Source organism: Caloenas nicobarica, chromosome 5 (genome assembly GCF_036013445.1).
Source record: "Caloenas nicobarica isolate bCalNic1 chromosome 5, bCalNic1.hap1, whole genome shotgun sequence".
Taxonomy (NCBI): Eukaryota; Metazoa; Chordata; class Aves; order Columbiformes; family Columbidae; genus Caloenas; species Caloenas nicobarica.
In genome coordinates this window covers 48269785-48379553 of record NC_088249.1, presented here as the reverse complement: position 1 = coordinate 48379553, position 109769 = coordinate 48269785, and the positions used below count along the sequence as shown (strand labels likewise).

Here is a 109769-nt window from a genome sequence, read left to right as displayed (position 1 = left end):
CATAATCACTGCTGCCCAGGCTGCCTCCAATCTTGATGTCACCAATTAGCTCCCTTGCATCAGGTCCAATATTGCATCTCCCCTGGTAGGGCTGTCTATTACATGGCTGAGGAAGTTATCCTCAGTGTACTTCAGGAGTCTCCTGGATTGCCTACAACTCACTCTGCTGCTTTTCCAGCAGATGTTGAAGTCCCACAGCAGGACAAGAGCCCGCAAATGTGTTGCCTCCCATAGGCTTCATCAGTAACCTCCCCCTGATTGGGCAGCCTGTAGTAGACACCAACCACAAGGTTTCCTTTGTTGCCCTGGTCTCTGATTGTTACCTATTATTCTCCAGAGAGAGCTCTTCACATTATATCCCTCTCTTGAATTAGAGGGCAACTCCTCCACCCTTCCTTCCTTGCCTGTCCCTTCTGAACAGCCTGTAGACATCGATCACTGCACTCCAATCATGGGATCCTTCCCACTAGGTTTCAGTAACAGCCACTAGGTTGTAGCCTTCTAGCAGCATGGTGGCTTCCAACTCCTGTTTGTTGCCCATGCTGTGTGCGTTGGTGTAGAGGCACTTCAGCTGGGCTGTTGGCTGCATCACCTTCTCAGAGGAACACCTCTTAATTCCTCTGAAATCTTTCACTGGTGTTTTCCTGTTGGCTCCTATGACCTCAGGAGCTCCTGGCTCATCTCCATAAGACTTCAAGTGTGTTCCAGTGAGGCCAACACATCTCAAGGCCACCTGCTGAGGGTCCTTGCTAGCAGCCCACTCCTCTTTCCTTGGTGTCTCATCCCACAGTATGTCATAGGTAAGCCTGATATCACCTCCCTCCCTCATCATGTCTAGTTTAAAGCTGATGAGCCCTGCTAGCTCATGTGCAAAGGCCCTCTTCCCCCTGTAAGAAACGTGAACTCCATCCAATGCCAGCAAACCTGGCGCCGTGTAGGCCACCCCATTATCAAAAAAACCAAAACTGTGGTGGTGACACCAGCCATGGAGCCAGGTGAAAGGCTCTGGTACTCCTTGCAGCCTGAGGTCTAGATGGCTGCATGTTTCCATGGCAGATCTGTCTGGATTGCTCAATCTCATTCCTTCAGGCTGTGCTTCTAAATATAACAACAAAGCAGGTATCTTGAAGATACTATAACTTCCTTGTGCCTTAGTTTTATTTTACTCTGGACAAAATATTTTGCTATAACCCTTAGCTTAATTTGCATATATGTGTGTATAAAAAAAGCAACTTTCTTTTGTGGTTGAAGCACATTTTAACTTTGGAGAGTTCTATTAAGAGTAAGATGTTAAACAACTTTTTGCTTTTTTTCATCCCATCATTATTAAATCTAGAAATCATAACAAAACCAGTGCAGTTACCATTATTGATCCTGTGTGATTAATGGGGGCCACTTTTAACAGAAACAAGCTACTTTCCTGACAAATCCTACCATTATGATAGTCACTTAAATGCATACAGTCCTTGCTACTGCAGTCAAATTAACAAAGGCTTGAAACAAGAATATAAAAAAAGCGAAATAATAATGTATTTTTATATAACAAGCCAGGGAGCAATATAAACATAAATGATGACTGCAATGAATGCATTGAAAAATACTTGAAAGTGTCTTTACAGACACTGCATAACAAAAAACCTGAAAATAAGAACATGACAGAAAAAAGCACACAAAATAAATTGAGTCAGTTAAGAAAGGAGACTTAAAAAAATCTTTTTATACGCAGTTGTTTGTTGTAGTAGAAGACAGGACAGAAGATGAAGATTACATGTATGTAGCACCTACTTGAGAATGCTTGACATTTTGTCGACTTCTGTGGTTTGTGTTTGGTTTTTGTGTTTGGGTTTGGTTTTGGTTTGGGTTTGTTTTGGTTTGTTTTTTTTGCAAGTACAGGTTGTTTCCAAATCTCCTGGGTCCAATTAATATGAACTACCCCAATATAAAAGAGCCTGACATATAATTTTCTAGTTTCAATCATAAAAGTTGACTATATACCCAATTCTCATGAACTAATCTGCATGCAAACATCCTTGTCTATAAGACAGACGGCTGGAAAGGACCATGACCCTGGCTGACATTTGTATATTTTATGATCTTCAGCTACTTTAGCTCTTTACAGGTGAATCTGTTGCAAAGCGAATCTTTGACAGTATTTGGATGATAGAAGAGACTGACAGCAGATGTGATAGAATGGTAAATTTAGAGCATATCATGCAGCTATTTATCATACTCACTACTCCTTTTTGCTAACTGTATCAGGAGACAAAAAATAGAATTATCGTTATTTTCTTTCAGAAAACTAAAACTGCTGTGCTTTGTGCCTCTGGCTTAATGGTTTTTCTTCTAGTTGAAACTGGATGTGCTCCAAAGGTAAACATTGTATTAAAAAATGCCTTTATCATATAAAAAGGTTCATTTCTGGTGAAATAATACCTACTGTCTTTCTGTAAGTTGCAGAGTAAAGCTGTACTGAGAACCTATTTCTATTATGAAATGGTCATAAGAAAGTGCTTGTAAGCATATTTGTATTATGTATAAATTGTTTTTAGCAGATTTTTTAATGTTTATGCCATAATAATTTATTCTGATAGATATTTATTTTACATGTGCCTCTCGTGGAAAAACCATCCAGCAGTATTTGCAGAATTATAAGATTCTTAATTCACATGGTAGTTTGACGGCACATGACTAAAACATAACATTTATCTTATATTTCTGCTTGTATTCAAGCTTTCAAAAAAAAAAAAAGAAACATCATAACCTGTCTTTCTACCTGCAAATTGGACTATGCATTTTATTGCAGGGTTTTAAACTCCAGTTCTGATTTTTAAGGCTAGTTAGATGGTTTACTTTTTGCCAATATCTAGAGGAATCTACATAGCATGCAATCGCCTTATTATATTAAATAACTGGAAAAAGACAAGCGCTTTTGTGTAATGATTGAGTGGAATGTGAAATTTGCCTCTGACAACAGAACATCACTGAGTATGCAGCCCCTTTACAAACATCTTTGAAAACAAGACTTTGAATTAATAAGGTACTTAAAGAAAACAGAATAGTACACCTATTCAGTATCTTCAAATATTATTCAGGTAGCATTTGCTCTAGAGGTTGTGGACTATATCTTATGTACTCTTGACTATAACGATTTACGTACAATATCTCAGGAATCTCAGGGATGTCTCAGTATTTAAGAGAGCGATTGGTGATCCAGGAGTCATTGCTGTAGGAAACAATTACCTTGTAAATATAATAGGCCCAGGCAGGATCTCTCAGCAAAAAATATTTTAATAAAGATTTTGCAAGATCAGGTGCTCTACCTAAAGGTAGATACACATAATAGGGCAAAAAGACCCTCCTTATTATCCCCCCAAATTTCCTCCCCTGTTCCCCATTGGTTAGGTACTTCAAGTTTTACAAACTATCCCACACCTGCCTCAGTTTACCTATTTCATTCATCTAATTCTAACAGCCTCCTTCCTTTATTGATTTATCTAAAATATGGATTCCTGGCTCTTTGGTGACCCTTCCCCCTAGCTTAACTTTTTAAATACAGTAGTCAGTTTACATTCTGGGATTAGTTTGAAGAAACTTTTGTTTTACATTAAAGATTCATAGTCTGATGTCTCTCATTCCTTCCCCCTGCTGGGATCAGGTGCCAGATCAGTTGTAAAAACAACATTCCTTCGTTAAATGTTCCATACATTGCTATAACACTATATGCCCCCAGTATCTAATTTCTGAAGTCAGCCTTGCCTAAGAAGTTTTATTCTAGGTTGAGACATTACTAGAATGACCTTGGAAGGTTTCAACTTGAAACCAAAATACTTTGGAGGTGCATACACAGTAGGCCCAAGATGAATTTAACTTGTCACAGGATTATTCTTCGAAGTCGGATAATCTTTTGCTAGCACCGAGATGTCATTAATGCCATATTACAGTTGCCTCTCTCTCACTGGAACAGTGAAAGGCAAGATGAGTAGTAAATGATTCTCCCACAGTTATTCCAAGTGTCAGAACAGCTATATGGAATTGCAGCAAGTTATATCTTCTCCACACTTTTGAATCTGTGCTGGCAGAAAACTAGTGCAGGGCAACAGCAGGACTAAAAAATACTTTTGCTTTCCTACTCCATCTAGTTTCCATTAGATTTGCAGCTGTGAGCCCACTGGAAGAAAACAGTGAACACTACTACAAACCCCTTTTCTGTTAGAGTCATAAATTTACCAAGTACACCACAGTGACCTTCTTATAGAGTTTCCTATTCAGTAACTTTTTTCATGTTCCTCTGAAAAGTGTCCGTATAGACTTGAAGTTGGTAAATACGGATCAGTGGTTAAAAAAAAAAAAAACAGAAAAAACCCAAGGAGAATGTTGTTGTGATAGATAGGTAGATAGGTAGATAGGTAGATAGGTAGATAGGTAGATAGATAGGTAGATAGATAGATAGATAGATGGATGTGTAAGCTAGATGTTTGTTAGTGCTTCAAAAATTGCAAACAATTAAAGATTTCATATGCAAGGCAACACTCTCACCTGCATGTTTTCCTGTCACCTAGGATCATGGGATATTTCTGAAGAACCCTACCTTTTTTCTACAGTCAAATAGGCTATTTACATATCAATGTACAACAGTGATTATGCAAGAGAACCCATTCAGCCATAAGTTTTGCTTCTCTTTACAAGCCTGATGATGATGAATTACTTCTCTATTGTAATAAAATAGCTCTATGACAAAAGAAATAATATCCTCACTACCTTCCTCCAAAGAACCTGCAGCTTAAGATTTATATAAAGCTTATATAAATCTTACCTTGCATGAGATTATATAAATGGCAGACTTTCCTCTCATATATGTTTTCTAGCCAAAGAACCATATCTTTTCACACCTCTAGCTGTATAAACAGCTCACGGTGACTCCTACTTCCCTACCAGGAACTACATTACATATTCACAAAATTAAATCAACTCAGAGTAACAACAACACAGCTACAGCATCTGACCACGCATAGCTAGGTACCATAATCTCATGATTCCTTTCCCAGCCTACATTAGTCACAAGACAACTTCATACAAATAGTTACCTTGACCTCATATCCATTCTAAATACTGTCCGGAAACCAAGACCCTTCTGAAACACACCAGACAAAGAAGTGATCTGAACTATCATAAATTGAAGATGAAAAGGAGCTGGCAATAAGTAATTGTAGTGGATGTTGTAATTGTTGCTAATTTTCTGATTTTGGAAGTTATATTCCGGGTTATTCAATGTACCTCTACTGTACATACACAACTAAGGGTGGCACCTCAAGGACAAGAAACTCTAAAGCATAAGATAGACAACTTCTAGTTCTAATCACACTTGCAGCTCCCAGAACTGATTTTTCAGAGTTCTCATGTTCTTCCCTATCTGTATCTATACTCTTATAGCCACTATAGAGAACGTGAAAGTGTTTGAAAAGTGCAGGATATCATAACTTGGCTGAATACATCATACAGAGAAACAGAGATGTGAGGTTTTATATGAAATATACTCCTCTGACCTATGCTATGCACTTTTCACCTTCCAAAAGGTCCACACACACGGCTTAAGTAATTCCATCACAAAGCCTAGTAAGGGTGTTATTTAACTGTATTTCTGAGATGGCAGAGTTGAGGCAGGGCTGGAATTAATCTTGTCTAAGTTTAGCTAAATAGAAGTCAGTTATCTATTCTAAGACACTTGACAATTTTCCTCTTCAGACAGAGGAAAAGAAGTATCTCCAGAAGATGACGTATCCCCTCCCATCTAGCAGGTGAGGCAAAAAAGCCAGCTTGGTTAAGCAGGGATCTTCTTGAAATATAAGCGAAAAAAGAAATTACATGGTCAGTAGAAGCAAGGTCAGGCAACATGAGAGGACTACAGCAATGCTGCTCACCACTGTAGGGAGGAAATTAGCACTACCAAAGCTCAATTAGAATTGAAGCTGGCCAGTACTGTGAAGGGCAATATAAAAGACTTTTAAAAATATATTAAAGGCAAAAGACAAAAGAGAAATAACATTGGCTCATTACTTGATGAGCATGGTCACCTAATTAACAGGGACATAGACAAAGCCGAGACGTTTAATGCTTTCTTTGCCTCGGTCTTCAACACCAATGATGGACTTGGGGGCCCCCATAACACTGGGTTAGAAAACCATGGCTGCAAGAACCATAAACTCCCAATCAATCTGGAATTGTACGGGCCTAATGAGATTCATGCAAGGGTGCTCAAAGAGCTGGCTGACATCATAGCAAGACCTCTCACCACGATTTTTCAACTCTCCTGGGAATCTGGAGAGGTCTCGAATGACTGGAAGCTGGTAAACATTGTCCCAACAAGAAGGGCAACAGGCATGACCCTGGCAACTACAGGCCTGTCAGCCTCATTTCTGTTCCTGGCAAAATAATTGACAAGATTGTTCTGGGACTCACTGAAAAACATCTGAATGACAACGCAGTCATTGGTCCCAGCCAGCATGGGTTCATGAGGGGAAAGTCTTGCTTAACAAACTTAATTTCGTTCTGTGATAAGGTTACCCACCTAGTTGATCAAGGGAAGCCTGTCGATGTGATCTTTTTGTATTTCATTAAAGCCTTTGATACTGTCCCCTACAGTATTCTCCTGGACAAGATGGCCAGCATACAGCTGGATAAACACACAATACAGTGGGTAAGCAATTGGCTGATGGGCCAGGCTCAAAGGGTCATACTAAATGGGGTTATGTCAGGCTGGTGATCAGTCACTAGCAGAGAATGGCAAGAAGATGTGCCAGGGGAGGTTTAGGTTGGATGTTAGGAAAAGTTTCTTCACCCAGAAGGTAGTGGAGCACTGGAACAGGCTCCCCAGGGTCGTCATGGCCCCAAGCCTGTCAATATTCAAGAAGAGACTGGACAACACCCTCAGACACATCATGTGAACTGTGGGTTTGTCATATGCAGGGACAGGAGTCGGACTCTATGATCCTTATGGGTCCCTTCCAACTCAGGACATTCTATGATTCTATGATGACAGATAAACTTAAATACTTATGGTTTTATTGCTACTCTTCTAATTTTTCAAATAGTAGTGCCTAACCAAGCTCTATTAACAATACAGATATCATTACCAGACTTTGACAATGTATCTTTTCCATAATTATATCTGCACTAGCACTGACAGCTTCCATATCACAGCAGACCTGCAGCAATCTCTGATGATTATTATTGTTATTATATACTCACTGCAGTCAGAATCTCTTTTGATGTCTGCCTGTTGCTGCTTTTGACACTATGCACATTTTAATAGGCTTCTAAAAAGACACAAGAGAAAAGACATGCAATGAAATGAAAATGTGAAAAAAATGTAAATTTGACAGCTTCCTACTGAAGTTGCTTTCCATTGTCCCCAGTCCTGTTGGCATGTAACATGAAAATACAGTGTTTTCTTCCATAATTTCTCTTCTTGCAAAAAAGGTATTTTTAAACTCCTTACTCTGATTCCATACGTTTTCTCATTTCTAGACATTTTAAAGGAGTTACTTTATTTACCATAAATATTATTAATAAATGGCAACAATATACAACATTTGCTAACACCCTAGCATCAAAGGAACTTAGCTTAATCTGACACTTGACTTTCTCATATTCTACTACGTTAATTAAACAATCCATACTCAGTTGCTGGGCTTTACCTTTGGAATCAAAGCAATGTGTGGCATCATGTTATTCTTATCAGTTTTGTATATCCTATATTGCCAGAAATAGTCCACAAGTGAACATTTCTACTCCAGGGCAATCAGCTTGCACTCAGCAATTCAAACACGGCACATTAATGCAACAGAAAGTAAAACCTTCAAGGAGTACTTATATCATGCAATACACTTTCATTAGCCCACATCCAAACACAAACTGCCACTTTCAAACGACCTAGTGGCACCCTCCATCTATGAATTTTGACACTGTATAAGTAGTGAAGAGATTGGCTTTTCAGTATCCCTTCTAGACCTTTTAGGATTTAATTACTTAGCTAAGTTTACAGGGAATGGCCTGCCTGTCCTTCCTCAGTTAAACATCTAATATTGTATTAAAGAATATATGAAATGTCAGGTTTCCCTCAAAGAGACAAAGAAACATGAAAATCAAAACACGAATTAAATTCTACAGCATGAAGGCTAATTAGAAGCTGACTCTAGTATTCAGGAGGTTTGCCATATGAATGATTTAATACCAATTTACTTCAGTATAAAAATAAATCCATACCAGCTTCTCTGGACAATTGAATTCAAAGAAAAATGCACATTTTGCACAATGAATCTAATTAAAAGACAGACCTCTACTACTTTCAAACTACAGAACATAAACTCACATATTTCCTCCATATTTGTTAAGGAACCTAAATGCAAAAGATCTTTTTTTCCCTTTACAGACTACGAATTTGTGGCTTCAAATTATTATTTCGTTTCCATACTCCTTTCAGATACGAAAACTTCTCCTATGCCACATCAATAATATAATTATACCTTAATATTTCTCTTGTTACAACGAATTGAGGCATTACATTGTCTTTTACCAGCTTCCTTGCTAGGACACAGAATACAGAAGGATGTGTTTCTAGCTACAGTAATTACCTTAATTTTGCAGGAACATAAGACCAATGTGTAATTGGCTATTACTAATGCAATTACTCTGGAGAAATTGCTCACAAAGAGATGTGTCAGGGGTGCTTCTACATCAGCACCGATTGAAGTAATCTAATAATAAGTCACATTTGGTCTCTGAAGTGGGTAATACTGAATGGGAAATATCCACACTGTAACAAAGATTTATGAATGCATTTGGGGTATGCTTTTAGGATAGCTACCAGCCTTGCAAATTCACTATAGACCTCTTTTTTTTCCCAAACATATTGGCAGTATTTCTATAATTTCTGTTATAGTAGAGGCCATAGCTGGGATCAGGGCCCCATTCTGTTAGGTACCTGCTCAGGATCTGATACTCCTTATGCTTTCTAAAGAATGATAGAACAGTTTGGTCTTAAAAGGTCATCTAGTCCAGCAATAAGCAGGGTCATCTTCAACTAGATCAAGTCGTTCCTGACTCAGAGTTTGCTGAAGCAACTGGAGAGATTTTTGATGGGTTATGGACTTAGCCCTAAATAACTGGCAGACTAAAGGAAAATGGGGGCGGGGAGGGGCCTGTCATCCTGCTTCTAAGAGTCCTACTTCAAGAAGGTCCTCAACAACATGCTTGACTTTATTATTCAGTATTCACTCAAATATTTCCCTGAATCAAGGCCGTGGAAATTCAGTGAATCTCACAAGACCAGCCAGGAAGCACACAGCAGACCTACGAAGTGAACTCAGGTCTTTGAAGTCTCTCTTTAGCTCCTTAGCCACAAACTACGTAATTTCTGAAAACAGAGCTCTGTGGTGTGCAATTAATTAGTAAATTTGTTAACTACTAGCACCTCTCAAAAGGCCTGTTTGACATAGCTTAATTAATCATTGGCTATAACTGTACAAAAGAACTATAATGAATAAGTATGCCACAGCAGGTTGCCATACTGCAACAGTTGAAATGAAGGCCATTTGTGTACAGTTGCCCATGCAATCTATTAATTGATTACGAGTAGCTCTACAGAATGAACTGACCATCACTATGACTTACCACTACCTAGAAGCAGAAATACAGACATGCCCAAAGTACCCAATGTATATAGGACTGTCACTACAACAGGTATAGTAATTATTTTTTTCTTTCTTTTTTTTTTAAATTTTATTCCTGCAAGTGAAAAATGTAAATCAAAATCACCTAAGCACAGGGGTTAAATGATGGCATGAGAGTGTTATCATCCAATAAGGAATGACTGCTACTACAATCAGTGCAGTAAAATAGAATGCAATTAATACAATAATCTACTGTCTCTCCTTTCAAAATCCCTTGAATATGTCAATATAAAGACACCCAAAGCCATAAAGACACCACAGACATAGTTTATTGTCTCCAGGAGATCTGTTTTAATGATGCAATTTTTGAAGTTCCATTTTTAAATGGAACTTTAAATGGCTCACACTATCCTATCCAGAAGACCATTTCAGAACCTTACTCTCTGAATGGTTAGGAAAACCTACTTTCCTCTAAATTTAAGTGATACGTATCTTTTAACAGCTTCTATGCCTCTTTGATATTTATGCCGTGTATTTATTTATAAAGAGAGATATTTATATATCTTCTCAGCCTTTATTTGCTTAGACTGCTTCTCTCCACCTAAAGACAGATATTCCATTCTCTCATGTGTCCCAGGAGCCTGTCTGAGAACTGCATCTATTCCAAATAAAGTGTATCTTTCTTGAGCACAGATGACCAGAAGTGTACACAGTATTCCAAATGAAGATTTAGTAGCATTTTATAAAATAATAGAAACATTTTCCTCCCTCTACTAAAAACATATTTTCTAATATTCCCCAAAACAGTATTAAGCTTTTTCATAGTTGTATGAAATGAATGAATACTGGTAGCCTAAATTCACCTTTTGATTCACCATATAATTCACATCTTTCTTTTTTCCTTCCTTTGCCTCAAACTGATGCAAAACAAATATAAAATTAGAAGCTATTTCTTACACCTTGCTACTTTGCTACAGCTGACATTCTTTCTGAGGTGTGCCTCTCATACCTCCATTTGCTTTCATGATCCTCTTCACCCTGGTCTCTGCACTGAAGATCTTCACAACAGTTTACCAAACCTTTAGATTACGGTCTGATATACCCATAGGTAAAAATGAAATAGAAAAAAAGACATTTGAGTAACTTTGCAATTGTACCCATCAAAGTAATCTCTATCTTTACTTATTTTTAAAATATGAATATTTCTTGCTATTTTCAGATGCAACTGACACATTTAAAAAAGGAGTTTGTGTTTTATCTGCAAGGTTAAAATGTAAGTAGTTCATGGAGCTATGAATCCATGAGCTTGCTTGTTTTTTAATTCCTGCTTGTTTCCTCAGAAACACGAATACATTGTATTTCTGATATGTCAAAACTTCATACTCAGAAATTGAACAAATGTTAAAATACTGTAAAAGGAAAAAAGATCCATTACCAAGAACAGCACAATAGCTGCTATTAAGAGAGGTATCTGTGCGTCATCTCTTAGCTATCATTTTCCTTTTTATTTACTTATTTGCTGGGGCCAGGCTTTCTTTTGCTAGACAAAGCAGCAATGACTGAAGGCAATTCTGCTTAGTTGTTGTTCATGTAAAGCCATTTGAAGAAGTTCCATTCATTAGTATCTCATTTCCAAGACCATTCTATGAAATTGAAAGGCAAATTATCAACTTATTTGAAAAGCTATTTTCCCTCTGTGATAGTACCAACATATTCTGATTCTATTCACTTAAAGTTTTTCTTCTCAGTCCTTTCTGTACAGCTGACAACCCCTTGACCTACTCATGACTGAATTTCTGGTGCCCTTTTCCCCAAGACTGTTTTCACCTTTATTATGAAACCAAACCTTTGTTTAGTACAGAACAGCTACACTTAGCTAAGAAAACTTATACATATTTCCTGCCAGACTGTTTCAGGGAGAAATCTGTGGCTGTGTCAAAGTTGTTGTCAAATAATTTCACCACTGACTGCAAAAAAGCATTACTTGTAAGAGCACAAAGCTAGTTTTAGCTTTCTTCATTGAATATATAACCTTCTTTGACAGAGTTTTTCAGTTTGTTAACAATTACAGAAATTGGTCTGATAGGCCTATTACATTATATATTACCAACTACTGCTTTGTATTTATTTTGTGTTATCAGAATCCAGTTACAATCCTAGTCACCACAGAACCTGGGAGTGTTTTTACAGATGGAGTTTATACCTCCTGTAATATTAAAAAAACCCCAAAACAAACAAAACCAAAAAACACAAGCAAAAAAACCAGGTTTACCTCTACTTATGAAAAAGAGAATCAATGTCAGCTTTTTACATCTAGTAGTTTTTTGTTGCTCTTACACATTCTAGTGCCTTGTATTTTTTATAAAATTGAAATGAATTTCATTTATGCCAGTCTTATTCATACAGTGACTTCGAAATTTTATGCAGAAAATGCAGAAACCTTCCCTCAAGCCATCTTAGCTGGCACCCTGGGTGAAAGTCTCAGCTTTATATATATATCATGTTTATCACAGATGAAAGCCTAGGGATGTTGCTCAAAGCTGTAGCTCATGTCTTCATTCATCTCCCTTGCTATGCTATTTATATCCTTCCCCTGCACTCCTACCTTTTACTTTTGGTGGTAGAATTTTGTTATCTTTCCCACTCTATTTCCATTTTAATTCTCTGTATTAATTATTTTAAATTGTTCCTCTGATTTTTTTTTCTTCTTCATTATTTTCCAACTTCTTGACTAGTCAAAATCTTATTATTTTTCTTTCTGATCATTTTTTTCTTCAAGCTCATCTCTCTTTTGGGCTTAATAACTTGCCATTTTATATTATGGCATTGTCTCCTCTTGCATGTATTCAAATAAAGATGCATCTGAAGATGAGACTGTATTACACTAATATTTTCAAGGATTCTAACACTTCTTCTTACAATGTATTTATCTTTTTCTATTTCTCTCAATATTTTTAAATTTTATTTTGCATTTCTATTCCTAATTGTCATTTTCAGTCCATACTTACATCACTAGTCCTAAACCTATTTTCTTATTTACTAATGTTAATCCTACTGAACCTTACGTCCACTGGGAATCTTAGTGAGTTGATTTCTGAGATTTGATTTCAATGCACGGTTTAGCGATACAGGCTATTTTCTTCTTTTCTTCATGCTTTGCTTTCTTATGGAGTATCTATTGACTCTATAACCCTTGTGTGGTCTTCTGTTCATGACCTTACAGTAATTCTATCTGGGGACAAATACTTTTTAAGATAATATATCAAAACCAAGAGAAATCTTAGGAATTGAAGGGCCCAGGAAGGGGTGACGTGTACAGATGGTGTCATATTACTTAAGGAACACTTTAAGAATCCATTTTCTCCTGTGACCTTCAGCAATCTCCAGCAGCAGTTGTTAAAGATATGAAATGCAATCCATTCACGTATTAACTACCACTGCTAAAAATCCCTCCCTCTTATTAAACAAAATTGTAAAATTTTAAAATAGTATGCAGTCTCACCTGCTGCCTTGGCAAGAATTTTTAATGAATCAACATGACATAGTAGAATATCTTTATTCTTTTAAGCATAGATGCCAAAAATATTTAAGCATGTATTATTAACTTAGCATAAAATGTCTAAAAACAAAGAACATAGTTTTTTATACAATCTGTGAATTCATTTAGATGACTTTTTTCTTCTCCAGAAACACAGCAGCAAATAGCTTACTCCTGTTAGAGAAAATAAAATCTACTATTATCCCAACAGTGAGAAGAGGAAGAAATGCCACAGAGAAAATGTCCACATAAGAAAAATGAATAATTGAACAAAAGCTATTCCAAGCTTCAATTGAAACTGGATTGCAAATGTAGGATTCAGCAAATTTCAATCCTAAATGTTATGTCCATAAAATATTTTCCCATCACAAACTCTTGTGCTTTACAATAGCAGTAAAAAACAGGTAATCTTCCTCCTTCATGAAGCTCATCTGTCTAACAAATCTAATGTTGACCAAAGTCTGGTGTGCGTTTTTCTTCCAACAGTAAATTCCAAACCTACTGACAACATTGCTTTGCAGACATCTGCAGACAGCAGAAATAAGTTGCCAACACAAAGACGACCAAAAGCTAAACTTAGTAGATTCGCTTACCTCTGAAAATTTAATTGTTTTACAATTCATAAAATAGCCAAACTAAGATAGCAAATCCTTACTCAGTTTTACTGCATCTCCACTCATATAAACATCCAATAAAGTAATTTTAAATTAAACTTACTTTTAATAAGAGTCTAGGTAGAGACTGAAGAATTGGCTCAGAAAACTGTAACTACAGAGAAAATCTGTTTCATTAGAAAATATAATAAGCTTTCTACAGTATTAAGTTACTTGTAAAAATGTTGGATGTAGTGCTGGTTTCACTTAACCAGCATAATTCAGAAAGAATTCAGCCAAAGTCAATGAAACTATTCCTATGAAAGATCGAAGTAAAATTATTAAGTAGCAAAATTGTGGAGACTATGGCAAGATATCAATATTAATACTTATTGGCTTTATAACACAGTGAACATTATTCAACTTTCAGTCCTTTAGATTTTAATTAGGCACGTAGGAGCTGGGATAAACACCTCCCAAATTCCTCCATGATCATTCGCTCAGCTAGACAGACAGAGTAACCTCTTTTTTCTGCCTCTTCAGCTTGCAGCAGAAGACAGGCACATATTGCTTTCGCTTCTTCCGAAGACATACATACACCTGGTTGCCTGACAGGGGAAAAGAAACTAGTATGAAATATCTCAATTTTAAATACACAAAATACCTTAAAAGACAAACTGCAAAACACAGTTAAGAGTTGGAATATAGAGCTGAATCAGAGTAGCTGCACTGTTACTGTAAGATACACCCTTGTAGGAATTTCTCTGTTCTATACTGAACAGATTCTGATTCTAACAAATTGCTCCTGAGTTTTTCTAATTTATCACATGGATGGCTATGTTCACGCTACTTAATTAATCTATGTAAATGCTGCCCAACAGGTACAGACAGAGAAAGGTTATACAATAAGCCTCTTCCTCTATCTGCATGAATTAGTCAGATCGTGTTTCATGTAGAAGGAAATGTGTTAAAAAGGCTTAATTAGGGTCTAGGAAGTACAAAATGTAAATTCAGTCTACTGCTGTCAAAGGAAACAGCACCAAGGCCCTCAAGGATTCCTTGAACGGCACCTTAGCAGCCAAGAAACTCTTGAAACTACCAGTCATTAACATCATAACTCCTTCTACTATATTAATAACTTTACACAGACTACAGTGCAATCCAAGCAAAGGCATAACTTGGCACCATAAATACAGTACCGACAACAGAAATTATTTTAAAAATAGTTCATCAGAAAATATTTTTTAAATGGAATTAAGAATTTCAAGGTAACAGTTGTTGCAAAGAAGAAAATGAGGTATACAAACTGAAAATTACTGGAGTAAAGCTCCCTAAAACCAATTAAGAGGCGGTTTAACTAATTTTAATTGTTATTAACAGGTGTTTCTATTTATTAGGTAAATTACTATAAACCAAACAAAAAAGAGATTAGGCTACAAGTGTGTTAGAAAGCATAACAACATCGGGAGAGTATAGCCTTCCTACAATATTTTACAATCTAAATTGCCACTACAAATAAAGTTGAAAGGATGTGGACCAAAGGAAGAGGAGATGGGAAAGAAGTAGTGATATAAACATGCTTATTAAATGAACATCACAAACATATTAATAACATAATTTTCTAAGTACTTACTTGGTCAAGGTTTTGTTAGAAATGAGGAGAAAAAATTAAGAACAGAGAAACTGAAGGAAAAACATAAAGTAGCTAAGGGGGCAAAAAAGTTGAGAAAATGAAATATGTCACCAATACATAAGTAACCAGTGTTTTATAAGCAGAATTAATACATATACCCCTGAACTCTATATACTTATCTTAAACTATATCTTAAAGGATAGTTATAGCTTCTCCTTTAAATATTTTTTTTAATTTATAGAAACAAGGTGGCAAATGCTATGCGAAGTGATTACTTGTATCTATCATTTTAACCACTACTTCTTAGATAATTATGATAATGGTTACATGAAAAATTAATGAAGTCAGACCAATGGATTATGTGTTGTTATTTCCAAATATTCACCTGTCTTTCCTCAATTTTGGTAACATATTGAATGCTGATGTTAAAACTGGACTATTTCCTTCCTTATTTCCAATGTCCATGTAGTTTATCACATTCAACTGTTTTTTTCCATCTGGACTTTCTTCATAATTTCTGCAACCAATGCATTTGCAAATAGAGGAACATACAATTTTAGCCTGGCAAATAAAGAATACTTAGAATAAAAATCATATAAATCTTAAATTAAATACACATTTGCAGAACCATTGAAGCTATACCACCAGGGACTTATTCTAGATGTGCTGGTCTTGGATAATCCCAGAGCGAAACCATCAGTACTAATGCAGTAAGGAAGCAAGATGATTTTTTCCATGGATTCTCTGTGGAGATTGATGTTCTGTGCATGGACAAATCACTCCTCCCCTCTGTGGATAACTTTGCAAGATAAAAAAATACTACAGATGAAAAGAAACTACCAGGATTAGCACAAAAACATTCCTAATTTCTTCTGGAACAAGGCATTGGCTGAGAACTCCTGATACCAAAAATTTTAGCTGATCAACTTCAGCCAGATTCAGCTTTTAAAGACAGGACAAGACAGAGACTGTGCCTCCTATGTTCAAAAAGTTTTATGATGAAAAATGCAAATAAGTGGTTGTTTTTAGCAACTACTAGTTACAGAATATAGTCGATGTTAAAGTAGTAACTGATGAGAGGAAAGTTCACCTGACTCACCTCAAAGCACTCACAATAATTCTTGAGGCATCCTGAGCGCTTGCAATTACATCCTTTGTTATGGTGATGTTTAATTTCTCCTAGTTTCCTTTTCCCAATCTTTGGTAAGAAAGCTTCCGGGTTTCTTTCAAGACAGGCCTAAGACAAAAATTGCTAGATTATGAAAAATTCAAAGAAATGTTTTTAAACACCTGAATGACTGTGGTTCAGTGCTCAACAAAGAAGTTCTTGCTTTCCACTCTTATTATTGGTGGTGTGAAGCACATGGATAAAGGAGTCTTCCATGGCAATGAGAGCAGGAATTCAAACATTCCAGAACGCTGACTTGGCTCTGCCATAGAAAGTAACTCACATTGTCTTTATGGAATAACCTAAATGACCTATCCACTTGGGGCTGGTTTTCTTTCACTGCTGATGCGAATTTCACCAGAAATAAAAAGTTCTCAGTAGAAGAAAGAGCCCTTGCATACAAAGTTACGCATATCTCAGAAGTTTTAAACATATTTTATTAATGGCCCAATACAAAGACCATTCACTTAAATCAGCATTGGATTGGAACAACAGGTTTTGATTAGGTGCCAAGGTCTCACAATGCCACAGACTATTAAAAGGCAGGTTAAAGAGATTATATGCCCTTTATGTACAGTATTTACAGATGGCACAAGTATGCTTTCATCAGTGACAAATAAGATCTATTATGCTTTACAAGATGCCATTTACAGTAGTGAAAGGAGTATTTAGACACCAACAATCCCATCAGCTGAACTACAGACAATTTCAAAACTAGTTGTTGCATAATGACAGCAAAAACTTCTGTGGCTTTGACTGGTTGGATATGACAAAGCTCTAACTAGATCAACATCTTGTACAATCCCAAAATGAAGTGAATGATACAAAAAGAGTTCTGGAAAGTTGCATACAAGAAGCACAAAGCCATTAATATATCCTTAAAGCATCAGCAGTAGAAATTACAAAACATAACATACATATTAGATTAAATTATTGCCCAGATTGTGCAGTTTGATACACACACAAAACCTGGCCTATATATTATTCTTTATTCCACTAATAAAATCAGTCTCCAAATGTAGAAGCAACCTGCTTCTCATTAGTGCAGGGTTCAGTGTTGCTGCCGGGAGAGTCAACTTTGTGTTTCTGCCTGAGTCAACCAGAAAAACTAATACAGACAACTGCAGAAGATCTGTCAATGAGAATAATAATTTGGATAGCAATAATTTGTTTTCCTTTAACTACTATCTGACTTTGAGATACAATAAATTTTCCTTCAAGTGACAAAATTTTCTGAATAAAATTGGGTTTGAATAGTTCCTTCCATGAATAAAAATTATCATTCAGTTAACACATCACTAGTATTAATCCAAAGTATCAGAAGTGCTATAAAAATAAGGGAAAAACACACCTAATTTTTTTTGTGTAAGAATAATATAGAGGCAACACTTAGCTTTATTTAGGTTTAAAATACCGTATTTCAAATACTATAACGAGTGGATAAAAACAAAACTACTATATTTTTCATATATGAAGCTGATACCAATGTGTACTATACTTCCTTTTTTTTTCTTTTTACCTTAATGGCTTTAAATCGTTCAGTTTCATGAAGCTGATTGTTGTAACAATTATTGCAGTTGCATTTTTTGCAAAAATCACCATTGGCAAAGCAATCACAGTATCTGTGATTAACATGAAAAATAACATAAGAAATGAAAATATTAACTGGTTTAAGCATAATTTTTAAAATTTAAATTCTACTTCTAGGCAGAATATTCAGTTTCTACTAATGAAAAATGGTCCTTCCTCTGTAATTTAATCACATCCAAACCTAGACAAAGAGCTTCCCTCTGTCTTTAAATTTTATATTTTGTAAAATACACCCAGTTCCTCAAAGAATCCAATGTTAATTACCATGTGTACATCTCTGTGCGTATTATTTATGTACGAGAGCAGCAGCAAGACAGAGAAATTATATTTTAGTATACAGCATTTACATTCTACATAGGATTTTCCAGGCACGCTTTGAACAATTATTCTAGCTTATTAGTTTTCATGCTTTGGATTGTATGCAGTCATCTACACCTCTGCAACAAATTCTGAGCTTGTGTAACAGTAGTTTACATCAATTGTGGATCTTTCTAACTCAGTATCAGATTAGTAACATTTGACACGTATGTACTATTCATTTTAAAGCACAGATTTCTTGTGTTTGTCCTTTCATCTATACACTGTTATTAGCATTTATTAAATATTGATAAACTATTACTTACAATTTAAGACACTGAGATTTTGTGCAGTTACATGGTTTCTTAGACTTCGTAACCCCTGCACCAAAACGTAAGCTACACAGGTTGAAAAAAGCAAAAAATTAGTAAAAAATGTACAACTACAAAGAAAACTCATTATTCTGAAGTTTTGGAACAATATGTATTGACTTTATTTTTTTACACCAATATTGGTGCTATTTAACAAGTGTGGCCTCACAGAGTGTGTGAGAAAAAAGAGAATAAGCAACCTGTGATCTCCCGCCATCCACCAGGAGTCACTACTTGGGACAGCTCTGCCCTCAGTCATACAACCTGGTAATGGTTGTGCAACTGCAAAACTCTCTCACCTTTCACAGCAGGGTTGTTTCTGCCTCATATTTAAAAATGATCTGCAATCAAATATTCTTAGAATTCCATTCGTGTTAGAAACACAGGCTAAACATATGCTAATTTGATTTGGAATCATCCATTAACTTAGAAAATTAAATGTTTTTCAGGCAAATGGACAGCACAACTACACTGATCCTAAGAAAACCTGAAACCATGCTACATAGTCTTGACTGCCAGCCACTGGAATAATGACTACTGAGATATATACACAAAGCATTCTTACAGAACTGCATTTTTGTTGCAAGAGAGAAGCAGCTATGCAACATGAAAATGTCTAGGAGTCATTGCCACTTTAAAATTCAAAAGTCATCATGGATGTGTGATGTTTCATGCATCTTACCCCTCTGATGTCATTTTCGCTTGCCCATGCATATTTGATTCTAGATGGAACGTGGCAGTGCTAGCTACTGGTTGTAATGGTCCATTTTCAAACTGTTCAAGATAAAATGTATATATCCTGTTTACAGTAACTTTTTCAAAAATAGTCTTATAAGTTAACAGAGAAAAAATAACACAAAGGAAATGCTTCAGGGATAATTTAATTGCCAAGGTTACTGATAAAAACTCATGGAAGTAAAGAGCCAAGAAAACAGCATGCATCTCCCATTGGAGACCATTCGATATGTCAGGAATCCCGTTTCTCTCAATGCAAAGAACAGCTTTCAGTGCTGCAGTCTTGGCACACTATTTTCAATTTACTGATAATTCTAGGTTCAGATGCTCTTAATTCCAGTAGTCAATTGAAAATGGCTAGTGACTTGATGATTTACATCATGTTCAGCTGCAGTATGTCATCTAATTTGTTGAAGAATAAGCAAAATTTAAAAAAAAAATAATCAGCTCACAGGCCAAGAAAACACACTGCAGAACTGTTGTCTCTTCAGACTTATGATTACTAAGGGCCTAGTTATGGAGAGAGACAAGGGAAGAACAATTAGGATTACACTGATATTACCAGTAATGGAGGGACAGTAAATACTTGTAAATCACTGTTATTATAATAAGTGATTAATCTAGCTGACCATAAAGGAGATGAAGATTACTATATTTAAAGCAAAAGAAGAAATCTAAGAAACAACTGATTTGGGATAAAGTTAGAGAAGAATTACAAGCCTGTCTACATCATTGCTCTAGAATGTTTAGGCACCAATTTGCAGATATACCACCTTTAGAGATGAAACACTCCCTAGGTCACTGTTTAGTCTGACCCTTGAGCTTTTTCTTCCCTCTTTTATGATAGCGGATGCTATCCACAAAGTATTTGCTGTGTTTGTACTGACATTACATATTCACTTGACAGAAAAATTTCAGTGCTTTTTGCTAACAGCTCTGTTGGAAGTTAACACATGAGAAGCCAAGCATCTGCAAAGATTTTTGGTCTTCTGTTCAACTTTCATTAACAAAAAAAAATTGACAAAAATTATAAAGACTTAATGACTGTTAAATGCTAATCAAGAAAAAAGAGTGTAAAAAAATCCTACTGGAATCCTTCTGGTAAAAGTCAATTTGCATTCGTTCACTCCAAGAGAGTCTTAAAATGGTTCTCAGAAATAACATAGCCTATATAATACCAAATTCAAGCTTTCAAAACTGGAAGAAATATATTTTTCTTATAGAAAACTGTATTTTTAACTCCGGTACTACTTCTAGAAAATGTTGAAATCGGAAAGCTTTATATGCAGAAAGTATACTGAGTGCAGAACTAACCTGTCCAAACTAGCTAAACTGTCTTTAGAAAATGCATACAATCATTACTTTTCAACATAGACTTAACAATCCATTTTAAGAAAAGGAAAAAGACTGTATATTGTACTTAACAAGTTTAAAGGATAAGGCTTCTTTACCTCTTGTTCATTCAGAACCAGTCCACATGGAACAGACAAAAACTGCCCCAGTACAGCTCTTACAGGATTGTCTGCATCTGAAAAGAAGACACTTACCTAAAGATAGCAGAACTACTCAGAGTGTATAAAGTTTCATTTATGCATAAATATTTTCTGAATTAAGCATACAGGCAAATTGGTATCTTCAACTTATTTTGTTAATCAAAAAAATACCTGAGGCTGTCTGTTCTCTGATAGCACTTTCTCCTACAATTTAGTTTTGAATCCAAATTACTCTACAATAAATAGTGTCAATGAAGGACCTAGACGTTTTCTCTCCAGAAATGTTTTTGTCTTTGCAAAAAACAACAATAAAAACCTGGCCATGCAAAAAAGCCGTGAAAGAGGAACCCACAACCAATTTGTCAGCTAGGAATTTGAGCATAGGATGTTCTTATTTTATGACATCACATACATTTAAATTCAAATGCCATAGAGACTTAAAATATTTTGATAAAATAAGAAAAATGTCAGAAACAATTACATATATTTATTCTGAGTTCTTATTTTACAAATTTCCGGAGTTCTGAGAGAGGATTTGGAACAGAGGTTTTTAGCTTATGAAAAAAATTACTGAAGATCCACGGAGATTTAAGAATAATTCATTGTGCGAGTCCTGTTAGAGAACTGCATGTAAGTACATGAACACCCTAGTCTATGCTGAAAAAAGCAAACATCAGTCACAGTAAGATTACAGGATGAATCTTATACCTGTACTTTCTCCCTTCCCATCTAAAGAAAGGAAAAAAAAAATGGAAGCCAAAGGACAGTTCAAGAGATTAGTCCCTAGAAACTTCCAGATATAATTTCTGGACCTAATTCTTTTACTTGCTTTGAAGATGAGTAAAACAGAAGAAAGCTCAAGCAAATAAAAACTAAAAAACATATGCAAGTGAACTCCTCCTCAGCTTTTTCTTCCCTCACATTACAGTAAGAGAATGAGAGTCTGAATTTTATAAAGGAACATGATCTTTAATTTGAGTATGCCTGGTTTACTCTTCTGATGGCCTCTGACAAACATAAGTAAACAGGCTCCATACCTGGAGCATCTGCTGAGATGCTCACACTCGGCACCTACTGATATTGAGAGCAATGTCTGTGTCTGTATGGTGCTTAATATTAAAAGGCTTTGTTTTCACATCGCGATCAAAATGCCCCACTGTAATAAAAGAATAATAATAACAACAATAAATTAAATAAATCATGTCAATAATGTTTTTGAGGAAGTTATATTTAGGTAAAGAAATATTTCTTTACATTAAAACTAAACTACACTCAAATACTTTGTTGCTGCTCAGATGAAAATGTGTAACTCCATCTAATTAGTATTAACTTTAGGACCTCAGAAACCACTTTTTAAACTGGTGGCATTTCAAGTTCTCATAATTATGTAAATATTACTGAGGTATTCTGAATCCCAAGGCTAAAGTATACCCATAGGCCTCAATGCTGCTCTTCATTTACAGAGAAACAGTGACACTTGGTGGCAAGCAAGGGTATGCAGGTGCTTATGCTAAATGTGCTTTATATGGGAAGTAATATATATATTAAAAACTTTCAATAAATTCAGCATATCCATTACATCATTCTTATTACACTGAAGTACCCAGCAATTTTTCAGCTACAAAATAAAATAATAACTGATGATAGCTACATTAGCTTTGGCTCATCTCCCACTGTTGCTGCTTAAGAACATAAACGTGCAGCTGCAAATTAACAATCTATAAAATACTATCTGATAGAGATAATTCTCATTTTTATTGTACCTGCTTGAAGATAATTATTTTGGTCATGATACTTCGGAATTAGATGAATTGGGTTTAGTTCTTGTGTGCCACAACTGTTTACACAGAGTATTTGAGGACCTCCTTCCACCTGGCAGATAACCTGGAATGAATAACTAATGATTAGCTTTCATCTAAGAAACTGTAATTCTAAGCATATAGATATGAAAGTTTCCATAAAAGTACCACCTGTCTTACAAAGCTTCATAATCATAGACTGGAAAAAATGGATCATTATGCATTAAGATGTTTGCTTTTTGACCCTTAATTTATTTTTGGAAGCAGCTATTGAGATCTAACACGGTAGCTCCTCAAACTTGGTGATCTGGATTCCTGGTTCTCTAAATTGCTCCATGTGGCTTTGTAGAGCATATTCTAGCTATTTACTAGCGTGCTGGTTTCAGATTCAGTTCCCTAACCAGAACACACCATTACAATTGTCCATATTTCATTTATTTAGCTGTGATTTTAAATCAAGACATTTCCTTTGGGTGAAGTAATCTTCATATTGTTTTCCTGTTTGTTTCCAGCTGTTAAATAGAAAATAATATGTTATATACATATATATAAAGCCACACTATAACTAGATAAAATCTAGACTCTGAGTCCAAGGAAGGGGCTGCCTTGTTATTCTTGATACAGCACTAATAAATAGGACTTCTTGATACTAGTGTGGTATAAATCAATTAATTTTCCTTAGCATATAATTTTGCTATCAGTTACATGATATAATTACCACAGGGCTGGACTCATTTCTGTGTGAACATCTGGATTCCTCTGATACACTGTGCAATGTTAATAACTTGCAGCCAGACTCATCAACATTTGAACTCCAAAAAATTGCTCTGTCTTGGTGATTCTCAGTAACATCACTAATTGCCTCTCTTACCTCAGCCTAAAATATAAAGTTTTAAATCTTAACAGGTACACATTAAATCTACTTTAAATTCCAAACAAATACAATAAATGTAAAAGTTTATCTGCATAAATCATATATTTTAAAGCAAGGATTGCATTGAAATGTAATGCTGAGAATAGTTACTTTACTTTGTCAATAGCAGAATTATTTTTGTTTATATTTCAAGTCAAAATATTCCTGAAGAATAACAATGAACAGTAACACACTTCACAGTAACAATGGCATCTAGAGTCTTCAACATCATGAAGCATCAACTGATTTCTAAACTGCCTTGGAGAAGCTAGGCAATAGTCATACCAAATTATGCAAAACAAGTGTTAATCTTGAATTATGTAACTTGACTGAAGATCATTGGGATTTAGTCTACGAAAGAAGTAGTCATCTGAGACTCAACTGCAAATCCAATCGTATCTATAAATCATGTTGTTCCAAAATGAACTTTTGTTACAGTGATCAACTACTGTGTGTCATGGCATTCCATCATAGACGTGGTGCCACTTGCACTTGTTGAAAACCGATTTATCACCTATCTTGCTGATCCATTAACTTATTACAGTGTCATCTTCACAAAAGTCACACTTCCAGATGAAGCCTCGTCCATCTCAGTACACACTTCAAAACACCAAATGGCCAACCTTGAAAAACCTGGCTACAAAATTCCAGTAATTTTCAGAAATCTCCCTTTCATAAAATACCTGAATTTCTATAGTTCGTGTTACACATATTTAGGAGATTATGTTTGAAAAATTCAGGCATTTTAAGAGAATAATTAAGTAGCAGAGAACATCTCTCCATAGGCAGGGAACGCTAACGTTAAAGCCAGATTTTCACCCTCAACTCTTTTACTTTATATACACTGCACACATGGTACAGACTCAAATACTAATCAGCTGCCCCAGGGTATTTGGCAGAGTCCCAGTAGACAGTTTCTGTTCAAGTGGCTTTAGGAGAAGCCCCCTCCCTAACTGGCCTGAACTGGAACCAGATTATGCAAGTGGCAGACAGGCGCCAACTAGACTTGAGCCAATAGGAATGGAATCAGGTGAAAAATCTAGATGCTATTCTTCCTTCCTCCACAATGTGGCAGTGTAGGAAATCTATGTAGCAAAATTTTTCTTTCCCTCCCTTTTGTGAACAGATGAGATAGGACAGTGTTTGAAAGAACATTTCACCCTCTGGTACTTAGAGTAAATCCCATTTTTAGACAATTCAACACTTGGACAGACTCTTCCAATAATAATGAAATCTTGCATGCATACTTACTATTTCATCATAGACAGAAGCACCAGTCTGAGGTAAGCCACAGATATCACTGGAAGATTCTACTACATAAAATAAAGCACGTTTTATTTATAAAAAAGATCAGTGTTTTATACCAAGAACTCCTTTACAGCATCAGTAAAAGAGATTTTGATGTCACTACAGCATTACATTCTTGTGAAAGAAATATTTAATATTCTTTTGTAACAGACTGGCTAGGAAAAAGAGACTTCAGTCTGGGTCTTTTGATGTCTTTAAAAGGTTTATTGTGCCCATTTGGCAAAATTAATTTAGCTTCAGGATAAAATATCTTGTAAGATCAAATCTAGCATTCAGTTTAACCCTGAACAGGAATGCGAACAGGTAGAATACATCAAACAACTGCTCACAAGCTTAATGTCATCAGCAGCATCAGTGCAAACCACCTAACTTTCATAACTGATGGTCAAACTTCAAAGTGAAATAAAAATACTCTTCAACTCAATTTTAAAAAAAAGTGCTGCAAAAAGGAATATCTCCTTGACAGTCCCCTGAAGGAATGAGGACATGGTATGAGAGGAGAGGAAAATCAAAAGTAAGACTGAACTACGTGGTTGAAGCAACATGAACAAACAATGGTCCATCCTCCTTTCAAACATTCTTAGTTATATTAATATCACCAGAAAAGGCTCATATTGCAATTTGCAAAATCCAGAAATTAATTGCTTTAGCTATTTAAATCCTTCACTAAGCTCGTAAGAAGAGAAAAAGAAAATCCCCCTCAGTCACCTGGGGTGCTTACCATTTAAGCAATTGGTCAAGTTTTGTAACTGCAAGGTACTGTTCTAGATCCCTTTAAACAGATCATAACAAATACATTTATTCTCACCTGCAACTGGAGGTATGAATGACCTGAACACCTGAAGAAAAGAATGTTTTATTTAGAATTCTTTTCTGCATTAAATGATTCATTTTTAAAAGCCAAATGAATAAACAAAAACCTGACTTTAAGTGACCTTGAAAATTGGAAGTTATTTACATTTTAATTATATAATTAAGTACATAAATGCTGCCAGCCAGTCAGCATTACCAGATACTTTTGTATACTTTCAATATTTTTTCTGCTTTTTCTGTTCAACATATAGTTATGGTTCAGATCTAATGCATTTGCAACTATAATAGCATCATACTTAATACCTACATTTGTATTTTCAAAAACAAACCAAATGAACAGAAAATGAAATAAAGACAGAAACCAACTACTTTCTGGTTTCAAATTAGAACTGACATTGTTTGAACTAGACAATTTACCCTCTGTCTTGGTGTGCTGTGCCCTCTCTTAATATAGACAGCGGTTTAAGAGGATAAGCAAGCAGTGTAGAATAACCCATCAGCTTTCTTTATTTCAATAAAATTACACAAGTAACCTGATTAGAATTTTGTTGTAATACCTTCAAGAAACAGGGCAGATTAAGGAAACATGCAGATCTAGTGTGATAAAGTGTAAAGATACTAGGAAGTGAGCTGGTCAGAAAGTTTTTTTTTCTATGTCTAGTTAACTCCTTGTCCAGAGACTAACAAAGTTTCACGATTTTCAACATGACTTTGAAGAAAGCAACTGCTATGCCGTAATCACATCTTTATCTTCTAGAGTCTTCCACCAGTCTTTTGAATCTTATTAACAGTTCAAAAGATCTAAGGTCTCAATTATTAAAGAACTACTGATAATATTGAGCATGTGTGTAAACAACCTTCCAAGAAAGAGATACTTTTAAACGATAACCATAACATGAAATCAGAAAGAAAACTAAAACACCTAAGGTAACTGCCATGGTAGACCTCAAGCATCTCAGGATGAAACAGCACTGAGAAACACACTAGTGTCAGCAACGATTTCTGTGATAGGACGTTTCCAGCACAGACAACCTTGCAACTGCTACCTGGCTTCAGCCTGGCACCACGGTGGGATACTGCAGGGGAAAAGCAGACCTCATTTTCAATCAAGTTATTTCTGTGAGTTTTCATTTGCTTGGTGGTTTGTTTTTTGTTGTTGTTTTTTTTTCTTGATGATTTTGAGTTTGGGATCTAACAACAGCACTGTTTGTCAAAATATTAACATTGAAAAAATGTCACTGTTATGCTTAATTATGTCAAGATAGCTTCTCAGAAAAAACCTCAGTGCCCTTTTAGAAGCAGCCACAGTGCAAACTCAAAATCTGGAGATTTCTTCAGATTATATTCTACATTCATAAACAAAGATGTAAGGACACAGATGTATTCTACATATTAATAGCCTGCATTAAGCAGATGGATTTGGTCCTGTGAGCATCATGAGAAGTTTTATGCTGCATACCTTTCTAGATAGTAATTGATCCAACATAGAAATTGTAACTTCAAACTATAAAGAAAAACTGCCAAATGTGGTAAGCAGTGGGAAAGCCCTCTCTCTTACAAAACTACTTTCCCCATGGAGATTTAACAACAAAGGCTATAGTTTACTGCTGCAAATAAATTACTTTTAAACTCATTTGGATTCTAAATTTTAAGATGACAAGGGTGTCACCTGTGGAACTAAAGAACAGGAGTTAATATCCTATTTCTACTTTGTACAAATATCTAATGGTTGCTAATATATATGATAATATATAAACCCAAAGTGGGTATATTTGTTACATGGTAAGTTTTTTTAATGATCAAAATAACTACTCAGCCATTTAAAAATACCAGCTCAATAACATAGACAAAACAGAACACCATTCAGAACCGTATGTCCACACGGCATGCTATTTCTGGCAATATAAACCAAATTTATTTCTGTATTTACTACTAAGTTTGTTCTAGTATAAAATTTATGACAGAACTTTAAACATTATGTGGAGCCCAAATAAGTTTAAATGTGGGAATTCCCACATTTAAGTCACAAATAAGCATGAATATATACAAATTCCTGTTCCACTTAATCTTACTGGTATCATTCTGACATTTTGATTGACTGTTCCTTCAGGAGAGAAAACGCTTGAGGTTGGAACACTGCAATTTTTATGCTGCATCGCTAATGAAGAAAGAATGTGGACACCATTTGAAGGCAGATAAGGTGAATGCATATGTTCAGCTTCTGGTATATTTAATTCCTTGCAATTTTCAAGATCTTCGTCATCACGGCTGTTGTTTCCATGCTGATACACTTCAACTTTTACTACTGTATTTTGATTGCCAATGGTAAGCGGATACTTGAAGTGATCTAACAAAGTCTCTCCCACATTTACAGTGCATAAATGATTGTCTTGACTAGACAGCAATCCTTCTTTAGTGAGATTATTAATTACTGCAGTTTCCAGATTAAAGTTTTCAGAACTAACAGGGCTATTTTGACTAAATACTTCAGTTACAAGTCCACTGTCTATTACTGATCTTATATCAAGCAATATCCGATTCTCCATAGTCATGGACAGACTGTGAACTGGTTCATATTGACTTTTTTCATTGAAGACAATTAAATTTTCTATTTCGGCTTTCTTCTGAATAGTTTTTCTGTCTATAAATGAATGAAATAGTCTTAATCAAACAACACATTTATATAATACTGAAGATTAACCCAATTAACACGTAACTGTGAAACTTAAAAATATAATGCTGGAAGAGGTTGTTTGGGTTCTGAATCTAGCTTTCAGAAAACACAGGCCACCATGCCAACACAACCAACCTGCTTTTACCTTAAGAACACATTCTTTGTAACTTTTAAACACATTAACAGCATTCAGACTTCAATGAGAATTCTGCCGCTTGGCTTTAGTAGTGAAAAAAAATAAATCAAATTTGACATAGACAGGTATATGCTGTTTTAAGTTTGCACCAGTAAAAAGCACATTAAGACAAACCTTGCCTGTATTCTCCATGTCACTTTGCCATTACAGACAACAGAAGCTCTATCCAGAGTATCACAAGGCCACTATTTAAAAGATATAGGCCAAGATCCACCTGCACTGTCATTACTACTATTTCTGGATTTAGACTAAGGCAAATAGGGGGAGGGTCAAGCTACCCATGTCCCCCTGCCTGGACTGGGATATAGCAGTCGTCTGAAAGCTCGTTTCTCTCACCCATATGAATCAACCACTACCAGCTCTGGGACATCTGTGGGGTGGGGAAGGGCAGAGTAGGGAAACCAGCCCTGCCCAGAAGCTCTAGCTGCCCTCCCCCCTCCCTCCGCATCACCATGCTAGTTTCCAGGGCAGAAGGGAAATGGATAGGCCCAACCTCCAACCCGGGCCCTCAATAGAGGCCATGTTTCTGCCCCTTCCCCCGGGCAATTCACCTTCCCCCATAGCTGGTGCCCGCCCTCCAGGGAGTGGGGAGAACCTCGCGCCAGATCGTTAACGGAGGCTGAGCATGCGCCAGAGCGCCGCTTCCACCTTCCCCCCGCCCCCACCACCAGCGCGGCCGAGTGTTTCAGTTCGCAGAGGCAGCAGTGTGCGTACACACAGCCTGCGGATTCGGTTGGGGGTTTTCGGGATTTTTTTGTTTGTTTTGTATTTAAAGTATAACTGCCCTTGGAAATTAGCTCGCATTACAAGGAGTTAAAGATTAACTAGGACCCTGGTACTGAGTAATAGGTTATTTGTTGCAATCCATGTAGAAGTGTGCTACTTGCCACTGGTAAGGCCACATACTGTGTCCAGTTCTGGGCTCCCCAGTGTGAAAGGGACATACTGATGAGGGTCCAAAAAAGGGCCATGAAGATGATTAAGGGACTGGACCATCTCTCCTACAAGGAAAGGCTGAAAGAGCTGGGACTAGTTAGCCTGGAGATGAAGGGAGGGTTCAAAGAAGACAGAGCCAAGCCCTTTCCCCTGGTGCCCAGTGACAGAACAAGAGGCAATGGGCACAAACTGAAACACAGGAGTCTCTCTCAGAACATCAGGGAACACTTCTTCACTGCATGGGTGACCAAGCACTGGCATAGGTAGCACAGGGAGACCGTGGAGTCTCTGTCCTAAGAGGTACTCAAAAAGCCATCTGGACATGGTTTTGGGCAACCATCTGGTTGGGCCAGATGACCTCCAGCTATCCTTTCCAACCTCAACCATTCTGTGATTCTGTGAAATAGCTGGCTTCCAGCTTCTGGTCTTAGAGCCCTTACAACACACTATGTAAGTCTTGGAATTGTCACCCCAGTGCCATAAAGTTTTCAGAGTTTAGAAAATGTAGCAGGCCACTACCTATGGCCATTCAAGACAGGTTTCCTTGAAAGCAGAAATTAACCTGAACTTTTAAATTTATATATTAATGTCTTCATTTTTAGGAAATTGTGTGTTTAAAAAACCCCACAGCAACAAAAAATACCCCAAACAATTTCTAAGAACCTTTCATCCATGAAGTGCCATACAGTTAATCCAAGAAGAAACCAGAATCAATTTTTCCTTCTGCTTTTGGTTACAAATTTCCACCCCATTGGCCCCAGGTCTACAGCCATGAAAGTGAGGGAAAACCAAAACAGAACAAAGAAACCTCACACTTTCTCCTCCTTGCTCAAAGGTTTCATCTAACAGCTAATTTTTTTATTCTAGTACTTCCCAACAGGAGCTAGTTAATATCAGCCAGACCTCATTAATCCCATGCATCAGCAACATTTTCTGAGTATGAGATGCATCTTACACTTGCTGCACTTAAAAACAGGCAAAGGGAAGAGGGGAAAAAACATCCCCAAATAAATCAGTATTTGCTGTGCCAAGGAAGTTTCCATACAGCATTTCTGTACAGATTGAACGTATCAATTTACAGCTTTAGTATCCAGCCTTGGGGGGAGATGTTTGAAATATGACCAGGGACTATGAGTATCTGAGAGATGAAGTGTGAAACTGAAACCGCTGTGATCATTGTGTTCTTTCATGTAGTGAACGCTGCAACATCCAGAAAAGCAAAACGCTTAACACTTTTGTCTATTACAAAAAACAATTTGGTGGTGTGTTGTTGTTTGGGGTTTTTTGTGTGTGGGTGGGTTTTTTTGTTCTGTTTTTTGTTTTTGTTTTTTAATGAAATAGCAATTCAAAAAACATCACGTGAACCTCTAAAGGGTAAGAAAAATCCTCTTCAACTGTTTTAATGCGATTTCAAAGGACTTTTCAGATACTGGTATTCTTAAAACCAACTTTTTAACAGTGTTAACCTTCTGTGCCTGAACTAGGTCTCCACTGCCTTACCATTCATATTCTATGGATTATTTACTGAAAAGATCAAACCAGTGCGATCCACTAGCTTGCAAACAGAATGTTTCACAGATACATTCCAGCAGTTTTTTGGATCTCATGAAAAAGCTCATCTAAAGTAGGACCTATGTTGTTTCTTCTTTCTACTGAACCTGAAAAAGAAAATTTTTTCATTAACACATTCCCTATTAACTAGCAAGACATGCCTAAATCACTGCTAAAATAAACTGAATAGCCTGCAACTACCATTCCTAACTGGATCTAATAGCAATGATTTCACAAGTCCAGAAACAGCAGCAAGGGATCTGGGAAGAAAATACAAAAGATATTAAACATTGTACTAAGTAGTTGTAATTGTGAAATTTTATTTTATTTTTTGAAGTCACAGAAGAGGGTAGAAAATAGAGACAAATTGTTGGATGTAAATAACCAACCATAGATGTAGAATAATTGAAAAAAACATAAAGAAAACTAGTTTAAATTAATCTATTTTATATGATAAAACAATTGGTACAAAGGCTGAATTAGAACCATTATTTTCAGGGTCAGGCACACACTTCCTTAGTCCCTCAAAAATACGACCCTTAAAAAAATATTTAGTTTGGAATGGTGTTAATGCTGGACAACGGTAGTCTCTAAATGCATTTAAAGCTCTCCTAATTTCTGGCATGAAATAGCTGAAATAAGAAATTTGGAAAATGCACGTTCAAGGTATTCCACCAATTCTACACTGCTATTTGATACACAGGTCAATTTATTATCATCCAAGCTGACTTCTAGCACCTACTCAACCCTACCTTTGAGTTGTTAAATCACTAATTGAGAATAAGTGACCAAACGCTTTAGTAACAAATTAATAGTTTTTCTGGAATGTGAACGTTTTACTTTATAATAAAGTACACTGTACTAGAAGGTTCATTCAAATCTAATTTCAGTTACATTCCTGCAAGCAGTTTTACTGTATGTACACAATATTGAACATCAAGATTTATATTAACTATTTATTAATAACCTATATTTGCTGTGGATTTTTAAGATTTACATCCAAAAAGCATATTAATTTATTTACATGCTGCTGACATTTTAAAGAAAATGAAATAAAATCTTGTCTGTTTAGGAATGATAATCTATCCCAAATTAAAAAAAAAAAGATACGTTTAACACCACTAAATTTTTAAAACATTTACAATAAAAACCAGCTTTCTGTGCCAATTATACTCTCCAAGAATGTAAATTGCATTGATAACTGCACTGACTACAATTAGACTTGAAACATCTAAAACCCGAGAGTCAAATCTAAACTTAGGGTTTCTTAAAGAAAATTCTACAAGGTAATATGCTCTAATGTTAATTTAAGCAGAGATTGGTCAGTGGTCAATTAAAAAACAAAACAAACAAACAAAAACCAGTGCATTATTTCTGCGGCTCCAGAAGAACAGATCACTATAAAATCGTTGCAGTAGTTTGATAAATGCCATGCCTGCCTGCCGCAGTAAGGCCTATTTCAAAGTGTCCTTTCCCACACACTGTACCTAATCAAAGAATGAGTGGCTCTGGCCAAGTCCTGTGAAGGTTCCTAGATTTATGTAAGCATGCATTTGCTTAAGTATGCATCTGGGATCTTTGTGGTGTCCTACCTCAAACATACATGTACAGGTGTTTTAACAGCTAGGCTGCAAGGCGTGCCAGAGCCTGCTGCTGCCAGGGGAGGGAGGCAGGCATTCCACCTGCATGAGGTGTGAGCAGGTGGAAGATTAGCTCAGCATGGTGGTGAACCTTAAGGAGGTCGAGAGACTGAGGACCATCAGGGACTGTGAGAAGGAGATTGACTAGTGGAGTAACTCCCTGGCGTGCCAGCCAGAAGGGCCCCAGGAAGATAATCCCAAAAGGTGATGGACCCCCGTTCTGTCAGGCAGAGGGGGAAGACCTGGGACAGCCCCTGCCCTGTCGCTATTGGGCAGAGGTGGGGGACCAAAAAGATGAGGAGGGTTGGAACCAAGTTCCAGTTTGGCATCACAGGCAATCCCCCTCCCTACCTGCTTTGCTTCCCCAGGTGCCCCTCTGTAATAGGTTTGAGGCCCTGAATCTTGAAGAAGAGGTAGGTGAGGATGTGGTGCAAGGCCCGCCTGTGAGGTCACATAGGAAGAGGCGGTTGACTCCACAGCTCAAGACTGCCTCCGATAAGAAAGAAAGAAGGGTAATTGTAGTAGGCAATTCCCTTCTGAGAGGAACAGAGGGCCCAATATGCAGAGTTGATCCTCATCATAAGAAAGTGTGTAGTCTACCTGGAGCCCGGATCACGGATATCACGAGGGCACTCCCCAAGCTGGTGCACTCAACAGACTACTACCCACTGCTGATCTTCCAGACAGGTGGGGAGGAAGCTGCATCCCGTAGTCTGAGGGGAATGAAGAAAGATTTCAAGGCCTTGGAACACTTGGTGAAAGAGTCTGGGGTGCAAGTTATTTTCTCTTCCCTCCTTCCATTTTTGGGTGACGACATGGGATGGAGTAGAAGAATTCAGTCCATAAATGATTGGCTACAAGACTGGTGCTACAGGCAGGGCTTTGGGTTCTTTGATAACGGCAGACAGTTATATGTGGGAAGGGTTTATCTCACAGGGGCAAAAGGATGCTGGGACAGGAATTAGCAGGGCTCATTTGGAGAGCTTTAAACTAGATTTGAAGGGAGGTGGCATTGTAGCTGGGCTTGCACCAGTGGGGCAGCACTCTAGAACTGATGAAGACCAGGAGGCCTCCCATACCCCTAGGGTGAAATCAGTGTGCTCAGCTTGCTCCCTGAGATGCCTGTACACCAATGTGCACAGCATGGGGAATAAGCAGGAGGAGTTAGAAACCTGTGTTCGGTCAGAAGACTATGATCTGGTGGCAATTACAGAGAGATGGTGAGACAGCTCACATGACTGGAGTGTGGTCATGGATGGCAATGTCCTTCTCAGAAAAGACAGGCCAGCAAGGCAAGGTGGTGGAGTTGCTCTTTACGTGAGAGTGGAACTACCATGTATTGAGTACGGTCCAGGGGCAGATGAGGAGCGAGTTGAGAGTCTGTGGGTGAGAATTAAGGGGCAGGCTGGCAGGGGTGATACTGTTGTGGGTGCCTATTACAGGCCACCAGATCAGGATGAGGAAGTTGATGAGGCCATCTACAGGCAGCTGAGAGCAGCCAGCCATCCACAGTCCAGGAGATTCCACCAGTGCATTGATGATAACTTCCTGATGCAAATGGTGGACAACCCAACTAGGAGAGGAGCGCTGCTGGATCTCATTCTCACTAACAAGGAGGGTCTGGTTGAAGCAGTAAAGGTGGAGGGCTGCCTTGGCTGCAGTGACCATGAGATGGTGGAGTTCAGGATCTCACATGGCAGGAACAGAATACCGAGCAGAATTGCAACCCTGGACTTCAGTAGGGTGAACTTTGGCCTTTTCAAACAATTGCTAGGGGAAATCTCATGAGACAGGGTACTTGAAGGTAAAAGGGCCCAAGATAGTCAGAGACTGCTTCTTCCAAGCTCAAGATCAAAGCATCCCAACACATAGGAAGTCAAGGAAGGGAGCCAGGAGACCTGCGTAGTTAAACAGGGAACTGCTGGGCAAATGCAACTGGAAGAGGAGAGTTTACAGATAATGGAAGAAGGGGCTGGCCACTTGGGAAGAATATAAGGCTGCTGTCAGAGGATATAGGGAGGCAACTAGGAAAGCTAAGGCCTCCTTAGAATTAAAACTTGCAAGAGGGGTCAAGGACAACAGAAGGAGCTTCTTCAAATACATGGCAGATAAAACTAACACTAGAGGCAATGTAGGCCCACTGATGAATGAGGTGGGTGCCCTGGTGACAGAAGATACAGAGAAGGCAGAGTTACTGAATGCCTTCTTTGTCTCTGTCTACACTGCCGGAGGCTGTACTGAGGAGCCCTGTACCCCTGAGGCCCCAGAGGAAGTCAGGACAATGGAGGAGTTTGCCTCAGTTGATGACGACTGGGTTAAGGACCAGTTAAGCAATCTGGACATCCATAAATCCATGGGTCCAGATGGGATGCACCCGCAGGTGCTGAGGGAGCTGGCTGAAGTCATTGCTAGGCCACTCTCCATCGTCTTTGCTAAGCTGTGGGAAACCCGAGAGGTGCTTGAGGACTGGAGGAAAGCAAATGTCACTCCGGTCTTCAAAAAGGGCAAGAAGGAGGACCCGGGTAACTATAGACAGGTCAGCCTCACCTCCATCCCTGGAAGGTGATGGAACAACTTATCCTTGGTGCCATCTCAAGGCATTTCAAGGATAAGAGGGTCATTAGGGGCAGTCAACGTGGCTTCACCAAGGGGAAGTCATGCTTAACCAACCTCTTAGCCTTTTATGAAGACATAACCAAGTGGATAGATGATGGTAGAGCAGTAGATGTGGTCTACCTTGACTTCAGTAAAGCATTTGACACCATCTCCCACCGCATCCTCACAGCTAAACTGAGGAACTGTGGTCTGGAAGATCAGGTAGTGAGGTGGACTGTGAACTGGCTGAAGAAAAGAAGCCAGAGAGTTGTGGTCAATGGGACAGAGTCTAGTTGGAGGCCTGTATCTAGTGGAGTCCCTCAAGAGTCAGTACTGGGACCAGTAGTATTCAATATATTCATCAATGATTTGGATGAGGGAATAGAGTGGACTGTCAGCAAGTTTGCTGATGACACCAAACTGGGAGGAGTGGCTGACACGCCAGAAGGCTGTGCTGCCATCCAGCGAGACGTGGACAGGCTGGAGAGTTGGGCAGGGAAAAATTTAATGAAATATAACAAGGGCAAGTGTAGAATCTTACATCTGAGCAGGAACAACCCCAGGTTCCAGAATAAGTTGAGGAACGACATGTTGGAGAGCAGTGTAGGGGAAAGAGACCTGGGGGTCCTGGTGGACAGCAGGATGACCACGAGCCAGCACTGTGCCCTTGCAGCCAAGAAGGCCAATGGTATCCTGGGGTATATTAGAAGGGGTATGGTTAGTAGGTTGAAAGAGGTTCTCCTCCTCCTCTACTCTGCCTTGGTGAGACCGCATCTGGAATATTGTGTCCAGTTCTGGGCTTCTCAGTTCAAGAAGGACTGCTTGAGAGAGTCCAGTGCGGAGCCACAAAAATTATTAGTGGAGTGGAGCATCTCCATTACGAGAAAAGGCTGAGAGAGCTGGATCTCTTTAGCTTGGAGAAGAGGAGACTGAGGGGTGACCTCATTAATGTTTATAAATATATAAAGGGTGAGTGTCACAAGGATGGAGCCAGGCTCTTCTCGGTGACAACCAAGGATAAGACAAGGGGCAATGGGTGCAAACTGGAACATAGGAGGTTCCACTTAAATATGAGAAGAAACTTCTTCACAGTGAGGGTGACAGAGCACTTCCAGTGCTGCTGGAAGGGAGGTTGTGGCTCCTGCTCAGGGAGGTTGTGGAGTCTCCTTCTCTGGAGACATTCAAAACCCGCGTGGACACATTCCTGTGTAACCTCATCTAGGTGTTCCTGCTCTGTCAGGGGGATTGGACTAGATTTTGAGGTCCCTTCCAATCTCTAACATTCTGTGATTCTATGAAACAAAATTACTCCTGCATTTCATAGGGACTGATCTTTGCTATTTAAGATGGGAGCATTTAATTATAGCTTTACACCTAACTGCGCCATATGGCAACATTCAAATCTACTTATGCCACGTCAACCTAACTTATAATTTGAAAACTAGATCTACGTTACTACTACTTCACCTTCTTTGCCACTAAGACAATGTAAAACCTACTCCCAGCATAAGCTTTTTTCCTGGGTTTAGGATCTTTCTTTTTTAAGGTACTTGTATGAACAAGCACACCGCTCCATTTATTTATATGGAAATAAAATCAATGGTGCAGCAAACATGCTTGTAAGTAATAAGAAAAATGTGATACCTGCTAATTTTACTACCTGCTACATTCTACTACCTGATGCAGCACTATATGATGTGGGTTTTTTGTTGTTGTTTTTTTTGTTTGGTTGGGGTTTTTTTGCAAAAAACCAAAAGATTTCTACAACTTGGTATGTTAAGGTGGGTTATATCATGGATTTTTTTTATGTTTTACAGAAATTATCTTTTTTAAAAAAAGCCACAACAAAACCCAATGAAGGTAAACAGCCACAAGTTTTGTCATTCATTGCATAAAGCAGCAGATACACTGAAGAACATTCTGCTATTAATACATAGCAAATCTAACTTTTTCTAGTATTTGAGTTTAAAACACTGTGTTTTCTCCCTTTGATTCTGGAATACAAGTAGATTAATTTTAAGTAAAAAAAGAGCAAGTGTATACAAATTAAGAGAAAACCGCTGTAGTTAGAATATACATGACTTCATGCAATTATACTGTATTTCATCCCTAGAAAGATACAAGATTTCTAAAGTCATCCTTCGTGGAAATAAACTCTTCCAAACTACTGAAAAGAAAATAACGAAACATCTGATACACTTCTGAAGTTTTCATAGGTGATGAAGAAGATGTTGACTCAGTTTCTTTGCCAGCTACTGTTTGACAAACCTTGCTCTCACATTCACTGTTCGGAAGAGTTCTCATCCCAACAACAGGAGACTGCTTGGCACCAAAAGGCAAATCACTTGGTACAGTTTTTACTAAGGTTAAATAAACCCATGATGTCAACCATTGCTTTTTGGATGTTTTTTCCAAAACGATGAGAATCCTTTAAAAAACAAAAACAAAAAAACAAAACCAAAGACTTGTACAGTTAATCAACAGTTATCCTTTAGGCAAAAGAAGGAGCCTTTTAACATTTGGTAATTCTGGAGCTTACAGAATTAGGGCATGTATTTTACCATAAAATGAGGAATTTAAGCCACAAAAATTTTAATACTATAAAATTTAAACCACGTTTGTGGTATTACTGACTAATGAGTTCTTCATGATGCATTTGCTTTCCTACAAACAGAACTGACATCATGTCCCTTTGCAATCAGAAGCATCTATAGCTTTCTGTTACTTTAAAATAGCTGTGTTTTAGTACTGAGATTTTATACAAGATTTTGCAAAAGCTAATTCTCAGAAAACAAAATAATGTTGAGAAAGTATATGACTAATGGCCTAGAAGTACTGAAAAAGCAGAAAAATATTTTGTATTTGACTTCTATCAGATTCCTGAATCATTTACCATTGAGAAATTACATAGATAATTGTGATTTTTCATTTTCAAAGTGTAAACAAACTATGAACTTGTTCTGTTTATTCTAAGTGTCAGATGAACAGTACAAGGAAGAAATTAAGATTACAAATATAAAGCATTAGCTACATTATGGGATATGCTGCCTTTTCTTTATGGACATTTGAATTGACTAATAAGTAAAAAATACTGAGAAATTTCAAATACAAGCTAACAGGCATCTAAAGAACAATTTGAACTGTGAAAAAACAAAGTTGTGTTTCCCAATCTTTAATGATTAACCAAAGGCACCGAGATCTCTCAGACAAGTTAAAGTCAGAAGAGGAAAACTAGTTCAGCTGAACAAACTCAGCATGTTTATTGAAGACACAGAAATCTAAAGGGGAAGGATAAATTGAAACTCACTCAAAGCAGGCCTCTGCAAAATCAGGATATTGAACAGATGACATCTACTACATTCTAATAATGGGTGTTATTCTAATAGTTTTTTGATTAACTATGTTTCTCAAGCACAGATTACAACTTATGGGCCAGCTTCTTTCACCATTATTTAAACCAAGAAGATTTAAAGAATAAGCAGCACACATTTTACTCTGTCTTTACAACTGCAGCCAGAGATAAATCAAAGCAAAAGTGTAATAACAAAAGACAGGAGACACCCATCTTACTGTTATGGGGAAGATGTAAGTAATTTTTCGTGAGTTCCAGGGAACTGGAGCTGGTGTAAATATGACCTTAAAACATATGCTTTCTTTATGCTTCAAAGCATAAGTGAAATAGAATATAGTTTCCTTGGTTCATAAAGCTATTAAATACATATAATTGGAGACAAAAAGAAAAACAATACCCAACAAAACAGCCTATGTTGAGAATGAAAAAACACATTATAACTGTATGTTGTAAGTCCTATAATTTTTTTTTTTAGACAATGAGTAGAACAGTTTTATAAGCAGATATCAAAACAGATTTATTAAACCATAGTAAAGGACAGAGCCTTACCGTGTCAGAACATGATATTTTGCTGGAGACATGGAAATGGATGGAATTTTCATCCAAGATAATATAAGAGACACCATAACCATCATCAGCCACCTAGGGGGAGAAGAGAAAAACAAGTTCTAAACTCTTTCTTTTTCCTTCCATTCCTAAATTATCTTATACATAATTACATGATTCTTACTTTGCAGTTTTTAATATTAGTTGCAATTTCTCCTCAAGCAGAAATTAAGTTTCCACATTTAATACATAATTTCTGAAGACTGATTCCATTTAAGGAAACAGCTCTAGTCTCATATGAAGTGCAAAGAATTCATAGTTTCTGAATATATGTCTGTAATTTTTCCCAGCTTTAGTATTTTGAACAGAATACTTTTTCAAAGACCTTCTATCAAGGTCTAGTCCTAAGCAGCTATACAACTTCAGTGCTTAAGTAGAAAGGAATTAAATAGACCAGTTTTATACCTAAACATCCTGTTTCATGGGATCACTCTGCAAATGTAAACACACAGTACATACATACGGAGTATACAAGCCCTGTATTATGAAAACTTGTCCGAAGTCACCCAACTCTACAGCAAATATATGATTCTAAACACCCATATCATGAGTATAGCTCTGGTCTGATTTCAACATCAGCAGCATTAACTGTCTCAGGTTTCAGTCTGCTGTTATATTTAAAGTGTGCCTAGTAAACACAGACTATCCTGCTGCCACTCTCCTTCCTCTCTTTCCTAACTCAAAGGATCACAACCTTCAAGCTCTTTGCTGCCAGGCAGCCTGTCTTCTCTCCATTAGTGCTACAGGGCTACATTCTTATATTCTACAGAATGGTGGCTTTGTGTGTGGTTTTTTGTTTGTTTTGGGTTTTGTTTGTTTGTGGTTTTTTAAACAACAAAAAAACCAACCAACAACAAACAATACATGGAAAGCCTGATGTACTCAATCTCTGGGCTATTTCAGCAAACCAAAGCACAGTTTTTGCAAGGACACAAGAAATGATGAAGGGAAATGTATGCAGGGTTATTTGGAAAGTCAGACAACTGAAGGAAGGAAATTAAAGAAATGAAGAAATAGTAACAAGGGAGCAGTTAATGTAGCATTTGCAAAAAGAGAAGGGAAAAACTGTTAGAAATTTGTGCAGCCAAAAACCTATTGTATTGCCAGACCACAACATTTTGGGGATTCTAAGTATTGACTTTATAATCTGCTGGAGCAAGCCAGTTTCTCATTAATGAGCAGTATTGCAATAGATAGGCTTCCTTGATACTGCAATTTAAACTCATTCCAAATTCAAGAACTACTGAAAGCTGCATCAGAAATATGAATACGTAAAGTAAAACCACCAAAGAAACAACCTCCAGCTTGACAAAACAGCCAAAATACACTGTACTTGTCAATCCAAATTTCCTTGTGGCAAAGAACAGTTCTGTGATCCCTCTCATTGTTCTTTCAAGATAAATGTTTTTTGAAAAAATCTGTTTTGAAGATTATTAGTCCAGACTATAGCCACATAAAATCTGCTTAACAGATTTTATTAACTATATTTTTTATCATCAATGGCCATGTAAAAATCTGGTAAAATATTATACTACAGCAAGTCAGAAGCTTATACAATCTCTAGCAATATACTAATTTCTTGAAAGTCTACAGAAGCTGTAGAATGTAGTTCTATTATTATTATTATTATTTTATTATGACTTAGCCACTACTCATACTTAAGAGGGCAAGCAGAACAATGTGAGTAGTTTAATTTGGAGGAAAGCATGAACACATTTTTTAATTAATCAGGAAACATAAAGAACAAGTCAAGTATAATTACTTTTACAAATCCCATTCTTAAAATCTAGTTTAAGTAATAAGGCATTTATCACTGTAATAATAGCCTGATGTACAGAAACTCTGGACATATGTAATGTGATAAAAGCCCCCACTTCCTCAGATCTCTCTGCCATGGAGCCCTGTACCGTATTTGATAATTGTGTATTTCCTTAACAATAATCCATTTTTGTAGTCGGATATGAAAAAAGGTGATGCAGATTTTTCTGAGCACATCCACATCATGGGAAAAAAACATTAAGATATCACAGATCTGAAATTTTTAGACTGGCATATTCAAAATAAAACTGTTTCGAAGTGGTACTTATATTTAGCAAACATACCGGTCCAAATCCTCCACCACAGGATAACATCTCAGGGTTCTTCTTTAGATCAATGTGTTGCTGTGGTGTCTGACTCGTTGACAACCTCCAAGGCTCTGACAAAACCTTTATTAGATGTGAAAGAGATGCAAACAAGTATAATACACTGTTTAAGAACATGCAACTTTCTCAAAAGCTAATCAAGATCATATTAGCAAGCACTCAACAGAGCAATATTAAGGATAACTTCCCATTTCAATTGAATGAATAATTAAGAAGCTTAAAAGAAACAGCTAAGCTTGTTCCGATATGCAAACCATTAACATATGCGGTCCTGATATCAATTCCTCAAAGAGAACAGAAGTTTTTTTCAATAGAAATGCTATTTCAAAACAGATTAATCTGTCCATAGCCTGGTAAATCCTGTATAACAGGTCTTGTTAACAACCATATTCAAATCCTGGTAAGATACTACATCAGGTTAGAAGCTTGTAAAATCTCTAACAATTCACATGTGTCTGGAAAGTTTGCGAAAGTTGTTTTATTCTTGACTTAGCCACTACTCACATTTAGGAGGGCAAGCAGACAAATGCGAGTAGGTTAGTTTGGAGGCAGAAAACATGAACAAGTGCAATATAATTACTTTTATAAAAACCAACCTTAAAATCTGGTTTAAGCAATAAAGCATTTTTCATGGTAATACACAGTAACATTAATGTTATGCATTAACCAAAAAAAAAAATTGCAATATATAGTTCCTTTAACTCAGAGTAACTTAAAGGAAAGTTATTTTGTCACAGTTCCAAAAGAACATTCTTCAGAGAAGAAACATAGGCTCTGTTGTACTGCCTTAAAAATAAGTAAAAGACCACAAGCAACCAATATTTTTTTTGCAATACTGACTATACTTTTTTGCAATCCTTAATAACACATATTATACTAAAAAGCTCACAGAAAGCATTACTATAAAACAAAATGAAACTAACTTGTGATCTACCAGCAGATGTTAAGTCATGCTAGCTAAACTCTTACTTTTCTTTTTTAGGAAAACCAGAGTTCTACAAGTACGTAAGCAGATACCACAAAACACTAAGTAAACAAAGGATGATTTACTGTAATCAATAGTTATCAATAAAAGTCACTTACTTCCTTAAGGAAAGGAGAATCTACAGCAAGGTACTTCGACACGACATAAAGGCAGAACAGATGGCGGTCAATGCCAGCACCAGTCATGGCAAGACGATATAAGTGCTGATGTTTGGCAGCAGCAAGCTGAAATAACTTAAGCTTATTTTCGTTCTAACAATGAAAAAAAGAATGGAGAAATATCAGTTAAGTGAACTGAGTTGAGGATGGAGTTGCAGAAGCTAGGTTCTCAAGGCTAGAGCACTTAAGGGTCAAGTACAAGACAATGCATGCAACTAACCAATTACTAGTATCCTCTCGCTTTTCAACCTCATGTATTCAATTACAGGCAGTAGCAAGTGTCAACTATTACTTGCTGTAAACACTGCATAATGAAACAGAATTTGTATTTTAAGTGTAATCTAACCCCAGAATCAAACACGATTACAACTCAAGTTTGCTACATTATCATATATTTAGTTTCTAGAGACACTGGTCTTAAAAAGTTAAAGAGCAAATCTCGACATGACTTAAGAAAAGTTGGAGTGGCAACAGCCATTTTAGAAGGCAAACTGACAACACTGAAGGTATTGGGGTCCATGAACAGTTTTGGGTGCCTCAATATAAGAAGGACATCAAACCCTTAGAGTGTGACCAGAGGAGAGTGACCAAGATGGTGAAAGGTCTCAAGGGCAAGACTCATGAGAGGCAGCTGAGGTCACTTGGTTTGTTCAGCTTAGAGAGGAGAAGCCTGAGGAGTAACCTCATTGCGGTCTTACAGACTTCCTCAAAAGAGGGACAGTGGAGGGGAAGGTGCTGATCTTCTCTCTCTGGTGACCAGCGATAGGACATAAGGAAATGGTATGGAGCTGCATCAAGGGGAAGTTCACATTGGACATTAGGGAAAGGTTCTTCAATGAGAGGCTGGTCAGTCACTGGAACAAGCTCCCCAGGGAAGTGGTCAGGGCACCAAACCTGTCAGTTACAGGAGCACCTGGACAACACTCTTAGTCGTACAGTTTAATTTTAGGTAGCCTTGCAAGAAGCAGGGAGTTTGACTCAACGATCCTTATGGGTCCCTTCCAACTAGAGATATTCTATGATTCTGTGTACACTGTATGAATACTGCAAGTGCTGAAAGTGTCTGTTCAACACACTTAGGTAGCCATTCTGTTAAGATTTTATAAGGTGGAATGCAACACACTGAGTATATTGCAACCTGTTACTTCTCATCTCCAGCATCACTGCATTTTACACCACTCATTTGGGACACAGTAAGCTGCCTATTTGACTCCAGCATGAGAAACTAATCAATAACCTGTGGTCATGCTAACCATGCCTACCACTGGCATTCAGGAGTAAAGCTTTGTGGATAGTCCATGGAGGATACAAATGCTCATGAAAAATTCTAAGGAAAAACCCAGAGAAAAGTAGAAGCAAGCACTAACGGCAGACAACTTTGTATAAAATAATATATAAATGCCTTTAATATTTTCATAACACATAAAAACTAAAAATTGCATTATGAAGGCAGGGTTCCTCAGCTCTGTGCTTAATCATTGCAGATGAAGCGCAATAACGAATCAACAAGGCTGAAAAAGAATTGTGTCTCCAGTAACCATAGGGGGGAAAAAAAGTGAGCAGAATGAAGTCTGATATATATATATATATATAATCTTGCCATGTATGGGGCTACCTTACTCCTTTAACAAAAATGCAGATGTTAACTGCAGAGATGTGTAATAGCAGTAATTCTAATATTAGGACTATGTCAAAATTACTTACACAGGGCAGTTGTACAGTAGCTGTGCCATACATTTATGTGCAAGGCTGGATTTCCAGACCTGCACTGGTTTGATCACAGCTCCCAGCACAGCATATTGAGAAATCCAGAGGGATTTATACAGAACTTCCAGAAAGATGAGAGAGAAAAGAGTTTCTATGTGCATCTGTTTTCTCGTAGTAATATTTATTTATAGAATCATGGGGCTAGAAAGAACCTCGACTATTCATCTGCCCCAAGATCTGATAATTAAAACTCTTTCCTGAAGGACCATTATGTAACTTACTTTTAACAATTTTAAAAGTGAAAAAAACAACATCCCTGAGTAATCTGTTTCAGGCTTCTTGCTATTTCCCTCCTTACTCGTTATCCTTACTAGCAGAATATGTTTCCCTAATGTGTTTCTTTCTGAAATTTAAGTCCGTTACTTCTTGGGACAGAGATTTTTCCGATCATCTCTGCATCAGCCTTTTTATCCTCTTGAGCACAACCTGGCTCCCTACCTCTTCTACAGTGTTTTCTTTAGACTAGGCAAGAATAATTAAGTTCCAACTCTCCTCACAGATCCTCTTCAGAGGTGTCTAACCATCCTTCTTGCTCTCCTTTCTATTCTCTCCAATCCATCCATACCTCAAGTGTGGTATCCAAAACTGGACAAACCACCCCAGCTAATGCTGTACTACAAAAAAGTGCAGAGAGAAAAGACTACTAAAAATAAAGGGCAAGACTAAATTGAGGGCTCCTTTTTTCCCAATGACATAGCACTGAATGTGCTATGTCAGTGTTCTGTTACTGATTATTTTAGTCCTAGATCTTTTTCATTAGAACTTCTGCCCATGCAGCTGTTACTCAAGCCTAGATGCAATACCTTGAGTATCTTCCTATTGTATAAAACCCTCTTTTTCAGGTCAAATTTTTATTGACTCTGAAGAACTGGAAATGCCCTTCAGCTTAGCAAAACCTACAAATGTAATGATTCATCAACTGTATCTGTGAAAACTGTGATTAGCAGTGGATTAAAGAACAGACAGTCCTCAAGACAACCATCCTCTATCCTTCCATTTTGACAGCAAACATTTAAGGAGTATTGTTAAAGTTTTCCAAACCAATAAGTTTTCCCCTAGACCATGCTTCCTTTGTTTGCTAATCAGAACATCACAAGAAAGGTTAAAAAGACCAGTGAAATCAACATATAAGAGCACTTACTTATTTCCTGTAAATAATACTTGCTTCCCTATCAGAAAGGAAAGCTTAACTGGTATGAGATTACTTGTTTTACAAAACTGTGTTTGAGTTTTACAAGTCATCTCAGTTTTCTGCATTTTAGGAACTGTAAGAAATGGCATCTTTGGCTAAGTTACTGCCTTTTTTTTTTTTTTGTATAGCCTTGAATTTCTGCCATACTGACAGAGAATGTGGACAATTACCTTATGCTGCACTTCTTTCCTAAAAAACAAAAGGCATCACTTCAAGTGTTTAAAAACTATTTAGGAACTTATATAGATATCTAGTGATAACTCATGTGCCTTATAGATTGTATGAGGCACCAATACTGTGAACTTACACTTTCAGTTGGGTCTTCCATGGTTCGAACAAATTTACATGATTCAACAGTACACGAACGAACAGTTTCGGTCCTGCCTTCTCTGAACAAGCGTGTCATAGAGGCTTCGTATGTTAAAGAAAATTTTCCCATGTCCTTGAAAAGGCAAAAATAAGAACTCAAACATTTAGCCAGACTTAGCCACTTTCTTAATCAACAGTTCAAGGTAAGCAGACAGGATATGAATCACTCCACAAATTAAACTCAACATTAAGATTTTAGTAGCCCACTATTAACAGCCTTACTTAAATATAATAAAGGCAAAAATAAGATTAGTAGTGGGATTTGATAAACACTAATAGAATAACCAAACTAGCAACGAGTACCCTCTGCATTTTATATTCAGTCTTCTTTAGCTTATAACATAAGCTGGTTTAAAGGCTATCAAAAACCCATTTGAAAGTTCAGTGGCTTACTAATTAACACATCTGTGGTAACTAATCAAGAAAACCGTAATATCCTTAAAAGTATTTTCACTTAAGTTTAATAGCATGAAAACATATGACAGTGTGGGGATCTTCAAGAATGTGAGAACTGAAAACAGTCTGCAAAATCCAGGAAGCATGGCTTCTATATTTCCTGTAGATGCACACAATCTGCAGATTAAAAGTTGCCAAATGACAGAAGTTTGTCTAACACATTAGCAAGTCTACCTGTAGACAGAACAGATTGTGAAAGTCTATTCAGTTTCAGATTAAGAGATCAAATAAAAAAGGTGGGTGTGTAATCACACTATTTGCTGTGTAGCTGCCCCAACCAGTGGTAAGAAAGACTGTAAGGGGTGATAGCAGCCAGAAAATCGACATGCTTTGAAAAAGTATTTGGAATTACTTTAAAAAAAAAGTAGAACCGTATCTCAACAGTGACAAATAGAAAGTAAAATGAAAAACATTGCATGCTGTTACACTGGTGTTTTCTAAAAGCAAGTTATAGAAAAGGTGAACTAACAGAAGAAAACACAGGCAGCCATTTCTGTTAATCCTGTTAGGGAGTGTCCGTGACTACCGAAATAAGGGTGACTCCAAACTAAAAGGTAAGTATAACATTGTTTAGATTATAAACACAGCTACTGGAAGTTTCATATCTACTTCTTTCAAGTGCAAAATGCCTAGGGACAGACCAACTATGCAGAGAAGAATAATTTGTATGAGTGCCAATACACCAACCTTTGGACAATTAATTTCCAGGTAGTAATCTGTTTAGGGTTTATAGGAATTTCCATTGAATGTCTTTGATAACCTTGCACAAGCAGTGCAAGATTACTCTCAAGTACTTTATACAGTCACATGTTTGAATCACAAACATGGTATACCCAAACTTAATGAGATTCTGTAAGCCAGAAAGTCTGTTCTTCTTACCCGATAGTGAGCAAGCTGCAGGGCAAGTTGCACGAAGCCATCAGGGCTGGTTTTTGCTTTCTTTATTAGTCCCTTCCCAAAAGCATCAAAGAAAAATGAATGGAAGTCCACATCATCTGCCAGAGCTATGGCAGTGCTCAGAGACCTCTCAATCACTTCTTGACACTAAAATAAATAATAAATATCTACAGGCATATGCAGCATTTGAGAGAACTGTTGAAAAAGTGTAAGTATTTTAAATTGATAAATAAGAAATTATGCCTTTATTCATGCCAGGAACATAATTATCTAAATAATCTCCCCTTGGAGAAAAAGGAGAAGCTATCTTTGCCAGAAAGCTAAAATTCAAAGAGCTATTTAAAAATAAGCTTTAAGCCAATACACATCTAGCATCCAAAAATTACACTTTAAAAAACACCAGCATGAAGACGGTTCATATCACTAGAACATAAAAGAATGATCGACAGAGATTAGAATGGCAATAGTTGTGTGGCTTCCAATCTACAATACATGCTTAAACATATCACCACCATTACCTTTATATTCAAAATTAAAATCCAAATAGGTGATGGCACTTTGTCTAGAACTCAGGCAAAAAAAAAAAAAAAAAAAAAAAAAAAATCAAACCTTATTAAATATGTATACAGAATTTTGAACACAAAACAGACAGCTGATCTCAAGAAACTATTACACAAGAGCATTTGTTGTGACAATAGGAATGAAACCTCAGGAACTTAAATTTCATTTTAATATAGCTACTATTTAAAACAAGTGGCCACTTAATTTTGACATGTGGCCAACCAAGAGAGTTTCTAGTAAAAGGTTGGCATTTCCTGGACAGAATTTTTTAAGTGATGTTAAAACCCCCTGGTATCTTTTTAAGTAAACTGGGTAATGTCCACACATGAAATACACATCTTATAGGACTCAAAGGAATTTAAAGCTGATTTATAGGGTTATCAGTAATTGCTTAAATGATTTAACTGCTCAGGGAAAGAGGAGTGTCTTCCTCAAAGCGCAAGCTATTCTGTACTTACTTCTTCTGGAATTTCCCACTGTAGTTTGGTAGGAATAGGAATATTTTGATTGGTATCTCCTTTGCAATGCCCATCTTCTGAATAGCCCAGTTCAAGATACTCAGTTGCCATTACATTCTGCAAAGAATGATACTTCTTCAGAATTGCAACACATTACATATTGCTGTGGAATTAGGATTTAATAATGAAACAGATATAACCCATTTTCAGTACATAGTGAAATACACCATACAATCTATTTCCAAATACTGAAAACAGCTGCAAGTGAAGCCCTCTGTTTTACCTCTTATTTTAAGGCATTTTCACTTATGTTCTGAGTGGGAGGAATGCCAGATATGCACAAACACCTATTCAATTATTCAGGTGCACTTTGTTAAATGCTACTGAATTATTTAAAATTATTAAACTAAAAACCCACCTCAAACTTACTAGTAGTACGAAAATCAGATTTCACAACCTTTGTTCGATTTAACTCTAGAGAATTTCTAGAAATTTGTCTAGAAATCTGTCAAAACTTGTTCATCAAGGAACAGTTTATTTGAAAGCGCATATCCCTGCAAGAATTTAATCATTTTTAAGATTTGCATCCCACTCAAAACTGCAGTTCATTTTTATGCACACTAGAGTTCTTCGGTGGGGAAGTAGAATGTTTCTAAGACGAACAATACAACTTGAACAACAGATAAAAAAGACTCTGTCTTACAAGATTTTAAACATCACCCTCTATGTAAAAAGCCAATCAACAATACACAAACTAAAAACCACAGATTTATCAATAGATTTGAAGAAAACGCTTGACAAAAATCTATTGCATGTTCTACATATATATTCCTAATGTCTTCTTTTAAGTTGTTTTTCTCACTTAGTGGTCAGAACATGCCAACTATGAAATAAAGTTTAAACCATTCTATTATAAAACCAGAAAATCTATAAAGGGCTAACAACAGATAACTTTTTAGAAAATGAAATCCTACTTAGTTTATTTTAGTCATCTTAATTCTTAGGAGAAAATGAACCAAATAATAGTAAGTACAGAGAGATGAATTAAATCATACAACATCATTCATTGAAAGAAAACAAAGCAACTTCCATTGAGGTAGTCTAAACTGCACTGTCAAGTCAATCTCAAATCAATTCGGCTTTCTTTCTTCCCTGGTTAGAGAATGCAATGAGAATTTTTTGTTCTTACATACATGGGGCAGCAGTCAGACCTTAAACCCATTTGCACAAATAAATAGTGAAATCAGAATCAGCTTATGTTTATGAAATAGTTTTGTGTGACTGAGTCATGTAATTGTTTATGGGTCTAAGCTTCAAAAAGAAAAAAAAAATCAAATAGGATTTCAAGTAATAAACTCATGATGAACAAACCTGACAAAAAGTGCATTTATTCCATTCATTTCAAATAAATAGAAGAGATAATTAAATCAGCATATCAATCTGCAGCTCATCAAATGATGGCTTAGAGGAAAAGTTAAACTGTGTACCATTTTTTAATATTTCAACAGTAAGTGTGAGATTTTTATAACACAAGAAAGCTTAAGTGCTTCAGGAGCCTGTATTGAAGAGGCAACAATCTATTGATTTAGAATATCATTAAAAAGTTAGATGGGGAGCTGTATCACTTTTCTATGAAGATATCTATGCTCATTAAAATGCAATAAAGACCTTTAAATTAAAAGGACAGCAACCTTTTCTTTTAAGCAAGGGAGGGGTTTTTTTAATTCTACACTGTAGACACAGGCCTATGATCTCAGCAACATGAATGCAAAGGATTGAAAGTAACTGCTGATCTTCAGGACTGTTGCACAGACCATATCATACGATCCTTGCATTAACTTTTTGTACTAAACACCTACCTCCCACAGGTGTCCAACAATAGGAGCATCTGCCCAAGAGTGCTCTGCATTCAGACCCATTCTGCCATTTTCGAATACTATAAGAGTGAATGTTTTATCAAACCATCTACAAAAGAAATTAAGAATTCCTTATGGTTTTATATATTTGAAAAGCATTTTTATACTGTAACTTCATCTGTCAAACATTCGCATTCAAATGCACTAGTTCTTGTGGGGTTTTGTTTGTTTTTAACAATATTTCATTTAAATAAACACACAAAAATTTTAACTTCATGAAGTTCAACCATGTGAACCTCATGAACTTTAACAAGGTCAAGTGCAAGGTCCTGCACTTGGGTCAGGGTAATCCCCAGTATCAGTAGACTGGGGGATGAATGGATTGAGCAGCCCTGCAGAGGAGGACTTGGGTATACTGGTGGATGAAAAATCGGACATGAGCCAGCAATGTGTGCTTGCAGCCCAGAAATTCAAACATATCCTGAACTGCATAAGAAGCAGCACGGCCAGCAGGTTGAGGAGACGCGATTCTCACCCTCTACTCTGCTCTTATGAGACCCCACCTGGAGTATGGCATCCACTCTCTGGTTTCCAGTACAAGACAGACATGCCTGTTAGAGCAGGTACAGGGTAGGGCCCTGGGAATGGTCAGAGGGCAGGAACACCTCTCCCATGAAGGAAGGTGAGAATTGGGGTTGTTCAGTCTGGAGAAGGGAAGGCTCTGGGATACCTTCTTGTGGCCTTTCAATATATAAATAAGGCATATAAGAAAGACCAGGAAAGACTTTTTACCAAGGCCCAGAATGACAGGACAAGAGGTAATGATTATAAACTGAAGGATGGTAGATTTTCATAAGGTAGAAATTTTTTTTTTTTATGATGAGAGCGGTGAGACACTGAGACAGGTTGCCCAGAGAAGCTGTGGATGCCCCATCATTGGAAGCGTTCAAAGTCAGGTTAGACAGGGCTTTGAGCAATCTGATGTAGTGAAAGATATCCCTGCTCACAGCAAGGAGCGTGGACTCAATGATCTTTGAATGCCCCTTCCAACCCAAACCATTTTGTGATTCTATGGAATTTATCAGCTTATAAGACACTAATTCACAGGTATTAGCCACATGAATTAGGGAAATTCTAAAATAGAGAAGGTGTTTTCCTCAGAGTCAATACTGTACCTGTCATAACATCTGCCATGTAATAAGGATTTTGCATATGCATCCAGTGACCTCACTGGATCTTCTTTTCTGTACCCTTGCTCGATGTCATCCAATGTCACAAAAAATGCTGCTTTTTCAACAGCATCTAAGGACTGTTTGTTCTTTCCATGGCTAAAATAAGCCTGTCGAGCTTTAGCCCACGGTACTCTGCAAAAAGAATTTGGTTTATAGCCAAATTACATTAATTTGTCAATGTTTTATCACCCTTAAGATCACTGAGGCATTCCTCCAAACTTATCAAATTTGAAGCAACTACACTCATTGCATTTAAACTATATCAGCAGTGACAAGTTCTGAAAATATATGTACAATGTAATCCTAGGAATCAATTCAACATCTCATCACACGTGTGAAGCTTTATCCTCAGAAATCCAGCATTTATGCAGCATAGATCATCTATGATTATATCTAAACAAAAGAAAATATCTATTCTATGGAAGAAAAAACAGTAATAATAATGTAAGCAATCAACAGATATTAATATCCATTGTTGTAACAATTAAATCTCAGAGGCTGGACAATTTTCAATGAAAGGTTCCACAGCAAATGCCTGAAACAGATCTGAAGTTGAGTAAGTCCTGAACAATATAATTTCTCTATGGTTGCACAATGTTTATTTACAAATTTACGTGGTTTTCCCAATGAAAACCTTCTTATGTCCAGTAAGAAAGTATATTAAAATAGACAGTTATTTCTCTCCTTTGTCCAGAAACGACTAGACAAATTGAACTAAGTTTGTCACAATTTAACTGAATTCGATGACCTTGTACCTAGAACCAACTGAGTACATACTGCTTTATTTTTAGGTACAAGTAATGAATATAGAGTAACAGATACTGAATTCACATTCTCAATATTAATTTTTAATATATTCTTTAAAATGCCAGTGAACCCTAGAGTAGATATGAAACTCTAGTAGCTCAATATGTGTAATACTGTAAAGCTTCCAATTACGACTCTTATTATAGCCACAATTAAACCAAACTTCTCCATGTAAGTATAGGTAATCTATATAAGGGGTTGCTGCTGCAAAATTACTTCTGACTCCATGTAGTTACAAATGACTGAAGAGGTGTTACATGTTAGCAATATACAAAATCAGTGATCAAGGTATTAATAAATTGACTGCAGACTATTTTAAAATTCCAAAGCCAATATTCAATTAGTATCTTATGCAACTATTTCTAAATATGAAAATTAATTTAAAAAAATAATAACCACCATACCTATCTCCTGCAGTAAGAGCTGCTAGTTTCTTTTCACCAGTTTGAGGCTCCGAATCATCATCAAGAATTCTTTGCATCTGCTGTTCAATTTCTCGGGGTTTCAACAGTCTACCATCATGGTACAGCCACACCTTGAAGTAACGGCCCTTATGATACACAACGATGTGTTTGCTGTCTTTCACATGCTGAAGAGTATCTAGAATTGCAATCACTTATGTGAAAACAAAGCTGAAGTCTCAAAACACTAATGCACTAAATAACAGCAAATGCCTACTGCATGCACCACCAGTTAGCCTCAGTTTATCTGTTTTAACAAAGTAATAAATAGTGTGGAATAAACTGCACCCCTATGTTATTTCAGCAAAAAGATTCTTTCATGAAACAAATACCCAGATCTGATAATCATTAGCATATACAGCACCATTATTTACCACACTGGAGGCCAATATTAAGCTACTAAATCTGTATTTCTGTATCTGAAAAGTGAGCACTAGTAGCATAGTCTCATTAAACAGTCAGCAAAAGAACATGCTAGATGAGTCTGAGGAAAGGTATTTTTCAATCATCTGCATTCGAGTGCTGGACAACTTGTGGTACAATCTGTGGGGAGTCTTAAGAGAGCCCAAATTTAGTACCCTAAGCTTTTGCTCACATCCTGGCAGATGCAGAGTAAATACTCCATCTATGGCCAAAAACTGTAATGTTACAGGAGTCAGTGAAGCAGAAGCCTAGGCCACAAATTTTTCCACACTTTATTATCTTTATGGCTTAATACAGATAAGCCTGAACTTAGTCATGAGAGCATTGTATCAAACAACAGATGAAGGTTTCTACAACAGCCATGAAAAGCCCCCAACGGATGAAAACTGTTCACTGAATTTCTTCACTACCCCAAAGAACTGTTATATTTCTATGAAGCTGAAAAAAACACTACTGAGATGAAGAAATATGATGTCAAAAACGAGGACTGAGTCTAAAAAGTCACGATTCTGAGAGATCTGAGAAACATTGTACCAGGAAAGAGTTCTATACTTTGGGTGCTCTCAGCTGTCCATAAAGTTTTGGTAAGTATGCTCCATTTGCTGAATAGAAGCAGTTTTATACTAATCATGCCTTTGCTATCAACTTTGCATTTCTGCCAAAGGTAAGATACCTGTGATAAACGTGCCAGGATTGGCAGAAGTATCACTCCAACTGTCAAGTACCTTAATACAATGGGCTGTGCATTGAAGAGAAACCCCACAAGGGGGAAAAAGAAGCAGCAAAGCAACCAGCTAGTGAGGTAATGTTTTTCTACAATCCCAGTCTGAGTCAGGACACCCCAAGGCTAATGTACATTATGTGCCTGTATAAAAAAGACAACCTCTTCAGTGTAAAAGCAAAAGTGATTTCATTAGTCATCAACAACTGACTTCACAACAGTTGTTGAGCCCTGGCAATTACCTTTCAGACACCTTATGTGCCTAAATACAGATTTATGCACCTGGAGTTTGTTGGGGGAAAAAAAAAAGAAAAAAGGAAAAAAACCCACAACCAAACAAAACCACAGAAACCAAAATAAACAAAACCCCACAAAACAAACAAACAAACAAGAGAAAGGAAACATTATAAGGGCTCTTCCCTGATTAAAACAAGTGGTTCACTCCATAGTGTTTTATTAACAAATACGAAGATTAAATAACTGCTCAAGTAACAGGATACAATGTTCATTAAGATTTTACCACTAATTAACATGAAGACATGCCACAGAATTTTTCTGTTTGTTTGGGCTTGTTTGTTTTTATATATGCTGCTTCTTCAGGAACTTTAATATACATAAAATTCTTTAAACATACTTTTAATCAGAAGGCAAGAAACCAAGCTACTCCTGAGAATCTGGGAAAAATGTCTTTATAACTCAGCCACATACAGAATATCAAAAATTGATTCTCCTTCAGAAAAATAGAAACAATGAAAAAACCTGAAAAATAGGAAATGTGATGTGCTAAGGAAGAAAATAAGGTAATTTTATGATGCTGACTTAACTTTAATTTGAAAGACTTCAAGCAGTAGAAACTGAGAAGAAGCATTAATATATAGAGGATCTATTTTAGTCAGGTGTTACAGTTAGAACGGGCCACTTCTACACTTTTGTGAAAAACTCTTTTCAGAATAAGAGAATGCCAAATCCAAAGCTAAATGCAAACAGTTTATACTTTTATTATATTGAGGACAGGGAAAGGGTAGCACTTTCAGTACTTGACATATTCTAAATAACAATAGCTTATACCCTACAGTTTTCTAATAGAGACTTTAAAATTTGCCAGTCTGCTTAAGCTACTAGTTCATGATCAGAGAGTAATCACAACAGGTATATGCTTTGCTCCATTTTGCAGCTGAAGGAAGCTGAAGCATTGCTGGGAAGTAATTCCTCAATAAACTACCAAAGGCCAGCAGCAGAACCAAGAGTAAAATCCTTATCTGACACATACACCTACTGCTTTAGCCACTAGACAATACCACTTCCCCCCTTATTCAACTTCATATAGTACAGCAAATGTCAGACCTCCAGCAGGGAAGAGTGGGCACATCCCTGTATCTTTTTACAAACTCTTTATGGTTTTTTATTCTGTAGTTGAGTGGGACTAACATGCCCAAAGACAGCCTGAAACATGAGTTACAGTTCTCAAAGTTAAAAAAATACATCCTGCCTTCAAGTGACGGACCATAAGTACATTCCCAATGGAGGTGACTAACCAATAATCTATTGCATCCCAAATTCCTAGTGATGGTACTCTGCACTAATCATGACTGTAAGTATAACTCGGCCAAATGCTGTATTTCATTCTGATGCAGTGTTGGATCAACATGTGAATTCAGTTCTAAGAGGTTCTTCAGCATACAACCAGATCACAGAAACCTAGTTATAGCTTAAGCTTTTGTAGAAAGCAAAAGAACAGAAGCCTCCACTCAAATCTGCTGTGAAGTTATTAGCTTGCTTCTCAAAGAATGAGAAAATGTATAGCAAGGTTTTCTTCCATCTGTGGACTACAAATGTTAGTATTTCTAGATGCAATCTGCCTCCTTTTACAGTGACAAAACTCAGGGGGAAAAAAAAAAGGGAAAAAAAAGCCACTTAATATTAAGATCATATAATAATATCATAAAGAACAGCTTGAGCCTGGAAAATTTAGAATAAGCTGATGGAGATCTTTGGAGACTACCTTGGGGAGAACCCCATGATGAACCTTTCAGGATACATTACCTTTAGAAAAATAACAGCATATGGAGAAGAACCATCCTCAAGATCTTGTATGATGTATTGACCATCAAAAAACCATGATATTTTTATGTTGAGATGTAACAAAGAAAAATTTATCAAAGATTTGCCATTGACTAAAGTGAAATGCTTTTATGCTATAGACAGTGTTAATGAATGCATGCAATGAAAGCATATGTATGCCTACAGTACCAAAGTGTATATGACCTGTCACTTGTAATTATTTTTTTGACTGACCTAACACGATTGCTTGTGATCATGTAAACATATCCTCAATCTCCCACAATAAGCAGAAATTGCAGGAACAGACTCAGGTGAAAATGACCCTGCTGTAAGTCAACAGTTATGTCCCTCTATTCGACATTAAAACGTGAACAAATAAGTCACGCATAGCTTAGGATAATCAGACCATTGCTGGGCAGGACACGAACTAACAAAACCCAAAGTATATATTTTCTTAATGTATCACAGAGAAAGTTTTAAACACAGTCCGTATTACAGACGATGTCACTTCGCTGACGTCTTGCAATGGATAGAAAAGGTCAAGGTAACAGTGGCATTGAAAACCCTGACAGGACTAAGACCATACCTGCCTCTAAACCAGGTAAACAACTAGTGGTGAATGTATCTTCATATTGAGAAGAACACATTGGGACATTGTTATGAATCATAAGCTGAAAGGAAAAAGGGAAGGTGAAGAAAGCAAAAGATTTTTAAATGGTTGAGATAAGAGAACACAACTTTTACAAAGAAAAAAACCATGGATATCAAAGGATCATGAAAGACTGGAATGGAGAAAAGTAAAGGTTATTTATAAATTAAAAACATAGGGCAGACAACAGTTTATTGAAGTTAGTTTTTAATTTAAGGAAAAAAGACATAAAACACTGAAGAAGTTGCAAAATCACCCTAAGAGGAAAAACATCTATGCACTCTATAGCAATTCATTACTTCCTCAGTATCGGAACACAGTATTGGTGTGCCCTTGTGTCTGTCAGATCCTTATCTGGAAAAACAGGATTTCAGCAGAAAATACCCCAAAACTGAATTCCATTAAGATGTTTATTCTCTTTGGCTGGCCCTGCTTACCTGATTCCTCTCCTGGGATACGGGAAGTATTAAACATCCGTTCCCACTGAGCTGAGCAGAGTGGAACAGTAGATCCCATCAGAAGAATCTGTTTCACAAATGTACATTAAAATGTAATTTTGCATATACAATTAGCAAATTAAAAAGTAAAGAAAAAACAGGATCTGGTTAAAGGCTGTAGAACACTAAGATTTGTAATACATCAACTCTTTCCACCACCCCACCTCCCTGCCCTGTTCACTGTCTTTCCTTGAACTACATGTAGAAGATTGCACTGACATTCCAGTAGCTGTATTTTCTTCCCTCCTACCAAAAGCTCACCCTTCAGGAGGGATGACTGAAGCTAGCTAGCATCACAAATCCAAAGAGCTCTCAATGGCTGTTCTGGATGCAAAACTTACACATGCAGCATGCATTATCCTTTAATTTCTTCTTTTAGAGCTACTTCTGGCTGTGTAAGAATAGAAGTTCACATTTCTCAGATTTGTATTTACATACAACTAATCACATCCCTGTCATGGCCTTCAACAAAACTACTTAGTTTTTTCCACAATATTTGTTTACTACATCACACAGCCACTGGACAGAACAGAAATTCAGAATGGGATTCACCTTGCCTATCTTTGCTACCTAGAAATTAGTGCAACACAGGATTTTATCATCATCTAGACTTAGGCTGCCACTGGCCCACTCTTGGCCTCCAGGTCCTTTGTCCTGACCACCCATTGTGCTCATGCTTCATGATACCACAGACTTTTCAGACTTCAGTGGCCCAAAAGTACCATTACATGCTTAGTCCATCTAACATCTGTTATATGGAATACTTAGCATATGCAAATACAAGCCTCAACATACGCATTTGCCCAAAAGACAAGTAATTACAAATACTGCAATAAGCTGGCATGACAGAATCATGTATTTTTGATAGTTGGTAGTTTCTGCCCATGTGCAATTCAAGTGATAGCAAAGATGTTTGGGACCACAAGTTTAGTTACATCTTACATGTAGTTCTGACAGTAAGACATTCCCCCCCTCTCCTCTTCCATTCTGAAAATTGATCAACTTCTTACAGACTGTGCTGAAAAAAGATCAAAAGCCATTTACACTGATATACATACTGGCTTGATTTCTTGTCTGTCCAGTTTTTTCCGATAAAGGAGGATGGCATGGATAACATTACCAGCTCTAGCTGCCTGCAGGGTTGTGGGAGATAAATAAAGGAAGTCCTGTAAAGTACATAAGAATCATTAGTTAATGATTACCAGACTACATGTTAAAAAAATACTGATAGTATGCCTCGTCCACGTTCTTAAAGTTTATTCTGCTCAATACCACAAAGGCTTCAAAACACAAAGTACAATAGTGCTGCAAGTTGGTGACTTGAAACTTAAATTTCTTCAACAGTCACAATCTCATTAAATAGCATCAACCTAAAACACATGATAGCTGTTAATCTCCCAGTAGAAAAGACAAATGCTGCTTAAAACTTGAATCCAAGACTACCATATTTCCTCTTTTTGCTTTCAGTTTTACTTCTCCTACAGACATTTCTGGATATGAGCACACACTTTGGTGAATTGTGCTACCCATGAAGCTTTTGAAAGATTGATTGTTGCAGTTAAGTACAAAACTGTGTAAGTCATTACTGCATGAGTTTGCCTAAGTCACAGATGTGCTAAATTTATTATTAAGACAGCATTGTACTTAAGACATTGGCTGCATATTATACTGGAAGAAAGAAAAACAAAGGTCACATACTCAGTGGCAACACATTTGTAACAGAAAGATAGCACAAAATAAGTTACCTGGCAGAAATTTTACAGTGTTTCTTTGACACATAAGGTGTTTATAGTATTTACCTACCATTGCATAATAGTTACTATTAACCATAATTGGCCCACGTCCTCTAAGGTAGACATATTCTTCCCACCAATCACTAACCTGTAGTAGGAAGGAAAACAAAAGCAGTAAAATCTTAATGTCCACAGTTTGTGTCTTCTGTGTTAATGACTCCATAACACAACATTCCATACAGAAGTAGAAAGAAAACTGCTTGCTTGCCCCCCCCCTTCATAAAGACAAACAAAAAAGCCTAATGTGTTAAACTTTAGGGAAAAGAGCAAAAAAAGGGGAAAAAAAAAAAAAATTAAATTCAGCTGTAAATATCTGATAAGCTGCTGAAGAAGTCATCATCTTCAGGTAGTATTTAAAAATCGATCTCCTGACTGTTTTGCAGCCTTTGCCAAGACACTATAGCATAGCTTTGGCTACTGGGTACAGCTAGATGTTAGATAATATATCAGGAAGGAATTATATCACAGTTCTCACTATGATATTGGGTGTGGGTTTTCCTTTTGGTAAACAAATAAATAAATAAATTCACCACCATCAAAAACCAACAACCTTACTGTTACAGCTCTTTATTTCTCTTCCACGTGCATCAGCTGCTCTATATTAAAAAGTTGTCCTAAATCACTCTTCTCAAAAGCAATCATCACAGCAAAAGCTAAATCGCCTGCTCCAGAATAACAAACACAAACCAAGGATTCATTCTTTCAAATTCCATTCACCACAATGTTTGTGTATCAAATCACACAAATTACTTCTGTGCAAATCAGGTGGTCTCCAATGCACTTTACGAAAATATTAGGCAGTTTCAATTGCTGCCTTACACATTTAAGAATGAAAGTTAAGTCAAAAAAGGCAACAGGGAACAAATTAAGTCATTAGAATGACTGAGCCTCCTATTTATCTACTCACATAATTTGTGGCCCACCAGGATTTTAGCTTCAAATACCACTGAAGCCTTGGTCCCAAATTAAATGCAAAATCTTTGGCAAGACCCTCCATTCTTCTGAACTCTTCATCATCCATAAGTGGCCGAACAGATTCTAGATACTAGAATACAAGAAAATAATCAGCATCAGTATAGCAACTAATACGTAGCTGCTCGCCATTCCTACATAAAACATTTGACCAGTAGACAAAGATTATCCAGACTCAATTCATAAGGTTGCAAATACTATATCGTTAAAATAAGAGTATAAATTCTTCTAAATATCTGCCTGCAAACTAAAAAAATGAGACCCTTTTCCAGACATTTGTCAGCAAATCACAAGTGGAAGAGTTTACTTTTCTAAAGATACATTTTCCACTCAAAAAGGGAAGACATACTGCTGCTTCAGTATCAGAGATATTTTTTTAATCTCTAAAAATCAAATCTTCAGCTCCTGTGATATCCTATCCTACTTACACACATTGCTGTAAGGTTTTGTGTCATAAAACACAAGTATAAATGTTTAAGCTGTGGAAGATAAAATCAGTATGATTCAAAAGCCCTGGAGATCACACTTCGTTGCATAATTCATCCAATCTGAACTATGCCAGCTTCAAATTGTCACCAGTTTCAGTGGTTTGTCATAGCCTGTATTTTAATTTCTATGTATTTAATTTCTATGCACAAGTTTTAATCCACATTAACACCACCATGCAATACTTTTATAAGACATGGCAAAAAAACCCACAATGGCATCTGAATATGGATTCAATGTTACTGAAGAGAATGAATTAATTAATGTACATACCCTATTGACTGTGTCTTTAACAGCTGGAACAGGCAATCGTGGTAAAGATGTCTGGAAACTGTATAACATGGGTTTACGTCCTGAGAAGAGTTTTACAAGTGCCTGAAAAAACCACAAAAACCAAAAACAACACCTTAAATCATTAGGTAAAACAAAAGAAAAAACCAGAGCAATAAAGCATAATATAACTCATAGTTCTTTTCACTGGTAAATTATACTGTACTAAAATTAGGAAACAACCATATTTATCACTGTTTCACAAATAAAAAAAGGCCATGACATAAACTAACTTCCTAAAGGTTAAACAACAGAGCAGTGGAAGAGAAAGACAGTCATAGTAATTTCTGACTTCCCACACAATCTTCTGGTTGTTAGACAATATTGTTTATGAATGGCACACATTGAAAATAAAGACACACAGAAAATAAAGACAGAGTTACTTAGCATTTCTTCATACATTTTCCTCTGTAAAGATTAAAAAAGCAAGTCTACCAGCTGATCTTTTACTACGTAGCAGATACTACAAGAATATCTATTTTGTGCTACAAAACAGGAATCATTATCAAGCCCATCACTCTGCTAAAGATTGTAAATAACTACAGCCACCTTTAAAAATAATAATTATGCTTTATAAGCATGGTTTAATATTTTCCGAAGTTATGGCTCAATATCAATAATAGTATTGATGCTACAGGGAGTTTCTTCAAGCATGAGTCTATCTCATGCAGTCTACTGCATGATTTGAACATACCAAATTGTGCAAGCATGCCAGTGTTACACTCAGAGCTTGTATTAAAAAAAAAACCCAAACTAACAAACAAACAAAAAAACAGCAACAAAAAGAACCCAAATGAAACAAAAAAGCCAGAGATTACAGTTTTCATCCTAGCTGAAGACAGAAGCAGCATTTCTATGAGTACTTCTCGGCTGTGATACGCACTAGACTGAAAGTCTAGACCATGTAACTTCTAGGCTACACGAGAGGATTTTGACATTATCATCCTATTTCAGCATGAAAGTAAGGTCAAGTATTACACCAACAATCCAATGGTTAAAATGCTGAGTTTTTCCCCTTGCTCTCAATTTCCTTGGTCAGCACAGCTAGAGGAGGTTGTTTGAGGCAGCAGAAAACTTAAGAATTGCAGAGGATTACCAGCAAAGACTCCCCTGCAAATGGATTTGTATCAGAGTTGTCAGATGTACACAGATGCACCACAGTGATCAGCCCAATGAAATCTAATACTTCACGACAAGATAAATTTGAAGCTAGGTGAGAAATTAAAGCTTATATTTTCTTAAGAAAATCTAATTCCATACTTGGAGACAATTTTATTCCAGAACTCTTGGGCCAGGAAAGGCTGAAATTATCTTCAGACAGAGAGTACCTGCTCAACTGACAAAACCAGCAAACATATGACACAGTATTTATCTCTTAAGGAAACTTGCAGTATAGAATTTTCAGCAGTTTGAGATCATTAAAATGATCTGACAGACATGCATACCTAATTACAACTCTGATTTCACATGCAGACATAGCAAATAATCTCATTCTTGCATGCATTGCATCTGTTCACAGATTATTATTATTTTTTAACTTTTTTTTTTTTTTAACTGCAACTAATGCTTTCCATTAAGGATCCTTTTCCAACACACCACAATAACCAACATGAGCCAGATCACTCATCTTGTCCTTATATGGAAAACTGCATAACAAGCTACCCACCAAGGTTATGCTTCTTCTCCAACCCATTTTGGAGTCATACCACTAAATCAAATGAAAGGACATTCAATATTCTTTTCTTCAAGCACAAGATCAATTTTAGAATGGATAAATAGAAATCCTAAGATTTCAACAATGAATTAGGGTAGCACTTCCTGGGGAGGACAAGATTCATTGGTATTGCAGCCCAAGCTCTTTAAGCTGTACCTGTATGCAGAGAAACAGTACGTATTTGTGTCAGACCATCCCAAGGCACTGGCAATTTTAGAAGTTATTCTTGAAGTCTTTATTCTTCTTTCTACAAGGCCATCCTGAATAGTTTAATTATAGCGTCAGAAGGATGACAGTAATTAGTAGAAGTACAGGGTGTTTCAAAAAAGATGGAACCAATTTTGAATCACTATCTCTCTGCCGCCATGAACTGCCAATGAACAAAACTCTTACCACTTGAAAGGGTGGGTAACCCTTTACGGTAAACCATCTGTAAATTTTTGTCTTTGTAACATGTTGCCATCGTGAAATATACTGCTGTGAAATTGGGTCCATCTTTTTGAAACGCCCTGTATCTACCTAACAGCATCCTGTCCCATGACACAGAAAACACAAGCAAGGAAAAACCTACAAAAATTTCTCTTTTAGGGCTTTGAATACAGATCAGACACAGGATGAAACAGGAAGACAATATATCCTTACCATCCAAACCCTGGTGCCTGCAGAAAGTTTGCCGTGTTCAGTGAATATCCAACCATGATAGGAAAGCAGCATTTTTAGAGAGTAGCGCATTGTGACAATAAGGGCAACCCAAAGCCCTGTGCCAAAAAGTAGTCCGCTCACGATGTTCTGTGTTTGGTTTGACATACAGCCTCTATTCAAAACAAAAGCCAGCATGGGCCAGTTAACGTCAGTTTAAGTTCTAAAGAGAACCTAATATTGCAAACCAAAGTCTAGTGGTACTACGGGCAGCCATTATACAAGCTTCATGCCTGTTTAACCCTTTTTCATGAACTCCTTTCCAAACACCCTCTCATGCAGCAAGATCGAAAGCCCCAGAAGTTGCCAAATATTCAGAAAACAACGTATTAATACTGGTATAACAACCTACCTATTCCACACTCTCATACATTTGCTTACTGGGCTTACTCTGTCACAAACCTACCGCTCAAAAACTGATACACTTTAACAGGATTAGCTACAAATAAAACTGAGTTCCTTAAGAGGAACTGTAACTTTGCAATCTACTTACGTTGTATCAAGCGTTCGGTTGATTTTTGCTATTATTCCTAGAGAAGGATCGATTTTGGCATACATTGTTGACATCACACCCACAACTACAATAAGCCAGCTAGATGGGCTAGCAGGATAAACGCCAGTGATAATTCCATTCTGGAAAGAAAAGCCTTCACATAATTTTTTCATACCAAAGTGGTTGACTTCATATTACCATGGAACGAAACAAAAATCAACACAGTTAAGTAATTTAGTTTTAAACAAGAAGTTCAGATTATCCGACATTTTCTTACATAAGCTTAATTCAGGAGTAGGGAATGGATTTAGTCAAGTTCAATTGTTACAGAAAGTTGTCACAACGATATAAAGAATTAAAGGAACTTTTAAGTTCTTTTGTAGACAACATTGATCCTGCTGCAAGTCTTACTAAAAATACTGAAATTAGCAAACAACTTTGGAATAAACAACAATTCAATAATTCCCACTTCCACTGAGTTAGGCCTCTCTTAAATGAATACATGGCAAAAACATTCTACTGAACAAGACACTGAGAACCAGAATGACGGGCATTTTTATATCATTTAAACAGTCCTTCTCAGAGCTTTATAAGATTTTATTAAGACTACTGTTAAAAATATCTTTTTGAAAGAGATTTTGAAGATAGCCTGTAGCTTATCTACTTTGCTACTAATAAAATAGATTCTTAGCATCTATGATCCCATGAACAAAACAATAAATTCACAACAATCTCTGTTAAATACCTCATCAGAAACATTACTACTTAGCATAACTCATACAAGATAGATGCTTAGGTAACTTTTTGAAAACAGCAAACATTCTCCTTAATTTGGAAATTTAATTTTGGCAAAGAATTAACAAAAACAAGTGTAGTCTCGTACCTCTAAGTGACGTGACACTAAAAATCACAATTAGTTACATCCAACTTATGCTAAAAGATTACATAATTACATGATGTATTATGACAAGAATGAAGTAAATTAAAGCTATTGTTAATTTCTAGATCTGTTTCATCATTCTTCCATAGAATAAATCAAAAACATGTATCCTTTCAGTCTTTACAGCATCACCCAGCCTACCTTCCTCAGTATCTCTTGTCTTCAACAAAACCCACACAACTCTTTCACAATAAGGAACTTTATTTGCCATGAAGGAAAAAAAAAAACAAAACAAAAACAAAAAAAAGTTTTGCCTAAACAGAAGTTCAATAAATCTATAAAACATTGAATAATCCTCAAATTTAGTGGACTTATTTAAAATACCTTGAATCTGATGAACTTTTTCTTCCACGAATGGACACCAGATAGGTAAATTTGTTTGAGTGCCTCATGGCTCATTCGCAGGTCAATCCCATCGGGAGTTACTGTAAACTGAAAAGCTACTGCTTGATGAGCTTCTGCCATTTTCAAAGAGAGTTCTGTCAAAAAGCAAAGTTAAAAAAATTATTTCCTTTTTCTTTAAAGGAACTAGGAGCTAATCCATTTCTAGCAAGATATCTTCTACACAGTAATTTTGGGAAATATTTCCAAGTATACCAAATTTACATACAGTACTTGTCTCTTTCTTATAGGCTATGCTTATAGTTGGAGAGTCCAATATGTTAATTAAGGTACCTGTTCTAACAGCAATAGCTGAAAGTGGAAGCAGAACACTCTCATGTAATGTGGGCCTTTTGCGAGGACAACAGTAAGCTGATCATTGTGCATACGTGCAATATATAAAAATTCAGAGTAGAGCAGAAAATTAAGGCCGTAATATTTAGAAAAAGCATCTTGCAGGTACATAGCCTCTCACTCTGTAATAATAAAGGAGATTCAGAAAATGTGTTTTGTTTTTCATTTTGAAACAAAAGGTATTTAAAGCCTGCACCTCAGTTAGCAAAACAAAGCTGCTTCTGGCCATTATCTTCCTGTGAATTTATTTTCACTTCTTAATATCAAGCTGATTAGTAATTAACAGCAATAAGACACTACAGCCCCAACTATTCGCAGCTGAGGAAACCAAATCACAGCTGTCAGAAAAATGACCTTCACATAAACAAATCTGAAATGAAGATGAAATTTAATTGAACTGCAGCTCAGTTTAACTACCCAAATGAATATCAACAACAGTGGCAATATAGACAAAAGAACATCATAAGGGGCAGGCATAACAAGCCCAAATGAAAACCACCGGAAGTTAAAACAGAAATGTAAGGGTGATTCTGTTTACGTATTTATGTCTCAACTCTGAGGATACAGCCAATTTGAATTGAACTGTATGCTCTTATTTATCAGTTTATCTTCATAGCTACTTTCTTCCTGTAACCAGCTTTTCTATGTAAGTACCCTTCCTTGGAAGTTACCCCTACTCATCATTAATTCAGACTAATGTTGTTTGAGCATTTACGATCAGAACATAGATTTTTGCAGACAGGCTCTATGTATAACATTGAAATTGTCCAAACCACACATTCCTGACTTGTGATTCTGAAGTCTTTTGTCCACATTAATTTCTTAGCATACCAAAACTTCTGTGCATAATCCTAAAAACAACATCCTCTTAGAAGGCAGGTAGGTAGAGGAATACATAATCCCACATGTAGGTCAGGATTCAAGGGCAAGTTTTAATTTCACATTTTTACTGGTACAAAACACGTTATCAATAACAAGTGTTTTAAGGTGGCACTGGCATTTCTATTTAAGCAAAATTAAAAGAAAGTACAACTAACTACTTCATGCCTTTTGAATCCTAAAGGCTGAAATAGACGTTTCTTTTGCAAACCTGAAGCCTAGATTTTGTAATTGAACTTAAATTCTGGTAGATGTTCACCCCCCCTGTTGAAGAGAATACGAGGTCTAGCCAGTACAGTTCAGCTAGGCACGTCAAAAGCAGTTTATTATGACTAGTGCTGCTCCTCTTGTCTGTAAATGTTCTACTATGTCAAAGTCCTCTGGCACACAAAGAAGGAGTACAAAGGTGTGTGAGTAGACAACTAGGGAATATAAGCACTGGGAATGCTGCAGTAATAGTAGGCTTAGGAAACAAATACATAATATAGAAAGAGAAGGAGTATTAGGCAGAGATGAACAATACAAGTGCTGTTGTGTAGCATCTAGTAAGGTTGCTGACCAATAGGCAGTTATGGTTTGCAATATTTAAAGTGCCTATCCCCAGACCAGCCTGCAAGGATCAGCCTCTGCAATACAACTACTGGTACAGCGGCTGATGGCAATTCATAGATCTCCCAAATCTATCAGCCACTGCTCAAGTTATAGAGGCTGAGTTCTGGGTGAATCAGGCTTCTGGGTTTCCAGAAGGGTAGCTAAAGCTCACAGTGTCATACAGATAGTATGAAATCTGATCTATGCAGGTACAGTGTCTGATTCGGACAATAAAGAAACCAAATCAGTTTTGAACACCAGTTTCAAAACCTTTAAGACAAGCCCTGTATGCCCTAGTAACAACCGCAATTTGTCGTACTTAATGACTCCATCACTAACGACTGCTTATTCATAGGGCCCTTGCTGTAGACAAGTATCAGGAAGTCAAAATCAGCTGCCCATCCATTTATTTAAACTGTGCATCATCAGTTCAACATTGAGACCAAAACTGCAAGAGAGCAGTAAAACAGAGACAGGCAGCAGTAATACATATCATACCCTGCGGTGAATAAGGTTTGCAAAATGGGAAAGAACTCAAAGTTAAGAATTCATCATATGTTTAGCAGTGCTGTTCAGACTGGGATGGGGAAAAAAACTCAAAAAAACCACAAACAAAAAACTCAAACAACCACCAAAACAAAAACAACCCCCCACCAACCAAAGACACACACGGCAAAACCAACCATATTCCCATAGAACCAGGCACCTGAATTTATCTCAAGGCGGCCCAGCAAGTTCTCCAGTTCACTCATGGAATTTTGTATTCTGGAATGCCAGTGTCTTAAGCACCAGATCAACTATTTTCTATTACTCTTCAACTCCCCTGTGACTTCTCAGCCTGGGAACCTGTAACTACCCTCCTCTCTGTTTCTGAAGAGAAAGAATTTCAGGAATCCTTCCCTTTTTAGGCACATGTATTTCTACTGTCCAAGACAGAAACATATTATAAATAGCATTAATAATAAACAGTCAACATGATATTTTCATGAATTAAAACTTAGCAGGATAATAAAATTAAATAAGCCTCAATAAGGAAAATATTCCTTATTACCAAATGAAGAAATATTAATCCAGCAAGAATTAATCCTGAATCAAGCAAACAAGCCTTGAAAACAATGACAAGTCTAATTCTAGAACTGTATTACTTGACCCTAAGATGTGAAACAATCAAATGGCTTGTTTCTTTTCATGTCATTTTCATTTACTTAAGAAAACTGTAAGCCTTTAAGACTGTTCTGAATTATGATGCCTGAAGTCCAAAGACTTCCTGAAGTCTTTCTTTGAACGGCTATTTTCCTCCTTAAAGGCCAACTCAGTCACAAGCTGCTCTACACTTCCCCTCCTTTGCATTCCTCTGCTGTCACGTGCTTGCTAGCAAAGTAGGTAAAAGGGCACAGACCAGACGAGCATGCGTGAGACTTACAAATATCGACTTGCCAGCGTTAGTAAGGCAGCACCCACATCAGTCAGCTAACTAACACTGAAACAATAACTTCTTCTAACTTGACGCATTTTGGTCAGCAAAATATTTCCATACAGCGTATACTAATTAACCTAACTCCCAACAAAGAGCCATAAACAAGAGGTTTTTACTTTCTTAGCGATTTACCCAAGCCTTACTTAAATGGGGGGGGGGAGGGGGAAGGCACAATAATTTCTAAAAGTAATCTGAAATGGCTATTTCATTATTTTCAATATTCTCTCATAATGTTAGTGTCTCTTAAAAGACCTACTTGCCCCTTAAAACTTGGTTTCTTTTTTTCCTTTTTTTTCTTCTAATTAAAGGAGAAAGCCTCTTATTCCTTGCTCTTTTCTGGTTTTACTTCAATTCAGACATGCTGCAACAGCTGCAGATGTTTCTCCTCTTCCCTTTTCATATGTCTGCTTGAGCCAATCAAAACTTACCACCTTTTTTTCCATTGTTATAAAGAAATACAGCTAGGTTGGACATCACTTTTAAGTCAAGAAAACACACAACACACTAGAAGGCTCTAACCCCTGATGGTCTGAAAAACTATGCTGCTATGCCTACTATACATAAAGCCTCCTCAGACTGCTGGTTTTGCAATTTCAGGATATTTACACTGCTAAGACCAAGGTTCAAATTGCAGACTGCTCACAGACCTTATGATTTCAGGTTGCAGACACTGAATGAACTCTGTTTTAGGGCTTATAGGCTCCTACAGCCACAGAAGGAGATGAGGACCTCAGGTCTGGAAAATTTGAAGCTAAAAGAGATCCCATGTACAGGATGTTTGCATTCAGTCAGTCATGCAAGAAGTCATTTGTGGTTGGTAATGTCTCTCTGAAGCACATAACACAACACCTAAAAGATAGCAAAAGAATTACCATGTGCATCTTAAAAAGCGCCAACCTATAATACAAACATTAAATGTATTATAATGCATTGCACAAAAAATCGTGAAGCAGTTACTTTTAGAAATGCTATTGAGATGAACCTTTATGTTGCTGTAGATTTCGTGAGCTGTATATGGATAAAATGATATTTCTAAAAAAAGTAAAGTCACCACCTCTACTTCATAAAAAGCAACTCATCTGCTTTTAAGGGGATATCCACGTATGACAGATGTACTTGTCCACAACACCATGCCACCTCTTATCTCAGAACTCAGCCACTTGCTTCCCATGCATTGCTTGGCTGATGCAATCCATATTTTCCCCATTTCCTGTCCCTCTTAGAATAGAGACAACCCTGCCATATCTCCTTGTGAGGACTCCAAACATCCCCTGTAAATTGTTTAAATGTAGTTTTCACATCTATAGCTCCTTTTCCTGCAAAGGAAGTAAGTTAACAAATGCAGAGCAAAACTGGAGAGAAGTCTTATTCACATGACCCAGAATAGCTAAAACCTTGGTAAAAGACTTAATTCTACGACTCTCACTTGCAAGCTACTTCAACAATTTAGTTTTATGCTCTCAAAGATTTTTTTGGCATCTGTTTATAGATTAGCTTTTATATACAGAGCATACACCTGTCAATAACCAGTTTCTCTGAGAACACTGCTACCTACCCCCTCAGACAGGTTTCATACTGTCAGAGCCCTCAAATAGACATCTTTGGCATCCAAACTACAGGCTGTGCATAGACAGTTGGCACACTTGCAAAACTGCATATCCCTCTGCTAAGAGCCAGAACATGCTGCATCTTGAAGTATGATGGCAGATCTGAATTTAAAAGAACCTGGAAAACCTGGAAGCCCCCGTAACTTCATGCAGATGGAAGGTACCAAAAATAAAGCAATGAGAAGCATCTTATGACAAAGGTAGTGTCTTCTGACTCCTGCTAAGTTCCTAGTAGCAAGTTTAAAAGTAAAAAAAAAACCCAAAACAACACAACAACAAAACCAAACCAAACGAAACAAAAAAAAACACACACAAAAAACAAACAAAACCAAAACCAAACCAAACCCCAACACCTTGAAGAATTCATTGTCCCTTTCTTAAAATAAACACACAACTTCAAAATTTTCCTTTCTTAGAATAAAATCACAACTTCAAAATTTAGCTTAGCATTCACGTTTCAAATAGGAATAGAGACTGGTAAGAGAAAAGAGCGATACTAAATAATTTACAATAACATTGTTTAAGGAAGTTTTCAGGATGGGTAGGAGAGAGAGACATCAGTTGAAAGTACATTAAACTCAATTTTAATTAGGAAACATACTTAGAACTATATAAGATTTCCATTTAAAGCTAGACACTTTGAACTCAGAGGGTCTTGGGAAACCATGCAAGTACCCCAATGTCTTTCTCTGTCCCCCAATCAGTTTATTTCAAATAGAAAAAGGAAAGGGGGGAATTCCATTTCCATCAACATGCTGAGCAATAAGAGTTACTGTTTGAATGTTACAAGCAGCCATACAGAACAGGAAAAAAATATGGAGCTCTCATAAGTTCTTAAACATTGAAAACATTGAAGAAGTTTTACCCAGTATTTTATTGTCCACACATCAGATGTCCCTTCAAGAGATTAGCTTGCTACAGCTATTGGAGGAAAACAGACAACCAAAAAACATGTTTTGACACTTTAGGACAGATCACTGAATTCTAAGAGTCTGTGGACAGACTTAATGAAATCAGAGCCAGTGTTAAAACACTAGAATACCTATGCTGTGTTTGTGCTAAGACAATGATCAAGTATTTTCTCTCACCTGTTTAAGTTGTTACTAGAGAAATTTGCATTTTTTACTCTCCCAGAAAGCCTAAACTATGAATGTATTTTGCTCTACACAAATCAATGAATAATTGTTTATGCCCAAATCTGTTGATTTCATACCAGATAGTAAACTAAAGGCAAGAGAATTTCAAACACTGAGATGTCCATCCAAGTCACTTCATGCATTATTCCAAGTTTCTCTTCAGATTTCTGTTATTGATGCTCCTGTCAGTCCAAGCATTCAGTACCGCCTACACAAAGTAATTCAGATTACTCTATGGCGGCTGACCACTTCTGGGCTCCCCAGTAAAAGAGAGAAATTAAACTACTGGAGAGAGTCCAGTGAAGAGCCACTAAGAGCACTAAGGGCTTGAAGCATCAATCCTATTTTTCATGCAGTTTTAACTGTATACCTAGCTGAGATGCTTTATGAGATGATTTTAAGGAGATTTTAATAATAGGTCTGCTTCAAAAAATAAACTTACTTTAGAACACTAAGGCCTGAACAAGAAACCCTGTGCTTCAGTTGCTTTCAATGAACAGAACACCTGGAACACCTGGGAAGTCAAATTGGTAGCAGCAGTCAAACATTCAAAAGGAGAAAGTTTTCAGCAATGGATAAAAATGTGCTGTTAGTTTGGAGGATAAAAACAGCTGGATTTTGCAGCAGAATTTTTACAGAGATTTTACAATGATCATCTGAATTTTTCAACATGATTCCAGTAACTTTTCCCTCACTAAAAAGCACCAGCGTGCCATTGTACAAGGTTTTTGAATATATCTTGGTATTTTAAACACCACTACAATGTCCAATGAGAGCCTGCAAATCTTAAGGCAGCAGGTAGACTTCTGGAGCTGACCTTAAGTGCCATGTGTACTGTAGTGATACAATGGGAAAAAGTACAAACTCCTAATAAAAAACAAGCCCTTGGAATTTAATGTTACCTATCTAGAGGAAACATTGACTGTTACTATCGGATTAAGTAAGCCTGATTACCAATTACTGAAGTCAAGTCACTTCTATTAAGTGTTTTCATGAGGTCTTCTATAAATGCAGTAGCTTCAGACACTAAAATATATGCTGTACAGCAGCATCCAGCACTCAGTAACTCAAGGGCCCATCTGCTCTTATGTGAGTGACTGCCTCCCCATCACCATCTGTTATAAAAAACAAAATTCTGCCCTAATGCTAGAGGGTCAATTAAGTAAGGCGGCTAACCAGAGAATGCAAAAAAATGCTTCTATTCATGTGCTCTTTTAATGCACAGCTGGACAAAGTTAAAACTAAAGCTACAGAAAAAGCATTCCGTTTAACAGAAATCCAAAGATCGAAGTTGTCCAGAGTTTTATGCCTTTCAAAGGAAATTCAGGTTTTGATCCATAAAATCTTCAGTAAGCAGCATGAAATATACAGCTCAAACATTTAGACATCTGACTAAAATACTGTTCAGTCTCTCTTGTATCTGTTTCTTGGATATTCTACTAGATAATGCCACCTTCTTGCAGTGCATACTACACTTTTGCAAAACCTAACAAGCTATCAAAGCCTCAGAGCAGAGAGCTTATTCATAGTTCATCTGATATTCTGCAAGGTGCTAACTTCTGAACTTACTGTAGAGATCAACCAGACACTGTTATTCACTTGAGAATTTATATTTCTAAACAGCTTCCTTGCATACTAACCTCCAATAATATCTAATCATGCTTCAGCATATATAAAGAGACATTGATACTTGCTGCTCTCAAGTCTTACCAAGAACTCAACCTACCTTACAATAATTAATCATATTCTACAGACACAAAATCATTAAGAGAAATCTGAGAGTAGTGAAGCCAAATCATTTCTGTGCAATAAATACTCATGCGGATTAAATTTACTCAACAGGGCTTCTCAGTTGAGCCTAATGACTATGCATAGAAAGAAAACAGAAACCAAAGAATCACCCTCCTTTAAAACTTGAATGAACATAGTATTCAACTAATTATCATTTGATCTGATGAAAACAAGGGTAAACTGACAGGTTCTCTCATGCCATTTTACTTGTGACTGACACACAGTAAAACTCGTTTAAGCCCCCTAAAAGCTGAATCTGTTGCTTATCTGGAAGTTCTCTCTCATAGGGGTCCCCAAAGTAAAATTTCTATGCCATGACTGAAGTGGTTTATGTCACTTGGAAAAAGACAGTTGCCTCTCCTCCAACAGCCACCATTTGACATGTCAGCATGTAAGGGTCAAATTCTTATCTTCAGTTATTGCAAATCATTGGCTCAAATACCTCCCACCCTCATACCTACAGCTGACAGCTGTGGTCATTTGGAACTGCAAATATCTTAGAGGATTTCTCACATTTGAAAAATTAACAAATGCTGTGGTGAAATCAAGGTGGAGAACTGAATACATGTATTTGCCCAGGTACAGCAACATTGGGACCCGCTGCAAACTTCACTCGCAGCAGACAGTTTGAAATGAAACAGTTAAGGAGTTTGCAGTAACTTGCTGTTCCACTGACAAACCTATCAGCTTGTGTCCTGTCCTCAGCAGTTTTCCAAGATCACCTGTGGGTGAATATTACCTACCCTCTGCACGTATCTCCTTTGGAATCTTGGGCCAATTTCTTTATTCACTCCCAGGTGGTAAACTGGAGCAACGGTCACAGGGAAGAGATAGTAACAAATAGACCAACAAATGAAATGTAAGCATACCTGAACAGCTGTCTTCCTTAAAAGCAGCCTTGAGATCTGTTTGTCGCACAGAAATCTTCTGTCCCTCAAGCTCAGCTCAGCTGGGATCTTGAACAGGTTAGGACACACCAAGAGGCAGATTCATTCCAGTGCTGCTAGCTCCTAATAGACATTACACTGCAGCAATGGCGAACAGCCAGTTGTAGCCCTGTAACAAAAAGTGAAGAAAAACAGTTTGAGCTTTGATTCACGTACAGCTTTCAACCGCTCAGAGGGATTGGACCAGACTGGAACCATTTTAGAAAAACTGATGGCAACAGAGAGAATCATCACAAACAGCATTTCTGAAACACTGTTTTCCATTACACTGGATGAACGTATCATCTGGATCAATCTGTCTTCATTTAAGAGGTCTGAGATGCTGACGAACTGTGGAGGGAAAGAAAGTTCACCTGCTACCCACTCAGTCATTTCTGAGGGCTCAAACTAGTGATGGCTAGCAAGGTGATCTCAGGGGCTAGACTCCAACCCTAGTTTCAGCTTTCAGTTTAAGATATGCAAGTGTTTGCCTTCAGGCTTTAAACTCCCATTACAGCCAACAACAGCAACAACAAAAACAAACAAACAAACCACAAACACACCCGGACATGCTCCACAACTGTAATTAAAACAGAAACCACTACAACTGTCATATTATTACTGTTTTTTTCCCCATACAGCCTAGGACATACTCTACTGTTCCTAGACGTTTTAATTATTCTAGTCTCTATCGCAATACACATTATATTATACACACCCCAGCAAGCTGCTTCCTCTGACCTTCTACAACTTCAGAATAATCTTGCTGAGTAAGAGATAAGCATACAAAATTAAAACACTGCACTGTTATAATACCATGCAGAAACCTCCCCCACCCCCAAAAAATTAGGCTCTAGAATCTGGGTATTTCTTTTTAGTACTGCTGTAAAAGACATACCTAGGCATTTAGATTATATAAGTTTTATGCCTTCTCTCTCCCTTTCCACTAATGAGCTTCTGTGCTCATACAGTAAAGAATTATCTTCTCTATAATAACAAATATTTCTGGAATGGCAGGATTTTACAAGACATGCAAGACGGACTTTGGAGATACTGGAAGATGGACAACAATGTTTGGTGAATGGATTGCTCTTGCAGTACTTCAATGGTCTTTTACTGTATATGGGGGCAAAAGCTGAAGAACCAGTTTCAAACATTTTATGAATATTTAAATTGACCATTCAAATTAAAGTTAATCCAGGTTTGAAAAAAAGAGGGATGTTTTTCGGTCATTTAGATTTTGTTTTTTCTGAACATGTGGAGTTCAGGACTATGATACAGCATGCTGCAGGACAAAGACAATGGGTTTGGAACAGTAAAAAAATACACTGGTTTGTTTGGTTTGGTTTTTTAAAATACAAGCAGTCACTTAAGTTGCCTTTAACCCAAGATTTTCCAAAACCAGTCATGCTCGGGATTCAACATTCCGATGACCCCTGCACGCAACGAACAGAAACATCCTCCCCACCAAGCACACATCTAACCGCCGATGGCTCCAGAACTTGCATTTGCGCTGCTCCACCTTCTCTCTCCCCGATTCCCACCCCAGAACACGGGCGGACGGCCGGTCAGCTCCAGCGCCGCGGGAAGGCCTCTGCGGGGCGTGCCCCCTCCCCCAGCCGCTCCTCCCCGCCCTGGGCCTGCTCACGTGACCACCCCCGAGAAGTGGGTGAAAGGTCGCGCCGCCGCAGCGCAGGCCAACAACAGCCAGGCCTGCAGTAGGGACAGCCCCGCCCCAGGCTGCCGGAACCCCCAAGTTCTCCAGGTTTTTCTACGCGGGCGAGGAAGGCACTGCCACGCGAAGCAAGTTTCCAGACAAAAGGACCGCAAGCAATGAAAGAAGCAAAGTATGTCTCAAAGCCAGGAGAAAAAAACTGTACTTAGCTTGTGCAACTTAGCAGTTTCTGTTCTGCTTCTCGGTGCTGAAAAGCCTCGGTTGTTTGATGTTACAGTTTTCTTTAAGCAAGAATAACGTTTTCTTCCTGGAAGAGGCTCTTGAATCGAAACGGTAACATCCCCAAATTTTAAGAAGTCCTCAGATGAACTTATCTTTCGAACTAAGTCACAGCTATGACATAGCCTGAAACCTGTGTAATCATGTAAATACCTACAATACCACCTATGCAATTATAAACTGGTAATTATTAGTTTATATCAGTGTATCAATATGTTCACAACAGGAAAAGAACCTGCCATTTACTACTGGAGACTACACTACTTTTTCAATGTAACATCCACTCACAATGGTCAGAAAACACATAAACGAGCTTGCGGATCTGGAAATTTAAGAGGTCAGACACTCAGGAAAACAATTGCTTAAAGAAAGCAGAATGAAGGCATTAGATCATCTCCATTCTCAGTGTTGCACTCCTACAAACATGTGGTGAGCGCTTTTCTCCACACTAATTTCCTCTAGACTGCAGAGTTTCAACAGTCCTCTCAGTGCTGACAAACTGCCAGATAAGAGGAGAACAAGTTTTTTGTCTTGATCCTACTTTGCACTTTTTTCCACAAAAGGTGCTTTCTGTTACAGATCCATCAACACAAGTAAAGATCTGTTATAAATGAAGTCATATTTTAGGTCGATGTTTCTATTTAAACCAGAAAATATAACTCCAATGAAATTGTGCGAAAATGAGGGCAAGAAAATGGAGTTCCAAAATGCTGCAAAAATCGTAATCTACCCTTTGCAACAAATCTAATTAACATTCTCATCCAGGAAACCTGCCATGCCACAAACAAAATATAACATCTTCTATCTGCTTGTATCTCAAAAGAAGTTTGCAGCGACTGCAGTTTTTTATGGGTTTCAGAGCCTGCAATCCCATGAGGATATGGACTAGCCTCTCTCACACACACACTTAAGTATTTAGTCTATGCACACTTGAAAACCCACCACGGATACCAAGCCACATACAGAGCTGAAACTCATCCTGATAATGGGCCAAAGCAGATCCACTAACCCACGAAGCTGTGCGTCACAAATTCATTTATGCAGCGTAGATTTAGTGAATCTCCTCGTGTAACTCCTAACACCGCTCCCCCTGTCTTAATCCTCTCCCTCCATTCTGCTACCTTATCTGCGGTAATAACGCACTAATCCTCAAGCAAGAGGGAAATGCAAGCAAGGTGCCAAGGAGACCTTGCCTTTGCAGGTCGCTCCTGTGCCCACCCACGTGGGCCCCACCGCGTCCACCGGCACCGCCAAGGAGCAGACTCACTCCCACCACCTTCCCTGCGCTTACACCCTTTCCTCCAGCAAGGATAAGCATCGCTTAGGAAACAGCACCCAGCGCACTCGCACATTTACCATAGAACTTTGTGCTAGCCCTAATGAAGATAATCATTAGACTAAAACGAGACCAACCGAGCCCGTCCACCTGACCTCAGTTTCGTCCTCACTCAGCCTCAATGCGCTGCGGGCGCGTTCTGGCTGGGAGTCGGGAGAGGGACGGGTGAACCGGCGGCCCGCAATGAATCACGCGGACACAGAAGAACACGGCCCCTCGCTGCCCCATACCCAGATTCCCCTAGGACTGCCGGAGCCTGCTGCCTGCAGGTGGCAGAGGTAAGACGACCCGCGCGGGGAAACCCGGCGATCGAGGACCTGCGCCCATGTGGGGCGGAGCCCGCTGTCGGTGACTAGACCCCCTTCCCACTCACCAGCTGAGAAAACAGCAATTATCAGCACTCAGGTGGGGCAGGCCAAGCTGGACGGTAGCGAGCGGCAGCACACGCAAGAAGCGAGTGAGACAGCGACCGCTCCCTTACACACCCTGCGAGAGCCGGGATTGCCACCCGCTCCCCCATTGGCTGCCAGCGACAGGGGGTGGGTGCGGGACGGGGCAGGGGAGAAGGCACAGGGCGCGGCCCGTGTGGGCGGAGCGGGGGCGGGAAGGGAGGTGGGCACCGATGGGCGGGGTAGGGGTGGATTGTACTGTGTGATTGACGGGGAGCTCGGGGCCGGGCCAAAGGGTGGTCCTGCAGGACGAGTCGGGGCTCGAGGTTGCGGGCCGCTGAGTTGCGGAGTCACAGCGGAACACGGGCCTCCGTGATGGCACAGCTGTCCCGGGAAGGAAGCTCCAGGGATTGCGCGGAGATTGCCCCGGGGGTGTAAATGTGTGTGGGAAAAGGTGCACCTCGAGGAAGCACTGTGCATGGGGGACCTGTTTGGGATGCAGCCATGGACCCAAGGTGGCCTCCCGGGGAAGGACCAGCCAGCCTACTCTGCTCCAGCAAATACTGGGATTTGAAGGACGCAGGTACGCTCAATACATGTCAGCAAAAGTAACTGCATTCTTTAGAAAATGCAAAATAATGAAATTTTTTTTAAAAAAAGCATACGTGTCAGTCTCAGGGCAGTATGGCACTCGATTTGAAATTAGTACTTTTGAAGTTTGTAATGAGCTGGGCACTTTCAAGAGCTCAGAACTTGAATATCTGCTGCTCTGTTTGATTTTGGTATTATAAGAGCACGAAGACTGGTCTGTTCCAAAAGGAGGTTGTAGCCTGTCAGACTGCAGTGCTGCCAGTATGAAGTCTCTGAAGTAGTACAAGTTGATACATTTCTCCCGTGGGCAGACCTACACTCCTGCCTGCTACAATTTCCAGGATGTGGCTGAAGGCTCCAGGGCACACACAGGTATGACCAAATCCACAAGCATAGACACTACAGACTAAGCCTCTCCCTTACCCTTAAGATCATGCCAGTGTCAATGCGGAGGGAGAGGGGGAGGGAGGGGAGGGAGAGGGGTGAAGCAACAAGCAACACACACCCAAACAGCACCACTTCTGGTCAGAATTTTTCCAGTGTTCTGTGCCTAATGATGCAATTTTAAGAAGATGTTACTATTTCAGAAGGAAGCAAAGTCTAGAAGAAAGCAGGAGGAGGAGGAGAAAAAGAGAGATTTAGATCTATTAATATTAGCAGTAGTAGAAAGGAAACAAAAGAAAAAATCACTACTAGCCCAGCTACAGCCCCAGATTCAGCAGCATTCATAGTTTTAGCTCTATAAGATAGGAATGTAACTTGGACAGTTACAAGAAGGTAATTATTAGCTTAAAAAAGAAAAAAATATTGACATGTTTTTCATTATGCCCAAAGGCAACGTAAAATGTTAGGTCTTGTTTTCTTTTTCAGTCTTCCAGGTGCCTTTTACCTTTGAAATATTAAAAAAAATAAACCAAATCTGCTTTCGCTCATTCTACCAGGAATTTCAAACATATCTTATTCCCTAGTCAACATTTTAGTCTGTACAGTAATCAGGAGGGAATCAGTCGGCTGATTTTGTTCTCCAAATAATTGTGCAAGCTGTCATGAATTAGGGAGCACCAAATTGGAATGCATACTTTAACATGACTCTAGGCCCCCTGCAGCTATCCTTAGTAAAGACATGAAAAATATTGCATTACACAAGGCTGCAATGATTGCAGCTTAGCCAAACCTCACTTGGCTCTGTTTAGCTGGCAATTGTAAACCTTACAGGTAATCCTGTGACTAGCTCCCAGTGGTCCTGACACTGACACCTGGGTCAGGCTCTATTGACCCATTAACCCACAAGGAGCCAGTTAAATACTTCTATAAGACCGTCCTAATCAGAACATTATGTGCCTTTTATTGTGGCAACATACACTGCTGAAGTGCTCTGTCTCCTCAGCTAACATCTTAGTTTCTTCAGCTAAGGCCATACAGTGATTCTGCCTCTCATGGCTGCAACTGTAGTCATCTGCAAGCCTTACAGTGTGGCCTGTACTTTAGCTGCAACTTTCACTGCTCCACAAAGTTTAAGTCATTTTTTCCCCCATAACTGATATATTTTTAATTTCTAAAAAATTATGAGTATTGTCAGCACAAACCACATGTGCTTGGTGCTGTAAGAATTCCCTAGTAATTAATACTGGTCCTTGTAATCCAAAGAAATCATAATAATCAATGACAGGTCACATATATCTGTGCCTTGGCAGACTGAAATAATTTGAGTTTACCATGATGGATGCTCTTGAGTTAAATACATTTGGTAATCTTACCCCAGCCCTTCGAGACTTCCTGGCTTCTATACATGCAACAGGGCTTCTTTGTAGCAGCTTTTCTTACCCAGTATGCCTATCTTTCATTGTTTTTACTTTTACTATTTTTAACAGTTTTTAATGATGGCAAAGCACTGTATGTTAAATCTGGATCCAGTCTGGAAACCTAGCTATCTCCAGTGTGATTTTGTGTTGCTCTGTTTCAGTGTACCTTTTTGAATTAGGTCAGTTTCTCAAGTTGCTTAAGTCAAGCAGTTTTAATATAGACAAATGATTTGTTGTCTTGAAACAGAATTATTCTGCTTATTGGAGTTTAATTTTTCAAGACCTTCAGAGCACAAATGTATTGGGTGCAGTCTCAGTTGCTTGAGCGCATATTTTCCCAGTTTGCTTGCTAGTCAAAACACTGCTGCAGTTTCATTCTAAATAGGACTGAGACTGTTGTGGTGGGGGTTTTTTGGTGTTTTGGTTTGGTTTTCTTCAGGTTATCCGCCAATATTGGAAAATGAATGCTTCCCCTTCATAGTTAGGATGTAAGCATAGGTAAGTCAGTGTCCAACAGCAACTTGCCATGCATAGCCTGACTGACAAAACAAATTGGTAGTAAGTGAACTGAAGAACAGCTCCAAAATGTAACTTTTTGTCGACAGGTAAGTGAATTGCATGTTTGTATGCCAGGGAGCTGAGGGTGAGAGCAAAGCAGGCAGGAGCAGGACACTCCCATGGCACCTGAGCAAAGTGAGCAAGTCAGGTCCTGTGTCAGCAAAGAGGATCGTGCCAGATCACTAGGACATAATAATGTCATGTAGGGACATGACTCTCAAGCCTCACAGCACATGCCTAAGGTTATGTTAACCATAGCAAAACGGAGCCTCACCAAGCTTTCAAAGGGAAGAATGTAGCTGGATGTTTTCTAAGGTAAGGGAACAAGTAAAAAATACAATACTGAAGGTCACTGTTTATTAGAAAAAAGCCACAGTGAATGTTGCAACCTAATAGTCGTGTTTGTGACACTCCCTAAACTCTGCAAAACTTTCAGGCCAGAGAGTTTTCTTTCTCAAAATACACACCATTACTTCTAGCAAAGAGTAGAGGTTCATTCAGAGATTATTTGGAAAGTTATTTAGAGGTTCGTTTGTTGAGGTTGAAGAATCTGGCAGATACTTTTGGGAAGACACTGCTATGTCCACTTGTAAAATATTTAAAATAATCCACTGTCAATAGAAAATCTGTCACTCAGACTAACAGTCGCTCACAAATTGATAGCATAGTTTCCCTAACAGTTTCAAATGTGAAGCATAACTAAAGGGATTTATACTGCAGATTTTTTTGCTCACTGGGCAATAGATACTGTAGGTACTATTTCCTACTGCAGTCTACTGGATGGGAGCAGAACTGTTTGTTTGCTACCCACATAAGTCTGCAAGGACAATGGTATTAACTATTTCTGACTCTTTGGTTTCCAGCATAGCAGTTATGTGCCTTATAGTAATTCTTAGACTGTGTCCAGAGATTGAAGGAGTTTGAACCACTGTTTAGAGACCAAGCCTAAAGCAAGGAAAGTGAGTTCAATCCCTTGCTACTCTACATTAGGGACAAAGCATATCAGATGAGTTCCTCAATGGTATTCATAGTTCAAGATAAGCAGAGCACATGGGAAGGTCATGCAAAAAAAATCTGTGCAGGTGGGGAGTACGGAAGAGAAACTTCCCTTTATTTCACATGATTTTGCCATTTTAGACAGAACAAAAAATGCACAGGATGAGACTACATTCCTCCAGCTGAGTGGATTAAAAGATTCTTCCACTTTCTTCATAGCTTTTGAACAAATAAAACCCCAAAGCTTCACAACACTCACTAGGACTGCTGTCAGTTACATAGCATTGCTGTGTCAGTGTAGTCTTTTCACTTCAAATGCCAGCAGTTCATCCATAGGTGAACCGAAGCACATCCACCCTTTATATGGCATTTTCCTTATTAATTGTCATGCTCACTCAGATATGCTTTCTTTAGTGATGACTACAGCTGTGTGAGGACATATGCCATTCTGCCCAGTGCTTTGTGATTCCCTGTTTCACATTTCAGAACACCTCCCAGAAAATACAGGAAATTGGATCAGACCAACCCTGCCCTCATCAACCTTCTCTTGGCATGTAATATCTGTGCCTATTTCCAAACTAAGTATCCAGTACTGAACACCATAGTTCCAGCAAGCCAACTAAGATCCACAGTGTGCTACTTTTTACAGAGGCTGTTCCCCAATCACTGTTTCAGGAAAAAAAGGACATTCTAACTATGCAAATTCCTGAAAGAGGGCTGATTTTTAGTATAATGTTCATGCCAAAGTTAAATCTATCTGTTAGGGAATAGGCTGCCTTAGCTTATTGACTTATTTGGTGTTTTGGTTAAAACAAGACCAATTCTCTGTTAGTGAATCACCCTTTCAACTAGGTTCTTCTAAGTAACTTCATTTTTCTGAAGTTGGCTGCATGTTTTGTGGACAGTGTTTGCTCCAGAGCTGTTAACGCCCAATGCTTAGAGTTTTACTGAGCTAACAGTAGGAATGGTATGCAGAAAAGGCCCAGGTTTATCTTTTATTGCTATAGCAGCCAAGGTCACTGATAAATTTTGTATGTCACATAGAGAGAGGGTAGTACTTGCAGGGAGAGCCAGACAGAACAGGTGATCCAAACTGACCAACGAGGTATTCTATGCCATACGCATCATACACAGTTTAACACCTAGGAGGTCACGAGGGTCTCGTTCTCTTGGTCCGTGGCTGGTGTCTGAAGAGGACCCTGCCTGTTATCCTGATTCCAGTCTGTGCATCCCTGAATCAATTTCCTGTCTACTGTGTTGTCCAGTCCAGAACTTCCTGATATCTGCCCTGCAGCCACTGGTGCAAGGCCAGACCCCACTGTGGTGACTTGCCACAGCAGCTGCACTACTCTGGGAAATTCAATATTGGTTTTGTATATTTTGCATTATTTTCTCTCATTATTAATATTATTAGTAAAGCTTTTTAAACTTTCCAACTTGTAAGTCTCTCTCCTTTTTCCTCCTATTCCCCTTCCTGAGTGGGGAGCACAGGGGTTAATAGAGAGCATCTGCCACACTTAACTGTTGCCCTGCAATAAATGGTGACATTTGGTATACTGCTTCTTATGGAACTTGTTTAGAATCTGCTTATCTAGAATTCACTAAGCATAAGTAAGTTTGCTAAGCATAACTTTTCCAAGCTGTGAACCTTTGAACTTTCTGCTTTGTTAAATAAAAAGGGCCATGGAGTCTCCAACATAGAAGGCAAGGGAAGCTGCATCCTTGGAGATGAGTAAAGAAGCAGAACAGCATCTAAGAGAAAAATGTTTTGGCTATTACCAAGAACTTACTTTCTCCAGCTGCAGGTGCAAAATAGCAACTGAAGGTGAGAACTTTGATTGACAGTCCACCTGATGAAGATGAAGAGATCTAATGAAGAATGGGGAGACCCCAGACTCTAATTTTGGAATTGTCCTAGAGTGCCACATGCGGGGTGGAAACTTAGATTGTGGGGGTATAATTGTCCAATTTTTTTTTTTTTTTCCGCTGAGGGCCACTCTTCAGGAGGCACCCAACTCAAGCTGCTCTATGCCGTACCTTGCAAATAAATTATTTAAGAAGAATTTCTGGAATTCATGCCGGAGTCTCTGCTATGGGAAACCTAGGGATAAGGAACTTCTCGAAGATATCTGTGCTGTAGTTGCTCTCTTATTGCACCACAAATTTACACATTTGGGTGTGTGTGCACCTGTGTGTTTGTGTATGAATGCGTGTATGTGGGGGGTGGTGCACGTGTGGGGGTGTGCACACGTGTGCGTATGTGTGTGCATGTATGTTGGTGCACAAGCTTGTCAGTGTATGTGGACACATACAAGGGACAGCTACCAGAAAGGCTCCCACACAGAAGTCAGAACTGCAAGTTATTGCTGGCAATCACCTTCCCCTGGCAGACTCTTTGCAGTCTCATGAGTCCTAATGCTCTGCAGTTAAGCTACAAGATATCCCTCACCAAGCTTGTCATATAGCAAAAGCAAGGAAACGCTCGAGTTCACATGTGTGTGCGTGTCTCAGAGTACATGTGCAGAAGCATGTACAAGTATGTTGGTGTATATTTGTGGGGGGGGTGCACATAAACTTACATATGGGTGCATTTTTTTTGTACAAGTGTGGATGTGTGTGCACACATCTGCATGTATGTGGGTGCGTGCTTATAGATGTTTGGATACATGCACACAGGTCTGTATGACTCTGGACACACTTGTTCTTGTATGTGGGTGTTTGTGTATACACGTGCATTTGTGCAGACATGCCTGCTAGAGAAGTGGGTGCATGTGTATATACATGTGCGTGTATGTGGCCATGTGAGCACTGGCGTATGCGTGCATGTCGGTGCATGTGAGTACGTGTGCACACTTGTCCATGTGTTTTGATGCATGTGTATACAAAAATATGTACTTGTGCACACCTGTGCACATTGGGGAAGCACATCTGCTTGCATGAGACCCTTTGGGAAAAAGTGTGTACCTGTATGTGGGTGCATCTGTACAGAAGTGAGAGTGTGTCTATACGTGTATGGATCCACATGTATGTGGGTGTGTTTGTATATACATGTAGTTGCACATGCGAGGAGTGTCTGCACACTCATATGGGTGCATGTGGCTAAACGTGTGGGCGTGTAAATGCATTTCCATGCGTGTGACTGTGTGGGTAAACACACATGTATGTGGTTCCATGTCTATGAAAGTGTCAGTGTGCACATGTGTCAGTGTGTATAAACATAAGTGACAGCATATGTGGGTGCATTTGTATGCAGTGTGGGTAGGTGTGTGTGCATGGTCTGCACAAGAGTGTATGTAGCTGTGTTCACACACATGTTCATGTGTTCGGAAATGTGTTTATGTATGTGGCTGTCTCTGTGTGACCATGCATGTGCCTGTATGTAGATGCTTGTATATACAAGCTTAGGTGTGTGGAGACATATGCTTATGTCCAATCGTGTCCATACATGTCTTTGCGTGTGCATATGTATGTAAGTCTGCACACATGTATATGTGTGTGCACATAGGTGTATGCACATGGGTGAATTTCTATAAGTGTATGACTCTGTGTGCAAATGTATGAGTGTGTGTACAGAGGTGTGAGTGTATGTGGCTGTGTGAGAACTAATGTGTGCATTTATGTGGGTTTGCTTGTATACATTTGTGGATGCAGGTGCACACATTTGGGAGTGCTTGTGTGCACACCTGTGGGGGTGCATGTGTATACAGATGTGGCTGTGTGGGAAAGTGTACAAAGAGTGTATGTGGTTGTGTGTGTTTACATGTGTTGCTCTGTATACACCTGTGCTTCCTGTGTCTGAACACTCGCATGTGTGAAAGTGGATACCTGTTTATACTAGTCGAGTGTGTACAGTTGTGTAGACATGCTTGTGCGTGGGTATACAAGTATGCACACAGGTGTTTGTGTGCACATGCTTGTTTAGGAAAGTAAGTCTGTGTGTATGCACCTGTGGTTATGTATTCATGTCTGTGTGTTTGGAAAGAGGTTTTCGTGTGTGTAGCTGCAAGTGAAAATGCTTGTGCCTGTATATAGGTACGTGTATAAATGTGTAGCTGATTCTGTACAGGTCTGCATGTGTCTGGAAATGAGCATCTGCATATGTGGGTAGGTGTATACACGTTTGAGTGTTTGTGCACACATGTGACGGTCTGTGCTCACAAGCATTTTCCTACAAGTGTGTGTGTATACACACGTCCATGGAAACAGGTCTGTACACAGTCATGTGGGGTTGTGTATGAATGTGTAGATGCGTGTGCATGTTTGTTGGTGTACAAGCTTGTATGTGGACACACAAGGGACAGCTGCCAGTGAGGCTCACGTGCAGAAGTCAGAACAGCAAGTTGTTGCTGGCAATCACAATCCCTTGGCAGACTCTTCACAGTTGCATGAGCACTAATGCTCTGCAGTTAAGCTACAAGATATCCCTTACCAAGCTGATCATACAGCAAAAGAATGGAAAAGCATGAATTGACATACGTGTGTATCAGGGCACATGTGCACATTGTGCGTGTATGTTGGGGTACAGACATGGGGCGGGTAGAGCACAAGTAGACACAGACATGCATATACACACAACCACATAGAGGCGAGTCAAAACACATACACTTGTGTGTACGCACCCACAACTGTGTGTATGCTCTCCCACATACATGCTCACGCATTTGCACATGTGCCCCCACATATAAGCACAAGCGTGCCCGTGTCCACACGTTACAGTTTGCTTTAAGCAAAAATAACATTTTCTTCCTGGAAGAGGCTCATGAATCAAACCTGTAACGCCCCCAGATTTTAACAAGTCCTCAGATCAACTTATCTTTCAAACTAAATCACAGCTATGACAGAGCCTGAAACCTGTGTAATCATGTAAAGTCACATTTCCCAAACCAATAGACATATACGTTGTACCTACCTACAACACCACCTATTCTATTATAAACTGGTAATTATTAGTTTATATCAGTATATCAATATGTTCACAAGACAAAATGAACCTGCTAATTATGACTGAAGGCTACAATAATTTTCTAATGTGATATCCATTCACAGTGGTCAGAAAACACATAAAAGAACTTGGAGATCTGGAAATTGAAGAGGCCAGACATACGGGAAAACATAATTGTTTAAGGAAAGGAGGCATTAAATCTTCCTCATTCTCAGTGCTACACTCCTACAAATACGTGATAAGGAAGCGAGTAATTTTATCTACAGTAATCTCTTCTTGGACTGCAGAGTTTCAACAGTCCTTTAAGTGCTGACAAATTGCCAGATAAGAGGAAGAATGGGTCCTACTAGCATAGATCCATTATAAAGGAACTCGTTCTAGATGCTGATGTTTCTATTTAAACCAGAAAACATAACTCAAAACATGAAAGTTGAGGCAAGCAATGGAGTTCCAAGATGCTGCAAAAATAATAATCTACATTTTGCAACAAGTCTAATTAACATTCTCATCCAGTAAGCCTGCCATGCCATGAAAAAATATGACATCTTCTGTTTGCTTGTATCTCAAAAGCAGTTTGCAGTAACAGCAGCTTTTACAGGATTCATAGCCTGCAATCACATGAGTATACGGACTAGCCTCTCTCTCTCTCACAAGCACACACAAAAATCTAAGTATTTAGTTTACACACACTTGAAAACCCACGACGGATACCAAGCCGTGTACAGAGCTGACACTCGTCCTGGTAATGGGTCAAAGCACTAACCCGTGAAGCTGCACGTCACCAGTGTCGTCTTCTTTGACGCGGCGTAGATTTCGTACATCTCCACGTGTAACTGTAACACCGCTCCCTGTGCCCTCATCCCGTCCACCCACTCTGCTCTTTATCTACGGCAGTAATGCATTAACCCTCACTTCCACTACCCTCCCTGCGCTTACACCCTTTCCTCCAGCAAGGATAAGCCCTGCTTAAGAAACAGCACCCGGTGCACTCGCACATTTACCATAGAACTTTGTGCTAGCCCTAATGAAGATAATAATTAGACTAAAACGAGACCAACCAAGCCCTCCGCTTGACCTCACTCTCGTCCTCCCTCACCCCCAATTTGTTGCGGGCACGTCCTGGCTGGGAGTGGGGAACGGGAAGGGCGAATCGGCAGCCCGCAGTGAACCACGCAGACACAGAAGAACATGGCCTGTTGCTGCCTCTTACCCCAGTTCCCCTGGAACTGCCGGAGCCCACTGCCTGCAGTAGCACCAGGAAAGCCGGCAGTCGAGGACGTGTGTCCCACATCTGCCTGGGACCTGCTGTCGGAGGGTGGGTCCCTCTCCCACTCCCTCTCCCCCTCCCACCCCCGGCAAACTGAAATAATTTGGGTTTACCGCAATGGGTAGGTAGCTCTTGAATTAAATACATTCGGTAATCTTAAGCCAGCCCTTCAAGACTTCCTGGCTTCTGTACATGCAACAGGGCTTCTTTGTAGCAGCTTTTCTTATCCAGTATTCCTATTTCTCATTCATTTTATCTATTTCTTAACAGATTTTAATGATGGCAAAGCACTATTACCTTAAATAGGGATCTGCTCTGGACACCTGGCTATCTCCAGTGTGATTTTGTGTTGTTCTGTTTTGGTGTATCTTTTTGAATTAGTTCAGTTTCTCAAGTTGCTTAAGTCAAGCAGTTTTAATATAGACAAATGATTTGTTGTCTTGAAACAGAATTATTCTGCTTATTGGAGTTTAATTTTTCAAGATCTTAAGAGCACAAATGTACTGGGTGCAAAATGTCCATAAGATTAGCAGGCACCTATGTTTTTCAGGAAAAGCTAAATTTGTAGTCAAGTAACCATGGGCACACCCCACTGATATTTTCTAGAAGTGTCTGAGCATCTTTTATGGAAGAGTCCAAAAGAAATTTACACCTGCATACTCAAAGCACCACATTTCAAGCAATTCAATGTCTTTCCAATTTATTTTTAATACATATTGACTGGTAAGAGCAAAATGAGTAGTACTGCCATGGCGTATAGTTGAGATAGCCTTGCTGCACAAGCTCGTTAGGGCATCCTCCACTCAGAAAAACGAGTCAAGAGGCTATTTGGTAGGAGTATCTGCAGCAAGTGACAGATCTGCTCCACATGCAGATTTTCAGATCTCCCAGTTTTCATTTCTCTCCTTCTGATGTTTCACCTCTTTTTTCTTACTTTGCATGTCTATGACTCCTGGCTTTGTCCTCCAGAGTCACATTGGGCGAGAAATATGGGTCTCCTGATACCATCCCAGATGCAAGAAGATGGATGGCATCCCGAGTATGAAGGACATTACGTAAAAGCCTCACAGCATGTCCCTAAGGTTAACAGTAGCAAAATGGAGCCTAGCAGGTAAGGGAACAAGTCAAAAATAAAATACTAAAGGTCGCTGTATGGTAGAAAAAGCCATAGTGAATGTTGCACAAAGTGGTTGTGTTTGTAACACTTCCTAAACTCTGCAAAACTTTGAGAAAGAAAAATCTCTGCTCTCAAAATACACACCAACATCAGAGATTACTTGGAAGGTTATTTAGAGATTTGCTTGTTGAGATTGAATAATCTGGCAGATACTTTTAGGAGGACACTGTTATGTCCACTTATAAAATATGTAAAATAATCCACTGTCAATGGAAAATCTGTCACTCAGACTAACAGTGGCACACAAATTGACAGCAACATTTTCCTTAACAGTTTCAAATAGGAGAGATAACTAAAGGGATTTGTACTGCAAATTTTTTTTTGCTCATTGGGCAATAGATACTGTAGGTACTATTTCCTACAGCGGTCTACTGGATGAGAGCAGAACTTTGTTTGCTGCTCACATAGGTCTGCAAGGACAATGGTATTAACTATTCATGACTATTTGATTTCTAGTGTAGCAATTATGTGCCTTATAGTAATTCTCAGACAGCGTCCAGACATTATGGAATCCTAGAGTCGTAGAATCATTTTGGTGGGAAGAGACCCTTAAGATCATTGAGTCCAACCATAACCTAGATCTAGCACTAAACCATGTCCCTTAGAGCCTTTTTTAACACTTCCAGGGATGGTGACTTCACCACTTCCCTGGGCAGCCTGTTCCACTGCTTCACAACCCTTTCTGTGAAGAAATGTTTCATAATGTCCAATCTGAACCTTCCCTGGCACAACTTGAGGCCATTTTCTCTGATCCTATCACTTGCTACTCGGGAGAAGAGACCAACACCCTCCATGCTACAACCTCCTTTCAGACAGTTGTAGACAGCAATAAGGTCTCCCGTGAGCCTCCTTTTCTCCAGGCTAGACAGCCCCAGCTCCCTCAGCTGCTCCTCATAAGACTTGTGCTCCAGAACCCTCACCAGCCTCGTAGCCCTCCTCTGAACTCTCTCCAGCACCTCAATGTCTTTCCTATAGTGAAGGGCCCAAAACTGAACACAGTATTCAAGGTGGGTCCTCAGCAGCGCCGAGTACAGGGTGACAATTGCTTCCCTAGTCCTGCTGGCCACACTATTCTTGATAAAAGCCAGGATGCTGTTGGCCTTTTTGGCCACCTGGGCACACTGCTGGCTCATATTCAGCCAGCTGTCAATCAACACCCTCAGATCCTTTTCCTCCAGGCAGCTTTCCAGCCACTCTTTCCCAAGCCTGTAGCGTTGCATGCGGTTGTTGTGACCCAAGTGCAGGACCCAGTACTTGGCCTTTTTGAACCTCATACAATTAGCCTCAGCCCAACGATTCAACGACTCCAGATCCCTCTGTAGAACCTTCTTACCTTCAGGCAGATCAACACTCCTACCTAATTTGGTGTTGTCTGCAAATTTATGGAGGGTGCATTCAATCCCCTCATCCAGATCATTGATAAAGACATTAAAAAGAACTGTCCACAATACTGAGCTCTGGGGAACACTACTCATGACCGGCCACCAACTGGATTTGACTACGTTCACCACAACTCTTTGGGCCCAGCCATCCAGCGAGTGTTTTACCCAGCAGAGTACACCCGTCCAGGCCATGAGCTGCCAGCTTCTCCAGGAGAATGCTGTGGGAAACAATGTCAAAGGCTTTACTAAAGTCTAGGTAGATAGCATCCACCGCCTTTCCCTCATCTACTAAGCAGGTCACCTTGTCATAGAAGGAGATCAGGTTGGTCAAGCAGGACCTACCTTTCATAAACCCATGCTGACTGGGCCTGATCACTTGTTTGTCTTGTATGTGCTGTGTGATGGCACTCAAGATGATCTGTTCCATGACCTTCCCTGGCACCGAAGTCAGGCTGACAAGTCTGTAATTTTCCAGATCATCCTTCCAACCCTTCTTGTAGATGGGTATCACGTTCGCCAACTTCCAGTCAACTAGGACCTCCCTGGTTAGCCAGGATTGCTGATAAATAATTGAAAGTGGCTTAGTGATCACTTCCACCAGCTTCCTCAGTGTCCTTGGATGGATCCCATCTGGCCCCATAGACTTGTGTGTGTCTAAGTGGTGAAGCAAGTCACCAACCATTTCCCTTTGGATTATTGGTGTTTCATTCTGCTGTGGGAACAGCAGGACATGTGGTTTCAGCTAAAGAGCCTTGGACAGGTTATACAGAAGTATGTTTTTTATGAGTATAAGGAGTATAAGGATAGCCCAGGCCAGTGAGAATGATATCTTGGGTCAGAAAACTGCCCCCGTATGCATGATGTGTGAATGAGTGGGTCGGAACGCTGCCCACAAGATATGCATGGGAACATGACTGAAAACAGTCACAACATGAGTGTGGTGTGTTTGGAATAACATTTTTTGAAAAAAACATCCTGTCTAACCTCTTAGTCCAGGCCCTTATCCATAAACCTATAAATCGAGAACTGATAATAAAAGTCAGCTCTGCCTAGCTCTGCTCTCGCTGCTAACAAGAACTCTGTGTCTGTGCGTCTCTGTCTGCGTCTGTATGTGTCACTTCTCATCACTGCAAATGGTGCCCCATGGGAGTGTGTGACCCCTGTGAGGCTCTTCATCGAACAGTGTGTGTGACAGCGACCACACAATCCAATGAGTGAGTAAATTTTTGTGGCCACACAATCCCTGGGTCTAACAGGGACAAGCAGTCCTCATTGAACGAGTGAACTGCGGGGTTGCATTAGTAACGGGACAAGCTGCTTCCCCTGTACATAAGCTATATCTGTGAGTTTTACAGTACATATTTGGTGCTTCTGTGTATTGCCTTTCTGAAAATCAAGCAGCTTGTCAGGAGTTAATTCTTTTATTAATTGTTATTACAGTTGTTTCTTTGTGGTATTGTTTGTGTAAGTGCACTGTAAGCCTTCACCCTCGTTCTCCCACTTGTGCTGCAAGTCACTCTGTGCTTTCCCCTCCTCCACCCCTCTTCTCATGGCTTTTACTTATGAGATGGGGTCAGAAACATCTGTTTTCAGTCGTGCTCCTAAGAAATCAGTATTAGGAGGTGCTTTGAAACACAGGAAAGCACTTAGAAATATGAGGAAGGAGGATCTTGTGAAATGTTGTTGTCAATGGTGGCTGCTGTGTAAGTTAGATGATTGGGAAAGTGGCTGGAGAATAGAACCTTGAAGTATAATACTTTCTTGCAATTAATGTTGTTTTTAAAGCAAGAAGAGCAAGAAAAAAATAAATCTCTGCAAGAGATCATTAAGTCATTGCCGACAGTTTTACAGGCAGAACGGTTTGAACTTCCACAAGCTGATAGGGAATTAGCTGATGACACCCAAGTCACAGAAAACTTGCAGAACAGTCTGCAAGATGCTTTTCATTATTAACCTGTTTTCTTTGTAGGTATCTGTTTAAACACATTACAGTTTCAATAAGTCTTTGCCCATTATATGGTACAGTAAGTTCACAGACTGTTAAATCACGAGAATCCATTGACTCAAACTGTACATTTTATGAGGGTACAGTAGAACATGAGTAATTTAGTTCTTTACTACATGAATGTGATGGTAAGATTTTGTGTGATAGCTGTTATTTTTCTTTCTAGTATGCTAGCTTTATTCCAGTATCCAGACTTGGGCATCTCTGTGATAGGCTGTGTCTCATCTCAGTGTACTAAATTTGGCTCTTATTTATGCACACCGGATAAAGGATCTTGTTTGGGGGATAACAGTTGCAGCACCCCAGATAAGATGCTAATAAAAGCCTTGCCCAGTGCAGGTTACTAAAGAACAGCAGGGGGGCAGGTGCCGACTGGGCTCTAGCGCGCACTGACCTATTTTGTCAGGGAGACCCAGCGGTACCTCTACCTGGCTGAGCAGTAAGCGGCTCAAAGGTGCAATGCTAAAATCGAGATATTGTTGTGAATAAGTGTAATTGTAATTTGCATATTTGAACTTGATGTTTGATTTGCCTATCTGAGCTAAATATTTTAGTTTGCATATATATATTTGGTACCAAAAGAATTTTGTTTGCGGAGATAATTACAAGTGGGAACCGGTTCCGCTACTGAAGTACCACCTTGCTCCCCCATAGGATGCATCCTTACACATTAGAGTAACTTTGTGGAGGAATCCTCTGATAAAGGAAAGTTTGAAACAATATTGTACCTGGGTTATAGTGCTGTATTGCAATTAATGTTGTTCTGCAGAACTTCGGAAAAAATGGGATGGAGTACAGTACTGTAAGTTATTTTGCTCTTATTGTTATCTAATAATTTTGAGACCAGAAAAGAATTTAAGTTGTTAAACTCTGATTTGCATTGAATTTATGTGCCAGTTGGAAATATGGGAAAGAAAACTAAATGCTATGATGGACGTGAACTTCGAAGAGGTTGTATTTAAAAGTTGCTAGAATATGAACTGATTTGGATCTAGGAAAATGAAAATAATGGATTGATGGTTAATATGCTGTTTATTGATATCGGTAAGAAATTGCAACAGGTAAATGGGGCTGAGGAATGTAACTATTGCTCAGCTAATTGGAATTGCATATAAAGTGTATTATGGCTGGAATGAAATGGAAAAATAAAAAAGCAAAATATCCCAGGCCTGTGTTGTACAGCTTGAACATAAATTTCAGGCCTGTGTCAAGCTGCAAGATAAACTCAGCTCATTGTAACTGAGGAGTCTGCCAGGGCCTGGCAGCTCCCACTTGGTACCAGTGATTATGCCACCTGTGTGGCCTTGGCTGTATCTAAACTGCAGCAAGAAGAGAAAGAAAAAAAAATAGAAAAACCTGTCTGCCCGCTGCTAAAGCGGTGAAAGGGGGACTTTATTCAGCCCCCGCCCCAGCGATGTTGCTGCTGGAGAACTGTAGTACTGAATGAAGGAGTCTGAGGCTGAAATTTAAAGCCATGTCCAGTGGATCCGTAGGTCTAATGAAGCTGGGAAATTAAACCAAAAATCTTTTAATAGACTTATTCTGTGGTGACTAGTTGTAAGAGACTTATTAGTAAATTCACCATGCTAGTTTTTGAGGTCATGGGGGAGAAGAGAGAAAAGGAAGGAAAGGAACGGAAGGAAAGGAAGGGAAGGAAGGGAAGGAAAGGAAGGAAGGGAAGGAAGGGAGAAAGGGAGGAAGGGAGGAAGGGAAAAAGGGAAGAAGGGAGGAAGGGAGAAAGGGAGGGAGGAAGGGAGAAAGGGAGGAAGGGAGGAAGGGAGGGAGGGCCATTTTTTGAAACCAATGCAAGGGCAAATTGGAACAAAGTTTTAACAGATGAATTCCTGTATTTGCCAGAAAGCCCTGTACCTCTCTTAGGTCAAGATTTGTTAAGTAAATTGTAAGCTCAAATAATGTTTTCTGAGAATTCTGTTTAGTTGCATGTCCCAAAAGAAGATGCTTGGAAGGTGCAGATCTGCTTGCTGCAAGCAAGAAGTCTCCAAGGAAATTTTGGATGCTGTATTTCCACTAGTATTGGCAGCTGAAGTATCTGGTAAAGCCAACACTACACCGATAGAACTGAAACAGGACTTCAATCTGGTAAGGAAAAACAATATCCAATAAACATGAAAGCCAAAATGGGGTAGGGATCTGCTATGGCAGTGGCACATTACTTTAACCACTGCAGGCACAAATTTATCTTAAGGGTCACTGATCTAAAGCCCCTGCTCAAACTTACTTGGCTGTCAGCCAGGCCGGTTTGGGTCGACCAGTGGCTCTTGAAAGGGGAAAAATTGTTCCAGGCTCATTTACTAGTTCAAGAACAAGGTGCAAGCAGGAAACATAGTACCTTCTACAAGTCCGTGGAATACTCCCGTTTTTGTTATCCTGAAAAAATAAGGGAAATGGCATTTGCTACAAGATTTACATGCAATTAATGCAGTAATGCAACCTATGGGAGCCTTACAACCTGACATCCCAAATCGCACTATGCTGCCTAGTAATTGGACATTACAGATTATAGATTTAAAGGATTGCTTTTTTACCATTCCACTACATCCTGACAATTATCAGTATTTCGGTTTCTCAGTCTCCAGCATTAACAACGCTCAACCTATGAAGTGTTATCGGTGGACAGTTTTACCACAGGGCATGATGAGCAGCCCCACAATTTGCCAGCTTGTTGTGAGTACTGCTGCGTAGCCTACACGTGAAGCATTCACAGAGGGTATAATATTATCATTACATGGATGACATCTTAGTTGGTGCTGAACAATCCGATTATCTGCAGAGTGCGGCGACACACTTACTTCAAGCTCTGAAACTTTATGGCTTACAAGTTGCACAGGAAAAAGTGCAAACTATGCCTCCTTGGACATTATTTAGGCTGAATTTTAACAGAAACTATGATCAAACCCCAGCCTTTGACAATTAATAATAACATTAAGACATTGAATAATTTACAGAAATTGTTGGTACAATTAACTGGGTGTGACCCATGCTTGGTGTTTCTAACCATGAACTCCAGCATCTGTTTGGCTTGCTAAAAGGAGATTCAGATTTAACATCTCCTCACACTTTAACTCCACAAGCACAGAGAGAATTAGAGCTAGTAGCACACAAAATTACAAACTTACAGGCTGACTGCATTTGATTGGACTTGCAGTTTTGTCTATTTATACTTACAACACAAAAGCAACCTGTGGCTATTGTGGGACCGTATGATGAGAATGCTAACAGAGTGATATACTTGGAATGGATTTTTTTGCCCAACTCTTTCCATAAAACTATTACTCAGCTTCTAGAATTGATTGTTGCTTTGATCAAAAAAGGCGAGGAATGGATTCAGGTCTTAATAGGCCATGATCCTTCTGTCATATAAGTACCATTTGTGAAATCTGATTTTGATTTTTTATTCGCAGTCTGCGTCCTTGTAAATTGCACTAGCCAAGTTTCTTAACAGCATAGCTTTTGGCATGCCTAAATGTAAATTGCTGAAGAATCTCCACGTCTTTAACATCAGGCTACAGACCATACTTGTATTTGGTCCAATCCCACAGGCACACACAGTTTTTGTTGATGGATCAGGGAAATCTCATAAAACTGTAGTGGTCTGACGTGAAGATACTATTGGCTAAGTGAGTAGTACTGCCATGGCATATAGATGAGATAGCCCTGCTGCACAAGCTCGTTAGGGCATCCTCCACTCAGAAAAATGATACCGTAAAGTTGGCAAAAAGGCCCTTTAACACTGTTTTCAAAGTGTTAAAAAGCAGGCACTTTTATTACAGCGGGCTGGACACTCAGAGGATTGCTCCTCTAATCGAGCGTGCGCATGGTTTGCACGACTTGGTATTTATTACATATACCTATTGCATATTCATTTGTTTCTACCGCTTAGTTAATGCATTAAACATAAATTATTTGCATAAGCCCACCCTTCACCAGAAGTCCATCTTTGGTATTCAAGAGCCTTCCTCAAGGGTCTCTAGTGGTCCTTGGTGGTCTTCACAGCTTGATGCCCATCCCCCTGGTGTTGGCTTAATGACCTAATTTCTTGAGCATGCATATTGTCTTTTTGTGCTGCTACTCAGCAAAATCATGTAGCTCTTTCTTCATTTAGTGGAACATCCTGCTTTCCCAGCTTGCAAGCCAAGGACATCCCACTTTGCCTCACATCCAGTCTCTATAGAGCTATTGTTTCTCTGTTAGGTTTCTGTTACATTATGCCTAGCGGTTTCTAAAAGATTTTTGTTCCAACCAGATTATTAGATCAACAAATGCTGACCATTCCTTAGACATAGGATCTTTTACCATCCCTAGAAGCCACTGTAGTCCATGCAATCCTTCTTTACATGACCTGATGCTCCACAACGAAAACATCCCAATTTCAGTTTTGCTCCTGGTACTTGTAACTGTGCTGCTAAAGTGGCAGCTAGAGAGCTAGTATAGTGTTCGGTTGATCCTGTTTTACACGCTCTCACCATGTCCGCTAAATTGCACCTCTCCCTATTCCTAACACTCTGTAACACATGTCGACAATCAGCACTAGCAGTCTGAAAAGCTAATTGTTTTAGTAACAATTCACGAGCTGTGACATTATCAATTTGTTGCTCCAAAGCAGTTTGAAAGTGGTCTAAAAACTGCGCATAAGGTTCCTGTGGTCCTTGCAAGATTTTTCAAAAAGACATCTTGGCATCTCTCCCAGCTTCCAGTAATTTCCGAATCACTTTCATTGCTAATTTTGCTATTACACCATATATGTCTCTGGGATATGCAACTTGATTCTCTAGCAAAGCATGGGTGCATTCCCCAGCTAAATGACTGTAACCAATCCCTCTTTGACAGTATGCATTGTCAATAGATTCTAGTTGTCAATAGTTGTCCCAAAAATCAGATAGCCGTACAGTATATTGAGTAGTGGTTAAAATATTTTTTAACAAAGGATGCCAATCATGCAGAGTAAGTACGTAGGAGGAGCTTAACACTTCTAAAAAATTCACAACAAATGATGAAGTAACCACATTTTCTTTAACTAATGTCTCTAATTCCTTTACAGCTTCATACAATAGCTGTTGACAGCCGGACGGTTGCCGTTCACGATAGACCACAGGGAATTATGTGACCACTTTCCAGTCGCCTGCTTTTAAAGCCTCTTTGCGTTTATCCCACATGGTTAAATTAGTGTGCACTTTTGGATGCAAAGTATCAGCCGGGGGCAATAAATCAGGCTCTCGATCATGCCAGGATCAAGGGGGTAGTTGTGCGACTCCCACAAACCATCATTTGCCAAAATTGTTTGCTGGGGCGTACATGTGGGGGCTTTGTTATCAGCCAGCCCTTTCTCCACTGCTGCATCCATGGTTAGTGGATTTTTGCCCGATATATCTACAGGATCTCGCTCCTTCCCTGGCAAGAGAGGAGCAGAAGGTTCACCGTCAACCACTACTTGCACAGCTACTTCCTTCCGAGCCACTTTTAAAGGAGTCATAATTTCCCCCCGAGTAGATAAATGTTCGCAAGCAACATTATCTACAGTGGCTCCCTGTTCATATAATTCTCATCCCACTTTGTGCCATGCCTCCAACTGAAACGTACCAGTTGTAGGAAAGTCGGGCAAATTATCAGCAATCCATTCTAATAAATCCACTAATCTGACTCCTGATTTAACTTTTGTGACTGTGCATGCAGGTGTGGAAACGCTTTTGCGTGTAATTGGAGCTTCCACCCCTTTAGACCCTCAAGTGCAGGCACAGCCACATCCAACGCCAAAGCGCTTCCACACCTGCATGTGTACACTCAGGCCTGGCGTCAAAAAACTTCCCGCAGCTGTACTCCCATACCCACTCGTGTATACAAGCAAACCTTGACACTGCTCGCATGCTGACATCGGTGAAGACCCCTGTCTGCACACGCTGACGGTTGTACATGCCTCTACCTATAGGAATTCACTCACGTACATGCAGAGTCGTGTTCAGAAAATCCCCCACGTCTAGAGTCTCCCACTTAGACACACCAGTCCTGTGCAAAACCTCTCATGCGTCCGTGCGCACATGCTCTCTCTTCCGCCACAAATATCTGCCTAAAGAGCGGCTGGGTTTCCGGACAGGTTAGGGTTAAGGTTGTCTGTGAGTGTCAGGAAATAGGGTTAGGACCAGGGTTAGGATGGAGGATTTGGGCTGAGACTTCTGGATAGGCTTTTCTTGTTAGGTTTTTGGTTAGAATGAGACTTCGGACTTTTAAGAGTCAGGTGGAGCGTCTTGGGGTTTAGTGTCTCCATCGTTATTTGTGCGTGCAGACAGGCGCAGGTGTTTTCACTCACTTCTCTGTAGTTGTGTGTGTAGGCAAGTCCGCGGTCTAGTTGTGTCCACGGGCCATACGTCTGTGGCCCAACATACATGCACATGCTTGTGCATACGTAGTACTCTGATACACGCACGCACGTGTGAACTCACCCGTTTCCGTTCACTTGCTATATGACCTGCTCGGGGAGGGATAGCTCGTAGCTGAACTGCAGAGCGTTAGCGTTCGTGCCGCCGTGAAGAGCGTGCGGAGGGACGGCGGTTGCCGGCAACAACACTCCGTTCTGAATTCTTCTCCCTGGAACACTTGCTGGCGGCTCCCCCTTGTGGGTCCACACACACGGACAGGTTTGTGCGCATACCCAGACACACGCACATACACTCATAAAAGCCTTGTGCACACAAGCCTGTCTCCTCGCGCACACCGACTTCTCTAGTAGGCGGGTCCGCACAAGCACACACGCGTGTACACCGACACCTACATACAAGCACAAGTCTTCCTACTGGCATACGCCACTGTCAGCACGTAACCAGACCTCTAGAAAAGTGCCTGCGCATACACGCGAACATACGCAAACTTCAAAAGAAGCGCACCCGTATGTCCGAGGCCGTGTACAGACCCCCCACACGTGTTTACTTTTCCGCACACAGGTATGCATTCGCACGCACATGCTGGCGCTTGTTCTCACGCATACAGTCCTGAGCTCCTCTTTCAACGCATGCCTATTTGCACGCACTCGAGCATCCACTCTCACGCGGCTGCAGGGAACGTGTATCCACATACGCCTGCTTTATCCGCATACATGTCCACTCAGGCAGATTCGAACGCACAGACAACAGAAGGGCCACTCGGGGGAGTGCGTGTGAACTGACACTCAGCTAAGTGGAAGACTCCTCTTCATACACTGACGGACCCACAAGGCTTTACACATACACGCACAGACTTCTGCGTACAAAGAGCCAAGAACACGCACACGTTTCCACAGCCACATGCACACGTCTGTGCCTCTGCCAGTTATCACAGCCAATTATCTTTGGAAACCCTTACTAGCTGACCTCCTCGTACCTTGTCATCCTAGGGCATAGAGAAGACTTTATGTTACAGCACAGAGGAGACGTACATTTCCTGGAGATTTCAATAACCTGAACAAGGCAACCTCATCGTTTCAACAGCAGGATCCAACCCAAACTCCGCGTATTCCCTACAATGCTTAAGCCTGCTTCGGACTCTAACCCTTAATCCTACACTTCCCCCAACACCACGCCTTACACGCAACCCCAAGCTTTTAGACTAGCTCTCACGCCCAACCCCAGCCCCTCTTTCTACAGATATTCTGCCGGAAGACAGAACATGTGCGCGTAGGTGTAGGGGCGTTCTTGCTCACGAAGGTGCGGCTCTTCGGATGCCTTCAAAAGACAGACACGGACACGCCTGTGCAGACACAGCCACATAGACGCAGGGTGCGAGTGAAGATATTTTTAGGTACAGACATGCGGCGGGGGAGCACAATTAGACCGCGGACATGCGTATATGCACACGATATACGTATAAAATACATAACTAACAGATTATATATGCGAATGTACATGTACATAACATATATCATAGAGATCAAATATGTATAGGTAAGTATGATATACAGGCACACGACCACCTCCACCCGAGTAAATGAAATACGCTTGTCTGCACAGACACAGAACTGTCGAGACACTAGCCCGCGTAATCGCTCACGCGTTTGCTCCACAGTCCCACGGTTAAGCACATGTGTGTCCTCACTTGCCCACAACTTATTTGCTCAGCTTCCTAGAAACACGCTCACGCACGTGCACTCACTCGCACTCTCACTCCTTCGTGCACTCACCGACAGACACGGACATGCCTGTGCAGACACAGCCACATAGACGCAAAAGCGTTTCCACAACTGCCTGCACAATCTCGCTCGGGTAAAAAAAAGAAAGCCCTCCCACAGGTGTGCTCCCATACCCACTCGAGTATACGAGCAATCTCCGACACTACTTGTCCCGCACTGACATCGTGCAGACACCCATCCGCACACACTGCCATTTGCACATACCACTCCCTGTAGAAATGTACCCAGGTACATGCACGGTCGTGTGCACAGGTATCCCTCACTTTTGAAGGCATCCGAAGAGCCGCACCTTCGTGAGCAAGAACGCCCCTACACCTACGCGCACATGTTCCGTCTTCCGGCAGAATATCTGTAGAAAGAGGGGCTGGGGTTGGGCGTGAGAGCTAGTCTAAAAGCTTGGGGTTGCGTGTAAGGCGTGGTGTTGGGGGAAGTGTAGGATTAAGGGTTAGAGTCCGAAGCAGGCTTAAGCATTGTAGGGAATACGCGGAGTTTGGGTTGGATCCTGCTGTTGAAACGATGAGGTTGCCTTGTTCAGGTTATTGAAATCTCCAGGAAATGTACGTCTCCTCTGTGCTGTAACATAAAATCTTCTCTATGCCCTAGGATGACAGGTAAGAGGAGGTCAGCTAGTAAGGGTTTCCAAAGATAATTGGCTGTGATAACTGGCAGAGGCACAGACGTGTGCATGTGGCTGTGGAAACGTGTGTGCGTGTTCTTGGCTCTTTGTACGCAGAAGTCTGTGCGTGTATGTGTAAAGCCGTGTGGGTCCGTCAGTGTATGAAGAGGAGTCTTCCACTTAGCTGAGTGTCAGTTCACACACGCTCCCCCGAGTGGCCCTTCTGTTGTCTGTGCGTTCGAATCTGCCCGTGAGTGGACATGTATGTGGATAAAGCAGGCGTATGTGGATACACGTTCCCTGCAGCCGCGTGAGAGCGGATGCTCGAGTGCGTGCAAATAGGCATGCGTTGAAAGAGGAGCTCAGGACTGTATGCGTGAGAACAAGCGCCAGCATGTGCGTGCGAAGTGCATACCTGTGTGCGGAAAAGTAAACACGTGTGGGGGGTCTGTACACGGCCTCGGACATACGGGTTTGCTTCTTTTGAAGTTTGCGTATGTTCGCGTGTATGCGCAGGCACTTTTCTAGAGGTCTGGTTACGTGCTGACAGTGGCGTATGCCAGTAGGAAGACTTGTGCTTGTATGTAGGTGTCGGTGTACACGCGTGTGTGCTTGTGCGGACCCGCCTACTAGAGAAGTCGGCGTGCGCGAGGAGACAGGCTTGTGTGCACAAGGCTTTTATGTGTGTATGTGCGTGTGTCTGGGTATGCGCACAAACCTGTCCGTGTGTGTGGACCCACAAGGGGGAGCCACCAGCAAGTGTTCCAGGGAGAAGAATTCAGAACGGAGTGTTGTCGCCAGCAACCGCCGTCCCTCCGCACGCTCTTCACGGCGGCACGAACGCTAACGCTCTGCAGTTCAGCTACGAGCTATCGCTCCCCGAGCAGGTCATATAGCAAGTGAATGGAAACAGGTGAGTTCACACGTGCGTGTGTGTATCAGAGTACTACGTATGCACAAGCATGTGCATGTATGTTGGGCCACAGACGTATGGCCCGTGGACACAGCTAGACCGCGGACTTGCCTACACACACAACCACAGAGAAGCGAGCGAAAACACCTGCGCCTGTCTGCACGCACAAATAACGATGGAGACACTAAACCCCAAGACGCTCCACCTGACTCTTAAAAGTCCGAAGTCTCATTCTAACCAAAAACCTAACAAGAAAAGCCTATCCAGAAGTCTCAGCCCAAATCCTCCATCCTAACCCTGGTCCTAACCCTATTTCCTGACACTCACAGACAACCTTAACCCTAACCTGTCCGGAAACCCAGCCGCTCTTTAGGCAGATATTTGTGGCGGAAGAGAGAGCTTGTGCGCACGGACGCATGGGAGGTTTTGCACAGGACTGGTGCGTCTAAGTGGGAGACTCTAGACGTGGGGGATTTTCTGAACACGACTCTGCATGTACGTGAGTGAATTCCTATAGGTAGAGAGGCACGTAAAACCGTCAGCGTGTGCGGAGGGGGGCTACTGCGATGTCAGTGTGCGAGCAGTGTCAAGGTTTGCTTGTATACACGAGTGGGCATGGGAGTACAGCTGCGGGACTGTTTTTGACGCCAGGCCTGAGTGTACACATGCAGGTGTGGAAGCGCTTCGGCGTTGGATGTGGCTGTGTCTGCGCTTGAGGGCGTGAAGGGGTGGAAGAGCGACTGAGTGCAGGCGCGTGAAGCCTGTTTCTAGGAGGTGCGTAAGGAGTTGTGCACACATCTTCGCATGCGGACAAATGTGTGCTTAGCTGTGAGACTGCGTGTGGAAATGCGTGAGCGAGTAAGCGGGATTGTGCCCCTACCGCTATGTGTGAGTGCAGACAGGCGCGTGTGCTTTGACTCGCTTCCCTGTGCCTGTGTGTGTCCGCAGTCTAGTTGTGCTCAGGTGCCGTGCGTCAGAGCGTTAGCGCTCGTGCCACTGTGCAGAGCGTGCTAAGGGATGGCGACTGCTGGCAACAACTAGCCGTTCTGACTTCTGCGTGGGAGCCTTGCTGGTGCCTCCCGACTTGTTGGTCCACACACCCGGACAAGTTTGTGCGCTAACGTAGATACGCCCCTTCCCCCGAACACCTGTGCACACAAGGCTGTCACCACGCACGCCTCGACTTCTCTAGTAGGATGGTCGGTACGAGCGCAGGCACCTACATTACAAGCACAAGCGTGCCCGCAGACACTACCCTACTGTCAGCCCATAGGGTAACCTGTCTAAACGTGCACCCACATACAGGCACGAGCATGTGCACACCCATCCAGACTTTTGCAGAGATGCAACCGAATGTCCGAGCCCGCGTGCACAGCTCACGTGTGTCTACTTTCCCACACACACGTATGTATCCAGCCGCACAAACAGGCATCTGTGTTCTCACTCATACAGACAGAGACACGAACTCCTGATTCAACGCATGCCCGGGTGCACTTTTATACAGTTTTGGCTACCTGCTGACAACTCTGTACGATTTTCAGCACACATGTGCTGGTGTGTGGGTATTTCTGTACATGCCTGTCGACAGGAGAAGTGGAGGTGTGCGTGGATACAGACTTGTGTGCGGAGGCGGTGTGTATAGGTATGCGTACAAACTTGTCCGTGTTTGTGGACTCGCAAGCGGGAGCTGCCAGCAAAGCTCCCAAGCAGCAGAAGGCAGAATGGCAAGTGGTCGTCGGCAATCGCCAGCCCTTGGCACACACTGCACCGTGGCACGAACACTAACGCTCTGCGCGTAAGCTACGAGCTATCGGTCACCAGACCGGTCACATCGGAAGTGGACGGAAATGGCTGAGTTCACGCGTGCGTGTCTCAGGGTGCGAGTGAAGATATTTTTAGGTACAGACGTGCGGCGGGGGAGCACAATTAGACCGCGGACATGCGTATATGCACACGATATACGTATAAAATACATAACCAACAGATTATATATGCGAATGTACATGTACATAACATATATCATAGAGATCAAATATATATAGGTAAGTATGATATGCAGGCACACGACCACCTCCGCGCGAGTAAATGAAATACGCTTGTCTGCACAGACACAGAACTGTCGAGACACTAGCCCGCGTAATCGCTCACGCGTTTGCTCCACAGTCCCACGGTTAAGCACATGTGTGTCCGCACTTGCCCACAACTTATTTGCTCAGCTTCCTAGAAACACGCTCACGCACGTGCACTCACTCACACTCTCACTCCTTCGTGCACTCACCGACAGACACGGACATGCCTGTGCAGACACAGCCACATAGACGCAAAAGCGTTTCCACAACTGCCTGCACAATCTCGCTCGGGTAAAAAAAAGAAAGCCCTCCCACAGGTGTGCTCCCATACCCACTCGAGTATACGAGCAATCTCCGACACTACTTGTCCCGCACTGACATCGTGCAGACACCCATCCGCACACACTGCCATTTGCACATACCACTCCCTGTAGAAATGTACCCAGGTACATGCACGGTCGTGTGCACAGGTATCCCTCACTTTTGAAGGCATCCGAAGAGCCGCATCTTCGTGAGCAAGAACGCCCCTACACCTACGCGCACATGTTCCGTCTTCCGGCAGAATATCTGTAGAAAGAGGGGCTGGGGTTGGGCGTGAGAGCTAGTCTAAAAGCTTGGGGTTGCGTGTAAGGCGTGGCGTTGGGGGAAGTGTAGGATTAAGGGTTAGAGTCCGAAGCAGGCTTAAGCATTGTAGGGAATACGCGGAGTTTGGGTTGGATCCTGCTGTTGAAACGATGAGGTTGCCTTGTTCAGGTTATTGAAATCTCCAGGAAATGTACGTCTCCTCTGTGCTGTAACATAAAATCTTCTCTATGCCCTAGGATGACAGGTAAGAGGAGGTCAGCTAGTAAGGGTTTCCAAAGATAATTGGCTGTGATAACTGGCAGAGGCACAGACGTGTGCATGTGGCTGTGGAAACGTGTGTGCGTGTTCTTGGCTCTTTGTACGCAGAAGTCTGTGCGTGTATGTGTAAAGCCGTGTGGGTCCGTCAGTGTATGAAGAGGAGTCTTCCACTTAGCTGAGTGTCAGTTCACACACGCTCCCCCGAGTGGCCCTTCTGTTGTCTGTGCGTTCGAATCTGCCCGTGAGTGGACATGTATGTGGATAAAGCAGGCGTATGTGGATACACGTTCCCTGCAGCCGCGTGAGAGCGGATGCTCGAGTGCGTGCAAATAGGCATGCGTTGAAAGAGGAGCTCAGGACTGTATGCGTGAGAACAAGCGCCAGCATGTGCGTGCGAAGTGCATACCTGTGTGCGGAAAAGTAAACACGTGTGGGGGGTCTGTACACGGCCTCGGACATACGGGTTTGCTTCTTTTGAAGTTTGCGTATGTTCGCGTGTATGCGCAGGCACTTTTCTAGAGGTCTGGCTACGTGCTGACAGTGGCGTATGCCAGTAGGAAGACTTGTGCTTGTATGTAGGTGTCGGTGTACACGCGTGTGTGCTTGTGCGGACCCGCCTACTAGAGAAGTCGGCGTGCGCGAGGAGACAGGCTTGTGTGCACAAGGCTTTTATGTGTGTATGTGCGTGTGTCTGGGTATGCGCACAAACCTGTCCGTGTGTGTGGACCCACAAGGGGGAGCCGCCAGCAAGTGTTCCAGGGAGAAGAATTCAGAACGGAGTGTTGTCGCCAGCAACCGCCGTCCCTCCGCACGCTCTTCACGGCGGCACGAACGCTAACGCTCTGCAGTTCAGCTACGAGCTATCGCTCCCCGAGCAGGTCATATAGCAAGTGAATGGAAACAGGTGAGTTCACACGTGCGTGTGTGTATCAGAGTACTACGTATGCACAAGCATGTGCATGTATGTTGGGCCACAGACGTATGGCCCGTGGACACAGCTAGACCGCGGACTTGCCTACACACACAACCACAGAGAAGCGAGCGAAAACACCTGCGCCTGTCTGCACGCACAAATAACGATGGAGACACTAAACCCCAAGACGCTCCACCTGACTCTTAAAAGTCCGAAGTCTCATTCTAACCAAAAACCTAACAAGAAAAGCCTATCCAGAAGTCTCAGCCCAAATCCTCCATCCTAACCCTGGTCCTAACCCTATTTCCTGACACTCACAGACAACCTTAACCCTAACCTGTCCGGAAACCCAGCCGCTCTTTAGGCAGATATTTGTGGCGGAAGAGAGAGCTTGTGCGCACGGACGCATGGGAGGTTTTGCACAGGACTGGTGCGTCTAAGTGGGAGACTCTAGACGTGGGGGATTTTCTGAACACGACTCTGCATGTACGTGAGTGAATTCCTATAGGTAGAGAGGCACGTAAAACCGTCAGCGTGTGCGGAGGGGGGCTACTGCGATGTCAGTGTGCGAGCAGTGTCAAGGTTTGCTTGTATACACGAGTGGGCATGGGAGTACAGCTGCGGGACTGTTTTTGACGCCAGGCCTGAGTGTACACATGCAGGTGTGGAAGCGCTTCGGCGTTGGATGTGGCTGTGTCTGCGCTTGAGGGCGTGAAGGGGTGGAAGAGCGACTGAGTGCAGGCGCGTGAAGCCTGTTTCTAGGAGGTGCGTAAGGAGGTGTGCACACATCTTCGCATGCGGACAAATGTGTGCTTAGCTGTGAGACTGCGTGTGGAAATGCGTGAGCGAGTAAGCGGGATTGTGCCCCTACCGCTATGTGTGAGTGCAGACAGGCGCGTGTGCTTTGACTCGCTTCCCTGTGCCTGTGTGTGTCCGCGGTCTAGTTGTGCTCAGGTGCCGTGCGTCAGAGCGTTAGCGCTCGTGCCACTGTGCAGAGCGTGCTAAGGGGTGGCGACTGCTGGCAACAACTAGCCGTTCTGACTTCTGCGTGGGAGCCTTGCTGGTGCCTCCCGACTTGTTGGTCCACACACCCGGACAAGTTTGTGCGCTAACGTAGATACGCCCCTTCCCCCGAACACCTGTGCACACAAGGCTGTCACCACGCACGCCTCGACTTCTCTAGTAGGAGGGTCGGTACGAGCGCAGGCACCTACATTACAAGCACAAGCGTGCCCGCAGACACTACCCTACTGTCAGCACATAGGGTAACCTGTCTAAACGTGCACCCACATACAGGCACGAGCATGTGCACACCCATCCAGACTTTTGCAGAGATGCAACCGAATGTCCGAGCCCGCGTGCACAGCTCACGTGTGTCTACTTTCCCACACACACGTATGTATCCAGCCGCACAAGCAGGCATCTGTGTTCTCACTCATACAGACAGAGACACGAACTCCTGATTCAACGCATGCCCGGGTGCACTTTTATACAGTTTTGGCTACCTGCTGAAAACTCTGTACGATTTTCAGCACACATGTGCTGGTGTGTGGGTATTTCTGTACATGCCTGTCGACAGGAGAAGTGGAGGTGTCTGTGGAAACAGACTTGTGTGCGGAGGCGGTGTGTATAGTTATGCGTACAAACTTGTCCGTGTTTGTGGACTCGCAAGCGGGAGCTGCCAGCAAAGCTCCCAAGCAGCAGAAGGCAGAACGGCAAGTGGTCGTCGGCAATCGCCAGCCCTTGGCACACACTGCACCGTGGCACGAACACTAACGCTCTGCGCGTAAGCTACGAGCTATCGGTCACCAGACCGGTCACATCGGAAGTGGATGGAAATGGCTGAGTTCACGCGTGCGTGTCTCAGGGTGCGAGTGAAGACATTTTTAGGTACAGACGTGCGGCGGGGGAGCACAATTAGACCGCGGACATGCGTATATGCACACGATATACGTATAAAATACATAACCAACAGATTATATATGCGAATGTACATGTACATAACATATATCATAGAGATCAAATATATATAGGTAAGTATGATATGCAGGCACACGACCACCTCCGCGCGAGTAAATGAAATACGCTTGTCTGCACAGACACAGAACTGTCGAGACACTAGCCCGCGTAATCGCTCACGCGTTTGCTCCACAGTCCCACGGTTAAGCACATGTGTGTCCGCACTTGCCCACAACTTATTTGCTCAGCTTCCTAGAAACACGCTCACGCACGTGCACTCACTCACACTCTCACTCCTTCGTGCACTCACCGACAGACACGGACATGCCTGTGCAGACACAGCCACATAGACGCAAAAGCGTTTCCACAACTGCCTGCACAATCTCGCTCGGGTAAAAAAAAGAAAGCCCTCCCACAGGTGTGCTCCCATACCCACTCGAGTATACGAGCAATCTCCGACACTACTTGTCCCGCACTGACATCGTGCAGACACCCATCCGCACACACTGCCATGTGCACATACCACTCCCTGTAGAAATGTACCCAGGTACATGCACGGTCGTGTGCACAGGTATCCCTCACTTTTGAAGGCATCCGAAGAGCCGCACCTTCGTGAGCAAGAACGCCCCTACACCTACGCGCACATGTTCCGTCTTCCGGCAGAATATCTGTAGAAAGAGGGGCTGGGGTTGGGCGTGAGAGCTAGTCTAAAAGCTTGGGGTTGCGTGTAAGGCGTGGTGTTGGGGGAAGTGTAGGATTAAGGGTTAGAGTCCGAAGCAGGCTTAAGCATTGTAGGGAATACGCGGAGTTTGGGTTGGATCCTGCTGTTGAAACGATGAGGTTGCCTTGTTCAGGTTATTGAAATCTCCAGGAAATGTACGTCTCCTCTGTGCTGTAACATAAAATCTTCTCTATGCCCTAGGATGACAGGTAAGAGGAGGTCAGCTAGTAAGGGTTTCCAAAGATAATTGGCTGTGATAACTGGCAGAGGCACAGACGTGTGCATGTGGCTGTGGAAACGTGTGTGCGTGTTCTTGGCTCTTTGTACGCAGAAGTCTGTGCGTGTATGTGTAAAGCCGTGTGGGTCCGTCAGTGTATGAAGAGGAGTCTTCCACTTAGCTGAGTGTCAGTTCACACACGCTCCCCGAGTGGCCCTTCTGTTGTCTGTGCGTTCGAATCTGCCCGTGAGTGGACATGTATGTGGATAAAGCAGGCGTATGTGGATACACGTTCCCTGCAGCCGCGTGAGAGCGGATGCTCGAGTGCGTGCAAATAGGCATGCGTTGAAAGAGGAGCTCAGGACTGTATGCGTGAGAACAAGCGCCAGCATGTGCGTGCGAAGTGCATACCTGTGTGCGGAAAAGTAAACACGTGTGGGGGTCTGTACACGGCCTCGGACATACGGGTTTGCTTCTTTTGAAGTTTGCGTATGTTCGCGTGTATGCGCAGGCACTTTTCTAGAGGTCTGGCTACGTGCTGACAGTGGCGTATGCCAGTAGGAAGACTTGTGCTTGTATGTAGGTGTCGGTGTACACGCGTGTGTGCTTGTGCGGACCCGCCTACTAGAGAAGTCGGCGTGCGCGAGGAGACAGGCTTGTGTGCACAAGGCTTTTATGTGTGTATGTGCGTGTGTCTGGGTATGCGCACAAACCTGTCCGTGTGTGTGGACCCACAAGGGGGAGCCGCCAGCAAGTGTTCCAGGGAGAAGTATTCAGAACGGAGTGTTGTCGCCAGCAACCGCCGTCCCTCCGCACGCTCTTCACGGCGGCACGAACGCTAACGCTCTGCAGTTCAGCTACGAGCTATCGCTCCCCGAGCAGGTCATATAGCAAGTGAATGGAAACGGGTGAGTTCACACGTGCGTGTGTGTATCAGAGTACTACGTATGCACAAGCATGTGCATGTATGTTGGGCCACAGACGTATGGCCCGTGGACACAGCTAGACCGCGGACTTGCCTACACACACAACCACAGAGAAGCGAGCGAAAACACCTGCGCCTGTCTGCACGCACAAATAACGATGGAGACACTAAACCCCAAGACGCTCCACCTGACTCTTAAAAGTCCGAAGTCTCATTCTAACCAAAAACCTAACAAGAAAAGCCTATCCAGAAGTCTCAGCCCAAATCCTCCATCCTAACCCTGGTCCTA

The 109769-nt window shown here is 40.1% G+C and overlaps 2 protein-coding genes and 1 long non-coding RNA gene across 9 annotated transcripts; 1 reads left to right on the top strand and 2 right to left on the bottom strand.

The window, feature by feature from the left end:
* Positions 1-14052: 14052 nt before the first annotated feature.
* Positions 14053-33993, bottom strand: TESMIN (testis expressed metallothionein like protein). Its single transcript, XM_065636879.1, is given in 11 exon segments — positions 14053-14407; positions 15818-15993; positions 16532-16669; positions 18120-18222; positions 18814-18885; positions 19541-19632; positions 21045-21121; positions 22850-22970; positions 23604-23652; positions 33268-33357; positions 33947-33993. Coding segments are annotated over 11 exon segments (1158 nt in total). The 3' UTR covers positions 14053-14214.
* Positions 33994-37061: 3068 nt separating this feature from the next.
* CPT1A (carnitine palmitoyltransferase 1A) lies at positions 37062-77556 on the bottom strand. Of its 7 annotated transcripts, none has more exons than XM_065635343.1 (20): positions 77396-77556; positions 73676-73862; positions 64915-65069; positions 63651-63790; positions 63101-63272; positions 60688-60789; positions 59864-60001; positions 58967-59044; positions 58222-58329; positions 57104-57191; positions 52756-52951; positions 51488-51676; positions 50316-50421; positions 48457-48573; positions 47420-47584; positions 46023-46157; positions 42697-42849; positions 41572-41676; positions 39413-39505; positions 37062-37939 (listed from the first exon to the last, which is right to left on the bottom strand). In XM_065635343.1, the coding sequence occupies exons 3-20, from the start codon at positions 65053-65055 to the stop codon at positions 37853-37855; spliced, it is 2313 nt and encodes a 770-aa protein (XP_065491415.1). In that variant the 5' UTR covers positions 65056-65069; positions 73676-73862; positions 77396-77556; the 3' UTR covers positions 37062-37852. The 7 variants fall into 7 exon arrangements, with proteins under 7 accessions (XP_065491415.1, XP_065491420.1, XP_065491416.1 ...); XM_065635348.1 differs by lacking the exon at positions 77396-77556 and adding an exon at positions 77118-77137; XM_065635344.1 differs by lacking the exon at positions 77396-77556 and adding an exon at positions 75239-75299.
* A 139-nt stretch (positions 77557-77695) lies between these two features.
* On the top strand, positions 77696-83389 carry LOC135989736 (uncharacterized). Its single transcript, XR_010606331.1, has 3 exons — positions 77696-77994; positions 78204-78374; positions 83038-83389. It is a non-coding gene; the product is annotated as an uncharacterized LOC135989736 (long non-coding RNA).
* The last annotated feature ends 26380 nt before the right edge of the window (positions 83390-109769 follow it).

Coding starts and splice junctions, on each gene's coding strand:
- CPT1A (XM_065635343.1), bottom strand. CDS start 65,055: ATGGCAGAAGCTCATCAAGCAGTAGCTTTTCAGTTTACAGTAACTCCC. Junction 60,002..60,687: donor TTAAAGACACAGTCAATAGG/GTATGTACATTA, acceptor CTTGTATTCTAG/TATCTAGAATCTGTTCGGCC. Junction 39,506..41,571: donor GTGGTGGAGGATTTGGACCG/GTATGTTTGCTA, acceptor TTCTCCCCCTAG/GTGGCTGATGATGGTTATGG.